General features: G+C 37.6%; 2 protein-coding genes across 3 annotated transcripts; both read left to right on the forward strand.

Moving 5' to 3' along the window:
• The first annotated feature begins 9,247 nt into the window (after window positions 1–9,247).
• A2M (alpha-2-macroglobulin) lies at window positions 9,248–84,841 on the forward strand. Of its 2 annotated transcripts, none has more exons than XM_057702599.1 (36): window positions 9,248–9,361; window positions 43,588–43,771; window positions 45,306–45,465; window positions 45,612–45,664; window positions 48,047–48,067; window positions 48,332–48,500; window positions 48,948–49,032; window positions 50,380–50,500; window positions 51,429–51,543; window positions 51,688–51,797; window positions 54,067–54,228; window positions 56,414–56,641; window positions 56,888–56,951; window positions 58,171–58,313; window positions 59,315–59,464; window positions 61,800–61,967; window positions 62,457–62,565; window positions 64,465–64,585; window positions 68,255–68,483; window positions 69,639–69,765; window positions 70,135–70,256; window positions 70,679–70,730; window positions 72,673–72,756; window positions 73,436–73,612; window positions 73,937–74,024; window positions 74,975–75,131; window positions 75,940–76,014; window positions 76,457–76,637; window positions 78,634–78,857; window positions 80,264–80,482; window positions 80,642–80,769; window positions 81,663–81,753; window positions 82,838–82,906; window positions 83,782–83,884; window positions 84,325–84,366; window positions 84,707–84,841. In XM_057702599.1, exons 1-36 carry the CDS (start codon window positions 9,279–9,281, stop codon window positions 84,721–84,723), a joined length of 4,431 nt encoding a protein of 1,476 aa, XP_057558582.1. In that variant the 5' UTR covers window positions 9,248–9,278; the 3' UTR covers window positions 84,724–84,841. The 2 variants fall into 2 exon arrangements, with proteins under 2 accessions (XP_057558582.1, XP_057558581.1); XM_057702598.1 differs by lacking the exon at window positions 9,248–9,361 and adding an exon at window positions 41,313–41,437.
• Window positions 84,842–95,404: 10,563 nt separating this feature from the next.
• Window positions 95,405–140,150, forward strand: LOC130833539 (alpha-2-macroglobulin-like). The gene is made up of 36 exons (XM_057703272.1): window positions 95,405–95,552; window positions 96,778–96,961; window positions 97,869–98,028; window positions 98,117–98,169; window positions 105,782–105,802; window positions 106,119–106,287; window positions 106,650–106,734; window positions 108,188–108,306; window positions 108,867–108,980; window positions 109,160–109,269; window positions 110,175–110,336; window positions 111,846–112,073; window positions 112,287–112,350; window positions 113,155–113,297; window positions 114,333–114,482; window positions 118,645–118,815; window positions 119,294–119,375; window positions 122,732–122,849; window positions 123,545–123,773; window positions 124,722–124,848; window positions 125,111–125,232; window positions 125,746–125,797; window positions 127,810–127,893; window positions 128,355–128,531; window positions 128,744–128,831; window positions 129,690–129,846; window positions 130,187–130,261; window positions 130,894–131,074; window positions 131,873–132,096; window positions 134,409–134,627; window positions 134,788–134,915; window positions 135,930–136,020; window positions 136,994–137,062; window positions 138,210–138,312; window positions 139,614–139,661; window positions 140,011–140,150. The coding sequence occupies exons 1-36, from the start codon at window positions 95,467–95,469 to the stop codon at window positions 140,031–140,033; spliced, it is 4,416 nt and encodes a 1,471-aa protein (XP_057559255.1). The 5' UTR covers window positions 95,405–95,466; the 3' UTR covers window positions 140,034–140,150.
• Window positions 140,151–144,179: the final 4,029 nt, after the last annotated feature.

The raw sequence follows: 144,179 nt of genomic DNA on the forward strand, positions 1-144,179 counted from the left end.
ACTTCTTTAAAAAACAGTTGAGGAGCTTCCTAGGTGGCACAGTGGTTGAGAATCCACCTGCCAATGCAGGAGGACATGAGTTCGATCCCTGCTCCAGGAAGATCCCACATACCACAGAGTAACTAAGCCCATGAGCCACAACTATTGAGCCCATGTGCTGCAAATACTGAAGCCCACGCGCCTAGAGCCCGTGCTCCACAACAAGAGAAGCCACGGCAATGAGGAGCCCATGCACCACAACGAAGAGTAGCCCCCAATCACAGCAACTAAAAAAAAAGCCCACGCACAGCAAAAAGACCCAACACAGCCAATAAAATAAATCAATAAGTAAATAAATTTATTAAAAATACAGTTGAAAGAATAATACAGTGTATAACATGGAGACAAATTAAAAGATAAGGGCAAAAATAAAAACACAAGATAAGGAAAGACTAGAACAATATTTCTCATTTGTTGATAGAAACCACTGAAAGATTTTTAAAAAGAGGATTATTTCACAGTTGCATTGTAGATAGTCCATCTTACAGGCAATGGTAGGGAAAAAGAAAGCAAGTTTTTTCTGATCTTTCTGATTTCCAATACCGTCCACTTGTGCACAGCTGGGCTGTTTTCATGCTTCTGATGCTTTAGCACACATATCTCTCTTCCACACTTAGACAATTCCACTCTTTAAAAACTTATTTGTTTTCCCCTCATCTATAGATTCAACTTCTTTGAAAGCCAAACCTGTATCTTAATCATGTCTGTAGCCAGTTCACCCAACACAGTGCTGGGAATGTAGTAGAGAGTGAAACAAGAGTGTGGTTGAATGGGTCAGTGCTGCCTGAGCATATTCTCACAGGCAGGTACATAGAGGAGAAATGGAATAATGCAAAGCTTTTAGCCTATGTAGAGAAAGTGAGCTAGAAAGATCATTTTCCCTCAAACCTGACTTGAGTTGCTCAATGCTTCACAAACACTTTATAAAAAGGATTTTCATGCTTTCCAAAGTCAACAAACTGAGAAGGAAATTTGGTTATTTATTAGGACTTGAAGCAAAACATTTAAAAGTAACTTTTATATATTTATTGAGCTCTAACAGGAAAATCATTGCCTCTAGCTTTCAAAACTAGCTGTCAGTAATCATCAAAAGGAGAAACACAAATTATCTCCTTTGCAGGTTGAATTGTCAAACGATATGTCAAAGTTCTAATCCCTAGTGTCAGTGAGTGTGACCTAATTTGGAAATATGGTCTTTGCAGATGTAATTAAAATGTGAGTTAAACTGAGGCCACACTGGCGTGGGATATGACTACTGTCCTATATATAAGAAGACACAATACATGGAGACAGACACACAGAGGGAAGACACTGTCAGACACAGGGAAAATGCCACGTGGTGACGGAGGTGGCGAAAGGAACACCAAGGATGCCTGGCAAAGAAGCTAAGAGAAAGGCATGGAATGGATTCTCCCTTAGAGCATTTGAAAGAAGGATGGCCTGACAATACCTTGATTTTGGACTTCTAGCCTTCAGAACTGTGAGAGAATAAATTTCTGTCGTTTTAAGTCACCAAGTCTGTAGTACTTTGTTACAGCAGTGCTAGGAAACTACTATAATATTCAATTAAAATAATATGTTTTCATTCACCAGCCCAGTTTACTTAGTTCATTCTTATTTGTCTTTTAAATCAGAACAAATAAATGAGCAGATCCCAAATGACTGGGTGGAGGAAGAAGAAAGGAAGACATTTTCTTTTTGTTTTATATACTTTAAAAGAGTTTGACTTAACAGTGAAAATGTCTTCTTCCATAATTTCAAACAAACAAATAATAAAATCTGAGATATAGGTTCGGTTTCTCACCTCTAGTCCTCTGCCATTTCTTATCGCTTATCTCAAAAAAGATGAATTCCTTCTTGTTGTTAAAGTTCTCCAGGAAGAATTTTGTTTATTTGTCCTGTGGTCATAAAGAAAATAAAATGACTCATGACATAAATAAATAAATCTATGAGTCATTAATATTGCTAGACTTCAATGCATATGCGGGTGAAAAGACCAACAGATTTTAATCTGTTCTAGTACACCCTTTCAAAGAATATTTAATTAGTATTTAATAAAAAGTAAAAGTATTGCTGAAAATCTTTCTTTTTTTAATTAAAGTATAATTGATTTACAATATTATGTTAGTTTCAGGTGTACAACATAATGATTTAACACTTAAGTATATTGTAAAATGATCACCACAAGTCCAGTAACCATCTGTTACTATACAAAATTGTTACAGTATTATTAACTATGTTCCTTATGCTGTGTTACATCCCCATGACATTTATTTTATAACAAATTTTGTACCTCTTAATCTCCTTCACCTGTTTCACCCAACCCCTCACCCACCCTGCCTCTGGCAACCACCAGTTTGCTCTCTGTATTTACACGTCTGTTTCTAATTTTGTTTGTTCATTTGCTTTGTTTTTTAGATTCCTCATGTAAGTGAGATCATACAGTATTTGTCTTTGTCAGACTTATTTCATTTAGCATAATACCATCTAAGTGCACCCATGTTGTCAAAATGGCAAGATTTCATCCTTTTTTATAGCCAAGTGATATTCCAGTGTGTGTGTGTGTGTACACCACATCTTGTTTATCCATTTGTCGATCGATGGACATTTAGATTGCTTCCATAATTTGGCTACTGTAAATAATGCTGAAATGACAATTAAGGTGAATATATCTTTTCAAATTAGTGTTCTTGTTTACTTTGGATAAATACCCTGAAGTGGAATTGTTGAATTGTGCGATAGTTCTATTTTTAATTTTTTTTGAGGACTCTCCATACTGTCCTCCATAGTGGCTGTACCAACACCCATCAACAGTGTACTATGGTTGCATTTTCTTCACATTCTTGCCAACACTTATTATTTGTTGTCTTTTTTGAGGATAACCATTTGGACAGGTTAAGATGACGACTTGTGGTTTTGATTTGCATTTGCATTTCTCTGATGATTAGTGAGGTTGAGCATCTGTTCATGTGTCTAAGTATTTGCATGTATTCTTTGGATAAATGTCTCTTCAAGGCCTCTGCCCATTTTTAACCAGATTTTTTTTTTTGATACTGAATTGTAATTTTAAAAACATAAATTGTTATTTAAATAGCAATAGTGTGAGAAATATCTTCATGTTTTTCACTTAATATTCCCAGGTACACTGTTTAAAGTTTGAGTCAGAATTAATGAGATCGTATTAAAATAAAAAGAATACTCCAGGCACTAAAGGCAAAATTTCTGCAAGAATTCAAGTTATTGTTGAACAAAGTTTTGCCTGAGAAAAATCTCTTCCAAGATGTTATGTGTACTTAATCTAACAAAACAAAACTTGTCATGTCCAGTAAGTGATCTTTGATTACTCAAAGACTGTTAATATATAAACCATACAAAAGACTTTCATTATCAGTACAATTGGATAACATTTGGCCCCAAAATTCCCTCTCCACAGACACTGAGCAGCTGGATATAAAATTAAATTGTTTCTTGATATCAGGTATAAAAAAAGAAAAGATTAAAAATAAAAGGGAATGCCTTGTCAAACTGTGTAAAATAACAGCACTTTTCCTATAAAATATTTTATAATTCAAAGATTGATATTCAAAGGGATTCAAAGATGATATTATTAACTGTGGTAGCTTCTTATTTTCACAAATTATCTATCAAAAGTATAACTTTCAAAAAGAAAATATATACTCATATATATTTAAGGAAAATTTATAATCTCAGGCAAATGTAAAATGAACATCAAACATTTCATATAAACTATTAATTAATGAAGTAACCAGTAAGATGTTATAATGAGTTCATCAGAGCACTCAAAAAGCTAGGCTACTTAACAGACAATTTACAAAAAAATGTTAGAATAAGAATGATGGGTTAGGTATAAAACTGAGTAATGTAGAACAAGCCATAAAATCTTTGGGATTATCTGTTCTACTGGACAGAAATTATTCGCTTGTGTACCTGAAAAAATTCACAAGGAACTTCACTAAGTCTGGAACCTTTAGTCTGTATTAAACTATGAGATGAACTACGTATATTCTGCTAGGTATTCCTTAGGGGGCCCTTGATCCTAAGTTGTGTTGAAGGAATGTGCTACTCCTCATTTTTACCTTATTTCTGATCATCAGATAATTTTTCTGACAGTCTCCCCTCTTCAAATATTATTCTTGACTTTTAAACAAAGGAGGTGGTAGTCTCATCAGGTTTGTACCAATTTTTTTAAAGGTTATGCAGGAAGGTTAATTGGCCATGTAGGCCTCCGTGAGTTCATCTGCAAATCTTGAGCCTTCAGTATTAGGCAATTACTAAGGCCACACAATTAACTTTTGTTCAGAAACTTTCACATGGAATCTTGGTTTAAACTTTTAAGAACCTCTAGAACTTGTTATAACACCTATAATCACTACAAAGTTGGATGAACTTCTCTCATCTTGAAGTCTCCCAAATTCCCAAGATCCTTGGCCTACCAGGAAACAATTTTCTTTATATTTGTGAGGCTGGGATCCTATACGTCAGGTACCATGTCAATTTCATGAAAGGACTCCACGTCTCATGAAGTAAGTATTGACTCCACCCATATTTCTCAATAGTGAGCCTGTCATGTCTGATTAAATAAGAATTATTTTCAAATATTATTGCTCTGGTAGGCCTTGATTACACAATCTGTCCAATTATCTCCAGGTTTATAAAAAAGGACAGATTCTTATTAAACTAATTCCAATAACTATGTTGCCATGAACATTATGGAGCTACTTTTACTTTTCAGTAAAAGTATTTGTTTCTGAATCCTATGGGAGTTAGTGCAAATCAGATATCATTTTTAAACATTTTGTCTCCATATACAGAAATAAAATCTACTAAATTGGGGATTAGGTATAGTGTAAAAAGAGGAAGAACATTCCCCTATATTTGTTAAAAACAGAACATTTAATATGACCTATCATATTCCAAATAAATATCCACATTTTATATTCCCTGTTTGGTTCATTTGATACAAGCAATTCTTATCCTGTTTGATCTTAGGCAAAGCATTCTTTTTTCATGAAGTATATTTGTTTTTAAAGTAAAAAGTCATGGAAAGTCTATCTTGTTCCTCTAGTACAGTCTGAAAGTTGTCTAAAGAATAACAGCTCAGAAATCTGAATCCAAAAGGCTATTTTTTGAGGTATCAAAGTTCAGAGGATCTAGTAGAATCCTTTGCAGAAGGCTTCAGCAAGCAACAAGAAGCAGACACCTGCTTGATAATATGTTTTCTTGTTATTAGTTAATACCTTTTCTTTCCAAATAAAGTCCCTTTAACATTTCTTGTAAAGCTGGTTTAGTGGCGATGAACTCCTTCAGCTTTTGCTTCTACAAAAAACTCTTTCTCTCTTCTTCAATTCAAATGACAGCCTTGCTGGGTAGAGGTTCTTGGTTGGAAGGTTTTTCCTTCACAACTTTGAATCTACTGTGCCACTCCCTTCTGGCCTCCAGTGTTTCTGCTGAAAACTCAGCTGATCATCTTACGGGGGTTCCCTTATGTAAGAAGATTTTTTTTTTTCTCTTGCTGTTTTTAAGACCCTTTCTTTAACTTTTGATATTTTAATTATAATGTGCCTTGGTATAGATCTCTTTAATTCCTCTTATAAGGAACTTTCTGTGCTTCCTGAACCTGGATGTCTGTTTCCTCCAAGTTAGGGACGTTTTCAGCTGTTATTTCTCAAATAAATTTTCTGCCTCTTTCTCTCTCTCTTCTCCTTCTGGGACTCCTGCAATGTGAATATTATTCTGCTTGATATTGTCCTATAGGCCTCTTAACCTATCTCCACTCTTTCTAAATTCTGTTTTCTTTTTGCTGCTCTATTTGGGTGAGTTCTGAGGCTCTGAATTTCAGGTCACTGATCCTATCTTCTGCTTCAGTTAGTCTTCCGTTGAACCCCTCAAACCTATTTTCAGTCCAGTTATTATATTCTTCAGCTCTGTGACTTCTGTTTGGCATTTTTTTATATTATCCATCTCTTTGTTGAAGCTCTCACTGTGTTCATCCATTCTTTCCCAAATTCAGTGAGCATTATTTGACTATTACTTTGAACTCTTTTTTTCAGATAGATTACTTATCTGCATTTTATTTAGGTCTTTTTCTGAAGTTTTGTTTTGTTCTTTCATTTGAAGCATCTTCCTCTGTTTCCTCATTTTGCATGACTCTCTGTGTTTCAGTCTGCATATTAAGTGAAACAATTAACTCCCCCAGTCTTGAAGGAGTGGTCTTGTGCAGGAGATGAAGCTTATTTATCCTTGCCCTAGCTTTTGGTTCTCTCTCAAACCTGTGTGTTATCTAAGTAGCCTGATTTATTCTTGATAGGTCCCAGTTGCTGAGAGTGTCAGTGTTCCAAAAAGAGTGATCTCAGTCAGCACCTGGTTTCAGGCTGATGGAAAGCCAGATCCTCAGGCAGCAGCTTTAAAGTATGTAAACATATATAGTCCTGTGGGTCTGCAAGTATTGACCCTGCTGACCTCCAGACCAGGAGATCTGGGGATATTTCCCTAGGCAAGAGTTGCAAGAATTAAGATTTCATATGAGTGTATAAGCTCATTTCTGGGAGGCACCAGCAAGCCATGACAAGGCCAGGGGAAGGGGGCCATGCTGGTGTCTTCCTGCCTATGTTCCCCACGAGTGCATCTGCAGCCTCTAGATGAGTAGCAATCCTGAGGCCTATCCCTCAGGTTGAAGCTCCAGGATGAGTAAGTGTCTTTTTCACAGGCAGAACCTGGGTGTGTTTCTTTCTGCTGTCTGTGCAGTGCCCTGGGTGTGGAAGCCTGTCTAGAACTGTCTTTCCAATTGTTACAGACCTGTGGGGCCCAGGAAGTTTAGCCCCTCTGGCCACCAGCACCAGGTGATCAAGAGGTGTCCTGTGCAAACTGTGCTTACCACCGCCCCCAGCCTTAGCAAGGCTGCAAGAGAATGTTGAGGGTGGGGCGCAGCTGCAGCTTTAGTGATGCAGGGGAAGAGTGCTGGGTGCAGGGCTTGCCTGCAGCTTGAGGGAGGCTGGGTGGGTGGGTGGGTGGCGGTGGGGGGGACACCTGCAGTTTTAGCCATGCACAATCACTTCTTTTGAATTACTTTCTCCCAGGGCCTCCTATTCAATCCTCTGTTAAGAAGTGCCCCTAGGGACTTCCCTGGTGGTGCAGTAGTTAAGAATCTGCCTGCCGAGAAGCTTCCTCTCGTCTCCTGGGAGGCAGAGGCCGCAGGGTCAGAGTTTAGTCACCCTCATCCCCAGACTTTATTCTCCTTCCAGGGAAGAAAATGACCAAATCCTTATCCAGGAAAAAGCACCCACCACCTCCCTTTGGACAACCTTGATCTCTGCCTTAGGGAGTGTCTCAAATGTTCTGTCTTCTCAAGGTTGCTCCCAAGGAAGTCTGTCAGTCCTTCTGACCTCAGTCCACTTGCACCCCACCCTCTGCCCTGACTCTGGCCACCTGTGCCAGCAGATCTCCTGGAGCTCCTCCCCCCACCCATGTTCCTGCCTGCGCCGGGCCTGTGTGCACAGCCTCTCTGCCGAGTGCTCCGCGTTGCTCTTGACCTGCCAGCAGTGGACATGGCACTCCCTTGGAGAGGGCCTTGCAGGTTTACACTGGAATAAGCCCACCTTTGCCCCTGCCCTGCTGGCTCCCAAGAGATTTTACCCAAAAGGGAGAATTTTCATTACTGGGAGGGCATTGGAGGGCTCCTTCCAAGAATCATGGGATGACAGAAGCATATTTAGGAAGAGCTTTTCCTCTGATCCCTGCTGTCTGTTGAAGGACACAGAATGATAAATATTTATTGTCTTAGATCATGCGTTTCTGATACCTCCCGCTCAAGGGGACCAAAAAGGACCCCAATGTAAATCCCACATAAAGGGAGTTAAGGGTACGTGTCTCCTCTCATTGGACACCTGGCACCGAGCCCTGTTGGTAGCCAGGCACTTGGTGTTGGGCCCTGCTTGTCCAGCTGCCTCTGCCACTTCCCAAGGGCTGCTGGGGGTCGAGCTGGGCAGGGAGGCACTGCCTGAGACCCGCAGGTCACCCCATTGTTGCTGTTGAGCCCATTCAGTCTTCAACCATCAGTCTCTCCATTTCCCCAAGGCCTTGGTTTTAAGAAGCACAGCAGGCCTTTTGTACCAGGCTTTTTGGTTTGTTTGTTTGGGGTATGTTAAAATATTAATTCTGAGATTTGTTTTTTAGTTGTATCCACCCTATTTCAGGTTATTTTCATTGATTGTCAGATGTGTATGGTTCTTTTTAACCCTTTCTGCTTTTGGGGTTTTTTTAGAGAAAACTTTGAAGATAAACTCTTTCTTGATATATACATATATATATATATATTTTCTTTAGCAACTTATCACTGGAATCAAAGGGAAAAAGTGATCCCTTTTTGCATTGGTTGTATTTGTATGTCACAAATAAAAGACACTTTGTTCAAAAAAAAAAAAAGAAAGAATCCGCCTGCCAATTCAGGGGACACAGGTTCTAGCCCTGGTCCAGGAAGATCCCAGATGCCAGAGCAACTAAGCCCATGCACCACAACTGCTGAGCCTGTGCTCTAGAGCCCGTGAGCCATAACTATTGAGCCCACGTGCCGCAACTACTGAAGTCTGTGTGCCTAGAGCCCATGCTCCACAGCAAGAAAAGCCACCTCAATGAGAAGCCTGTGCACCACAACAAAGAGTAGCCCCCACTCACCACAACTAGAGAAAACCCACGTGCAGCAATGAAGGAAGAGCCAACACAGCTAAAAGTAAATAAATAAATATTTTTTTAAAAAAGTCCCCCTAAAGTTACACCTCACTCAATCCCAGACATGAATCTGTATTGAATGAGTTAACTGGCATAGTGACATGTCCCATGACCTTCAAAGGTAGCTTTCTTTGACACCTGTTTATAAGAATTTTGAAGGATTTCAAGAAAGGTGGGTTGAAAGTTCCTCATAAGGAGCTTTGCTGTCAAAGTTAAATAAAGTTCATTCTCACTAGAACATAAATTTTATCCTCTGGAAATGACTCAGAGCCTGTCAGACAGAGTTTAGCCTTGAGAGTAATGAAGCAATCACTGAGAGCATCAACACTTTCAGGGAATCTGTGACCAACTTATGAACTCTGTTTGGAGGCACTGGGGTGGAGCTTGTTTGCCAACAGCAGCCACATAAAGCCTGGTAATTTTGAAAGGTCTCAGACACCAGGCTGAGGGCCGGGAGCTGAGCACAATACGATAACTGCAATTTGTCCCTAGCTATGGGGAAAGGCAGACGTCTTCACTCGTGTCTCACACTATTTCTAGTCCTGTTTTCTACCAACGTCTCAGACTCTGCAGAACCGTAAGTCTCACCCACAGTCCCTTCCTCAAGAGTCTGTTTTTTCGTTTCAGTCTCTCCCTTATATCTTTGCTTTGCCTTTCCTGTTAAATGCTACCCTTCCATTCCTTAAGATATCTTAAAATTATAATAGAGTAACACATTTTGTCTTTCCTCTCTCCTACATTCTTGAAGTAATGTTTTTCATTGTGTCAGTAATAGTCATTAAGAAGCATGATTTGATTAGACACTGAAACCTCAGGCTCCACCCTCACAGAATCATCCTTTCAGATGGAAGGTATTGACTACAAAAATATTTAAAATGTACAATCGGAAGTAATTTAACTCATGTTGTAGATTTATGTGTACAGAAAGCAATGAACACATTAAATTATATCATGAGCATATAATTTGCAAAATTCATACTGTGCAAAACTGACAAACAATTCAATTTATCCTACAAATAAATTGTCTCAGAAAGAGAAGCAGAGAGAGCGTGTAGAGTTAGAGATTTAAAAGGCATATCAGTCAATCAACCTATCACAATGTATAGACCTAGTTCTGATCCTGATTCCAAAGACATTTTTTTTTTAAATATCATGACAGCGGGGTGGTGGGATGAATTGGGAGACTGGGGTTGACATATGTACATTAATATGTATGAAATAGATAACTAATAAAAAAATTAATTTAAAAAAGAGGCAAGAACCATCATGACATTTTAATAAGCAGTTAAGAATTTGTACTGGCTGAATATTTAAATATTTATGATATTAAAATATTTTGCTAAATGTTTATGAATAATAATGTGTTTTTGTATAAAAAAAATCCTTTTCCTCTGGAAATACATACTGAAATATTTACGAGTTTGCTTCAAAATGATAATGGGAAAGGTGAAGTGGTGAAGAGGAGAATGTAAATGGGAAAGTGGATGGGATATAGGAAAGGCAAGAGTGTTCTAGATTGTTGGTTATTAGAACTGAGTACTATGAGCTTAGTAGTTTATTATATTAGGATAATATTGTGGATATATTTGGATTCATTTTATTATTTTGTCTAATTTTATGTATATTTGAAATTCTCCATCATAAAAGCTTTAAAATTAGAAGCAAATAACAATGAAAGTTACAAACATTTAGAATTGAACAAAAATTAAAACATTACATATCAAAATACCTAGTTTATTTGTTTAACTACCCGGTACACATAGAAGTACATTTTCTAAATCTAAACTAGCTGTATGTATTGAAAAATCAAGAAAGATTGTTAAATGGATGAAATGAATTAGAAAAAAAGCTAGAAAAATGAAAAAAAGGAAAATAGAAAGACTGTTGACAGAGAAATTGTGAAGAACAGAAATTAATAAAATGCAAATCAACAAAATGATAGAATCAAGAAAGCAAAAAAGTCAGTATTCTAAAGATTAATAAAATAGATAATCAGTAAATTTGAACACCTCAATGAAAAATATAACGCTCTAGAAGAATAAAAATTATACAAATTATCAAAATTGAGGTTAGATTGTTTTGAAAAATTGAATAAACCATTGAACATAAATGAAAGTGAATTAAGAGTAAAAAGTATTCCTTCACTTACAAATGACAGTAGCGTAACAGTATTTTACAGAAGAATTTCACCAAGATTTCAAGGAAATGATAATCCCTATCCTAAAAACACTATTTAGAGAGCAGAAAAAGAATCACAAGAATCACACACAAAAAAGAAAATTAAATATCAATCTCACTTATGAACATAAAAGTAAAATGCAAAATAAAATATTGCCAATTTGTTTCCGTTGTGTATTTAGTTAATTTTACATTAGCTGTTATTAACAGTAAACCCTAAAACTCAGTGACAAACCACAGTAATCCCAGCAGATGGAGGCTTTGTCATTTTCAGTGTGTCACTTCCAAACACTCAATCAGCAAGCAGTGAGACTGAAGGCGCCCACAGGAAGTTTTAATATGGCAAACCTGGATATAATGTACATCATATTTACTTATACTCAGTTATATGATGAGACAGTCTATTCAGGAGGAAAAGGAAAGAAACTTGGTCAGAACTAGCCAGTCTCTGCTACAAGAGTCAAGTGTATTATGGTTATGTGTGTTTACGTAGCTATGTTTTCCAGTTATCTACCTAGAATATAATGAATTAAAATAGCAATTTATTATCTTTCTCTCACGGTTCTATGGTTTGACTGGGTTCACCTACAGGGCAGTGTTTGCTTTGGTTCTCTCTTGTAGCTGAAGTCAGATGTTGGCTAGGGCTATGGTCCTCTGAAGATTCAACTGGACTGGGTATCCAAGATGGTTCCTTGGACAGCATGCATTTCATACTGGCCATCACCTGGTGGCTCATCTAGAAATGCTGAACAGAGTGTCAACATATGTCCTCTCCAGATGGCTCAGGATTCTCACAGTGTGGCAGCAGGATTCCAAGAGACTGTGCCCCAAGTATGAGCATTCTAGGGAACCAAGGCAGAAACTGAACAGCCTCTTAGGACCTAGCTTTGGAAGTCACATAGTACCACTTTCATCATTTACCCTTTTTCAAAAACGAGTCATAGGACAAGCTCAGATTCAAGGGAAGGGAACCATAAGGCTGCAAATACTAGAAGGTGTGGTTTATTGAGGAACAATCTTTAGACACTAGCTTTCATAATCTTCCATAAGGCCCCTACTGATTTGCATCTCTCTTACATGTAAAAAACACTCACCCATGTTGCCTTCCAACATTTGATGTCTCGTCATATTATGACATCAGCCTCAGGCTTGAAATCTGGGATCTCGTCATCTAAATTAGGTCCAAGGACAGATGAGACACCTTGGGGTCATCTGCCTTAATTTCAGGTCCTCAAGCATAGTTCATCTCAATCTGAAGATCTGTGAGCTAAAGGGAAAAGTTATCTGCTGCCATTCTGCTGGCGATAATCATAGCACAACTCTTACAGATACTTCTGTTTTAAAAGGTAGAGAACAGGAGGCACACATCAGTTATTGGTCCATAGCCACTCTGAAATCTACCCAGGCACATGTCACCAGTTCTCTGATTAGTATTCAGTCTTGCATCCTCAAAATGGCTCTCTGTGGCTTCAGAATTCACTCCACACTCTAATTCATCCTTTACTTTCCATGAGAAAGGGCATATGTTTTCAGCTGAGATATATTCTCAGTCTTCTTCCTGTCTATAGAATTTTGAAGGCTCTGAAGTCTCTTTTAATTTTGAACTGTCTCTGTCCTTTGACGTCCCATCTGGCAGTGCTTCTGTTAGTATAATTCTCTTTTAAAATGTCATGTGTTTTATATCAATTTTAATGAGATTTATTCCATGAGACAAAAGCAACACCCACAAATCTCTCCAACAGGTACATCTCTACCTTCGGTCACCTATGAGGCTTCTGTAAACAAGGTTATTAGAATTCCTGTTCTCTAGCAAATATAGTCCGAAAGGAATACCCTTAAATTTTTTAGAAGTCATTTTTTTCTACTTAAAAGTTGCTAGGCATACCCTTATTGAGTTCTGCATCTTAACACTGGATGCTACAGTCAAAACTTTGACTTCATTTTTATTGCAAGGGTACGTTTACTGTCCTGGATTTGATTTTTCTCATGATGCCCAGGAATAAACATGAAAGAAATGTTTAAAACATGTATAAGAAAAACTTTAAAATAGTAATGAAGAACACACAAAAAAACTTGAACAAATGTTAAAACACTATATTTTTAGATTGGTTAAGTCAGCATCATAAAAATATCAAATGTCAATTCTCCCTATATTTATTTATAAATCTTATGTAATCTCAATTCAAATAACACTAGGATCAGAGATGCTGGTTCTAAAATTCATATTTAAAAAAACACAAAAGATATGTGAATATATATATGTCCCTGGTTCTTGGCACAGCACTCCTAAAACCCTTGGAATTTCCTAAGTGATAAGAGTACTTGGAGCATCCTTTGTTCGAATACTCAGTCTTTGACCCTAGCTCTTGACACAGAGCTCCTAAATCCACTGGAATTTTTTAGGTGTAAGGAGGTCTTTTCTTCTAATGAGGCAATTTTTGGTGGGCTCCTGGATAGCTTCAGGATGGGGGCTGGTGAGCAAGCCATGATTAGAATCTATTCCTGCCAAACATAACAACTTCAATCTCTACACCTCAATGTTCTGGGCTGCTGCACCCCCTGCTGTTTCATGCTTAGGTGTGTATGATACCTCATTCATTTCAGTTAATTTACAAGAAACTTATCCATTGGCCTGATGAGGTTGTCTCTCATTTTCAGCCCTACTGTGCGTTTCTATCTCTGTTTTCAGCATCCTTTAAACTGGCCATTAGAAAAAGGAAAGGAAAGGAGAGAAATGGACGTTTGTTTGATTCAGAAGCCCAATTTTAATTCAGTTGCTGTCCTTTTGGTCAGAGAATTCTCAACCTACACAACATATTTGTAAAGGAATTTTGTCCATTCATTTTTTATTTTTATGTGTGTTTTCTTTTCTTCTTTTTTTGGGGGGGGGGTAGGAAAATCAAATACTGATGTGATTTTATATTTGCATGGTATTTTAAACATCTCAGAGACTTTTCTATGCATCTCATTTTATCTAAACTGTTCCAGAGAAAAAGCCGGAAGCAATGTAAGAAACCATTCTCCTTGGCCTTATTGTAGACCATAATCACAAGGCACAGCATTTCACAATAGAAAACTTGGAAGAAATCTTTGAAGATGATCCAAAAGATCTGATTTAGAATGTGAGAATTTTGTAGGAAACAAGGGATTTCTCAATCACAAGTATTACATAGGCTGACAGGAGGGAGGGTAGGAGGGGATGTCAGCCAGAAATCTAAGAAGTCTCTCCCTAATCCAGACCACTTTTTAAAATTTCATCTTCATATTTTCCGAAGAGAGAAGAAGAAACTGGGTACTAGTCCCCTCCCTCAAATGATGTATGTAGTACCACTTATTACTAGACATTGTGATTGAATATTGCTGACGCATTTTTTCATAGAGAATGGTAGAAATCGGAAACAAAGACAAACACATTTTCCCAGCCTCTCACTGCTCCCAGAAAAAAAACAGTTAAGTTTCAATGCTAGTGCTCTTTATTGAATCCTGGGATTAAAATTCCAGATTCCCTGAACCATATTTTTTGCTTGCAGAAGCAGAAAGAATATATATATGTGTAAGGCAGTAACAGCATTATCAAACAAGGACAAAAGAAGAAATTGGGAGAAGGGTCATTTTATTCACTACTGTATAAGAAAATCATACAGAACAACAGAAGTCTCTATGTGTTTTTAACCAAAAATATGAGGTTATGGAGATATATATATATGAAAATGGGAATTTCCCAGATAATAAGACCCGCCTTCTCTTCCCTCTCCCTTTATCTTTTTTTTCCTCCCCCCACCCCCAGTCCTGCCAAAAAAAAAAGTTGTACAAACAAACCTTAACTGAAAGTATACAAGCCCACTTTTCTTTTCCAAAAATAAACAAAATATCTCTCAGTTTTCCCAGCATTTTTCCCTTCCTAATGTGGAAGAATAATTTACTAAATATTAACCAGTGTTTTGGTTTCACTGCTGAAAAGGATTTGGAAAAAATGTGATCTGTGCTCATTCTTATCCTCTGGTATTTTTCCCTCTCATTTCAAAAGTATAGCCAGATCCTTGTGTCCTTTTGCCTTAAGAATTTTCAAGGTTAGAAGCAGAGTTTGCTTAAAGATAACTTTGTGAAAGCCCTGGCTACTTGGGCAAATTATTCTACGTGATCCTGGGGAAGAGGAAAAAGAAGTCTTTTGCAGGGAGGTTAAAGGAGAAGCCCCACTGGCAGGAAGAATTCAAAACCAAGAGGTGGGTGGAGGTTTACGGGACCCAAGATTGTGGGCACCTGGGGCCCCTCCATCATTGCACCCAGGGTAAAAGACAGGACCTCTGAGTTAAGTGGCTGTGTGAGACAGACTCTGGGCCACAGAGCTCCCAGTCTCAGGAAACATTCCTTTTTCCAAATAGAGCATAGAAGCAGCCAAGCAACCAGGCTTCAAAGTGGCTGACATGTTGAACAATGGCATGGTCATATGAGGAGGAACCAGTTTCAAATAAAGACTAAAGCAATTTCCCAAATATTTTGCTTTACAGACCCCAGTGTGGGGAAAGCCTAGTTAAAACTAAGATTAATTCTCACCAGGAATTTTAGAAGAATGGAAGCAAAATCAGATTTAATTCAATCTAAGAAACTAAAGCAACGTTATTGTTCTCATTTTTTAATTGAAGTTTAGTTGACGTACAATGCTATGTTAGTTCCAGATGCACAACAGAGTGATCTATCTATACATTACAAACTGATCACCAAGATACATATACTTACCATCTGTCTCCATAAAAAATTCTTACAATATTATCGACTATATTCCCCATGTTGTACATCTCATCCCCATGACTCATTTATTTTCTAACTAGAAGCTTATATCTCTTAATCTCCTACACTTATTTCACTAATCCCCACACACCTGTTTATTCTCTGTATCTATGAGTTGGTTTCAGTTTTGTAATGTTTATTCCTTTTTTTTTCTCCAATTCCACATGTAACTGAAATAATATGGTATTTGTCTTTCTCTGCCTCACTTATTTCACTTAGCATACTATTCTCCAGGTCCATCCATGTTGCCACAAATGGTAATATTTCATTCTTTTTTTATGGCTGAGTAATATTCCATTGTATTTATATAACACATTTTCTTTATCCATTCATCTGTCAATGGACACTTGGGTTGTTGCCGTATCTTGGTTATTGTAAATAATGCTGCAATAAACAGGGGTGCATATATCTTTTCAAATTAGTATTTTTGTTTTATTTGGATAAATACTCAGGAATGGAATTGCTGGTCATATGGTAGCTTTATTTTTAATTTTTTGAGGCATCTCCATAGTATTTTCCATAGTAACTTCACCAATTTAGATTCGCATCAACAATGTACAAAGTTTCCCTCTTCTCCACATCCTCACCAAGATTTGTTACTTTCTGATAATTGCCATTTTGACAAATGTGAGTTGATATCTCACTGTGACTTTGATTTGCATTTCCCTGATGATTCGTGATGTTGAGCACATTTTCATACACCTGTTGTCCATTTGTCCATCTTTATTGAAGAAATGTCTATTTGAAAAAATGGTCATTTGGGGGAAAAAATTGCCCATTTTTAAATCAGGTGATTTATTTTTTGCTATTGAGTTCTATGACTTCCTTATATATTTTGGACATAAACCCTTTATCAGATACCTGATTTGCAAATATTTTCTCCCATTCCATACATTACCTTTTCATTTTGCTGATGGTTTCCTCTGCTGTGCAGCAGCTTTTTAGTTTGATGTAGTCCCATGTGTCTATTTTTGCTTTTGTTGCCTGTGTCTTTAATGTCATATCTAAAAATCATTGTCAAGGCCAATGTCAAGAAGCTTTCTCATTGTCTTTTCTTCTATGAGTTTTACAGTTTCAGGTGTTATGCTAAAGTCTGTAATCCATTTTGTGTTTTTTTTTTTTTTGTATGGTGTAAGATTTGCATGTGGATATCCAGTTTTCCCAAGACAATTTATTGAAGAGACTATCCTTTCCCCATTGTGTATTCTTGCCCCCCTTGTCAAAGATCAATATACTGTAAACGTGTGGATTTATCTCTGGGCTTTCTATTCTGTTCCATTGGTCAATATGTCTGTTTTTATGCCAGTACCATATTGTTTTGATAACTATAGCTTTGTAATATAGTTTGAAATCAAGACAAATGATGACTCCTGATCTGTTCTTCTTGCTTAAGATTGCTTCAGCAATTCAGTATCTCTTATGGTTCCATATGAATCTAGGATCTTAAGTGGTCAATTCTAATATCTTGTTGATCACCTATTCCTAGAATTCCTACTGTAGAAATATATTGTAAGAAGATTGATAAATGAAAAGACTTTTATAAATTTTGTATATGACATTAGTAGTCTTTGCATCTTTCAGAGAGCATAAGAGTTGCCAAAGGAGAAAAAATAATATATTTATTTTCTAAATATCAGCAATGAACAAGTAAAATACACTTCTCAAAATTTGTAGGACACAGAAAACACAGTGTTTAGAGGGAGATTCATAGCATTGAATGCATATATGAGAAAAGAAAAAACACCTAACATCAGTAATCTACGCTTTTATCTTAGGAAACTAGAAAAAGAAGAGCAGATTAAATCCAAAGCAAACATAAGAAAAGAAATATTTAAAAATTAGAGCAGAAATCAATGAAATTGAAAAGAGGAAATCAATAGAGAGAATCAATGAAACCAAAAGCTGATTCTTTGAAAAAAATCAACAAATTAATAAGCCTCTAGCAGGCCAACTAAGAAACAAAGAAAGGTGATACAAATTGCTGATATCAGAAATGAAAAAAAAAAAAAAAAGAAATGAAAGGACATCACTAGAGATCTCACAGACATTAAAAGGATAACCAAGGAATACTATGAACAATGCTATGCCCACAAGTTTAATAACCTAGATGAAAGGAACTAATTCCCTGAAAGACACTACTGCCAAAATTCCCACAAGAATAAATAGACAATTCAAACTGACCTCTATCTATTGAAGAAATGGAATCAATAATTAGTAACCTTGCAAAACAGAAGCCACCAGGCCCAGATAGGTTCACTGGTGAATTTTATCAAACATTTAAGGAAAGAGCTTTACCAGTTCTCTACAATCTCTCTTCCACAAGATGGAAGAAGAGGAAATACTTTCTCATTTTATAAGGCCAGCATTATCATAATATAAAACTATACCAAGACAATATAAGAAAATAAAACTACAGACCAATATCTATCATGAGCATAGGTGCAAAATCTTCAAAAAAAAATTAGTAAATCAATGTCAACAATGTATAAAAGAATTATACACAATGGCCAAGTGTGATTTATCCCAGGTATGCAAGGCTGGTTCAATATTTGAAAATCAATTAATGTAGCCCATCATATCAACAGGCTAAAGAAGAAATGATATGGTATCCGTAGATGCAAAAAAAGCATTTGACAAAACCCAACACCCATTCATGCTAAAAAAAAACTCTCAGCAAAATAGAAATAGAGAAGAACTTCCTCAACATGAAAAAAACATTTACTAAAAACTTACAACTAATATCACACTTAACGGTGAGAAACTAGAACCTTCCCACTAAGAACAGGAACAAAGGAAGTCCCTCTCATCACTTCTTTCCAACATCTTACTAGAAGTCCTAACTAATGCAATAAGACAATTAAAGGAAGTAACAGTTACACAGACTGAGAAAGAAATAAAACTCTGTTCAAAGATGGCATGATTGTTTATGTGACTATGACTAATGTTACAGTTCTTTTGTTGATTCCTTCAGATAGCTGCATAAAGTGGTAATAATAAGGCTGCAGGATACAAGGTTAATATAAAAAGTCAGTTGTTCTCCTATATACCAGCAATAAACAAGTAAAAGTTGAAATTAAAAATATAGTACCACTTACATTAGCACCCCTCAAAAATGAAATACTTAGATATAAATCTAACAAAATATATACAAAACCTATAAGAAGAAAACAGAAAATTCTGATGAAAGAAATCAAAGAAGAATCAAATTAATGGAGAGATATTGCATGATCATGTATAAGAAGACTCAATATTGTCAAGATGATAGTTCTTTCCAGTTTGATCTATTCACTCAATGCAATCCCAATTAAAATCCCAGCAAGTTATTTTGTGGATATCAGTATTCTAAAGTTTATGTGGAAAGGCAAAAAACCCAACACAACACCTAAAGAAAAGAACAAAGTTGAAGGACTGACACTATCCAACTTTGAGATTTACTGTAAAGCTACAGTAATCGAAAGAGGATGGTATTGGTGAAAGAAGAAACAAACAGATCAGTGGAACAAAATAGAGAGCCCATAAAATGACCCACATAAGTACTGTCAACTGACCTTTGAGAAAGAAATAAAGGCAATACAATGGAACAAAGATAGGCTTTTCAACAAATAATGTTAGAACATGCAAAAAAAGGAAAGAAAAGAAAAGAAAAATAAGGAATCTGGACAGAGACCTTACACTCTTCAAAAAATTAACTCAAAAATGTATCATAAACCTAAATGCAAAATACAAGACTATAAAACTCTAGAAGACAACATAGGAGAAAATCTAGGTGACATTGGTTATGGTAATGACTTTTTTAGATACAAAACCAAAGGCACTATCCATGAAAGAACTAATTGATAAGCTGAACTTCATTACAATTAAAAATCTTCTCCGTGAAAGACTATCAAGAAAATGAGAAGACAAGCCGCAAAGTGGCTTTTCTATTTATTTTAACTAGATACTAATTAAGCAATCCCTGAAGGAATTAAACTTCCTCACAGAATAAATAGCATTTTACCAAGGTAACCCTGTTTATCTGTCTAGGCTTGTCTGTTTGTTTATTTTTCCTTAATTTTGTTTATTTTATAAACAGCACATGCTACAAAGTAAATTTGAAAAATGTAGCAAGCCACAAAGGAAGTAAAAATCAGCTACCTCTTCCCTTCATTTTCTGAATAATTCAGCCCAACACCACTAGATGGGGCTAAGTAAGATAGATGTCACACCAAGTTGAAGAGAATTAAGATAGCCGATGGTGGAGTGTACAACTCTGACAGAGTGAGAAGAAGGTTTACAAAGGAGGGTACCCTGGCTCAAGCTATCAAAGCCAGAGCAAAATGAGGAGGGTGTCCTTATGGAGGGATAGCCTATGTGTGGGACATCAGAAGCCAAACAGGGGCTTCCTAAGTGGCACAGTGGTTAAGAATCCACCTACCACTGCAGGGGACACGGGTTCGATCCCTGCTCCAGGAAGATCCCACATGCTACGGAGCAACTAAGCCCGTGTGCCACAACTATCGAGCCCATGTGCTGCAGCTATTGAAACCCATGAGCCTAGAGCCCGTGCTGGGCAACAAGAGAAGCTAGGGCAATGAGGAGCCTGCGCACCACAATGAAGAGTAGCCCCCACCACAACTAAAGAAAGCCCACGCACAGCAAAAAAGACCCAACACAGCCAATAAAATAAACAAGTTTATATAAAAAAAAAAGCCAAATGGAGTACGTATGAATTTATGTATATGTGTTTGAACATACATAAACTCCCTAGTTCTATTTGCTGAGAAAGCCTGGGAGTAGTGACACCCTAAAAATAATGGGCATACCTACAGCCCATTTCTTGATTGCTAATGTCATTTGCTTAAAAAAAATAGGTCCTTAAAGAAATATTGATTTCAGGTATAGAGAAGGAAAATTATAACATGAGCCTGAAATATCTTGAGTCAGAAGATAAGTAATGGCTCAAGAATGATAAGGACATGTCAAAAGGACCCAGAAGCCAGCTTAAATGATTTTTACTGGCCAAATCTGACACTATTTGAGCATCAAAGTAAATAAATAACAGATTATAACCCATTAAATAAAGTAGGAAAATATGACTCTATACTGGCATAAACAAATAAATGCATTGAAATTTTGATTAGAAACAGGACATTTACACGGTCTGAGAGTACCTCCCCATAAAATATTTATTAGTTACGAAGGAAAAAAATAACCTTATAGACAAGAAGTCTGGCACATATCACCTTAAGTGATTGGATTTACTTATTTTTTTCCTTTTTTTTAAGCTCTTTATTGGAATATAATTGCTTTACACTGTTACCAGTTTTTGCTGTACACCAAAGTGAATCAGCTGTATTTATACATATATCCCCATATCCCCTCCCTCCCACGACTCCCTCCCACCCTCCCTATCCCAGCCCTCTAAGTCATCACCCATCGTTGAGTGGATCTCCCTGTGTTATGCAGCAGCTTCCCACTAGCTATCTGTTTTATATTTGGTAGTGTATATATGTCAATGCTACTCTCTCACTTCATCCCAGCTTCCCCTTTGCCCCCCACCCTGTGTCCTCAAGTCCGTTCTCCACATCTGCATCTTTTATCTTGCCCTGTCACTAGGTTCAAGTGATTGGATTTAATTTTGTCCGAAATGGAAGAAATTAAAACATGTGCCACCTAACTGGTTACGAAGGTGAAGAGCACATCATCACCCTGGGATATCCCTGCTGGAGATGCATGCGCCTTCTGGGCATCTCTACCTGCGTGTCTTGTAAACACACCACACTCTTGCCCTCTCCTCACTTTTCTCAGTTCCTATGGGAACTGCATTGGCAATGCCATTATCATCAGTTAATCAGCTACATTTGCTCTCCCTACCTCCATTCTAAATCCTAATCTGAAGCACCATTATCTCCCACACTGCAAGAACAATCCTCCTGGTGTGACATCAGCATGATGGTGGCGTGAGAGGCTCTTTTTATCTCTCCCCTTCAACCTACAACCAGTAAAACATCCACACTTCAACAAAGGTGCCTCTGTTCAACACACCAGGACATCAGAAAATTTCAAACATCTGTGCATCTACAGGTGGGAGGACCCAGACACATAAAGGAAGCAGAGCCCGGGGAACGGTGGAAACAGTGCCTGCAGTCCTGGACCATCAGCCTTAGTGGCTGAGCCCACAGCCCCAGACAATCTTGTAGCATCAGGGGAAGAAGGCACATGACACTGGCCTCCTGGCTGCAGAGGTACCTGCAGCCACAAGGAATTAGACAACAATGGCAGCAGGGCCTGTGACCCTGTTCCTCCAGCCACAGAGGTGCCTGCAACTCCATCCCCCCTCCCACCCCCCAACAGTGGCAGCAGCCATGACCCAACAACCCCAGTCATGGCAGAGACACCCATGACCCTGGATCCCCACCTCTCCTCCCCTCACAGCATCAGAGCTTGCAACCCAGGAGGCCCTGGATGTGGCAGAGACACCTGCCATCCTGGTGCTCCAGGTGGTGATGCCAGTGGCACTGGAGCAGCAAGGCACCCATGATCCTGGAGGCAAGAGCAGTGAAAACGAGGGCACCAGGAAGCACCTCGGACAAAGGCAGCGGAGGGTGGAAAATGCAGATTCTCACATAGAAGCGGAGGCAGTAGCTCAAGTAAAAAAACCAAAAGACTTGTGCTACAGCGCCACCCACTGGAAAACAAGAGGAAGTCCTTGAATTATTAACTTAGTGAATCCTTCTTATCAAGTAAAAAAAAAAAAAAAAAAGCTTTACCTAAAGAAGAAAGGTGTTTGCTACCTCAGATGTGCTGGCAGAGGAACAACTCATCAAGCACCATGAAGAGTCATGGTGACATGAGAGCAGAAAAGGAAAATGACAATGTTCCAGAAACCAAACTTAAAGTCATGGGATATTGCAATCTAACTGATGAAGAATCTCAAGGAGCTACAAGAAAACTCAGAAAGGCAGTTCCATGAGCCCAGGAATAACATTAATGAACAGAAGAGATACTTTACGAAAGAGATTGAAACTCTAAAAAGGAACCAGATAGAAACTAGAGCTGAAGAACTCAATACATAAGATGAAGAATGTGTTAGAAAGCACTGAAAATAGAGCAGACCATACGGAAGAGAGCATTAGTGAGCTCAAAGATAGAAATCTAGAAATGACACAGGTGGAAGAGGAGAGAGAAGTAAGATCTTTAAAAAATGAAGAAATTCTAGGAGAACGATCCAACTCCATCTCTTTTACATTTTTCAAGTATAAAATTATCTTGTATTCAAATAATGATAATTTTACCTTTTCCTTTATACTTATCACCTATTTGTTTTGTTTTATTTTATTATATTTTATTTTTTTAGTACTGGATGAAACCTGTAGAACAAACTTAAAGAGTAGTGGAGATAGACTTTTTGTCTTATTTCTTACTGTAAATACTTTAATGTTTTCTTACTAAGCATGGTACTGACTTTCAGTGGATATTTAACTTTGTCAAAAGCCTTCCTACATCTACGGAAATAAAATGAACTTGGTCGTGGCATAAAATCAGTAATTCTTTAATGTGCTGCTGGATTATGTTTACTAACTTTTCATTTAAGACATTTAATTGATATTCATAAGTGAAATTAGTCTCTTTGTGTTATCTTTGCCAGGTTTGGAAATCAATGCTATCCTCAGTTCATACAAAGAATTTTGAGTTCCTTGTTTTTCTGTCCTCAAACGATTCTGATATTATTGGATGTGTCATTGGTACTTTGCTGTAAGAACTTGCTCCAGCAGTGCCACACTGACTGTCCTGTTTGTTCAAGTAGCATCCAGACCCCAACTGTTAGTGCTTTCTTTATGTCAACATTTTACACTCACACGAGGTCATGAAGAAAGAACCTCATTGCATTTTCGGGAGCAGTTATTCACCTTGAACTCAGTGTGTGCGCAATGAATGTTATGGATAGATAGACAGAAATAGGAAAGGAATAAAGTGCTGATAGCATAGGATGATGGAGTTGCCATTGTCTAACACGATGTCGGCAAGGAATCTAAAGAAATCATGATGTCTTTATAAAAAGTAGAGAAATGTGAGTTACATAGCTGGTAGCAAATTCATAGCTTAATTCACAATCAAATGACTATCCCTAGAATGTTAATAAATACATTTTAACTTGGAAAATGTTCTCTAATAGAACACATCAATTCCTCAATACTTAGCTTTTTCAGCTCTACATGTTCTATCAGTGACTAAACACACAAAAGGAATACTTATCAGTTTTGCAAATAACGGTGCTGGGAAAGACATCTCTGTGGACACTGGAATCACATTTGGAAAACTGAAAACAAAGACCAACATTTGTCAACACAGTATCCTTTTATATATTAATTTTAGGCATTTTTTCCCTCAACAATTATTTATAGAGCACCTAATATGAACAACTGGGCACTGTTATAGGCATTAATATGTATATACACTATATAAATTGTATATATATATAATACACATAGTATCATACAGTTACATATAATATATTTTATGTCATATAGTCATTTATATTTACATATAGTGTTATGTGGTCACATATATATGTGTGATGAAATATGCTAAGAAGAATAAAAAACAGAGTAAGGAAATAGAGGACAATGTGCATAGGACTGCTATTCTGGTAGAGTGGTCAGGAAAGGCCTTTGTGAGGAGGCATTGGAAAAGAGAAATGAAGAAGTAAAGGAGAAAATCTTATGTGTATTCCAAGTGCCCCAGGAAGAGAAAATAAGGAGTGCAAATGTCCTGAGGCAAAAGCAGAGTTTGTGCGTTCTAGAAACAGGAAAGGGACCAGTGTGACTTCAGCAGAGTGAATAAGATGGGGTCAAGCCATAAAAATGAGATCAGGCCATGGGAGGGAATAGCCAAATCCTGTAGGGTCTTGTAGGCTTTGGTAAAAGTTTTGGACTTTATTTTCAGGATCATGGAGAGATGTTAGAGGAGTTTCCCAGGGCATGATGTAATTATATTTTTATTTTAAAGGATTTATCTTGGCCTTTGTGAGAGAGTGGATTGTAAGAGAGAAGTGGTAGAATCATGCAGACAAGTTAGGAGATCTTGGACTAGTAGAGGTAAAGGATGATCATGGTTTAGACTAGAAAGGCAGTAGATGAAATAAAGAAAAGTGACCAGACTAAAGATATAGTCCTACTTGCTGCTAAACTTTAGGTTGGAAGCAGTAGAAAGGAAGAAACCAAGGATGAATCCACATATTTTTGGCCTGAGCAATTGGTTTAATGGAGATCCACTTACTGAGAGGAAAACTACTGAGAAGAGAAGAAGAACCAGATGTTTAATTCTGAACTTGTTGAATTTGAGGTGCCTATAGACTTCCGTGAAGTCAGAGTAAGCAGTTATTTAATACAATTCTGAATCAGAAGGGAGAGATACTTTGCAATGAGAAATTGCTTGAGAATGAGGATTTAAATATTGTCTAAATATAGCATTTGAAGCCCTAGGACAAGGAGAGATCCCTTTGGAGAGAATATGACTTGAGAAGAGAAGAAGTGAGAAGACTGAACTTTGAGACATGGCAATGTTTAAGTGTCAGGAAAACAAATAGTAAAGGATTCTGAACATCACTGACAGAATCAAAGATGTGCAGGGTGTTGAAATTCAAGTGAAGAAATTGCTTCAGGAAGTATTTCAAGAGAAGAGTGAGCAACTATGTCAGTTTCTTCTGAAAGACAGAATAAAATGAGAACTGAGAATTGACCACTGAAACTGGCAATATGGAGATCACAGGTGACTGACAGTGGAGATAAAGCCTGATGGGACTGGGTTCATGAAATAATGGGCAAAGAAGAAGTAGAAGTAGTAAGTTTGGACAAATATTAAGAGGAGGTTCGTGGAAAAGGGAAAAAAAATGGGGTAGTAGATAGAGGGATATGTATAGCCAAGAATTTTGTTTTTTCACAGATGGAATATATATCTATATGCTGTTAACAATAATGAGGTTGAAAGGAGAGATTTTTATGGTGTAGTAAAGAGGGGTAAATCAATTTAGTAATGAAATTTTTGATTATGCAAAAAAGAATGAGTTCCAGTAAAAAAAAAAAAACGGTTTGGATTTAGATGCATACACAGTTCATCCTGCAACACAAGAAAAGACAGAGTAATAGGTACAGATGCAGATGAGCTGATAGTTTCAGTATTGGGGGAAGATGATCAAAGTTTTAATTTTGATCGCTTCTGTTATCTCAGTGAAATAAGAAGCCATGTCATCAGTTGAGAGAAAAGAAGAAAGGCATTGTTTACAAAAACAATGAACTGGGAGAGTGAGGGGATAAAATACTTGAGCAATATAGTAGCACTGCACAGAGGCTGTGTTTGTACCAAAGTCTATAGTTGTGAATTTAAAGTGAGATCTGTCAGCATGCTCACATGTTTTCATCAGCCACATGCTTTATATATATATATATATATATATATATATATATATATATCTTTATTGGAGTATAATTGCTTTACAGTGTTGTGTTAGTTTCTGCTGTACAACAAAGTGAATCAGCTATATGTATACATATATCCCCATATCTCCTCCCTCTTGAGCCTCCCTCCCACACTCCCTATCCCACCCCTCTAGGTCATCACAAAGGACAGAGCTTATCTCCTTGTGCTATGTAGCAGCTTCCCACTAGCTATCTATTTTACATTTAGTAGTGTATATATGTCAATGCTACTCTTTCACTATGTCCCAGCCTTCCCATCCCCTCACATTCTTAATTTTTATGCAGGGGAATGTAAACTCCCCAATGGTAGAAACATATGGTTTTTGTTAACCACAGAACAGTGTCTGGTACAAAGTATGAATTAAAATATATGTGGTCCAACTAAATAATACCCATCTACCCCACTTGACTGCTTTGCTTCACAATATCCCAGTACTTAATAAAGAGCCTGGTTCATAGTAGGCTTAAATATTGACTGAATGGATGAATAACCCAATTAATCAATCTCTTTTTTTCCCTTCACTTCTGAACTTTATACCCAAATCCCTACTAAATAGCTTCACTGAATTTCACAAGAGAGCCTCAAATCCAACATATCTAAGACTCTACCTGAGAGTTTCTCTACATCTGTTACTAGCAAGATAATCCACTAGAGCCCTAGTGAGAAACCTATAGTCATTCTCTATTTACCATCTCTAAAATGGAAAAGTAGTATATTAGATGTGTCCTTTATATCAATAGTGTATCAGACAAGATAAAATGCAGTACTGTAACTTTTCTCTGCAATATGCTCATCAGTATTAAACTAGTAATTAAGTCATGTCCAGTACACTTCAAATCCATATTTTTCTCACTCTCCCTATTGTTGCAATCTTACTTTAAGTCCTTCTTTTCTCTATCTATTTAGAATGCATTTTGCATCTGTCTGTGCATTAGCTAGGAATCCCTCTGGCAATAAATAACAGAAAAGCAATAAGCAATTGCTAAACAAATAGGGAAGAAGTCCACAGGTTGACATTCCAAGGTTGACACAATTACCCAATAATACTGGCAGAGACCAAGGCCCTTTCTATCTTTTGGACTTGCTTAGCGTGCAGACCTTGATCCTCCTGCTTGTTGCTTTGTTGACTCAGGATGGCCATTGAAACTGCAAGCATTACAACCATTTTCCATGCAGGAAGAATGAATTAAAACATTCATTGGTGTGCCCACTGAAACTTTCTCTTTTTATTAAAAAAGCAAAAGTTTTCCATAAGCCCCACCCAGAATTTTTCCGTTTATATGTCACTGGCCAGACTAGATCAAATAGCTACCCTTACCTAGTTTGAAGATGGCTAGGGAGAAAGATGCTGTGTGAGTAGGTTAAGCCAGTGAGCATCATCTGCCATAGTTTGGCAAATATCATTTTAATTTTTGAGACTTAGCTCAAAAGTTATATCTTATCTGTTTACTTATTTGTTCATTGGGTTTATTATTTATTTACTATTTATATAGCACCCAGTACATACCAAGTACTGTTATTAGCACTGGGGCTACAGCAATGAGCGGAATCCCTTCCCTTGTGGAGCTTCCATCCCAGCCTTGACCTTTTGACACAATATTTCTACTTCTAGTAATTTACCATACAGACTACTCTGCAAAGACAAGCATGCTCATTGATGCAATAACTACAAAACAAAAACCTGATTGATTATCTATATGGTATTGATTTATTATAATATATATATAAAGTAATTATTCAAAAGAATATATCTCTCTTAATAGAGATATTTATGCTGACATGAGAAGTATCTGCAATATATATTTTAATGGAAAAGTTGCAGAACAAAATGTATGATATAATAAAATCACACTTCTGAAAGAAAATCCATCCTAAAATTCATGGGGAATCTTGAGGGACCCTGAATAGCCAAACAATTTTGAAAAAAAATAAAGCTGGAGGGTTTTCACTTCTTGTTTTCAAAACATTACAAAGCTACATTAATCAAAACAGCATGGTACTGGCATAAAGACAAATAGATCAATGGAAGAGAATAGAGAAATGATCTTCAACAACAGTGCCAAGACCACTCAATGGTGAAAGGATAGTCTCTTCAACAAATGGTACTGGGAAAAGTGTATATCTATCTGCAAAAGAATAAAGTTGGACCCTTATCTTACATCACATACAAAAATTAACTCAAAATGGATTAAAGAAATAAATGTTAAGACCTAAACCTATAAAACTCCCAGAAGAAAACATGGGGGGAAATCTTCATGACATTGGATGTGGTAATGATTTCTTGACTATGATACTAAAAGCAAAAAGAGATAATTGGGACTACATCAAACTTAAAAACTTTTGTACATCAAAGAACACAATCGACAGAGTGAAAAGGCAACCTATGGAATGAGAGAAAATATTTGCAAATCATATATCTCATAAGGGGTTAAGATCCATAGTATATAAAGAGCTTCTGTAAATCAACAACAATAAAATAAAATAAATATTTTTTTAAAAAATGAGCAAAAGACATAAATAGGGGCTTTTCCAAAGATGATATACAAATAGCCAACAAGCATATGAAAAGATGTTCAGCATCACTAATTATCAAATAAATGCAAGTTAAAACCCCAATGAGATGTTATTGTTATTGGGGTTATATCCATTAGGATAGTTACTATCAAAGAAAAAAAAAAGAAAACCCAGGATATGGAAAAATCAGAACTCTGTGCACTATTAGTGGGATTGTAAAACAGTGCAACCACTATGAAAAATACTATGAGAACTCAAAAAATTAAAGCTAGAACTATCATATGATCCAGCAACCTCACTTCTGGCTATACATCCAGAAAAACTGAAAGTGAGGTCTCAAAGGGATATTTGTACACCCATGTTCATAGCAGCACTATTCACAATAGCCAAAAGGTGGAGGCAATGTAAATGTCCACTCATGGATGAGTGAATAAACAAAATGTGGTATAAACACACAATGGGATATTATTCGGTCTTAAAAAGGGGAATTCCTTTTTAAGGAATTCCTGTAAAGGAATTCCTGTCACTTGTTACAACCTGGATGAATCTTGAGGACATTATGCTAAATGAAATAATCCAGCCACAAAAAGACAAATACTGTATGAGTTCACTTATACATAGTATCTAAAGTAATCAAAGCCAAAGAAACAGAAAGTGGAATGGTGGTTATCAGGACCTGGGTTAAAGGGGAAAAGGGGAGTGGCTGTTTAATGAGTATAGACCTCTGAATTTCAAGATTAAAAGTTCTGGAAATCTGTTTCACAACAATGTGAATATATTTAATACTAATGAAGTGTACATTTTTAAAAGGTTAAGATGGTAAAAAAAGGAAAAGAAAACTACATCTGCATCTTCACATCTATTATTGTATACAATAATACTTATAGATGAAATATTTGGATTAGAAGATCATGTGTTGTTTTCTATTTTCTTCATACCTATATATTTTACAAGTGCATTATTTTTATAATCAGAGAAATATTTGAAAAACTTGCAAAAATGAAAAGTTACTTTCTTCTCTCCAATTGTCTTCTTAGTGACTATTTATTTGTGCTTACATTGTCATCAACAGAATTTATAATGTTTGCTGAATGAATTAATAAATTTATCATCAACTAGTGATGAATAATGCCTTCAACAACAATCTACAAGGGTGAGTCAAAAATTATCTGCACTATGGCTATAGAATGTACGGAATTTTTACTATAACTGGAGTGTGGATGATTTTTGACTCACCCTCGTATATTTAGAATCGATTTAAGAATTAAATTTAATATGGCTCTTCATTTAATAAATATTTATTGTTATTAAATGTCTATGATGAGTCAGGCTGTATAGGTTTTAAGTAACTAAATATTGGGGGTGTTTTGCTATCGTCTTCTGATGAAATAAGAGAGGAAAAAAAAAGGAAAGAGAAAGAAAAAAAAGGTTATGACTACTTGATAACATTAAATAGCAAGCCACTTAATGAAATCCTGTAATAAGCCAAGGTAGTATAGCCCAGCTATGCAGTTTTCCAGTGGTTTGGTTTCACAAAAGTTAGAGCCTAAATACACAGTGAAGTGAATAAGTTCAACATCTTTAAGAAGTGTAACTGAAAAGATGAACTATGTTCTGACTCCAGACACTCCACCCCAGCTTCTGCCAAAGAAAACTGGTGAACGAATAACTGTCTTTTGATTTAGAAATTAGTTACATTCTTACCAACTGGGAGATTTTTTGTGGCAAATTATGCATTCTTCCATAAAAATTAAGAAGTCTATGATAGGACCTGGTTCATACAAAGATGCGCCAGAGGAGAAACAGTAGACAAACCTCAAATTTTCCCCTCAAAAGGTCCTACGTCACGTGAAGCACTGCTTCATAGAGTAGATTTTGTTCTCAACATAAAATCTTAACACTTGTTACTCCTCTGAAATAAAGTTTCAACTGAATATCATATTTGCATTACATTTAAATGAATTACACTAAAAACTTTAACTCATCTTCACTTAAGATATTCACCAGATGAAATAACATACTTCATTTCAGAAAACGAAACCAGTGAAATATTAAATGCTTGTGGCCATTAATAATTTCTAAAACCCTCACACACTTTTGCTCTTAACAGTCAAGTTTACATGCTTACTCAGAATCATTGTGGTATATTGTCAAATCTGTTATGCAGTTGCATTACTACAATTACAAATTTTAGTAATAAATTACACAAACTGATAAAATATAAATGCGAAAAAAGCTCAGTTTTTATGCAAAAATTGGGTTGAAGTTGTTGGAAAGACTCAAAGAAAATTAATATTTTAAAATATTATTTATTAGACCTAGAGGAAATAATTACAAATTTTAAAGAAAAGTGTAAAGAATTTAGGAAGATTCTTAATTCCAATTAATTCACAAACAAGAGAGAACCTGAAACTAGAAGTGCAGTCAATGTATTGAGATGTGCTTTATGCACGATAATGCAGCAGATTTAACCAGGTCACTTAAGCTCCATTTATAAAATTATATTATAAAATATTTATACTAATAACAAGAAATCATCAACTTATTTCATCCAATAAAAATAAACATTTTTTAAGTTTCTAATAAAGAATAAAATATGTGAGTGATATTAGCATGATGGCAGAACAGGAAGTCCCCAGCCCTCATCCTCCCACAGAAATACCACATCTGGCAAGCATGTACAAATAAAAATATCTTTTGGGAAGCTTTGGAATCCAGATAGAAAGCTGTAGCACCCCAGTGGAGCCCAGGACTGAGGGAAACTGCTTTGAGAAGGCAGGCTCATACCCTGGGAATGGACCCACTGTCTATGGACCTGGTTATAGATCTGAAAGTAGCCCTATCTCCCTGTGGATTCAGTTCCATGGTCCTGCTACCAGACCCATGTGTCCACAGACCCAGAAGCAACCATGCCAATCTGCGACTCCAGTAGTAGGCCTACTTACCATGGGCTTGACTGAAACTGGTAGCATCCCTATGATCCAGATCCAAGCCCACTCAACCACAGCCCTGAAGTTAGTCTTGTCCAACCAGGGAGGAGCAACAGTTGTCTGTGCCCATGGTAACAGGTCTAGTGACCCTGGATACAAAGCATCCCTGGAACCTGCCTCCAGCCCACTTAATCATGACCTCAGTGATAGTCCCATTAGTCCAAGAACCTGATAGGAGGTCTTCACCTGCCAAAACCAGTTTGTAAAGACTAGAAGAAATGACTGTTCATTCAAATGCAGAGACACTAATTCAAGTCTTCAAGGATCACAAAGAATAGATAAACATGACACTACTAAAGGAAACAAATAAAGCTCAAGTAAGCAGTCCTAAAACAACAAAAAGGAGATTCATGAATTGCTTGACAAAGATTTTGAAATAATCATCTTAAAGAAACTCAACTGGCTACAAAAGAACAATGATAGACAACTAAATGAAATTAGGAAAACAAAACATGAACAAAATAAGAAATTCAACAAAGAAATAAAAACTATTTAAAAAGAACCAAACAGAAATCGTGACACTGAAGAATACAATGACTGAACTGAAAATTCAAGAGACCTTCAAAGGTAAAATCAATCAAGCAAAAGAAAGAATCAGCAAACTCAAAGACAACACATGTGAAATTACCTAGCTAGGGGAACAAAAAGAGAAAAAGGACAGAAAAGAGTAAAGAAAGTCTATGTGAGTTATAGCACCTCCTGAAGTAAAACAATATACACATGATGAGATTCTCAGGATAAGAGAAAGATAAAGGGGCATTTAAGAAATAATAACATCTGTATATCTTCTTTGGAGAAATGTCTGTTTAGGTCTTCTGCCCATTTGTGGATTGGGTTATTTGCTTTTTTGGTATTAAGCTGCATGAGCTGCTTGCATATTTTGGAGATTAATCCTTTGTCTGTTGTTTCATAGGCAACTATTTTTTCCCATTCTGAGGGTTGCCTTCTAGTCTTGTTTATGGTTTCTTTTGCTGTGCAAAAGCTTTTAAGTTTCATGAGGTCCCATTTGTTTATTCTTGATTTTATTTCCCTGATTCTAGGAGGTGGGTCAAAAAGGATGTTGCTTTGATGGATGTCATAGAGTGTTCTGCCTATGTTTTCCTCTAGGAGTTTTATAGTGTCTGGCCTTACACGTAGGTCTTTAATGCATTTGGAGTTTATTTTTGTGTATGGTGTTAGGAAGTGTTCTAATTTCATTCTTTTACATGTTGCTGTCCAATTTTCCCAGCACCACTTATTGAAGAGGCTGTCTTTTTTCCATTGCATATTCGTGCCTCCTTTGTCAAAGATAAGGTGCCCATACGTGTTTGGGCTTACTTCTGAGTTCTCTATTCTATTCCATTGATCTTCCTTTCTATTTTTGTGCCAGTACCATGCTGTCTTGATCACTATGGCCTTGTAGTATAGTTTGAAGTCAGGAAGCCTGATTCCACCAACTCCATTTTTCCTTCTCAAGATGGCTTTGGCTATTCGGGGTCTTTTGCGTTTCCATACAAATCGTAAGATTTCTTGCTCTAGTTCTGTGAAAAATGCCACTGGTTATTTGATTGGGATTGCATTGAATCTGTAAATTGCTTTGGGTAGTACAGTCATTTTCACTATGTTGATTCTTCCAATCCAGGAACATGGGATGTCCCTCCATCTCTTTGTGTCATCTTTGATTTCTTTCATCAATGTCTTAAAGTTTTCTGCATACAGATCTTTTGCCTCCTTAGGCAGGTTTATTCCTAGGTATTTTATTCTTTTTGTTGCAATGGTGAATGGGAGCGTTTCCTTAATTTCTCTTTCTGCTCTTCCATTGTTAGTGTATAGGAATGCAAGAGATTTCTGTGCATTAATTTTGTATCCTGCTACTTTACTAAACTCATCAATGAGTGCTAGCAGTTTTCTGGTAGAGTCTTTAGGGTTTTCTATATATAATATCATGTCATCTGCAAAGAGTGACAATTTTACTTCTTCTCCTAAAAAACTACAAATAGAACTACCATATGATCCAGTAATCCCACTCCTGGGCATATACCCAAAGAAAACCATAATCCCAAAAGAAACATGTACCATAATGTTTGTTGCAGCACTATTTACAATAGCCAGGACATGGAAGCAACCTAAATGCCCATCAACAAATGAATGGATAAAGAAGATGTGGCATATATATACAATGGAATATTACTCAGCTATAAAAAGGGATGAGATGGAGCTGTATGTCATGAGGTGGATAGAACTAGAGTCTGTCATACAGAGTGAAGTAAGTCAGAAAGAGAAAGACAAATATTGTATGCTAACCCACATATACGGAATCTAAAAATGGTATTGATGAACTCAGTGACAAGACAAGAACAAGGATGCAGATGCAGAGAATGGACTGGAGAACTCGAGGTTTGGGGGGGCAGGGTGTGAAGGGGAAGCTGAGACGAAGCGAGAGAGTAGCACAGACATATATATACTACCAACTGTAAAATAGATAGCCAGTGGGAAGTTGTATAACAAAGGGAGTTCAACTCGAGGATGGAAGATGCCTTAGAGGACTGGGATGGGGGGGTGGGGGGGAGTCAAGGGCGGGTGGGGGGGAGTCGAGGGAGGGAGGGAATATGGGGATATGTGTATAAAAACAGATGATTGAACTTGGTGTACCCCCAAAAAAATAATAAATAAATAAATAAAATTAAATATAAAAAAAGAAAAAAAAAGAAATAATAACAGAAAATGTCCCCAATCTAGGGAGGGAAAAGAATATCCAGATTCATGAAGCCCCCAAATTCTCAGTAGGTTGAATCCAAAGAGGTCTACATTGCAATTAAATCAACAAAAGTCAAAGGCAAAGAGTGAATCTTGAAAGCAGCAAGGAAAAAGTACCATGTCACATACATGGGGTACCCATAAGACTATCATCATATTTCTCAACAGAAACCTTGGAGACCAGGAGAGAGGAGGGTGACATATTCAAAGTACTGAAGGAAAAAAAAATGCCAAGAATGCTTTAAGTAGCAAAACTGTCATTTAAGAACAAAGGAGAAATAAAGACTTTCCCAGACTGGAAAAAGAAAAAAAGAAAAAAAAAAAAAACCTAAGGGAGTTTATCATCACTAGACCCCCCCCCTTGTAAGAAGTACTAAAGGCAGTTCTACAAGTTGAAACACAAAGGTGCTCAACAGCAACATAAAAGCATATGAAAGTATAAATTTCATCACTAAAGGTAAATATAAAGACAAAGAGAGAATACTGTAATGGTGGCCCATAAATAACTTTTAATGCTAGTATATGCATTAAGAGTAAGTACTGGAATAATTATAACCACAGATTTCTTAATAGAAACACAATATAGAAAGAAGTAAAAATCTGATGTCAATTACATAATGTGTGAGTGGGATTAAAGTGTAAAGTATTTGATTGCAGTTAAGTTGCTATTAGCTTAAAACAGACTTCTATAACTATAAAATGTTTAACGCAAGCCCCATGGTAACAATAAAAACAAAAACAATATGGTAGGTATATAAAAAAGATAAAGAGAGGGACTTCCCTGGTGGTGCAGTGTTTAAGAATCTGCCTGCCAATGCAGGGGACATGGGGGTCAAGCCCTGATGCAGGAAGATCCCACATGCCATGGAACAACTAAGCCCATGTGCCACAACTACTGAGCCTGTGTGCCACAACTACTGCAGCCCACACACCTAGAGCCTGTGCTCCACAACAAGAGAAGCCAGGGCAATGAGGAGCCCGAGCACCACAATGAAGAGTAGCCCCAGCTCACCGCAACTAAAGCGCACAGCAAAAAAGACCCAACACAGCCAATAAAATTAAATAAATAAATATAAGCTTTAGATGTGTATACTCTGACATAGCAAATTTACAGCAGAGGTTCATCATACAAAAATATTTCTAGGGCTTCCTAGGTGGTGCAGTGGTTAAGAATCCACCTGCCAATGCAGAGGACATGGGTTCGATCCCTGCTCCAGGAAGATCCCACATGCTGCAGAGCAACTAAGCCCGTGTGCAAAAAAATAAATAAATAAATAAATAAAATTTAAAATAAAATTACTGAATTGTTAAAAAAAGAAAAAAAAAATTTCCACATGCCCCAAAGTATGTATATGTAAGGACAGACATTGAATTCTATTGTTTTTAGTAAATTGTTTTAATTAGGGCACTAATTCCTCTGCGTCACAATGTAGAGTCTAGTAAAATAGATTAGATTTGTGAACATCAGTACTTTTTAGAAGCCTAACGGAACAAGTGAATTTTAATTTAAAAGATAACACACTAGGGGCTTCCCTGGTGGTCCAGTGGTTAAGACTCCAAACTTCCATTGCAGAGGGAACGAGTTTGATCCCTGGTCAGGGAACTAAGATCCCGCATGATGCACAGCATGGCCAAAATAGATAAATAAAAGTTGAGAGCCATCAGATCCATTTAAAAAAATAATAAATTTAAATAAATTTAAAAAACAAAACAAAAACCATTTAAAAGATAACACTAAAATTTTGATAATTTTGAGAAACTATGGCAAGTACATTGTTTAGAAACAATTTGAGGATTTGTAATGTTTTTTATCTTTGTATATTCAAATTTTTTTTTCATTAAAAATTAGAAAGAGGCATTAATGAGATAGCACAGATGAGGAACACTCTGATCTTTGGGGTTGTCCTAACTCCAAATTTGCCCAAGATTTTTATGGAAAGGTAAAGCAAGTATACTGTCTGATAGAGTGCATATGGTGTGCCAGAGCTTTCTGATTTTTGAAAGTGGTTAATATGTAACCAGCTGAAATGTCCTTCATTATCGTTAGTTAGGAACTACATGTAGCCTACAGTTAACAATTGGTGCCATCAGAGAAGCTACAGTCAAGTCCCCTGCGAGCACTACAGCAATACAGGGGAAACTTTCTCTTTTCTATTTATTTTTGTTAAGGCACAATACCTCCCAATCATTCTTTTCCTTAATTCCCACATGATTCTCCTTTGTTCTATTTAAATGGCTTTTTTCCTGCTCCCTTGCTTTCTTTTCCATACAGTGCCTTTCTTCTTTCTCTTACCTTCTTTTTTCTCTTACCCCTTTACCTCAGCTTTCTAACAGTCATTATTTGCTAACTGCTTCCAAACTGCAGAGAACTTGTCTAAGTTGTGTGCTATCGTTTCTGTCAAGGACTTGTTATGCAGGTAACCTAACTTTCTTTATTTGGATGCTGTGCTATATCAAAGCCCACAGCAGACAGATGAAATAGACCTCTTTCTCAGTCATTAAGATTCAAAATATAAATATTAATTTTGACTGGTACGGTAAGGTTTTCAGTTTTTAAAACTGCTCCATATAGCATCTTATGTAAAAGTACCCTTTGGAGTTGACAGGACAGATATTATTAACCCCATACTTATTGGTGAGGAAGCTGAGGCTCAGAGCAGCTAAATGAGTTGTCCAGCACTCTATAGAGTCAGAACTAGGACTCAGGGACCCTGACAACTGATCCAGTTATTTTTTTCCCCTCAAGCTCATTTTCTGTCTCCTCAAGAAAAGGAAGCTCTGTGTTGGTGAAAGGAGCATCTTAGATAAAACATTCCTCTTTATGTGTGATTATACTAAAGTGGTGTCGCTTCTCCTGAGGATCATTCCTCCGTCCACTTACTCAATACATCCACCTCGCACATCCTCAAAACCCTCTCTTGGGACTGTCACTTCTCACTCACAATGTTCAACATCTCCCTTTTTTTTGATCCTCAGCATTTATAGAAGGAGCAACATTTCATTTAAACTTGTTCAAGTCTCTCTCCTCTTAGAGAAACTTCTCTCTCAGCCCAACATCGCTGTGGAGTACTGCCCTATCATTCTCTTCCGCTTCACACAAACTTGGAAACCAGCTCCGATTCCTCAGATTCCTCTCATTCCCACCCCACCCCCACCCCCCTGAGCTGCAGTCAGACTCTGCCCCACACAGACCCTTATTTGATTTCACAGTGGCATTTGACATGAATAGCCAGGCATTCAGCAATAATCTCTACAGATCCTCCTCGAAATTTTTGATAAGGCACAAAATGAATGCTATCAATTACTTCTTTAAGTAATTAATCTTGCAAATAAGTGTTTAGTGATTTCTAGCTTCTTAAAAACAATTTAATTTCTGTTATATTTTCAATCAATGTATTATAAAATCATGCAAACTTCCAAAATGATTTTTTTCAATGTTGTGTGCTATTAACATTGATATCTTGGCATAAAACTTCAATCACTTTGACTAGTAAAAACCTTCTCCTGACTATTTTCTTAAAATGTCCCTTCTCTGGGACTCAGAGATCCCACACTCTCCTGTGTTTCTCTCTCTGTCTGGCCATTCTGGTTCTATTTGGGTGCCCATTGCCTAGACACTAGTGTTTCTTGGAGCTCTGTCCTGGACTCTTTTCTATTTTCATCCCGTATTATCTATTTCCATGGCATCAGCTCTCCCTATAAGCTGATAAATCTCTAATCTGTATAAATAGGCCAGATCTCAGTAAACTGGTGGTGTTCAGATTGCTTTAACAGACAATAAGAAATTTTTTATATTTTCATTAGACAGTTTGCGATGTAACACTGAAATGACATTTTCACAATGTAACCTTTACATTGTGACTCAGGACACTCATAGTTAAAGACAGAGATGACAGAGATAGTAATAAAGAAAGAGAAACGATCTTAGTTAGGATACAAGTTTTGCTGCTCGAACAAAAACATCTCAAAATGCAAAGGCTTTTAAATAAGAGAAAGTGTTTTTTCTCTTACATGAAAGTCCAAGCTAAAATGACCTTTGGATGATTCAAGGACTCAGTCTATGTCTTGCTTATTGTTCTGCCTCCCTTGGCACATGGCTTCCATCTCATTACCTACAATGAAAGATCTGACTATTGTCATCACATCCACATTCCAGCCAGAGATAAGGAAGAAACGGAAAGCACAGAATCTAGCCCTTCCTTTTTCAATCGTAAACTGAAAGTTGCATACATCATTTGCACTCATACTCCAGTCACCAGAATTTAGCTATATACCATACCCAGCCTCAAAGGAGAAGCCTAGGAAACAAAAGTATTCAGTGAGGCAGTTTGTGCCCAGCAAAACTCAGGTGTTCTAGTATTAAAGACAGAATTGGAGAAGAGGTAATAGGACACAACCAACAGTTGCTGCTGCATATATGTGAAACAAATATTTCCAAAATCAATAGTTTCACTTATTCTGTTTGGTACACTGTGTTTCCTATTGTATTATATTCTATTACATTTTTTTAAATCTTGGTCATGACTCACTGATCATGACATTATAACTCACAATAGATGGTGACCCATCACTTGAAAAACATTGCTTTAAGCCTGCTATATCTAATATGGTAACCAGTAGCCACATGCGCTACTGAACATTGGAAAGGTGGCTATTCTAATAAATTGATATGTGTTATAAGTGTAGAATCCACACCAGAGTTCAGAGATTTCATACGAAAAAAGAATTTAGGACTTCCCTGGTGGCACAGTGAAGAATCCGCCTGCCAATGCAAGGGACACGGGTTTGAGCCCCTGGTCCGGGAGGATCCCACATACTGCCTTTGAACCTAAAAATAAAATAAAATAAAACAAAATAAAATAAAATAAAAAATATCTCCTTAACAATTTAAAGTATCTCATTAACAATTTTTATATTGATAAAATGTTGAAGTGATATGTTGGCAATATTGAGGTAAGTAAATGATATTATTAAAATTAATTTTATCTGTCTCCTTTTGTTTTTCAATGTGGCTACTGGAAAATGTAAAATTACTTAGGAGGCTCACTTTATATTTCTATTAGACCACACTGCTCTAAGCTCTAGATGCAAGTGTTAAACTCCCTAAGTTAAACTCCAGTATATTGTTACTGGACTATACCACAAGCACTTTCTAAAACTAGACTCTTTATCGTCCCAATCTTAAGCACTTCGTTCTCCTTATGTTCCCACCCTGTTTTCTGTGTTTCACTCAGTCGGTTAAAGACAACACAAGTCACTCAGTGACCAGCCAGGAAAATTGAAAAGCACATTCTCCTTTATCCATCACATTCATGTATTCACTATATACTATAATTTTACCTCTAATATATGAAATAAATCTGTCAACCTCTTCCCAATCTCATTATGAATACCCTAGCTCAGAATACCATCTTTTCTCACCCATATTATTGTGCCAACTCCTACCCTGCCTCCTGGATGGCCTCCTTCCAGTCAGTCTTCCAAATTTCAGTAAGTGTGATCTTCCCAAGAAACAAATCTGGGGAAATCACTTCACTGATTACTCCCCAAATACCCTAGTAGTGATAACAAGTTCCTTTTTCATTTGAAGCAAGATTGCTTTACCACTTTTCTAAGTGTACAGGCACTTTCTCCATACCAAACACTTTTTATTTTACCTAACGTGTCATGATGGTTTTCGCCCCCTGTGCCTTTGTTTATGTCATTCCTTACGTGCTTAGAATGCACTTTGCATCTCCTTCTTTCCTCTGGCTAACCACCACCCACACTCCAGAGCTTAATTTACATTTTGCTTTCCCTTAGATTTCCTTTCCAAGGCCCAGCTTTGCATTGTGTGCCCCTGTCCTGTGCTCCAGAGCATCCTGAAATTCTCCAACGATAAATCTGGCTACTGTATTTTTATTTCTTTTTTGTCTGCTTTCACTCCCACAAGAATGTGCAATCTGTTTCTACATATTTGACCATTCCATCTCCATGATTTTATGTGATACCTAGACCAACAAGGCTCAATAAACACTTACAAAACAATCAAATAGTTGAATAAATGAATGGATGGATGGGTGGATGGATAGATGGATGGATAAAATAGTTAATAAGATTAAAAATTGGAGGGGAATTACATATTTAGAGGGCAATAACAAAATGTGTTCGCATAATAGATGACAAAGGCAATTTGGATCTTTGTTAAGCACAGTAAGTTAAAACTTGTTTTAGAGGTCCTGCTACTTCTTCTTTCATCTTCTTACTTCCTTAATACAGGAAAATATTTCTATTATCGTTCTTCCAGAATCTAGCTCTTTATCTGCAATCCAGTAATATCCCCAAAGTCAAAAAGCTATTCATTTAATCTAATGTAATTTCCATAGAGGACTACTAAATTCTGAAACTGCTTCAACATTTGAGGCAGACATATCTGATGGAGGGCTTGCCAGCAGACTGACTCGTAGTGACACATCTATTTTGAGCCTATCCAGTGTTGCTTAAATTATAGCTTCCCCTGCCAGCTATTCATGCAAGAGATGTGAGGAAAGCCATAAAAGGCACTATGGGGAAGGGGAAGGAGGGAGTAAGAGAGAGAAGGGGTTGAAAAGCTGATTAGCTGCTTTACAGTAAAACCCAGGGAAAGTGAGCACTAATGGGAATGTGGATTTTTATCCCTCCAGGAATCCTATTTAGCTCGTCAGGAATTAACCTTGACTGTAATTAAGTCCCTGAGAGCAGTGACCCTTTCAGAGAATGTTCAGAGACCTCTGCTTTGTTTAGACACCTGTGTGGGTGGAACTTTCTGTTTACAAAGACAACGGCATAAAGCCTAGTTGCTCTGAGGAATGTTTGGGACCAGACCAATTGCAGGGAGAAAGGCACAATACAGTCTGGTCTCCTCCGCTCCCTTCTCCCTGCAGCATGGGGAAGAACAAACTCCTCCATCCAAGTCTTATTCTCCATCTTCTGGTCTTCCTGCCTATAGTTGCCTCAGTCTCTGGAAAACCGTGAGTTTTACATAAAGCATAAACTTGAAGAGTCCTTTCCTTTATTTCAGATTCTCCTTATCATTCATTTGTCTTCCCTAAGGAACTGTCACCTTCTTATCTTTAAGGTTGCTTCCAATGATGAGATTTTATATATCTGGTTTGTTCAGTCTTCTTATTCCTAACCATTTTTCTCCAACTCTAAATTCTCTGGGGACATACAAAGACTTTCTAAAGGACACTAGAATTTGATATTTTTTAAGGAATCCGTTTTCTGATCATCACATTCATATTGATCTGCTTGAGACCTTTATCCTTTCTTATCTCCCCTTTCTTAATTTCCCATCTTCCACTTTAAAAGAGAAAGACAAACCTCCCTCAATCAGATGTTACGGTGGAACATTGTCCTGCAGCATTAAAATCTCTAGGGTGCAAAATAAAGGAGCAATTTGAAAAACTGATGTTGATGTTAAGAAAGCAAAGGACTCTAATGACAGGAGAGAAAATTCTTTTTCAGATCATGTGGTGAAGAATTCTTTGTTTCAACAAAATTAAAGGAGGATCTAAGGGCAATACCAGCTGATAGATGATTAAAAGTAATTCTTGATAATAGGGTACTGAGTGATTTGGGGCATGTAATGCAGAAGAATTTACAAGAGCTGGTAAAAATAATATAATTTATTTACTTTTATGTGAACAATTTTTCACAGCACTACATCTTAATTCTTGCAATAAGGAATATCCATCCATGGATATGTAAGAATAGCTCATCATTTTCATTAAAGATGTGCTTCAAAAGCATTTTGATTTTATACATAATATATATGAATCATAATGTGTAATATATATTTGTTTTGTTTTGTTCAGTTGTATACTAGTAAGATTTTTGAAAACAATTCAATCTGGAAGAAAATGTTGAACATTTATAGTTTTATGGTCACATGAAATTTAAAAGAAGAGTTAAAGTTAAATTTATACACCCACATATAATATTACATATATATGTGGGTATATATACATATACTTGTGTGTGTATATATATATATATTTGTAAATAAAGAAGCAAGAATGACCCATAAAATATTTTGAAGCATAGAAATGTTAGGACAAACTTCTGTGTAGTAAATGGCATGAAAATTCAAGTTCAAGGAAAGAAAGAGAGAAAGATGCTAAATTTCTGATCATTACAAAAAGAACATTTTGGTGTATTTTTTAAATAAATCATATTGGATATTTTATCACTATGATGTTTAAGATTTCATGGGAGACTTACAAAAGAGAAATGTAAGTTTTAATTTAAATATCATCAAAAATAATATATTTTGCTATTGTTTAAACTTGTGATTAAAAAAATAGATGTTTACTTGAATATATGTAAGGAGTGCATAGTGTCTAAAAATTATGTTAAGAATTCTGTGAGCAAAAGTATTTGAAAACTCGTGTCAATAAAATTATATGTGGCAGTTTGGGAAAGTTTCTGTTCCACTCATGAGTTACCAGGACCTCAAATTCAATCTCTAGAAGACCATTCTTGGGTAGACCATTTTTGTCTAGCCATGAGTTGAAAGGCAAATATTTAACATGCAAACAGCCAGGGTTAGGTAACATACTAAGATTTCATTAGTTGCCTAACACACTGAGACTTTAAACTAATGACGCTCTTTAAGCCTCAGATTCCATATCTGTCAAGTGGAAAGCAAGTACTTGCCATGCCATTTTTACAAACTTGTTGAATATATATAATGAAAAGATGAAAAGTTCTGTAAATGAATTGGTTTTTGTAGCGTCCCACATGAGAACTTGCTTGCTATTTACAGCAACCCTAATGTAAAATAGATTTACAGCATAAATAAATATAATTAGCACATTTTTATTTGAATTCAGATGCTCACATATTGATATTTAGGTTCTTTAAAGTGAGGTACACCTGCAAATGCTAATCTCTTTAAGGCTCACTTCAAGTACAATGTTCACTGCCAAGGTGCTGACGATGAAAGGGGAATAATTCTTGTGCATGCCATCCAACAGCAGAGACCAATCTCATGCTTATCAAATGTCTTCTCTTGGCCTGCAACTAATGAGAGTAACAAGAATTACGGTGGAAAAGAGTGCTGCTGTTAATGATGCCTTGCCCCCTACACACGCCTCTGACTGGACTCCCCCATCCCCAGGTACTACATGGTGTTGGTCCCCTCCCTGCTCCAAACTGGGACCCCTGAGAAGGCCTGCCTCCTTCTGAGCCACCTGAACGAGACAGTGACAGTAAGTGCCTCCTTGGAGTCCTCCAAAGAGAACAGGAGCCTCTTTACTGATGTGGTGGCAGAAAAGGACTTATTCCACTGTGTCTCCTTCACTGTGAGTATGGCTGTTTGACTTACTTAATATACTTGTTTCTGTTGGTCAGGAACACAGGCATCTAGAATTCAGTCAAGGTAAGCCTTTGAGAGGCTGGTATGGACTGCAGGAAGGAATAGAAATGTAGTGACTAAGTGTAGAAATTAAGAAGCAATGCGTGGAAAGCAATTATACTCCAATAAAGATAAAAAAAAAATTTTAAGTTTAAAAAAAGAAGCAATGAATGAATTTCCAAACATGGTAGACCAATAATTATAGAGATATTAAAATCAACTTAATGGTTAGAGAAAATTCCTATTAGCCAGAAAAAAAAAAAAAAGCAGTATGCACTAGACAAAAGGGAAAATATGAGTTCTCAAAATCAGAATGGAAAAAATACTAATAGAGAAAACTAGGCCAGTGTTTAGCATAAGCCCAGGTAGTGTGCTGATGGGAACACATCATCCCATACTCTAAAAGTGAACTTGTAGAAATCACCATGAGTGAATATCCAACATCTCTTCAGAGTTGCCCATGTATAGAATCCTTAGAGCGTACAGCCAATAAAACATTGCAGTTTCCTTTCTCATAGTTTTAAGAGATGCTTGTACCATGCTCTTTTACCACATAACATCAGTTTGGTAAAGTTCAGTGTATAAGCGAATCAAAATTGTATTAGTGTGGGATGAATTGAGAGATTGTGATTGTCATATATACATTACTAATAAGAAAAAAATATCAAATTGTACACTTTAAATATATGCAGTTTATTGTATGTCAATTATATCTCAATAAAAGTTCTTTAAAAAAAAAACTGTATTAGCTGATTTGCAGCAACATGGATGGACCTGGAGATTATCATACTAAGTGAAGTAAGTCAGACAGAGAAAGACAAATAATATGATATTGCTTATATGCAGAATGTAAAAAAGAAATGATACAAATAAACTTATTTACAAAATAGAAACAGATTCATAGACTTAGAGACAAACTTATGGTTACCAAGTGGGAAGGGTTGGGGGAAGGACAGATTGGGAGTTTGGGGTCGAAATGTACACACTGCTATATTTAAAATAGATAACCAACAAGGACCTACTGTATAACACAGGGAACTCTGCTCAATATCCTGTAATAACCTAAATGGGAAAAGAATTTGAAAAAGAATAGATACATGTATTTTATAACTGAATCACTTTGCTGTACGCCTGAAATTAACACATTGTTAATCACCTATACTCCAATATAAAACAAAAATCAAAAAATAAAGCAAAAAAAAATTTTTTTAAACTGTATTGACTGATCTATAAGGAGATGTGAGTCTCACTTATGACCTCTCTCACTGATGTATTTTCCTCCATCTTATGTTCTGCCTTCCCATTTGTAAATGACGGAAGTCATTCTGTCTGTGAATTCCTGTCCATGCCAGCTTTCCCTGATGAGAATGGGAGAGTGAAATTAAGTAAAAGGGGCAAGATCCCCAGGGAGAAGTGGGGCAGGGACTGGAGGAGGAAACTTGGGAGATGAATGAGTTCTCAGGATCTCTCCTATACTTCAGGTCCCAAGATCTCCAACCAATGAGGATGTAATGTTCCTCACTATCCAAGTGAAAGGACCAACCCACGAATTCAAGAAGCGGACCACGGTGCTGGTTAAAGACAAAGAGAGTCTGGTCTTTGTTCAGACAGACAAACCCATCTACAAACCAGAGCAGACAGGTACAAGGGCAACTTCAAAAAAGAAGGATCTTCCTCCCCTGCATATTCACCAATCAAAGGAATCCTGGTTCCTTAATAGTCTGTTTTACTAGCCTATAGGCCTGGCTTAAAGTTTCTGGGACTCATGGAAAATATTTCTGTTTCAGTGCAATTTCGTGTTGTCTTGTTGGATGAAAAGTTTCACCCCCTCAATGAGTTGGTAAGTCTCCTAATATCTACCTAGAATTATTATTATCTATATAAACAGGCTGAGAGTCTGTGTTTTATGTTGGCGGGAGGACCAGGGAGAGGAAGAATCTGCTACTGATAACAGGATGTTGCATTGCCATAGTGCCACATCCTCATTTAAAACAGTACTGTGGGTCAAGAGAGTAGCGGATTCTTTCTTGGTACTGTTATTTAGTTGACTGTCTTACAATTAAACTTACTCTTTAGAAAATTCTCAATTAGGCAAATGAAAAGATACACTAAATAATAAATAAATCATCAAAAAACTTAGGTTTAAATAACTTCTCAAAGATTCAAAATTTTTCTAAACATACCTACTGAAACCTCTCTTATAAAGGAGAGTGTGATCAACGTTTGTTCCTCAAGATTAACACTCTTAATTTTAACAAGAAACCAAAGTCTTAATTTTTCTTTCCCAGATCTAGTCCTCAACCACATTTTCTTATATCAGAAAGAGGCAATTTTCAATGAAACGTCTCGAACTCTCTTTACTATAGCCCCTCCCCCCAACTTCCTCTTCCCCTCTTAAAAGTGTTCTCCTTCTCTTGCCATGGGGGTTGCAATTTCCTGCTGATCCTGATTAAACCCATCTTTGCTGGGGTGGTCGGGAGCAGGAGGGTGGGAGAGGAAGAAGCAATTTTTCTTCTTCTAGCTCCTAAGATGAAAGATTAAGGCATAATCGTTCATCGCTTTCTCTCATTCCCACATCTGTTTCATGTTAGCTTAAAATATATCCAGGCCATGTTTTACCACCTGAATTGCTACAACCTTGTCCTGACCAGTATCACCTCTAAACATGACTATTGCAATAGACTTGAAATTGGTCTCCTGATTTCTACTTACACTCCTCTATCTAAAATCAAACACCTCGGGGCTTCCCTGATGGCACAGTGGTTAAGAATCCACCTGCCAGTGCAAGAGATTCGATCCCTTGGGACTTCCTAGGTGGCGCAGTGGGTAAGAATCCTCCTGCCAATGCAGGGGACACAGGTTCGATCCCTGCCCCGGGAAGATACCACATGCCGAGAAGCAACTAAGCCCGTGCGCCGCAACTATTGAGCCTGTGGTCTAGAGCCCATGAGCCACAACTATTGAGCCCATGTGCTGCAATTACTGAAGCCCACGCACCTAGAGCCCGTGCTCTGCAATGAGAGGCCACCGCAATGAGAAGCCCGCACACCACAATGAAGAGTAGCCCCCGCTCTCAGCAACTAGAGAAAGCCTGTGTGCAGCAACGAAGACCCAATGTAGCCAATAAATAAATAAAATAAATTTATAAAAAAAAAGAGAGAGAGAGATTCGATCCCTGGTCTGGGAAGATCCCACATGCCTCAGAGCAGCTAGGCCTCTGTGCCACAACTGCCAAGTCTGTGCTCTAGAGCCCGTGAGCCACAACTATTGAGCCCATGTGCCACAACTACTGAACCTCACGCGCCTATAGCCCTACTCTGCAGCAAGAGAAGCCAAAGCAGTGAGAAGCCCGTGTACCACAACGAAGAGTAGCCCCCATTCACAGCAACTAGAGAAAGCCCATGCACAGCAATGAAGACCCAATGCAGCCAATAAATAAATAAATATTTAAAATCAAACACCTCATCCATCACTTTACCAGCTTAACTTTGCTTTATTTTTATTTCTTGACACTTACCACTCTCTCAAATCTATGTATCTATCTATCTCAAATACAGATATCAAATATATGTATCTCAAATATATATGTCAAACATATATATCTCAAATATATATGATATATATCAAAAATATATATCTCATATATGTCTGTGTTTCTCATGTATCCATCCCTATTAGAATGTAAGCTCCGTGAAAGCAGATCTGTTGTTCTTTTGTGCATTGCCGTATTCATAGCACCTAGAATGATACACAGTACGTGGTAGGCACTTAATAAATATTAGTTTTAAAAATGAATAAGTATTGATAGTAGAGGAGTTATTCCCATTCCTCCTTATTCTTAGAACTACCTAAGAATTCTGTGACCCACCTTAATATTTGGATCTGGACATGATTACTTACAGTTCCACTACTGTTTATTTCTCAATCTATAAAATAGCATAGCAAAGGAATGTTCTTCACCGGGATGCTATAAACATTTAAGTAATAGTAGTAAATACCATTCCTAATGAATGGCACATGTGCATTTGTTGCTGACAGCCCAGTAAGTACTTAACATTACTTATTAATTGCTTATAACAGATTAATTAAAAGTTCCATAAAACAATCTGGAATTTTTCTCTGTTTTAGTACAGATAAAGTTATTCTACATAAAGCTGTCTTGCTTATAAATCAGAACTGTATTTGAGAACAATTCTAAACTCCTCTCTCTCTTGTCTTTCAGATTCCACTAGTATATATTGAGGTAAGCAACATGAAACGTTCCATAACTAGACACAAATAATAAACTTAGGGAAAATGTTCTCATTTGAGAGATTCTTACAATATTTCAGAAAACTGTCATTAAGGGAGAAGCCTTCAAACTCATGTAACACTAGATGGTTCCAACTCCTCCCCCCTCCCCACCCCTCCCCACCCCTTTGTGGATAACACAGGAGTCTCCATAGATTTCCTTTGTTGTCTCTAATGCTCTCGGTTCTTTTGTAAATTACAATTACTGTGTCCACAGGACCCCAAAGGAAATCGCATCATGCAATGGCTGAACCTCGAGGTAGAGAGTGGCCTCAAGCAGTTGACCTTTCCCCTCTCATCAGAGCCCTTTCAGGGTTCCTATAAGGTGGTGGTAAAGAAGGAATCAGGTGAACTGGCAGAGCACCCCTTCACCGTGGAGGAATTTGGTATGGACTATGAAAAATCATGGAAAATTTTTTCATATTCAAACTTCTTGGGCCTAGAATTTGAGCTTCTTTGAAATTACTTTCTATTTCCCATGGGTGAGATTAGACTTGGAGTGGAACCAATTAAATTTAAATCCGATCAGAGCCATCAATGATTCATGAAAAGGGCGTCATATAGCCTTTTTTGTAGTGATTTTTAATCTTCCAAAAAAAAATGTAAAACATTCTTATTCTAGTGGAGGCTTTCATAATTCATTAAGGTTACGGTGGCCCCTCATAGTCCTTCGGCCAGAGTCTCCATTTGAAAGAAAGGTGGATATATTGGAGAAGAGGGCTAACTTTTCAGGGCTCTGATATATTATTAGGGAATTGTTAGGAGAACCTGGAAATACCATTTACCCAAAAGTTGAAAACCAGTCACCAACTTCCTTCATCTCCAATCAACAGTGCTCCCTAAGTTTGAAGTGCAAGTAAGAGTGCCAAAGACAATCACCATCTTGGAAGAAGAGATGAATGTGTCAGTGTGTGGCCTGTGAGTTTATATTTTTAAAAAATCTTTGTGGGAGGGGAATTATTTAAAGGAGGCTCACCCTTTGGCATATTTTGACTAGCTTGTCTAGAAGTACTGCAGCACAAATACTTTAAATACATGGGAGCATCCCCATCTCTAGAACGTTCCTCTCCTATTGTTTTCCTGTTTTCCTTCTTATTTTCTTTCATGTCCTTACTAACATTATTATAACTATCATGTGGCAGGCAACTGTTCCTAGAGCGAAACTATGCTAGCAGGATTGATTCTGAAAGTAATAAAGCTACTCGGGCACATGCACATAGCCACATATGCACACAAATGAGATAGTGTTGAAGGGTAGTGACTTTCCCTTTACCAGGTTGTAAAGGAAACTCAGTCATCAACAGATCATTTACCTGACCTTGGATACACAGTGGAAAAACAGCTCAGATTCAGAATTTGCAGAGATAGGCATACTGCAGAAATCTCATCTAATTTATCCATCTACCTAAGGCATGTCACATATTTCTCTGCACTGCCACTTTCACAAATGACATGATCTCTCAGTCAGTCTTTTCCAGCCTTGAAAATTCATGTTTCTAGGATCTTACGCTCCCATCTCCAGTAGCCCAGCTGTAGCAGTAACAGAAAGAACAGGCAGAGTGAAGAAATCAGTCCTGCCTAGAGACCACACAGAAAATAACCCACTGTTCAGCTGGGCCCCTGCCCCAGCACTGTCTCAGAGTAAGGCCACCAAGCTCCTGATCCCACAGAGCTGGCAAACCAATACTCTTGCAAGTATAGATATAGAGGTACTTTAAATAGGGAAGGAAACAAATACCCTCAAAACCACAACAATTATCAATGATGTATGTATGGCACAACCCCATTTTTGTAAAAAGTAAACAAGTAAAAGTCTACATGAATAGAGATGGCTATACACAGGAAGGGGCTGATGGAAGCAGAGATGCCATCATATTAATAGTTTATATCCCTAGGTAAAATTGAGAGCGTATGTTTCCTGTCTTTGTTTTGTTTTGTTGGTATTGTTTTTTCTCCTAAGATCTGGTGCAGCTTTGGCAATAAGAAAAATATTTTTTGAAAGATGAAACTGAAAATTAGAGATTAAGGGGGGGGAAAGACATGGTAAAAGAAGACTGTAGTAAATTTCAGCATGTTGCCTGGAAATTTCTAAAAGAGAAGGCTCATTACTTAGTTTACTTGCCCTCAACACTGCGTGAGCCCTGCAGAAATTAGAAGGAAGTCCAGAATGTAAAAATAGACGATAGCTAAAGGGGAAATATAAACAGGTGGAACATGGGGGTGTTCACTGTCTGATTTGATTCATTTGGCAATGTTCTATGACAGATACACATATGGGAAGTCTGTCCCAGGAAGTGTGACTATAAACATGTGCAGAAAGTACAATAACCCTTCTAACTGCTTTGGTGAAGAATCACAAGCTGTCTGCGAGAAGTTCAGTGGGCAGGTATGTGGGAAACTGCTCCTAGGGACCAACAGCCCAGGCACTGTTGATAAGCAATGAGTTACAACATGGTGGTAACTCAGGAGGAGACCAATCTGTAAGAGAATTCTGTGCTAGCTATAGTAGTTTTTTAAAAATCAGTGACTTAGCACAATAGGAATTATTTCTTGTAACTGTTCATTGTGGGTATTCTTGGTGCACCAAGCATCCATAATAATGGAAGTTGAACCATCTCCAGTAGCTGGTACCTAAAGCTTCCTTGAGTATCCATCCAATTATGTAAAGCAGGGGTCCCCAACCCCCAGGATCTAATGCCTGATGAGCTGAGGTAGAGCTCATGTAAATGTAATGCACTTCAACTATCCTAAAACCATCCTCTCCCTGCCCTTGGTCCTTGGAAAAACTGTCTTCCATGAAAATGGTCCCTGGTGCCAAAAAGTTGGGAAACCCTGAAAAAGAAGGAGAAAAAAAATACACATCTTAACCACCTTGGCTGGTAAAGGTGTCAGCTTTTCTCTCTTTCTATGAGCAAGAGCTTGTCACATAGCCCCACCTAGATGCCAGGAAGGTAGGAAACACAGTCCTCAGATGGGCAGCCACTTCCCAGCCGCAGCTGTAAACTATGGAAGGAAAGCCAGACTTCGGTGAAGAGTTGGTTGCCTGCTACAGTAAGATTACCCCCAAGTTTTTAAGGCAATTCTACCTCCTTCACTCTAGGAAATATCAGATACTAAGGAATATACCTGTCAGTTATAAGCCAGATACTGTTGTGAGATGTAATTATAATTAATCCCTAGAGAATATTTATTGTGTTCTCATCATACAAAATTCCTAGGTTATGTTGCCTCAAAAACAAAAAAATCCCACCAGACTAACTGACCACTGATTTGTCCAGTTTTATGTTTTTGTGTTTTATTTCCTCCCCTCCTAGCTAAACAGCCAGGGCTGCTTCTCTCAGCAAGTAAAGACCAAGATCTTCCAGATGAAGAGACAAGAGTTTGAAATGAAAATTGAAGTGGAGGCCAAGATCCAAGAAGAAGGAACAGGTGTGTAAACCTTACGGGTATGGGAGAAAGAACAATGGACATTGATTAGTTCCTTTGCCAAGCTGTGAATTGAAAGGGAGGAGGTAGTATAAGTTCAGGGAGAGCATCCTTCCAAAGGAGAACTTATTTTTTCTTCTTTTTCAGAGGTGGAATTAACTGGAAAAGGGACCACTGAAATAACAAGAACCATAACCAAACTCTCATTTGTGAAAGTGGACTCAGAAGTTAGACGAGGGATTCCCTTCTTTGGGCAGGTGAGGTATTCTTCAATTCATAAATCAAATTGTACTCTCACCTACCACACACAATATATTCTGCTAAAACTATACCTGGTTAATATTATTTGTTGATTAATATAATCGAAGTTATAAAACTGCATAAAATAAATTTGTTCCTCTGTAAATTTGTATGTCAAATCTATAAAATGATTCTAAAGCACTATCAAAATTGCAAGGTTTTGGGAACAGCATTGCGTGATGTCACTCAATCTCTTTCCCATGATTTACCAGGTAATCTGAGATTTTTATATTTTTTCACAAGCATCTCGAAATTCCTCTGGCCAGTTACATAAGCCTTCTAACATTACCTTTGTATGGAAATGGGTGGGTAGGTGGCTTTAATTTTTACTTTGAAATATAAAATATTCTACTGTACCTGGTGTTTCTTTCATGGATATTATATTTACATTACTTTTTCTTTAATAGCAAGTATATTTTTAAAAAGCACACAGAGGGGTAAAATACTGCTGTTTAAGGTATACCCAGATTTTAAAGATGTAAATTTTTTTCTCTCAAATCTATAAAAAGAAATCTTCTACTGTTATTTTTGTATCATAAGCAGATATGCTAATGGAGCTTTTGGAATCCGGAAGTCTAATTACTGTGCACCCTATTTTTAACGGAAATGTTATAAGATGTCAGCTATGAAGAGTATAAAAGACAGAGGGACCAAGCTCCACAAAAGAGTGGTGGAATAAATTATAGAATGTTTTGATTATGTTATGACAGCAAACATATTCAGAAACTTTGGTCACTTCTTAAAATGAAAGTTCACTTCTTTAAATTTCTCAGGAGTATATAGTACTTTTTTGAGATTTTATTCCTGCTAAATAACTATCCTATTATCATGAGACTCTCTCACCAAAAGAGAAAGAAACAGAATTTTGTGCCTATCTGGTCTTTGCACATGCACCTGACATTTCATTACCAAACTTAGATTTTGTTAATCAATTACAAATACTAATCCAAGTCTGCTGGTTGTGATTCCTTCTACCAAAAGTAGCTTATACTGAGAAAAAAAAATCACCATCTTTAAAATCTGAACTGAACTACTCACCTTCTGAGTTCGATATTAGCAGTAATTTGACTTTAGGCCCTTATTTAATATTCTATGCTTCTTTTCCACCATAATGCAAAAAAGACACATGCACTCCAATGTTCATTGCAGCACTATGTACAATAGCCAAGACATGGAAGCAACCTAAATGTCCATCAACAGATGAATGGATAAAAAGATGTGGTACATATATACAATGGAATATTACTCAGCTGTAAAAATGAATGAAACTGGGACATTTGCAGAGACATGGATGGACCTAGAGACTATCACACAGAGTGAAGTGAGTCAGAAAGAGAAAAACAAATATCATATATTGACACATATATGCAGAATATAGAAAAATGGTACAAATCAACCAGTTTGCAAGGCAGAAATAGAGACACAGATGTAGAGAACAAACATATGGACACCAAGCGGGGAAAACAGGGAGGGTTGGGAGGGAATGAATTGGGAGATTAGGATTGCTATATATATGGTACTAGTAAGAAAAAAAATACCAAATTGTACACTTTAAATATATGCAGTTTATTGCATGTCAATTGTATCTCAATAATAGTTCTTTCAAAAAAAATTCTATGCTTCTTTTCAATTTTACATTTTTCAAGTGTGGAAGTACATCATAAAATCTACCTGCCTTCCAAAAGTTTGCAAATCTAGGTTAAGAAACAGGTATCGTGTATAAAACTAGAGGAGCACACAGGACAATATATTAGCAATTGCTAATATTAAACCTCAGAACACTAATCCATAGAAAGTGAGTGGTCTTCCATAAAATCAGTGTTTGAGGATCAGTTAAATTTGGCTAATGGACTAAAAATTTTCCTTATGGTTCTTGTGGTCTGTGACTCTCCAAAAGTTATATATATATAGCGTTTCCAAAATATCTGCAGAATACATGTTTCTGGTATCTCCATCACTCTCTACCTCTTTACACTATTTTTCGTCTTAGGACTGATTACCACTAAATAAGTACATATTACTTACACATTTATTTAGCAGCTATCTCTTTTGCTGGACTGTATGCTCTATGATGGAAGGAACTTTGTTTTGTTCACTGCTATAGCTTCAATGCCTGGAACCATGTGCAAGATATTGGACACACTCAATAAATATTTGTGATAAAATGAATGTTTGGTGCCTACTGGATATTAGCCACACACCTGATCTGCAGTTTTTAATCTTCAGGTGCGCCTAGTGGATGGGAAAGGTGTCCCTATGCCAGATAAGCTCATCTTCATCACAGCAGAAGCAGCCCACTATGACTCTAACGCCACCACTGATGAGCACGGCCTGGTGCAGTTCTCCCTCAACACCACCAACATCACAGGCACCTCCCTCACTGTCAGGGTAAGTTTGGAAGGAAGTTACCAATGATGTGAAGTAGTCTTGAAAAAAGGGTTGCAACTGAAAAGTGAGGGCAGAGAGGAAAAAAATGACAAATTAGAAACCCAATTAAGGTCAATGTTGAAAAAGTTTATTAAAAAGGAGGCAGGACAGTGTCGTAGTTAAAGTGGGGATTCTACTTGTGCACTCTCATTGCGAACACAAAATGGTGCAACTGCTACAGAAAACAGTATGGCAGTTCCCCAGAGAGTTAAAAACAGAACTACCCTATGATCCAGTATTCTCACTTCTGAATATACATTCAAAAGAATTGAAAGCAGAATCTCAAAGGGATACTTGCACAGCCCTGTTCATAGCAGCACTATTCACAATAGCCAAGAGGTGGAGGCAACCCAAATATTCATCAACAGACAAATAAATAAACAGAATGTGGTATATATGTATGGTGGAATAGTATTCAGCCTTAAAAAGGAAGGAAATCCGGTCACAGGCTACAATGTGGATGAATCTTAAGGACATTTTCCTAAGTGAAATGCCACTCACAACAAATACTGTATGATTCCACTTGTAGGAAGTATCTAAAGTACTCAATGTCATAGAAGTAGAAAGTAAAATGGTGATTGCCAGGGGGTGGGGAGAAGGAGAAATGAGGAGTTGTTATTTAATGGAGAGAACGTTTTAGTTTTGCAAGATCAAAAAATTCTGGAGACGGGCTGCATGTTACTTAACAGTATCAAACTGTACATTTAAAAATGGTTAAGATGGTAATTTATGTTGTGTTTTTTATGTTGTGTTTTAACTCTTTTAAGTGTAGGTTCCAGAATTAGATAAATTAGATTAAAATCCTAGCTCAATTCTATATTAAGAGCAAATAACTAAAACCTCTATACTTCATTTCCTTGTCTGTAACATGGATGCAATAGCAGTACCTAACTCTTGGGATTGCTGCGAGGATTAAATGAGATAATACATGTTAAAACACTTAGCCCCCTTTAACTGTTAAATATAATTACTATGAAAGCCTATTTTAACACCACTGACTCCATCAATTATTGTTCTTACTTTACTTTTGTCCCGCTATTCTTATTTTATCCAGATTTTTGTCTGCACTCATGTGACTTGCTTTGTATGGCAAATAGTCCTCTATCCATCAATGAAGATGTAAATACACTTTTCCAGATACATGAATACACAGTAGATATTATATAACAATAGTGATGAAAAACCCTGCCTTGTGATTTTTCATATAAATATTAAAAGGGGTAAATAACATATTTTATTGATTCAGCTTTAAATAGATGGCATAAAAACCCATACCTCGAATAATTCAAAATTTGAAGTTTACTCATTTGTTTAATCAAGAAGTGTCTTGAGTGCTTTCTGTGTGCTAGGCAATGTGCTAGTACTGAAAGTGAAAATATTATTTGTAAATGTTTCCTCTTTTTGGATGTCCATTTATATATTATCTCTGGAACATATATTGAGAGATGAACAAAATGTTTTGCTGACACAAGGATTCACTCGCACCACTTGGGAGGTGAGGATGATGGTAGGGAAAGCCAGGAAAGACCAAAGGACTAACTTTTACATAATGAAAAGATGAAATACAATCCTCATAGGGCCTATCAAGCTTAAGAATCCAGAATTGCAAGAAGCATTAAAAACAATCAGCCTAAGACAGCCCAGGCAAGGCAGACTTCAACTACTAACTCAACTCTTGAACCAAAGCTATTCACAGAAAGTGTTCTCAGACCCCTATATTTGCAATGTTACATTTATTCATGATACCCTTTGAAACCCATCATAAATGAGGCATCTTCTCTCTGAAATGCAATTCTTCAGTTTCTGAGGATTAGTTATTCTCCTCAATGAGGTTTCATAGTCCGGTGTCTCTGTTTGAATAGGTAAAATGGCCAAAGAAATGTAGGGCAAGCTAATCACAGCAAAGGATACCTCCTTTTATACTCTTCAGAAATGTAAATACCAACCCAAGGAGCCTCTGCCGTGTGAAGGCCTGCAATAGAGATAAACAATATACAGGACCCTCCTCTCTCACTTTTTAGTAGGGAGCAAAAGATTTCTAGGTACTAGTTAAGGTAGGGTACTAAACTAATGCAATTCTGTTGAGCACATTGATTCTCTATAACACATAATCTATAAGATAATATTGTTTTTTCCAATTCATTAGGTCAAACACAAGGAACGCAGTCCCTGTTATGGCTACCAGTGGCTGTCAGAAGAACATGAAGAAGCTTATCACACTGCTAATCTTGTATTCTCCCGAAGCGAGAGTTTTGTGTACCTTGAGCCCTTGCCTCATGAACTGCCCTGCGGCCAAGCTCAGACAGTCCAAGCACATTATATACTGAAGGGACAGGTCCTGCAAGAGCTGAAAGAGCTCGTGTTCTATTACCTGGTGAGAAGGAAGGCCATTACCTTGACTCATCTGTAGATAAAAGCACTATGTGGGCAAGGATTTATGAAGCTCTTTAGACATCACTACTTCGACCTCTTATCCGTGCTCCTTTTGAAAGTTTGAATTTCCTCGGGGCTAATTATTGCTAGCAGGGGCTCAATAAAACAAGCATATCCCATGGAGGGCAAGACTTGGGGTAAGATCTCTGTCAGGAAAATTAAACCCTTTCCATTTTGTTTTTTGCAGATAATGGCAAAGGGAGGCATTGTCCGATCTGGGACTCATATACTGCCCCTAGTGCAGGGAGACAGTGAGTATTTACATAATTCTCCATTTCTGCCCTACTCTGTCACATGCAGCCTTATGCTGCAGAAATGCCAGGAATAATTTCAGGTAAAGAGAGAGAATTTTCATCTAATCCCAATAAAGAAGTTGAAAGGGGAAAGCAATAATGTTTCTTTCTTTTTTTTTTATCAAATATTTATTTTCTTTTCCTTTGGGTTATTCTGTTCAGATTATTTAAAATGTTGAGTTGTTTCATAATTTGTTGCTTATTCCAAATTTTCAAACCATAGTCATAGACCTTCTTTTCAAAATGACATTTCAAAATACGAGGGTGAGTCAAAAATTATCTGTATTCTAGCTGTAGAATTTATAGAAGTTTTAATATAACCAGAGTGCGGATAATTTTTGACTAACCCTTGTAGTTTTGGACAGTGGAGAGAAGGTAAAACTCTGGAGTGTCTTCTACATATTAGGTCTTGTGCTGAGTCATTTATATCTGTACATTATATTTCCCTTTTGAAGATAGTTATGATTTATGAAGAGGTAAATTGGGTATTTCCAGCACTTAATTGGACTCTCCCCAAGAACAATATAATCCTCTGAAGGTTTCACCTATCCTAAGGGAGTTTAAAAGTTCCCTTACTAGAAAAGTATCAGTGAACTATTCTTTTGTTGCTTCTTTGTAGCAACACAGAAGCACTACAATAGACTCAGAGAAGTTTGATTGCAACTTCTAATGAATCTATGTAGGCATCAAAAAATAACTTCCAAAGGAGCTCAGCACTCCTTTTAAGAAGAAAGAATAGAATATTTGGTTCATAGAAAGTTAAAGAGGATATAAGGGTAAATACAATGTATTAATCTTACTATTACATCTCACAGCTTGAAGCTCTGTTTCCCTTCTCTCCTGTGAAGTCTAGATCAAATGGAAGCCAAGTGCATGTCTCCACATCCTTAGGTAGCATCAGAACTTTATACAGATGAACTCAAGCTTAAAATTGGGAAGAAATCATTATGTGATTTGAGAGAAGAGAGGGTTTTGATATGTTTTGTTTTGTTTTTAAAGCCAGGATTCTTACAGATAGTCATCAATTTATTACATCTACTATTTCTTATATGTGTTACATCTACTAGAGTCATCAACCAGACCAGGCTCCTAAAATGACTTTATTCAGCAGAAAAGTGTTATTTCAGCCTTGAGCTGTCTAACCCATGCTCACTTTTTTATTCTCTCTGTGCTCCAGTGAAAGGCCACTTTCCCCTATCAGTCCCTGTGGAATCAGACATCTCTCCCGTTGCTAGGCTGCTCATCTATGCCATTTTACCTGATGGGGAAGTGGTTGGGGATTCTGCAAAATATGAGGTTGAAAACTGTCTGCCCAACAAGGTGGGTGTTTCCTATCATAAAATTTTCAGCGTTTAAAACTAGAACTTACTATCACTATCAATTATTTCCTACAAGAGAGCATTGGGGCCAAAATGGTTAAATGAATTCCCCAGAGACTTTCAGCAAGTTGGTGGCACATCACACTAAGAAGCCATGTCAAGAGAAAAACAAATATCATATATATTAAGGCATATATGTGGAATCTAGACAAATGGTACAGATGAACCTATTTGTAGGTCAGGAGTAGACGCAGAAGTAGAGAATGGACGTGTGGACAAGGGGGGGGGAGAGGGGTAGGATGAACTGGGAGATTGGGATTGACATTTGTACCCTACCATGTATAAAACAGATAGCTAGTGCAAACCCGCTGTATAGCACAGGGAGCTCAACTTGGTGTCCTCTGATGACCTAGATGAGTGGATGGGAGGGTGGGAGGGAGGTCCAAGAGGAAGGGAATATATGTATACCTATAACTGCTTCACTTTGTTGTACAGCAGAAACTAACACAACATTGTAAAGCAACTATACCCCAATTAAAAAAAAAAAAAAAAAGAAGCTATGTCACTTGACTTCTAGTGCAAAATTCTTATGCATTGTCTCTTACCATATGATACAGTTCAGAGTAAATTTTCCCTTCTTTTATGATGAAATGTTGGGAAATACGTAACTAAGTTCATAAGACTACAAAAGGGCCAAAAGAAAAATACAAGAGTATCTACAACCATTTGCATTCCACCCACAGTTAATGAACACCTCGCTATGTATCAAAAATGGCATCTCAAATTTAATAACTTATAAAAATAGATATTATAATAGCTCAACTGATGAGAATCAGAGTGACAAATAAGGGAACCAAAGGCCTTAAGACTCACATGGTGTCAAACATCAAAGAGGTCAAACAAAGTGATTATGCATTGAATTTGAGGAACACCAGGAAATGCTAGTGAATGCGTGGGTAAACTAGGAAATTTGTTTTTCTGACCTTGTCCCCTATTCCACAGGTGGGTTTGAATTTCAGCCCATCACAAAGTCTCCCGGCCTCCCACATCCACCTGAAGGTCACTGCTTCCCCTCAGTCCCTCTGCGGCCTCCGCGCCGTGGACCAAAGTGTGCTGCTCTTGAGTCCTGAGGCTGAGCTCTCTGCAGCCACGGTGAGTTCCATCAGCCCAGGGGTCAGGAAGGGCCACATGGCAGACTCAGAGCAAGGAGAAACCCTGAGTCGGATAGGATCTATTAAAGTTATATTTATCCAGGAGTTAATAGTTTTGAGCTCTTTCATGTGCACTTTTTTTTTTGGTGAGGAAGATATTACATATGAATACATATATATAAATCATGCACCATCCAAAATTCCTGAGTTCCTAGAGCTTTATGAAACCAATAATAGAAGTTTTCAAACTAGCTTTAATATTTCAAAAAGTCTAACAGAAGTGGTACATATACTTGCACTAAGACTGCACAGGCTAAATGAAATATCAAATGTTTGTTTTTATAAGAATTGTATCAGTTGAAACCCTGCATGTCCCAAGATGAATGCAGTTTCTGAAGGAAGATCTGTATTGTCTCTGATGAATAAAAATTAGGAAAAATTAATTATGATGTGATAAATGATATGAATAAATGAAACCTTTTAAAATATTGGGTTAATAGTAAAAATAGCAAAAGGGTATGCTTGGTGTAGCAACAGGAAACTACTTAATGTGTACTAATAGCAGTTTGCCCATTTCTTCAAATTTTCAATGAGTCCAATTGGAATAACCTCTAACTGAAGTTTTCTTTTTTTTTTTGCTATCAAAATTTTATAAAGGGAAACGTTTTTACTTCCCTATAAGATATACTTCTAAGAAAAGATCTCTTACTTTTTGATCCTTCCAATGGTATTTAATTAAAAATATTAGGATACTTCTAAAGGAAACATTAAGTGCATAGTGGAAGCAAGGGAATATGTGGGAAAATAACATTAATGTTTTATATTTGTATAATATAATTTTATAGTTCTCAAAGTTTTTTTAATTATAACAATCTTAGTGGATAGATAAGGCAGAAAATTCTACTAGTTTTTTAATAAAAAAAGCAGAAGCTTTCAGGTATTTAGGAGTAGACCTGGGTTAGAACAAGAGTTCCTCTCAATCTTTGATAATGTTTCACTAATGAAACACTTGCACCTATAAGCCATTCATTCAACGCATATTTATTGAGTGCCTACTGTGTTCTGGATGTTCCTACTGTGTGCCTAAATTCTGGGGATCTCATAGTGAACTACTAGAAAGACAAAAATCTATGCACTCAAGGAACTTACATTTTCATAGGTGAGACAGACAATAATTATGTGATATGCTTTGGAGAAAAATAAAGCAGAGAGAGGAGACAGAGAATGCTAAGTGGGAACTGCCATTAAGAAAGTGTTTCATTTCATTGTGCTACTCACTTTGCTAATCTATTCTTGTCAATTTTAAACTCATAAATATAAAACAGTGCACCTACAGGATTTTTATGGTTGTCTTACTCTTTCCCTTCAAGTGAATTTTAAAGTATCATTTTCGAACAAATACCATAATGCTAATACATATATATGGAATCTAAAAATATGGTACTGATGAACTCAGTGGCAGAGGAAAAATAAAGGTGCAGATGCAGAGAACAGACTTGAGGACATGGGGAGGTGGAGAAGGAGAAGCTGCGATGAAGTGAGAGAATAGCATTGACATATATACACCACTGAATGTAAAACAGATAGCTAGTGGAAAGCAACTGCATAACACAGGGAGATCAACTTGATGATTGGCAATGACTTACAGGGGTGGGATAGGGAGGGTGGAAGGGAGGCTCAAGAGGGAGGGGATATGGGGATATATGTATAAATACAGCTAATTCACTTTGCTGTGCAGCTGAAACTGGCACAGCAGTATAAAGCAATTATACTCCAATAAAGATCAAAAGAAAAAAGAAAAAAAATAAAGTATCATTTTCAGCATTCTACAGTTAAAGTTTTATGTATTTTATAAAGATATGGAGCATTTTGTTCCCATGAATAATATCTAAGAAAATACTGTCCTGACCTATACAGAGGATACATGTTTATCCATGTGCTTGCTTAGTACATGTGTTCATTTACTTTGTTATACACTGAGTCAGTTGCTAACCGCCAGATCGAGACGAAACTATTACTTAATTCTATCATCCCGGAGCCTTGCACAATGACTCAAATATAGCAAACCTCAATTTCTCTTAATTAAGTTTTATTTCATTCCAGCATAGTCTAAGGTTTGCCTCCGAATTGTGTAACAAAGGATTATGATCCCTGAGTACTTATATAGGAATGTTTTAATTTTTTTTCCCTAAAATTGTTAAACATCTTCAAAATCATCTTCTCTGTAAATTATCTGAGCCACTCAAAGTCTGATAGTGATTATTCTTTTTTCTCCCTGCACTTAAGAAAAAGAAACCACAAATAAGTTTGTCCTTTTGTCCTTTGCATTTGTACAGGTTTATAACCTGCTACCAGTAAAGGACCTCAACGGTTTCCCTGCGAGATTAAATCAACAGAAGGAAGACAATGAAGACTGCATCAGCCACAGTAATGTCTACATCAATGGGATCATGTATTCCCCAGTATCAAATACAAATGAAAAAGATATGTATAGCTTCCTAAAGGTAAGTCTGTTATATTGTTGATGGTCAGTTCTTAAGGTTCACAAAATATTATATATGGAAAAAATACTTATTTTAATGCTTCCATATCATAGTCAAGGATAATGGGAATTAGAGAGGTCAAGTGACTTCTGCAAGTTCACTAATAGTAGCAGATCGGCTAATAACAACAGAGCCAGGACTGGAACTTCTTGGGCTGTTAAGCAAGTTTTTTGTTTGTTTGTTTACTGAAATTCATTACCATGTGAAATATCACATATGTAAAATAATTACTGTTGATAAAGGTTTAAAAACAGAATGAAATTATCTGTTTACAGAGTGTGGATAATTTTTGACTCACTCTCGTATGTCAATTTCCTTTCTACTCATGTGAACATTAAAGGTTTAATATTAAGCTACTTGCATTGTTTGTTAAATTCAATGAAAAGAAGTATGTGTATATACATATTTTATAATATTTATGTACTGATTAGGTGATGCTTTCTTTTACAGGATATGGGCTTAAAGGTATTCACCAACTCAAAGATTCATAAACCCAAAATATGTCCACAGCCTCAACAATATAATACACATTCATCTAGAACACTATTATCTTCTCCAGGTAAAAAATTAATAAAAATTAATTGCCTAATATATTGAACCAAATAAAATAATTATTTTAAAAAGATAAAATGTGATGAAATTAACCGAAAAGGACTTGTGATTCAAGACATAGAGAACAGACTTGTTGCCAAGGGGGAGGGAAGAGTCTGGAAGGAATGGACTGGGAGTTTGGGGCAGGTAGATGCGAACTATTACATTTAGAATGGATAAACAACAAGATCCTACTGTATAGCACAGGGAACTATATCCAATCTCCTGGGATAAACCCTAATGGAAAAGAATATATATATGTGTATAACTGAACCACTTTGCCGTACAGCAGAAATTAACACAACATTGTAAATCAACTATACTTCAATTTAAAAAAAAAAAGAACTTGTGATTCAGATATATCAAGGTAGCAATACAAACCAAAAAATTCTGTTTAGGTCCAGCTCCCACATACGCAAAGCTGGAAAGAACACAAGGCAGGTTGTAGAAAGCAATATAACAGGTACAGATATGAAGAATAAGAGAAAGGATTGATTCTAATTGAGGAATCAAGAAGTCATTCACAACGAATCTGCTTCTAGTAAATGGAGACGTATGAGGGTTAAAAAGGAAGAGAAATCTTCCAGGCATAAGATCAATGGAATCAGAAATAGAACTGTTCACAAACTGGGACTATCTTCTCACCAGTCAAGTAACTTCCCCAAAACATCAGCCAATATCCATGTTGAAATCACATACATTTGCCAATGATATGGGCTACTTCTTTGATGAATCATATAGTAATCAATCATTTTTTATGACCTGATATTGTCAAATCATGGTTGAATGTAGGTTGAGTACAAACAAAAGAGTTTGTCGCGGAACTTCCTAGGTGGCGCAGTGGTTAAGAATCTGCCTGCCAATGCAGGGGACATGGTTTCAATCCCTGCTCTAGGAAGATACCACATGCCACGGAGCAACTAAGCCCGTGTGCCACTACTACTGAGCCCGTGTGCCGCAACTGCTGAAGCCTGGGCTCCTATAGCCGGTGCTCCGCAGCAAGAGCAGCCACTGCAATAGGGAGCCTGTGCACCACAATGAAGAGTAGACCCCGCTGCCGCAACTAGAGAAGGCCTGTGTGCAGCAGTGAAGACCCAACACAGCCAATAAATAAATTAACTGATTTTTAAAAAATCTAAGTTTAAAAAAAAAGTTAATCAAAAATCAAGGAAAACATTGAATGAGAATCACATGCCTATACGGAAATTAAATAAAGATCATTGTATATTTTTATTAGTATTTATAAATTATATTCTTTAATCCTTTATCAGTAAGATTTGTAGTAAATTTATGTATGAACAGGTATATAGATGCACAAAATTTTTCCCAGTGAGCCAGTTGTTGAATATGCACCAGCACACCATAAACAAAAGGTAAATAGGGTGAGACATCCTAACTCTTATCTTCTGACACTTTCGGGAATAAAGAGCCTTTTAAATTATTGATCCTCTCACTCTTACAGTTTCTCAAAGCCACTGTCATAATCTCTGGGTACGATTCTTCTTTTTTCCCACAGAGAAGCAGACCAAATCCCGACCTCAAGTCATAGCACTCACCTCTTAATACAATGTACTAAGGCAGCCTCCTTTCTGCCTCTAGGTCTCCTTTCACAGGCAATCCAAGACTCTTTCTGCCTGTAGGTCTCACTGTTCCCTGATTGGGATTCTCTTCCCTCAGCTCACTCCTAGCTGACTGTAATCCTTCAGAATTCACCTAAAAATATCACCTCCTCCAGGAAGCTTTCCCTTAATATACAAGTGTCCTCTCCTGGTTCCTATCTATTTCATCACCCTATTTCTTTTGCAGCACTTATTACAATCTCTCATAAGCTTTATTTTTATATGAACTGTTTCTGTCTCCTCCACAGGCATAGCCGAAATGGGTAGAGGTCATGAACTTTTGCATATAATACATATTCCAGAGCCTCCCACAGAGACTGTGCGAAAGTACTTCCCTGAGACATGGATCTGGGACTTGGTGGTTGTAAAGTAAGTACCTTCTTTTATATGTATGATGCAACAATATAGATTCCTCACAATTTTCAATTTTTAGCTAGTTTTTCAATATCCAAGTGTATCTTTTAGACACATTGCTGTGTTCAGGAGAGGTTTAGTATAATATTTCCATTACGAAGTATCACTAATCTAATTGCATCAGAAATTTGGCACAAATTTCATTCTAAGGTTTCCAGCAAATGGGCCTAAGGACTAAATATAACCAAGCACTGCCCAGATTAATACCCGTAAGAGGTCCTCCATTACTCAGCAGTCTTCAGTTAAGCACACAGTCAGTCAAGCCAACTACACACAGTAGTAGTAGAATTTAAAATTATAAACCTTCCCTGAGTGGAACAATACTTTAAAGAAAAAAATTTAATAACAATCTAAAACTACATATTTAATTTATAACTATATTGTCTATAACAGATTATACTACAACTGTACGTCTGTGGAGATCCTGATATAGACTGGAATTGAAAACAGACTTGGAAAAAAGGGACTTTTATACATTCCCATTTCAAGCCTTGTCTATACTCTCCATTATTGGTATTTCTACTAAGTGCATTCAAGTCATGACAACAGCATCATTTATACAGCGTTCTCTTCCTAGAAGGGATTTACAGGCATACCTCAGAGATATTACGGGCTTAGTTCCAGACACCCCAATAAAGTGAATATCACAATAAAGTGCATCACATGAACTTTTTGGTTTCCCAGTGCATATAAAAGTGTTTACACTATACTGTAGTCTATTAAGTGTATGATAGCATTATGTCTTTAAAAATGTATATGTTTTAATCAAAAATACTTTATTGCTATAAAATGCTAACCATCACCTGAGCCTTCAGCAAGTCATAATTGTGTTGCTGGTAGAGGGTCTTGCCTTGATGTTGATGTCTGCTCACTGGTCAGGATGGTGGCTGCTGAAGGTTGGGTTGGGCCTGTTTCTTAAAACAAGACAGCAGTGAAGTTTGCCACCTCAGCTGACTCTTCCTTTCATGAAAAATTTCTCTGTAGCATGCAATGGTAGAACTTCTTTCACAATTGGAGTCAGTCCTCTCAAATTCTGCCACTGCTTTGGCAACTAAGTTTTTGTAATATTCTAAACCTTTGTTATCATTTCAACAATCTTTACAGCATCTTGCACAGAAGTAGCTTCCATTTCAGGAACCACTTTCTCTGCTCATCCGTAAGAGGCAACTCCTCATACATGCAAGTTTCAACAGGAGATTGCAGCAATTCAATCACGTCTTCAGGCTCTGCTTCTAATTCTGGTTCTCTTGCTATTTGCATCACATCTGCAATGACTTCCTCCACTGAAGTCTTAATGCCCCAAAATCATCCATGAGGGCTGGAATCCATTTCTTTCAAACTCCTGTTAATGTTAATATTCTGACCTCTTCCTATGAATCATGAATGTTCCTAATGGCATCTAGATGGTGAATCATTTCCAGAATGTTTTCAATTGACTTTGCCCAGATCCGTCAGAGGAATCACTATACATGGCAGCTATAGCCTTACAAAAGGCACAAGGGTGAGTCAAAAATGATCTGCATTAAGACAGTGCGGCCAACGGAAGTTTTAATATAACCAGAGTGCGGATCATTTCTGACTCACCCTCGTATTTCTTAAAGAAGACTTGAAAGTCAAAATTACTTCTAGATCCGTGGGCTTCACAATGGCTGTTGTGCTAGCAGGCATGAAGACAACATTAACCTCATTATGCATCTCCATCAGAGCTCTTGGGAGACCAGGTGCATTGTCAATGAGCAGCAGCATTTTGAAAGGAATCTTTTTTTTTCTAAGCAGTAGGTCTGAACAGTGGGCTGAAAATATTCAATAAACCATGCTGTACACAGATGTGCTGTCACACAGGCTTTGTTGTTCCATTTACAGAGCACGGGCAGAGTAGATTTAGCATAATTCTGAAAGGCCCCAAGATTTTCGGAATGAAAAATAGCACTGGCTTCGACTTCAAGTTGCCAGCTGCCTTAGCCCCTAACTAGAGAGTCTGCCTGTCCTTTGAAGCTTTGAAGTCAGACATTAACTTCTCTCCAGCTATGAAAGTCCTAGATGCCATCTTCTCCCAATATGAGGCTGTTTCATCTACATTTAAAATCTGTTATTTAGTGTAGTCACCTTCACTAATTATCTTCTGGATAATTTGCTGCAGCTTCTACATCAGCACTTACTACTTCACTTTGAGCTTTTATGTTATAGAGATGGCTGCTTTCCTTAAGCCTCATGAACGACTCTCTGCCAGCTTCAAACTCTGCCAGGTTCCTCACCTCTCTCACCCTGCATAGAATTAAAGAGAGTTATGGCCTTGCTCTGGATTAGGCTTTGGCTTCAGGGAATATTGTGGCTGGTTTGGTCTTCTATCCAGACCACTCAAATTTTCTCCATATCGACAATAAGGCTGCTTTGCTATCTGATCATTCAAGGGTTTACTCAAGTGAAACTATTAATTTCTTTCAAGAACTTTCCTTTGCTTTCATAACTTGGCTGTTTGGTGCAAGAGGCCTAGCCTCCAGCCTATCTCAGCTTTCAACATGCCTTCCCCACAAAGCTTAATCATTTCTAGCTTTTGATTTAAAGTGACAGTTGTGCAATTCTTCTTTTCACTTGAACACTTAGAGGCCATTGTAGGATTATTAATTGGCCTAATTTCAATATTGTTGTGTCTTAGGGACTAGAGGAGCTTGAGAAAAGGAAGAGAGACAGGGAAACAGCTGGTCAGCAGAGCAGTCAGAACACACACAACATCTTATGTGGGTGCAGTTCACGGCACCCGAAAACAATTACAGTGGTAACATCAAAGATTACTGATCACATAAAGAAGATGTGGCACAAATATACAATGGAATATTACTCAGCCATAAAAAGGAATGAAATTGAGTTATTTGTAGTGAGGTGGACTGACCTAGACTCTGTCATACAGAGTGAAGTAAGCCAGAAAGAGAAAAACAAATACTGTATGCTAACTTATATATATGGAATCTAAAAAAATGGTACTGATGAACCCAGTGACAGGGCAAGAATAAAGATGCAGATGTAGAGAACAGACTTGAGGACATGGGATGGAGGGCGAAGGGGAAGCTGGGAGGAAGTGAGAGAGTAGCATTGACATATATACACTACCAAATGTAAAACAGATAGCTAGTGGGAAGCTGCTGCATAACACAGGGAGATCAGTTTGAGGATTGGTGATGATTTAGAAGGGTGGGGTAGGGAGGGTGGGAAGGAGTTGTGGGAGGGAGGGGATATGGGGATATAGGTATGGATGCAACTGATTCACTTTGTTGTACAGCAAAAACTGGCACAACGGTGTAAAGCAATTATACTCCAATAAAGAGCTTTAAAAAAAAAAGAGCACTGATCACAGATCATCACAACAAATATAATAATTATTTAAAAGTTTGAAATATTGAGACAATTATCAAAATGTGACACAGAGACATGAAGCAAGCCAATGGTGTTAGAAAAATGACACCAATAGACTTGCTTGACACAGGGTTGCAACAAACCTTCAATCTGCTTTTTTAAAAAAAAGCAACAACAGTATCTGTAAAGCACAAAAAAGCAAAGCGCAAGAAAACAAGTCATGTCTGTATTTAACTGCTTACTTTTTGTTCATCACATTGCCATCCTCCCCAGCTCCTCAGGTGTGGCTGAAGTAGGAGTAACAGTCCCTGATACCATCACTGAGTGGAAAGCAGAGGCCCTCTGCCTGTCCAGTGACACTGGACTTGGTCTTTCTCCAACTGCCTCTCTCCGAGCCTTCCAGCCGTTCTTTGTGGATCTCACGATGCCCTACTCTGTGATCCGCGGAGAGGCCTTCACACTCAAGGCCACTGTGTTAAACTACCTTCCCAAATGCATCCGGGTAAGGACCTCTCTTTATTACATTGAGCTCAAGGTAACAGTCAAGTAAACTAAAAAGTGCATTCCTGGGAATACTGACAAACTCCTGTATATAAGATGGGCTCACCAGGAGATAATACTGTCAGAGATATTCATATGTTATATCAGCAGTCCCCAACCTTTTTGGCACCAGGAACAGGTTTCATGGAAGACACTTTTCCCACAGACCAGTGGGGTGGGGGCGTGGTGGGGAGGTGGTTCGGGCGGTAATGCCAGTGACGGGGAGCAGCAGATGAAGCTTCGCCCACTCACCTGCTGCCCATCTCCTGCTGTGCCACCCGCTTCCTAACAGGCCCCAGATCAGAACCGGTCCACGGCCTGGGGGCTGGGGACCCCTGTGTTATAAGACTACGGTTGGTGATAGATATCTTCAAACACCAAGTGACAACTTAAAACAACTCTTTTGTTGTATAACAAAGGGAGTCCAACTAGAGGATGGAAGATGCCTTAGAGGACTGGGGCGGGGAGGGTGGGGGGGACTTGAGGGGGGGCGGAGTCAAGGAAGGGAGGGAATACGGGGATATGTGTATAAAAACAGGTGATTGAACTTGGTGTACCCCCCAAAAAATAAGAAATAAATAAATAATTAAAAAAAAAAAACAACTCTTATCATAACCCTTGAAAGTTAGGAAGTTTATGCAGCATGAGTATTTCTGACATGAACAACAAAAGCCAGTATGCCAATTCTCATGTCATATATTCTCCAAGTTTTCAACCTCTACATTCCCATATATTTAACTTTTCATACATGATTAACTGTATTAAACTTAATTTTTAAGTTATTTATATGCATCTTACCCTAACTGTTTATAAATTTGTATACTTTGCTGGGACAGCTGAGGCTATGGTCAAGATCCTAGGCCAAAGGCGTAGCACTTCCACAGGCAGCAAACATACCATCCTGACTTTTCCTCACCTCTGCTCCTACCACGTGAAAGAGCAGATTATCCCCAAATGCTAATGTTTAGATGTCAGATCCACTTATAAGATGCTCACTCTTCATTTATATTATCTTCAGCATTAGGCAACCTGAAATCTACCCAATGTGCTTTATTTCAAGGCATTCTCCCCCTTTCCCTCTGGTCTATTTGTCTCTTTGTCTCATGCATGGTTTTAGGTCAGTGTGCACCTAGAAGCCTCTCCTGCATTCCTAGCGGACCCAGGAGAGAAGGAACAAGAGACCCACTGCATCTGTGGGGATGGCCGGCAAACCGTGTCCTGGGCGATAACACCAAAGTCATTAGGTGAGAGACAGCCTCCTAGAGGCAATTCTCTACTCAAAGACTGTGTATGTCTATGGGATCCTTATATCCAGCCAAAGATACAGCCTCCCCACACCCTCCCCCAGCCCCCGCACCTGCCCCACCAGATAGCAGAATTTTTTTTCTTTGTCTTTCATTCTAGGATGTCTAGAAGGAAATACCCCTTTCCCTCACCTCCAGCTCCACCTTGGATTCTCAGTATCATTAGCTTCTAGTCTATGCTGCTTCCATTCCTGCTCCTATGTTTTGATAGAACAAAAAATAAAGTCGCAAAGCATTAAACATTTATAAATATTGGAGGCATGGAGGAAGAGAGAGATGGTGCTCATCTCTACTGGCCCCTTTTTCCAGGGAATGTGAATTTCACAGTGAGTGCAGAGGCACTGGAGTCTCAAGAGCTGTGTGGGACTGAGGTGGCTGTGGTCCCAGAACATGGCAGGAAAGACACAATCATCAAGCCCCTGTTGGTTGAAGTAAGTACGCCTGCCCATTTGAGGGGTCACAGTGAGTCAAGTAAAGCAATGGTGAATCCACTTGAGGTTCCAACATTTAGGTAAGAAGGGCTAAATAATGGACATATGAAAAGAATATACACACACACACACACACACCTATATATATATATATATATATATATATATATATATATGTATATGGTCATGGGATATTTCACAATATGATTCTCTCTCTCTCTCGATTTAACTTTGTGATTTTCTCCTCCCTTTCTCATCTCTCAACCTGTCTCCTTCAAATTATTTATAGAATTTGTTTCTATAATACATTTGAAAATCAGTTCCGGTTCTTCTGTTCATCAAGAAACCTGTAATTCCCCCTGACATATGTCCTGAGAGTCAGTCTATTCTCACTTCTAACTTTTCTTTCTTTCCACCTAAAGCCTGAAGGACTAGAAAAGGAAGCAACATTCAACTCCCTGCTTTGTCCATCAGGTAAGACTCAGTCATTATAATTAAAATAAAATTGACTAGAATATAATATTTGAAGTTCAAAGAATTTTATATATACCATTCCTATACTTTCTCTATGAGGTAAGTAAGACCTGAAGAACAATGAACCCATTTGGTAAGTGAGGAAACTGATTCTTAGAGAGGCCAAGTAATTTCATCTGGAAAATATCCCTGTCCCAGGAATTCTGAGTCTTTATTTCTTAAGCACCTCTGCAAACATCAAAATGTCCTTCTGACCAGTGTATAATGTGGTTATAGGTTATAGAAAGTGGGTAGATTCAAAATGAATATTGCCAAAGGGCATATTTCCTTGGATATTTAGTAGTACAGCATATGGGTAGCTGAATTCAAGCCCCTTCGACGCTGAGTTTTGCATAGCTAACCGCATTGGATAATGAGACTATGCTGTTTCCTGAAGAGAAGGTCACCATAGCCGTTACCATTTGTCATGTCAATACCTGCTCAGTGCCAATCCTGTACCTAATATCCTCTCAGTCATTGAAGAAGGGACTAAAGAAGCTTACAGTAAAATATGTAGCTTTATCTTTGTGGAGAATTTCCTAGTCTAAACAAAAACATTTATAGAAATTCAGCATATTAAGAATTTATCAACACAATATGGTTTCATCTCAAACCAATGTCTAAACAGCATCGTAGCATGTGATCCTTGCCTTTCTCTGTCTACCTACTAATTTCTGTTTATTATATTTTTGTCATGTCAATACTTAAAATATATAAAATATATTCTAAACACATAATTACCATATTATTTAGCCTTATTTCTACATTTAAGTGAATTTAGAGCTTACTACCAAATCCATATATCATCTGTTTTCTTACAAAAATTTTTTGAAGATAAGAGAATCTTTTGACACACAAATAATATGTACATAATTAATATAACTGTATGTAACACATAATTGTATATTTAACTACATGATTAAATTTAATTACATGACTATCTGTAATTAATATAATTGTTAATACATATGTAATTAATGTATATGACTTAATTAGTTAGGAGACAAGTATACACCTGTGAAACTGTCACCACAATCTATGCCATAAACTTATCCATCACTCCCAAAAGCTTCCTCCCACTCTCTTATTATATTTTTGTAATATAAGATCTATCCTATTAGCAAACAGATATACAATACAGTATTAACTGTAGGCACTATGCTTTACAATAGACCTCTTGAACTTATTCATCTTGCATAACTGAAACTTTGTACCCTCTGACAAAAATTTTATTATTAATCTTATGAGGACAGGATGCGGTATGATGATAAATACTGTATTTCTCTCTTTTTCATCTTCATGTAATTCACCAATATTAAAATGCCAGAAAATGTATGCTTATCAGCAGCAGTTAATTTCCTTTCAATGAGTCAAATACAGTTCATCTTCACCCCTAGCCCCATGTCTAGAGCTTCCATAAAAATACTGTCTTCATATCTGGTAAAATCTGATGGAAGTAAAGACTGAGAATTATGGTAGAATTCAGGAACTTTTTGAAGATTTTTCCTTTGCTTACATATACATAGCGGGTTTTTTTCATACAGCTGTTGAGTAAGGAGGCTGAGGATGGACATGAAATATACCATCTTGTGAAACCATCTTGAGTTAGCCAGAGGATGATTACAACAGAATCACTACATCACAGGCACTTGTCAGTTTGTAGCCTTCTGTCGGAGAGCAACTCCACATACAAGGAGGTTGGGAAAGGAAAAGTTCTAGAAATCTCAGAATCCCATTCATATACGTTGAAGATATTTTTGAAAACTGGAATATTAAAAGAGGGACAACTTTTCAGAAGAAGTTTAGGTACAAGGCATGGCTCTGGCTTCTGGATCCTGGAGCTCTTCAGGAAGATATACAGAAGAAATCACTTTCATCCTGGCTGACTTCTTTCTTTCTCTAGCTGCTGAGGTGTCTGAAAAATTATCTCTGAAGCTGCCACCAGATGTGGTAGAAGAATCTGCCCGAGCCTTCTTCTCAGTTTTGGGTGAGTCCCCAGCCCTAGGGGACTATTGTACTATATTAGACAATGTCTACTATGTTTTTTCCATAAATACTTTCTCAAAATGACAGCTATACTTTTTTTTATACACTCTTTATTGGAATATACTTGCTTTACACTCTTGTACCAGTTTTTGAGGTACACCAAAGTCAATCAGCTGTATTTATACATATATCCCCATATCCCCTCCCTCCCGCAACTCCCTCCCACCCTCCCTATCCTGGCCCTCTAAGTCATCACCCATTACCGAGTTTATCTCCCTATGTTATGCAGCAACTTCCTCCTAGCTATCTATTTTACATTTGGTAGTGTTTATATGTCAGTGCTACTCTCTTACTTCGTCCCAGCTTCCCCTTCGCCCCTTGCCAACCCCATGTCCTCAAGTCTGTTCTCTACATTTACATCTTTATTCTTCGCCTGTCACTGGGTTCATCAGTACCATTTTCTTAGATTCCATATATATGAGTTAACAGCTATACTTTTAACTTCTTTCTTCTCTTCTTTGGACTTGTTTATTGCTTCCAATCATACTTCTGTTCCTGGAAGTCTCACCCTTCCTAAAATCCTCATTTCTTTACCTCAGCTAATTATTCATTTCTTCTTAATGATTCTGATCAGTTATAATCTATAAGCTTTATGACTTCCCATCTCTCCCATTTCCTAGGAGACATATTAGGCTCTGCCATGAGAAATACACAAAATCTCCTCCAAATGCCCTATGGCTGTGGAGAACAGAATATGGTCCTCTTTGCTCCTAACATCTATGTTCTGGATTATCTAAATAAAACACAACAACTGACTGAGGAGATCAAGTCCAAGGCCATTCGCTACCTCAACACTGGTGAGTGACTGAATAAGAGAATGAAAACTTCACAGTGCAATTTTAACAATAGATGGGATTCCCCAATAGGCTTGAGTTACTTTTCAATTCTATGATATGTAAATGTATCATACAGTGATAGTTACAATAATAAGAATGTTATGACAGTTAATTTCATGGTACCTATCCAATGTCCAACCTCCAATAAAATGGTTAGGACTCAGAACCATCTGACATGTTGCAGCAAAATTTAGGAGATATCACTTGATGCCAAGGCATTTTGGTGATTTCTCTGGCCACAGAATGTACCCTCTGTCATGTTGCTGCACTGATCTTCCATTCCAGGTTACCAGAGACAGCTGCTCTACAAGCACTACGACGGCTCTTATAGCACCTTTGGGGATAAACATGGCAACAATCCAGGCAATACCTGGTAAGGGAAAGACAGCTTTTTTTGAGCTCCTATTTTTGTGTCAACTCTTTTACGTATGTTATCAAAATTACATTCCCGGTAACCCCATCAGATATGCATTATTAAGCCTATGGTTGGTTGTACTAGGTGAGTATACCAAGACTAACAAGGTAACAAGCCAAAAAGCTCAGATTCAAATACATGTATGTTAGACTTGTCCCCAGAATTCAAGGTATTCTTTCTGAAATAGCTATTTTTTTCTAAAATGGCCCCCACAACCATGATTTACTTAATGATAGCCAGGGATCATATCACGTAACTTCTAGATAAACCGTGTTAACCTGTTAACTTTTTTAGATCGTATTCATCCTGATTGCTAATAAATTCACTAATAGGAGGAAAGAAATGAGATGGACCCAGTGATGTGAAACATTGTTTTAAAATCCCTAAGGCAAAGCAATGTTAGACGTTACTGCATGTAAGAGCCGTATATGAGAAGATTCTGCCATCTGCAGAAGAAAATCACTAAAGAAAACATTTAAGGTCTTACTCAAATAAAAAGAAAAAAATAAGTAACATTAGGAGTACAGTTGACCCTTGGAACACATGGGGGTTAGGGGCGCCAACCTCAGCAGTAGAAAATTCACATATCACTTTGCAGTTGGCCCTCTGTATCCCCAGTTGTACATCCACAGATACAACCAACTGGGGATCGTGTAGTATTGTAGTACATGTTTAGTAAGAAAAAATCCATGTGTAAGTGGACCCGTGCAGTTCAAACCATGTTGTTCAAGGGTCAGCTGTACTAGGTCTAGCAGATTCATCAAGTAAAGGCAACAGGAGCTCTAAGTGTATAAGAATTCCTGTTAGATGACTCACATCAGTGAAGTTGCTGTGAAGCCTGTTGCTGTGACGTGGTTATAAAACCATTGTATTAACACAAATATGATCATCATTTCCTCCCCCCTCAGGCTCACAGCCTTTGTACTGAAGACTTTTGCCCAGGCTCAGACCTATATCTTCATTGATGAAGCACACATTACCGCAGCTTTCACCTGGCTTGCCCAAAAGCAGAAGGACAATGGCTGTTTCAGGAGTTCTGGGTCACTGCTCAACAATGCCATTAAGGTGCACTCTTCTTGGAGCTAGTTTTGATTTGTCCATTATACTGTCTACAAGGATGAGGAGAGGAAGTGATAATATAAGAATTCATTCAGGAAGGTATCAGAAGAAAATAAAACCTGGATAGCACCAAGAAAGAGGGGATGGAACTTGGGGTGATTGTAATACTTTTCCCCATGGGGATGAATATGGGTAAGCACAAATTCCATGACAGCAAATTACAAGGAGCTGATTAAGAGCATTCTAAGAAATTATTGGGAGCTTTTAAATTACTGATTCAATTTCAGTGCTGGTAATTGGTCTGTTCATATTTTCTATTTCTTCCTGGTTCAGTCTTGGGAGATTATACCTTTCTAAAACTTTGTCCATTTCTTCTAGATTGTCCATTTTACTGGCATATAGTTGCTGGTAGTAGTCTCTTATTATCCTTTGTATTTCTGTGGTGTCGATTATAACTTCTCCTTTTTTTCATTTCTGATGTTATTTATTTGAGTCCTCTCCCGTTTTCTCTTGATGAGTCTGGCTAAAGGTTTATCAATTTTGTTTATCTTTTAAGAAAACCATATTTTAGTTTCATTGATCTTTCCTTTCTTTCTCTTTCTTCTTTCTTTCTTTCTTTTTGTTGTTGTTTCTATTTCATTTATTTCTGCTCTGATTTTTATGATTTCTTTCCTTCTACTAACTTTGGGTTTTGTTTGTTCTTCTTTCTCTAGCTGCTTTAGGCATAAGGTTAGGTTGTTTATTTGAGATTTTTTTTTTGTTTCCTGAGATAAGCAATTACTCAAATCTCTCTCTCTCTCTCTCATATTTACAGGGTGGCGTGGACGATGAAGTGACCCTCTCTGCCTATATCACCATTGCCCTCCTGGAGATTCCTTTCCCTGTCACTGTAGGTACCCTTGCTGAAGCATCATTCTGGAGGCAATGAAACTGCTGACCTGCTGTCTGAAACATCACCCCACTAAAAATCAGTTGTCAGCTTTCCTGCTGTGCAATATCAATGCTTCCCAGATCAATAGAGAATACTGTCAATTCATTAAGAAAGATTTACACTTTCCCAGTGATGCCCCTAGTCTATTTCTCCTCTAGCAACCTCACCACCACCACCACTCACACACAGAATGAATTCTAAAGATATGACCTATATTCCTGCCTTATGAATGTGAGACTAATGGATCAAAAAATACTTTTCTCTCTGTCCATAAGAATGAGGCTAGAGGGACAAATGCTTTCAAACAACTCCTTGCCCTCTGTGCTGTGGTCTGTGTTCACCTGGGAGTACTAGCCTCCCTGTTCACACAGCTTGTTCCCATCTTGTTCTCCCTTCCCAGCACTCTGTTGTCCGCAATGCCTTGTTCTGCCTGGAGTCAGCCTGGAACTCAGCCAAGGAGAGATCTGAAGGCAGCCACGTCTACACCAAGGCACTGTTGGCCTACGCCTTTGCCCTGGCAGGTAACCAGGAAAAGCGGAGAGAAGTACTCAAGTCACTTGATGAGGAAGCCGTGCAGGAAGGTGAGAGTAAACCTGGGATCTTTCTCCCATCCCACATTCTCTGGATCAAGAATTCCACATCAAAAAATCCCCCATGACTAGCTCTCAGGATCCCTTTCCCCTCTCTTCTTTTGTCTATATCATTATAGACTCGAGGATTTCTTACTCAAGTCACACATCCAAAGATAAGTGGTGATATTCTGTAATAGTGAGAAGCTTGGCCTTTGAAAACTAGTTCCTAAAGTGCAGAGCAAGTGCTATACGAGTATTAGCTATTGATTAAGATAACAGTTCATAATATATGCCTCACCCTCACCTAGTGCATCATAGCATCTTAAGCATGAAAAAAGACTGAAGGAAGTAACCCCATGAATAAATTCTAGTGTTTTATGCTCATTTCACAAGACTGATGATGTTGACAGATCTATTTGTTCTTCACACAATACTTCTACATATACAGTGGTCTATACAAGGGGCCGAAGAGATAGAAAATAAAATGCAAATAATAATAAGATATCCAACAAAACATATTCTGTCTTTCTCCCTTGACTGTGACATTAGTGTTTTTTTTAATTAATTTTTATTGGGGTATAGTTGCTTTACAATATTGTGTTAGTTTCTGCTGTACAGCAAAGTGAATCAGCTGTATGTATACATATATCCCTTCATTTTTAGGTTTCCTTCCCATTTAGGTCACCACACAGCAATGAGTTAAGTTCCCTCTGCTATACAGTAGGTTCTCATTAATTACCTGTTTTATACATACTAGTGTATACATGTCAATCCCAATCTCCCAATTCATCCTTCTCTGCTTTCCCCTCCTTGGTACCTATAAGTTTGTTCTGTACATCTGTGTCTCTGCCATTAGTTGTTTGTCCTTAAAATGTACTGGGAAATATTTCAGATATACAAAAAGCCATAAAGAATAATTAGCAAACATCTTTAATACCTCCCTTCCAGCTTAAGAAACAAAATATTACCAATGCTGGACAAATCTCTTGTGTACCGTTCCTACCCACAAAAGTCAACCTTACCCTGAATTTGTCATTACAATCTCCATGGATTTCTTTATCCTTTTACTGCATATGTACCACTAAATAATATTCAGAATGGCTATGTTTTTCATCTTTAGATAAGTAGTATCATCCTTTTCAGTACTTCTGCTTGATCCTTGTCTGTTTGTTTGCCTTTCGTTTTTTAAGTTCAACACTAGGCTGACTGGAGTCCCCTGTACGGGTACATTAATTTTCACTGGTGCATTAATACATTACAATATATTATTATGAAAAGGTCTTAATTTATATGGAGAGTCTCTCCTCATGGACCTTTTTCTTGTTTCTTATTTACTTCTATTGCAAACCATGCTAAAATGAATATTCATGTACCTGTCTCCTTGAGGGGGTGTGTGAGTTTCTCTAACTTATACTTAGCAAGCATAACTGCTGATTAGAGGGCTAAGCACATCTTCCCCTTTGCTGGATCTCACCAAATTATCCTCCAAAGAGCTGTTTACTTCCCACAGCAATGTAAATCAGTTCCCGTTATTTCACATTCTGTCAGCCTTTGGTATTTTGAGGATTACTCAATTTTTTTTTTTTAATCTAAGGAGTGTAAACTCCATTATCTCATGTGATCTGTGATCCTCATAAGAATCCTCCAAGGACAGGTTTTGCAGAAAATTTAACAAACCCTAGATTAGGTCTGGATAACATCAGAAAGAGGAAATTACCACAACCAGTCAGAGAACTTGCTCTGTTACTTCTCTCTTCCACCAACACAACTACAGCAACCAATTTAAAACTTCACTGGCTATATAGGCTTCTGACTCCAGCGACACAACCGCCTTAGCCCAGATGAAACAAGCCAAGTTCAGCTTTCCGTGGAAGGAAAAGCAGCTAGATAAGGTTTAAGAGATTATCATTGGAATGCAACCCTCACTTCAGCACTGGCTCCTATACTTTAACCTGAAATTAAATATGAATAAGTGGTCACTTGCAAATCTTTTTCTCACCTCCAGGTAATTCTGTGCACTGGACACGACCTCAGAAACCCAAGGCACCAGTGGGGCATTTTTACGAACCCCGGGCTCCCTCTGCTGAGGTGGAGATGACAGCCTATGTGCTCCTCACTTACCTCACGGCCCAGCCTGCCCCGACCTCGGAGGACCTAAACAAAGCCACGCACATCGTGAAGTGGATCTCAAAGCAGCAGAACTCCCAGGGGGGTTTCTCCTCCACCCAGGTCTGTGGTCAGCCAGAACCTTTTACTTTGCCTTCAGGTAGCAAAAGGTTTGAACAGGGTACAAACACATACAAGAAGAAAAAAAATGAAGATAAGAATAACTTGAAATAGGGAAGCTGTTATTAGTATTCGAGGATGGTGAGAAATAAGGAAAAATGAGAGTCAAAGAGGGCTGAAAGGAAAATGCCTAGAATTCTGCCCCCCGTCATATATTTTTATCACAGGATCCTATTTCCAATAACAACTCTACATCCCTAAAGCAACAGTGGAGCACCAGGACCCTACACATGATGGCCACAGCAGAATGAATTTAAAAATCCACCATTCTTCTGGAAGTTCTAAGAATCCTTTCTAATTTTTCCCAGAAACACTATTCAAAACCCAATCATCTCCCCTTGCAAATCACTCCACTGCTAGGTCCACTTTGACTGGCTTCTTTTAAAGCTGACTCATGTCACGTATCCTCTACCCACCTCTTAATATATAAACATTTGTTCATTGGGAGCGTAAAGAACTTTCTTCATCCAACCTCCTAAGCCTAACTATGTAATCTTATAGCTGAAAAATTCATTAATATAGACAGAGCAGGGACTGTCACCTCCAGAGAATTCAGAGGTTAGGACATGCACCCTAAAAGAGAAGGAGAATGTGACAAAATGATATTCCATCCTTTCTCCACTGTATTTAAGCTCTTATGTTTCCATTTCAATGTAGGAAACAATAATTTTGTTAAAACAATTATCATCCGTTTCTTAGAAAACTATCATTAAAAAGATGCCAGGTTCAATGTGGATGAGAATTGAGAATATGACCTGCCTGGTGAGGGGGATCTCAGCTTCCGATAAACAAGAGAGAGCCAAAAAAAAAAATTGTCAATAAATCAAGAATATAATTATAATTATTCATTTTTTATTTCCTCTGGAGAAACTGGCGCATGACCCTCATCATGGCTACAAAAGACCCTGGATTTTCTCAGGGCACTGACCTCAGCAGCAGGGCGGAGTTTAGTTTGGGGTCAGAGCCAGACTGAACTTTGGTTGGGTGGTGACAGATATGACCACAGTTGTCAAGAAGGACATCTTAGGCAAACAGCTAATGCTAATAAATAATTCCCATTCATATATATTCTCCACGTTGCATGCGTCACGTATATTTATAGAGAGAAAAGAACTGATTTTCTGAGAAATAAGTTTCTAAAGCATATAGTCCAAGGCAGATATGTGAAGGTTATGGTTCTGTCATCTATCTAAGGATTACAATCAATCTTGAAATGAGAACCCCAATATTTAAGCAGTGAGGGAAACAGGAAATAGGAAATCAAAGCCCATTTTGTGGTAGCTAACATGGGTCTTTGGGTCTTCAAAGGCTATCATGCCTAAGTGGGTTCTCTCACCTGTCTCTTCCAGGACACAGTGGTGGCTCTCCATGCTCTGTCCAAATACGGTGCAGCCACATTCACCAGGACTGGGAAGGCTGCAGAGGTGACCATCCAATCTTCAGGGACATTTTCCACAAAGTTTCAAGTGGACAACAGCAACCTCCTGTTACTACAGCAGGTTTCATTGCCAGAGGTGCCCGGAGAGTATAGCATGACAGCAACAGGAGAAGGATGTGTTTACCTCCAGGTGAGATTCTGGGGGCAGGTAGAGACAAAAGGTCTAAAGTTACCATTGTCACTGAGAAGTCCTACCTCAGCACATGATGGGGCAAATCAGAGAAAGAGCTGAGGAAGTTGGGAGGAATCCTGGGGAAGGGAAAATCACAGATTTTTGTCTGTTTCACAGACATCTTTGAAATACAACATTCTCCCCAAAAAGGAAGAGTTCCCATTTGCCTTGGAGGTGCAGACTCTGCCCCAAACTTGTGATGGACCCAAAGCCCACACCAGCTTCCAAATCTCACTGAAAGTCAGGTAAGACCTCTGACTGCATCATGCAATTCTGGGTATAACAACCAATCTTCTTATTGGAACTCCGCATTAAGCAGAGCAGGTGACAGTGAATGTTTGTTCTGCATTTATTCAAAAAGCAATATGTGTTCTCATGTTGACACAGAATTTCTCAGTGATGGGATGTACATTGTACATCCCCCAACTCCGGGATCTATCAGTGTCTAATCTCATTACTTACCGTTTATTAATTCCCCTCAATAATAAATAAATAACCTCTAATCTGAATTCTTGACTTTATTCTCATGTAATTATTCATCCTGATTTCATTCTATTGTGGTGAAATCGTATATTATTCTTGCTTTATCCAGGACAGAGGTAGAGACTTCTTGAAAAGCGTGACTAGAAGGAAGTCGTGACTCTCTAGTTAGAATTCCTACTGCTAATAATTAATCTCAGATTATATATAAAATAATCAATTTTGGGGAAAATACATACATATGCAGCCATATTCAAATATCTACAAGGCTATTTGTATCTGTCTTCAAGAATATTATAATCTGGTTGGGGATACTATTCAGGGAAAAAGACAAAGTATACGTAACAAATAACTGGGATAGATTAGCGGTCTCATGCCCAGCTACGCATCACTTATAGAGCTTTCTCAAAAGGCAGATCTCAAGAGTTCGTGCCCATGAAATTCTAATTCATCAGGTCTAGAATAGGGCCTGGTCTCTGTGGCTTTAACGGGCTCCCCTGAAGATTCTAATGCACAGCCAGTATTTTGGAGCTACTTGGTAGGAAATTTAGGAAGACTTCTGCTACCTTTCAGGGTTGTTGAGTGCTTACTGTGGACATAGAAAAAGAATATTTAATAACACAGAAAATCCTAATTCCTTTCTTCCCTGGATCTTTAGTTATACCGGGAGCCGTCCGACCTCCAACATGGTGATTGCTGATGTGAAGATGGTATCTGGCTTCATTCCCTTGAAACCGACAGTGAAAACGGTAGGCTTACTATAAGCCAAGGAGACCCTATTTTATTTAATGTTTTGTGTGTCTCTAGAGTAGACAACATTAATATAAAAATACAATACTATTAAATCAGCTTCTATCAAAGACGTCACTTTCTCCAAAAGCAGAAATACAATTTATCATGTTTATATAGGGGTTTGTTTTCTCGTTAAGCTTTGTCTTAATGGGCCTCAAAATTTTGTGATGGGTTTTTGGTCAAGTTTCCATTAAGATATTAATTAAAAATACTAATTTTAAAACTAATAACTTAAAACTGCTACCCACAGAAAAACAAATGATCCAGAAAATATTCTCCTTTTCTTCTAGTTTTATGATACATTGTTATCATTAACCAGTCTTTTGCTACTAACTTCAGTGGTCAGCTCAGACAGTTTTGAGACTGTTCTTCCACCATTGTTCAAACTGGAGTGGCAGGTATTAGGGATCATATTCATTTAGCCTTCTGAACTCTCTGGGCAGACTGGTGACCTTGCTAGCTCCAGCAGCCTTCTGTCCACTGCTTTAGTGACACCCACAGCAACTGTCTGTCTCCTGTCATGAACAGCACTATGCTAGGAGCCACATCTACTAAGAAAAAATTGTCAGCAGGTTCTTGCTTAAATGGAGCTTAGAATCTTCAGAAGGTAAAGCATATGCACATGAAGAAGTGGAAAAAATGTGAAAAAGATTGATTGCCATAAACTAGAACTATTACAGAAGTACAGAGGAAACTGAGACTGCTACCAGTTAGAATAAGCAAAAAATGTAAAAAAGCAAAAACTTCCTTCATGAAGGAATGGAATGTGAATTGAACTTTGAAATATGGGTAATTTCCAAGCTTAGGATATTTAGTTCCCTTTTCTTCAAGTAAATCAACTTTACACATAGGTCCTGTGTCACACTGATATTAAACCCTGCATCCTAATTACCTTTCATTTCTAATTTTGCCACATTATCGTATTTGCTTATAAAAAGCATTTGAAGAAATTTTACCCTCAGGCTTAATTTGGTAATAAACATTCTTCTTTTCTCTGGTTCATCTGTTTATTAACATTTGTGATGTCTTAATTTTCTTCAGCTTGAAACATCTGCCCACGTGAACAGAACAGAAGTCAGCAGCAACCATGTTTTGATTTACCTGGATGAGGTGAGAGCCCTGCCCTTCTAGTTGCAAAAACAATATGGATAATGAGTTACTTGGGAAGTGAATGAAGGCGTTTTGGAGACATCACCTCCATGCTAAAAATCTGAGAATTCTAACATTAGTTCCAGTGAATATTCTCCTCTCCTGCTCTATTTGTATTTCATCTGGGACTATGGGAAGAAATGGCTTGTTATAATATTGGGATATGAATATTTCTAGGACCCCATAAACAAGAAATTCTCCACAAAATGTGCTCATTATGTGCACAAGTTATTTTGAAGATACTGAGTAATATAAGGAAGTAACCATTGGAATTAGTCAATTATCATATCAACATCACATCAATAAGATAAAAGGGGAATATACTATCAATCTCAGCAAAGACTTAGACCATAAAATAACAAGACAGTCCGCCAGTAAGCCAATCTGATTTTGTAGTTGTGTGTTGTTGCATAGTTTATTCATTCCTATATTGACAGATATTATAGTTTACAAATTTTATGAAAATTAAGGCTGCAGTGATCCACATTTATATTCTTTTTGAGTCAACACAAGTATTTCTACAAGATAGAGAAGTGAAACTGTACTGAATCTCTGATACTTAAAAATAAACACAGCTATTCAAACAATAAAAAGCATGCATTAATCACTCCCTATGAACAGAGCCATGCACTCACATTGATGGGAGTATATGAACAGTTTTAGTTAGTTAAGAAACAATTTGGGGAAGTTTTCATCTACTCTGAGAGCTTTTGACACAATTTAAGGATGCTGTTAGTTGACAAAAAGTTTTTCCTCAAAATAGATGAATACTTTAACTTACTCAAAGAGAGAAGAAAGCTCCCTGGAGAGTCATTTTATTTCCTTTTGTCTTATAGGTGACCAATGAGACCCTGAGCTTGTCCTTCATGGTTCTGCAAGACATCCCAGTAAGGGATCTGAAACCAGCCATTGTGAAAGTCTATGATTATTATGAGACAGGTGAGTGAGAGCAACGTTCACACAGAAATTAAATTCCCAATCACAGAAATTTAGATTTGAGAGATGTATTGGGGCAATTCATTACACTAATTGCTCTCACACTTCATTTTTGTCTCCATCACGTCTGATATAAATATATTATTACTAATACAAAGCACCTGTAGGCTATTTAGTTCCCTTTTCTTCAGATAAAATCAACTATAAGATAATATGAAATTTAAATAAGCATAAATCTGAACTGTTACCCTTCAGGAGTTTAGGGTAAAGGAAAGCATAACGTACACTATTTGAAAAGATAAGGCAGAAAGCAGAACATTAAATGAATGATGCTGATGCTTCTGACACAATTCTCCCCATGATAAATATTCTTTCACTGACCTGTATCCCATAGATGTTTGCTTTCCCTCTCACTTCACCTGACTATTTTTGTTTTTATTCAGATGAGTTTGCAGTTGCTGAATACAGTGCTCCTTGCAGCAAAGGTAAGCAATTCACACTTCTTCCAGATGGAGTCAGAACCCCTTTGGCTTGTTCCTCAAATCTCCTTCATAAAATTCTGGCTAAATATTTTTCATAGACATCATACAGCTCACAGTGCAACTTATTATAGAAAAACACATTTATTGGGAAAGGGTACCTGATAGTCAAACATCAGACAGTTCATAGAATTGCATATTAGATAATTTTAAATAATGGATCTCATTTCCCACCATACTAATTGGATTTCCTCAGGCACTATGCTACCCAGATCTAAGGGAAGGAAAACTCACTGCTTCGGAAACCCAAATTCATCTTAATTTTCTACCCTTTCCACTATCACAGATACTGGAAATGTTTAAAGACCACATCAATGGAAACTGCTTTGCTGGAGTCCCTGTTCCACAGACTCAGGTCTCCATGGAAGAAAAGAGTTTTTATATTTCTGAAGACTTGTTGAGTAAACTTTTATCCTGGTCAGTCTCTACCACTGTTTCCTCATTTACTCAATAAACATTTATCACATTTCCATATGATTCCCAATAGACTCCTGAGATAAAAATTCATAGAAATCAAGGGCTACAGGATTTCAAAAAATGAAAAACATTACAGAGATGGTGGTCTGAGTAGGTTTCATTTAGAGTTTGCAGAGAAAAGAAGAAAGTATTGGATTACGTACTAGGAGCACGTAAAGTGAGTTTGGTCATAGGATTACCCTATGAAAAAGCCAAAGAGTAGATTTATGAGAGAATAAAAGGCTACTTTGACAAGGAAAGACTTTCCACATCAAAGGGAAGTAATGAAATAGAAGGTTGGATATGTCCAACATTGGGAGGCAGCTTAATTAACTGGGACTTGATTTAAATTGGAAGTTATGTGACCTCAGAACCAAATCTGCTATTGACCAATACAGGTGATCAGTCAGTTAACCTTGGGTTTCAGATTCAATAAAGGATGACAGTTTCAAAATACTGAAGAGGTGATTCAAGTAGAAGTGAGTTTTCCTAGAAGAAAGAATATATAGGATTCAAAGCCCAAATAGGACTGTTACATTGGAGCATCTTTTTTCTGGAATTTTGAGCCAGAACCAAAGGATGGATATAAAGTCTAGGAGGTATTCAGATGCATTAAGTATTAAAATCATCTATTATATGGATGAAGGGGCAGAAGCTTCCGGAGTTTGAAAAGAAGATCCCTGGAGAGTCCTAGAGTGCTAGTGTTCATTTGATTGAATCTAACAGAAGCCTGGATGCTGTAAACTAAGAATTCTAAAGGACGTTGAAGTTCAAGCACCTTTAGCTCTGTCTCCAGACTAGGCAAAAGTAAGAGATAAAAGTTTTCACCTTTGTGCTGGATTCTACTCTAAGTCTCATAGGCATTAATATAGCAGCCTTACAAAATAGGTATTATTATAACAAATGAGACACAGAGAGGTGTAACTTGCCCTAAGTACTTAGCCAGTAAGTGACTGAACCAGAATTCAATACCAAGAAGTCTGATTTCGAAGTCCACACTCATAACCTCAAACCATGTCACCTCTCTAACCTACTTCAGACAACAAGACCAAGAAAAAAAACGTATTTCAGAGCTTAATAAGCGTTATAATTAGTATCAATTAAGCATCCATCCAGTGCATGAAATATAAAAGAAATCAGAGGTATGACGAAAGGAAATAAACTGTCAGGATTATAATAAATTCTATCTTGTAGTTCTAGTCCTTTTTTCTTTGTTCATATGGAAATCATGACTGCAAATGTACTTGAAGGACATGCTTGTTGCAAATCAATCATTGTATCTCCTTAGACCAAAAAGATTTATTCCAGAAACATTTACTGATTACTTCCTGTGTGTTAGGCATTATATTCCATGCTGTGATACAAAATTGAATAAAATGGGATTCCTTAGAGAAATTACACTGCAGAATAAATGAAAAAGATACATATCTGGCTTTTTATAATGCTATGTGATAGGTACTGCAAATTAGTTATTGCCAAGATGGACCCCAGACACAATGTCCTCTCAAGTTTTGAGGTACAACATCCAAATTCTGATATTCTGGTAATTATCAGGCACTCTCTATGAATTCATTTATAATTTGTTTCATTTTTCTTTTCATTGTATTGTAAGAGGATTTCGGACACTATTTTTGTGACCAGAGAGATCTGGACCCATGCATCCTCTTGAGCCATGAATTTTCACATTGTGTTCTTTACCCTGGGGAAAAGGTCTACTTATAATTGAAAATGGATTTGCCACCAGCCTACTGGTATGGGAATCTTGGAGTTAAAACTCGGTAAAATTTTAAAGAGTGACATATCTTGACTATATCGAATTTTGTGAATTGAGATTTATTCTTTCTGTAAAAGGATGTGGAGTTATGACAGTAAATAAGATAGAGATGTTCAGGAGTCAGTTTATACAGAGTTTTATATTTTACTTGTATTTTATTTTTAAAAAATAATAAGGTGTTACATGCTTACATTTTCTCATATGTGCCTCATCACCAAACTCATCCTTCCCCACCTTGAGACAGTTTTATGGCAGGAATTCAAAGAGAAAGAAATAGAATACTTGATCTACCTTGCAAGAATAAATGGCTTTTATATTTATTTCAACCCCATTGATAAATCAAAAGTTAATTCTGGAAGATTAGACTATAACCATTTACTATATGAAAGAGGTCACAAGAATTCAGAATACATTAGGAAATGTGCAAACAATGGCAAAACATGTGGCTGGAAACAGAATGAGGAAGCACTGTATGCATCAATACAGAAATATCCCCAGGATTATATTGTTAAGAGAATACAGTAGCGCTAAGAACAGGGTACATATTAAGGACTCTTCTATAATAAAAAGGTGGGGGAGGAAATAACATGTCCTTTTATTTTTGCACTTACATAAAGTAAGACTAGAATGATACTCACCAGGGAAAAAAAAGAAAAAGCTACTTTAAAAGTATTTACCTACCTACAGGAACAGGAAGAAGTAAGTGGAAGTTTTCAAGAATGGAAGGAGACCACTTAGCAAATACTATTAAAATTATTTGACTATTGAACCACATGAACATATTTACTATTCTGAAAATTGAACTAAAATCCAGTGAATAAGAAGCTTAAGTCTCAGAAGAAATACTGAATTCAGTACCTGCCCATCTGTACAAGGAGAAAGAATATTTACTCTATAAAATACAATTAAAGATCTCTTCACACAACATTACAAAGCGACTATACTCTAATAAAAATTACTTAAAAAAAATAAAGATATCTTACCTCATAATCTTCATTAGGTCTTAAATTCCAAATACTCTTCATATCTTGTTTTGTGAAAAGTATTTTCCTGTTCTTGCTTCCCCTTTTTCCTCCTCTTCTTTGATTTCTCCTCATCCTTTCCCCAAATGTTTTTCTATTTCTCCTCAGGCTTTGTCTACTTAAGAAGACAAGAAATGAGTTCTTTAAAATTGAAGAGCACGTGTTCGCCCTGACCCATCAAATATCTTACAACAAAACCTAACACCTTCATTCCAGTCAGTTCCAATTAAGTTAATAGTTATCTATGGTAGTAGTGCATTAGTTTCTAGTCATTTGGTTTTCAAAGTTTAGTGTGCATCAGAATCACCTAGAAGACTTGTTAACATGTCAAAGCACTTGAAATAGATATTTGTTCAAAGAAGATATATAAACAGCATATAAATAAAAGAAAGACGCTCAACACTATTGGTCATTAGAGAAATGCAAATCAAAACCCTAATGAGGACTTCCCTGGTGGCGCAGTGGTTGAGAATTCACCTGCCAGTGCTGGGGACATTGGTTTGATACCTGGTCTGGGAAGATCCCACAGGCCGTGGAGCAACTAAGCCCTTGCCACAACTACTGAACCCACATGCTGCAACTACTGAAGCCCATGTGCCTAGAGCCCATACTCTGCAACAAAAGACACCTCACTGAGAAGCCCACACACTGCAGTAAAGAGTAGCCCCCGCTTGTCACAACTCAAGAAAGCCCGCTCGCAGCTAAGAAGACCCAACTCGGCCTGAATGAATGAATAAATAAATAATAAATAAATAAATAAATAAATAAAGTCTAAAAATAAAATAATAAATAAATCTAGGTCTCTAGTAAGAGTCTTTAAAAAAAACCATAATGAGATACCACTTCATATCTACAAAAGTGTCTATAATTGTTCTAAAAATTAACAAGTGTTGTCAAGGATGTAGAGAAATTGTAACCCTTGTACAGCTGATGGAAATGTAAAATGGTGCAGCCACTGTGAAAAAGTTTGGTGGTGTCTCAAAAAGTTAAACGTAAATTTACCATACTACTCAACAATTTCACTTCTAAGGATACACCTCCAAAGAATTGGAAAAGGGAACTCAACCAGACACTTGTGTGCCATTGTTCACAGCAGGATTAGTCACAATAAGGTGGCATTAGTCACAATAATGTCCATCAACAGATGAATGGATGAATAAAATGTGGTCGATACCTACAGTGGAAAATTATTGGGCCATAAAAAAGGATAAAGTTCTGACATCTCTACAACATGGATGAAACTTGAAAACATTATGCTAAGTGGAATAAGTCAGAAACAAAGGAACAAATATTGTATGATTCCACTTACATGAAATATCTAGAATAGAAAAACTCATAGACACAGAAAGTAGATTAGAGGAGCCCAGGGGCTGAGGGCAGGTAGACGATTGGGGAGCTATTGCTTAGTGGGTACAAAGCTTCTCTTAAGAGTGACAGAAAAGTTTTGGAGATAAATAGTGGTGATGGTTATACAACACTGCATATATAATTAAAGCCACTGAATTGTGCATTTAAATAATGGTTGAAATGGCAAATTTTATATTTTATATATTTCACCATAATAAAAACGCAAGAATAAAAAATCCAGTGCGAGGCATATCAGAGTGAAAATTCAGAGAACAAAGAACATATATTAGAATGATCAGACTACTCAAAGCAATAATTGAAGCCAGAAGATAGTAAAATAATATACTCAAAATATTGATAGTGAGGGTGGAGGAAAAAAAATATTGAGAGAAAATAACTTCAAATCTAAAAATCTATACCCATGTAAGTCATCACTCACAAACAAGGGTCAAAAAATTTTTTTAGATAAACGATAGACTGGGAGAAGATGTTTTTAATTCAAATAAACAATAAAGTATTAGTGTCTAACAGGGAACAGACTTGTGGTTGCCAAGAGGTAGGGTGTCTGAGGAGGGATGGAGTGGGAGTTTGGGGTTAGCAGATGCAAACTATTATATAGAGAATGGGTAAACAATAAGATCCTACTGTATAGCACAGGGAACTATATTTAATATCATATGGTAAACCATAATGGAAAAGAATATAAAAAAGAATGTATATATATGTATAATCACTTTCCTGCGCAGCAGAAATTAACACAACATTGTAAATTAACTATACTTCAATTTAAAATAGTATTAGTGTCAGGACTTCCTAGGTGGCGCAGTGGGTAAGAAGCCGCCTGCCAATGCAGCGGATACGGGTTTGATCCCTGCTCCAGGAAGATTCCACATGCCACGGAGCAACTAAGCCCATGAGCCACAACTATTGAGCCCATGTGCCACAACTACTGAAGCCTATGCGCCTAGAGCCTGTGCTCTGCAACAAGACAGGCCACCACAATGAGAAGCCTGTGCACCACAATGAAGAGTAGCCCCCGCTCACCGCAACTAGAGAAAGCCGTGTGCAGCAATGAAGACCCAACACAGACAATAAAATAAATAAATGAATAAAATTATAAAAAAAAAATAGTATTAGTGTCTAGAATATATCTTTTAAAGGCTATAAATCATCATGAATCAGACAAATCAATAGAAAAATGGACAAAGGACATGAAACAACAGTTCACAAGTAAAGGAAATATAAGTGGTTGGTAAACATAGGAGTTACTTAGCCTCGTTAGTAATCAGAAACATGCAAATTAAAGCAACATTATTTATACAGATCACATCAGGAAAAATTTTAAAGTTTGATAATATTAAATTGGCAAGGTTGCAAAGGGGATTATATACCTTGAAGGGCAATTTGTTATATTCTACAATATACATACACTGGTAACAATTTCACTTCTGAGTATCTACCACAAAGAAATATTCCACACGTAAATAAGGAGACTACACAAGAATGCTCATTGCAGCACTGCTACTAGAAAAAAAAAATCTAGAAACCATAGTTTGAATATTAAAATGGCTAAATAAAATGTAATACTGTGCAATATAATACTGCAGAGCAGATAAAATGAATTAACTGGCTTTGAATTAGAACATCGAGAAACTCTTCTTCCATTAGATAAAATTCTTAATCCTTTACACATAAGTGGCAAATTTTACCCAGCTGGTTCAAGGAAGGAGAGAACTGCAATGGAAAATTTATAAAATCCCTTAGGCAAAAAAAAAAAAAATTTCATTTGCAATGTTCAATAAGTCAATCTGCTTAATTTTCCTTACAACTCAGAAAAAAACAGTTTAAAAAATAGTAAAGCTTGGATTTGGATTCCAGTTTTCTTTAATCCCTCTATAATGGCTCTGTGTTTGTGGACTGTCTTAAAAGATGTTCATGTAGCCTTAAAAAAAAAAATTCAGGGTAGCAGAGACATTAGAATTCCCATAGTCAGAAATTTAGCTGGGGAATAAATGAGCCATTATTTTCACTGGACAATGAGCTTGAGTCCTTTTTGGTATAACATCAAAGAAATAAGATTTTAATTTCCAGATGTTGACACTATTACCAATGTATTTTATTTTTCAGGTCATTTTTAGAAATGAATGAAATTACCTAAATTATCAAGTTCAGCTAAAAAAATAAATGAATTATAACTTTATGGATAACAATAGTATAAAAAGTATTTATGTTTTTCACTTTGTGTATTCTGATTAGTTTCTAATTAAAAAGTAGTAAAAAGAGTTAATGTCATAACATAGTTGGGCTCACATTCCAAGAAGAAAAAATTGGTCATATCCAGTAATTGGGCTTTCTCTACTTGATTAATATTTAACCAAAAGAATGTCCCTCAGCAGTTGTGGGACTCAGGCAAAGTACAGCTAAATATACTCTTGTGTAATTTATTTGGATAGAGCTCAAATAGAAGATGGAGACTTGTAGGATGCAAAGGGAAGGCAAGAGAGTTCATTCAGCCATATAATAATTGTTATGGAAAATTAACACTGTACAAAGTTGGGTGGCGGCATCTAACCTCATAATCCTCATTTTGTCTCTGATCTTGACTACTCTCACTTTCTGTTTCATGTCAATCCATCATGCATTCATTCAACAATTATTTATTGAGCAATCACCCTCTGGCCCACCTGGAAGTAAAACAGACAAAAACCCTCACCTTCAGAGAGTTTATATTCTAGAGGGAGGAGAAAGATAAAAAGCAACATAAACAAGAAAGCTACATTGCATATAAGAAATGTTTCCCACTGTGGAAAACAAAGCAGGGGAGGAGGGTTGGAGTATGGGTGGGAAGTGGTTACAGCTCTAAACAGGAACTCTGGAAAGACCTCACCCAGAGGCTGACTTTAAGTGGAAACTTGTAAAAGATGAAAAAATACTGTGCATTTTCCTGTCTCTGGCTCGCCCTCTTTCTTGTTCTCGATCTCCCTTCCTTCTTTCTTTCCACCTTTTCTCTCTCTTCCTCTTAACTAGAGAAACTACATGATGAAATAAGTATTGAAAAGCTGTAGAATCTGTACCAAAGGCACAGCAGAATTTTTACAAAGATAATCTAGTAGCTGTATTGTCTAAAGATTGGTTAATTCATTCCCTACATTCATATCAATAGCAGACTTGTAATTATTCCCCTTATCACATCTTGGGAACAGTAATTAGTAGTAGTAGTAGTGGTGGTGGTGGTGGTGGTGGTGGTAGAAAGGGAGGCACTCTAACACTTAACACTGCTCACCTTGTGTCCTGCACTGTGATAAACACATTTACATGGCTTTCTTCCTGCACCCTCACAGTAACCCTATGAGGGGATACTATTAGTATCCACATTTTAACGTTGAGAAAGGGAGGCTTAGAGATAAGTAAGCCAGAGAAGCCAGGATTTGGACCCCGGCAGTCTAACTCCAGACATTCTCAATCATCATGCTTGCTAAGGCTTCTTCTCATGAAATACAACCTCAAGTGTGCAGCAGGGAAAATCTTGTTATCCTAGTGTAAGTGCTCAGAAAGCTGTAGCTCAGGTTAGAATCAAAGGCGACTTCATCAGAAGCACACAACAGAGGCAGAGCAGCGAGGTGGTGAAGAAGAGCTGGGACCCTGCATCCAGAAACCTGAGTTCAGATCTTCTCTCTGCACTGAGTAGCTGCGAAGTCTCTAGTAGGTGACTTAACCTCTGGGTACTCCATCTGTAAAAGGGGCACAATAATAGTACCCACTTGGTGGTGTTGTTGGAAGGGTTAAATTAGGTAACACAAGCCTAGTAAACCCTAAGAGCTCAATAAATATTAGCTCTCCAGTGCAAAACCAGAACTAGAACTATATTTGGACTTGCAATTTAGTGTGGCACTCAGAGCAGTGTGTTTTCTAGCACTGAGAAGAAGGATCTGACTTGATAGAGCAATATCTGAGGCAAGGAAATTTCCTGTTTTAGGAAAGCTTTTGGTATTTTACCAAAGTAAAAATAATAGTAATAAATAAAACACCAAAAGAATTAAAAATTAATAGAACTATACACCACAGGATTGATTTTCTATATGTAAATTATACTTCACTAAATCTCACTCAAAAAGAAAATATAACAAATTTTACAATTGCCCAATTTTTTAATGATCTTTATATATTTTTATACCTCAAATTGTCATGCCTCGTTTTTCCTTTAACTTTCATGATACCACATTGTCCTGATTTTTCTCTTACTGTTCTGACTGCTTCCTCTGGGTCTCCTTAAATGCAACTGCTTCTCAGAACCCCTTGTTTTACATACTTTATGTGGGTGCTTTCATCTATTCCCGTTGCTGAAATCTCCGAAATATGACGAAAATTCCAAAACGTGTATCTCCAGCCATGAAGTCTTTCCTCTGACTTAACTGCTCATATCCAACTTAGTAGTAATTGACACCCACAGACACATTATGTGTAAGCCACACTCATAATCACACACTCACACACACACACAATCTCCTTGCTGTGCCTCCTATCAGCAAAAAGCTTAATAATTCACTCAACTAACTAAAGCAAAGAACTGGGACTCACCCTTAACTTCTCTGCTCCCTTTACATCCTACACATCCAGTCAGTCACCAATGCAGCATTGATTTATTTTTTCTTCTAAATATCTCACGAATCCTTCACCTTCACTCTGTTCTCACCACCTCCTCTAAGTTCAGGACACCATCACAACATATCTAGATAAGATAACTGCGCTAGCCTTCCTTCGAATCATCATAGGAGTGGTCCTTCTAAATGCAAACTTGATTACACCATTTTTTTGCTTAAATTTCCTCAGGGCCCCTCACTCCTCCTGGGATATAATCTAAACTCCATCCCACAAACCTCTTTATGTTCAAGTTCTGACTTAACTCAGCATCCTTATTTTTATGAAGTACTTCCCATTCTCAGACTAGGCCAAGCTTTGTCTTATCTTTAAGCCTTTTCATGAGCTTTGTCCTAAGCCAAGACCTGCAGCCCATTCATCTCCTTCTTCATCTGGAGAACCTTAAGTCATTCATTATAGCCCAGCTTTTTTCTAACATCCTATAAGAAACCTTCCCTGAGTTTTGAAGCCGGGGTTACAAACCCACCTTACTGGTTTTTAGGACGCTGTACATGTCCTCTGTTTGTATTCACTGCATTGCATTGTTCTTGCCTGTTCAAGGCTCGGTACCCAAAACTCCCACCACTATCCTATAAGACTTAAAACAATGTCCCTATTGTTCATTGGAGTGTTCTCTAAGTACAGTGCAGTGTATTGATCTTAGTAACACCCAATAAATATTTGTTGAATGAATGGATGAAAAAATGTAATTATTATAATAGCTGAAGCTGGAGACAAAGGACAAGTTTGGGAGTTGGTAAGACCTTTCTTACCAATGAGAGATTGGAGCTTTTAGAGGCAAAACAATGATCTACAGAAAGTTTTATTTACTCTTCCATCCTCTTGACTCCTACCCCAGACACCCCCACCACCACTGTCTTTCTTTTCACCAGCTATCACTTGATAAATACCTCAGGATTATAGTTGATATTAGCTTATGTTATTTCTTCTCCCCCAGGAATATTTTCATGGATTCTCTGCAAACATGGAGAGCCCACATCATCTAAAAGGAAAACACTAAGGCACTTCCCAGCCAGTACAGTAATGTGGTGCAGAGGGAATTAAGGTGTGTCCCAAACATTGATCCCCTCAGTCCTCGAAGCAGTCACCTTTATTGCAAGCAATCTCTCTGACTTACCAGTATGCTGTGCACATATTATTTTCCATATGCACTGTGATGTGAAAAGGTTTGGACAGCACTATTCTAATGAAGAAGACTCAGGCAGTGCTGTGTGGCTGGTAACAGTTTGTGAGTCTGTCCAGTGTTCACAAACCAGGAAAGCTGAAAACCTCTTATCAGGACTTTATAAGCCAGTGGTTCTCAACCAGGAGAGAGGAGACATTTCTGGTTGTTACAACTGAGAAAATGCCACTGGCATCAGTGGGTAAAGGAAGGGATGTTGTGAAGCCTCCTACAATCACAGGACAGCCCCCAACAATAAAATCTGCTTGCTCCAAAATGGCAACGGTGCTGAGGTCGAGAGCCTCTGTTCTCAGGCAAAGGAAGTGGGATCTAACTATAATGTGGGTTTCCACTCTCGCAATTCTTTACACCAGCACCTACTCTGACACCACTTCTGAGCCTATTGGGCTTTATCCTTGATTGATATGAGGCCGCCACTGAGAGCAATGACCCCTTTCAGGGAATTCTTGCCAAATTCCCTGTTTGGAAGCCTTGGGGTGGGGCTTGCTGTGTACACAGAGCACTCTCAATAAATACATTCCTGCAGATTGGGAGTTTCTGAGACCAGGCAGGGTGCAAGGAGAAGACGTCATATTCTCTGATCTCCTGTGCTTCCTCCCGACAGCATGGGGGAAGCCCGGCCTGCTCCACCACGTCTTGTTCTAATCATTGTTGCCCTCCTGCCTGCAGCTGTCTCAGTCCACGGAAAACCGTGAGTACCACCCAGGGCCCTATTTCATATCGTCCTTTCTCTTTTCAATCTTTCTCTCTCTTATATTTTTCCATTGCCATTTTCCCCTAAAATCTCAACCCCTTTCAACTTTAGTATTACATAATTCTATGTAATTTTTTTTCACTCTAAAGTAATCTTTAGATGTGATTCAATTTAGGAAAACTGCCTTCCTATTAGCCTGTCACTGAGACCTAAAATTCCAATAATATTAAAGAGCCATTCCTTTTTGTTGAAGCCATTTCTGTTGCTGTTGTTGAAGCCATTTAAACACAACAGTTTAAAAAACAAATATTTAAATTGTGGACACGTGATTGGATTAAACATTAACACTGGAGCTGTAACTTGGGGTGGGTGAGACTGGGTAAATCAGACCATTTTGAGGCTATCTCAGTATCTTTAAAATGGTGCTATCTGCTGTGCAGGGCTATTGTAAACATCAAAATACCTTGAAAATTACCAAGTATGCTACCAATAGAACTTATTAATAGTGATAAAAAATAAACACTTTATCAGGAGTCATATTGTCACAGTGCTTTTTTCCTTTTCATGATAATAAGAACAGAGATATTTAACTTTAATAGGCGTAAAAAAAAATAAATAAAGATAATTTGGTGATATTTAGAATACTTTAGAGATATCAGTCATGGGGTAGTTTGGGGGGCAATCCCCTCCCCCCCCCCCAGATACTAGGAAGGGAGAGGTGAGCAATCACTGATGACAAACTGCCTATTCCAGAGTCATGACTTGGGTCAACTGTGCAACTCTGAATTCCACACTTCATGTTACAAATCTAGAGATAAGGGGAAACTGAAAATTAAAAGGGGGCATTGGGTTACTTTTTAAGAATTAAATATGGCAACTGGGAATAATCCTAATGCAATATTTTTATGTAGCGAATAATTATTCCTCCCACCTTCTCCTTTAAAAAAGTAAGTTCAGGGATCCGAGTGTTGGGTTGTAGTGAGGTAGGTGCATAAAATCAACACATCTTTAGAACTCACCTTGAGTGGGATATCACTGCCTTGGCTGAAATATTACCATTGCCAACGAAGAGAGGGAATGATTTTCTTGCCATTCAGCCATATCATGTTATCAACCTGCCTTCTCTGGATGTAGAACTAAGAATGCTAATAATTGCTGTGAAGAAATCATAATCATGGATAATGATTCTGTCTTCCACTGACCTGAACGCCTTGTTTTCTAGGCAGTATATGGTGCTGGTTCCCTTCTCACTCCACACTGAGACCCCCGAGAAAAGCTGTCTTCTTCTGAGACACCTGAATGAGACAGTGACCGTAAGCGCTTCCTTAGAGTCGAACAAGGAGAAGAGCAGCCTCTTCAATGACCTCATCGTTGACAAGGACTTATTCCACTGTGTCTCCTTCACTGTGAGTACTAGCTGCCTCTCCTTGTTTTCTTTTCATTCTTTTCTTTTCTTTCTTTTCTTCCTTTCTTTCTCTTTCTTTTTTCTTCCTTTCTTCCTTTCTTTCTTTCTTTTTCTTTCTTTCTTTCTTTCTTTCTTTCTTTCTTTCTTTCTTTCTTTCTTTCTTTCTCTCTCTCTCTCTCTCTCTCTTTCCTTCCTTCCTTCCTTCCTTCCTTCCTTCCTTCCTTCCTTCCTTCCTTCCTTCATGTAATTCTAGTGGTCAGAGACTGGTTTTCAGTTTCAGGGAATTAATTTAGAAGGACATGAATGACTTCAAAGAGAAATGTAGAAAGAACGTTTACCCTAGCAAAGAAACAAAATATAGATTTCCCACCTCAAAATGGGGGCGAGGCAATACTTATACACATGCTAATTTTCTACTTAATTTCCACAAAAATTCTACTAGCAAGAGAAAGCATAAGTTAGACAGTTTGGGGTGTTTCTAATAGTAAGGTGCAAACTTTGAACTAATACCGGAACTAACAAGGTCCCCCACTTTCTTCAACATATAATCGATAACATGAGGAAATTTCCAGTTTCTTCTTGGAGCAACCCATCCTCAAGACATAACTCCTACCATCATTAGAATATTAATTTTTCCCTTTCCCCTAGATTTCAGAGTTAGATCTACTTTTTAATAAAAATTTGAATATTTACTCCACAAAGTTGACTATGTTTTAATTGCTACTGTTGAGTCCTATGGAAATTTGCGTTTCACTTGTTTCACCTTTTTCTAAATTATTATCTTCCATCTTATGTGTAAGTCATAATTAACGTCCCCTACCTACTTTCATGGGATGCTGAAGAAGAACAGGTAAGAAGCAAATCCCTCCAAAGACTGTGAAGACTCTCATGATCTTTTTTGTTCTCAGCTCCCAAGATCCTTATCTTCTGAGAATGCAGTATCCTTCTCTGTTCAAATAAAAGGACCAACACATGAATTCAGGGAAAACACCACAGTTCTGGTGAAGAACACAGGAAGTTTTGTCTTTGTCCAGACAGACAAACAAATCTACACTCCAGGACAGTCAGGTATGGTGGGGTAACTCCAGAAATGAGGAGGTGTTCTCCTTGGCACGTTACCCAAAAGGCCTAACTAGGAAAAATGTCTTTTTTTCAGTTAACTTTCGAATTGTCTCTGTGGATAAAACTTTTCACCCACTGCATGAGTTGGTAAGTCTTTTATATATGTGTATATCAATGGTTTGAGAGGCAGTAAGCAGCAGGGAGCAGCCAGGGAAAGACTATGAAGGATTTCTGCCTCAACAAACTTGAAATCAACAGCAGAAACCCTTAGGCCAAGCAGAAAACCAGGTTGTCCTAAAAGGTGCTGCAAAAAGAGAGAATGAATTGTTTTCTTCTGTACTTTTTAATCAACAAGCTATCAGTCAGCTACCTTTATTGTTTAGAAGGAACTGTGTTAAGCATAGCAGAGCATACACAGGTAAGATAGACACAGTTTGGTCCTCGAAAGTATTTAATCACATAAATCCTTCAACGCTTTACACCTCCACTGCTGCACAGTACTACTAAGACTTCTATGAAATTCTATTTAACTAAGTGTTCCTCCCTCAAGATGAATATTTTATTCAGGTGTGTCATTGATATGAATCTTACTCCACAGACTCAAGCATGCAATCAGTATCACGTTTCTTTAAATCAAATTAAACTCAAAAGAGAGTCCTTGTGGAAAATCCACTCTTTGATTTTTGGAAAATGCCTCTTCTTGGTTTGTGGTGAAAGATGATCAAAAAGACTCATATGGAGCCCAGAAACTGGGGGAAAGGACCACTAGGTTTCCGTTCATCAAGGTCATGTTTTTACACCCCTCTTTCACCAGACCCTTACCCTACCATTCTCAGTCAACCTCACCTCAAACTTCATCAAGAATAAGTAAAACAGTAAACCCCAACTCTACTAATTGCTCCATATCTTTTGTCTCTACTTCTGTTACCATGAAAGAATCATCCCTGTTCCGATTCAAAACCAACTCCTCTAGCTGTGCTCTGAGCCCATCCTCTTGTTTTCTCAAGAACACCCAGTTGTCCTCTGCTTCTCCTCTATCACTGTATTTCCTCTTTATGGGATAATTCCTAATAAGCTACACACTTTGCTATTATTAGCTTATTTTTTTAAAGTTAAATGTAAAATTTCCCTAGACTCCACACCCCTCTCCAAATACCATTCCATTTCTCTGTTCCCCTTCAAAACCAGTCTCCATGAACAAATTTACACACACTGTCTTCACCCCTTACCTCCAATCGTTGCACGTTTTTGATGCTATATTTAAAGCACCCAAACAGGTATTGAGAATACTTTTGCAAGTATCTATGCCCAAAATTGTGATTCATTTAATGTTAACATTTTCTCATATCAGCATCATTTTCATAGAAATAAGACATTAAAGAAAAGTGTGAAACTCCCCTGTGTTCCCTTCCTTTATCATATTATTCCTCCCTCCCTCATCACAGATGACTATCCTGAATTTGGTATTTATAATTGCTATGCATGTTTTTTACTTTACTAAATGCTACATACATACAGTATATGTATATTTATATCATGTGCGTATACGTATTACATATACAGAGAAACAGAGACAGAAACAGAGACAGAGACTGGCATCTTTAAACTATTATGGTATTGTTTTGCATGTTTTTTTCAAATTTTTATAGGTAGTACTAAAGTATATGTCCTCCTGTAACTTGTGTTTCCAATTATAATATGCTTTTAAATTTATCCACACTGTTATATATTCCTCTAGTGCAGTGCCATTTTAACTACAATATAGCTCTTCATTAAATGAGTAAACCCCATCTATTTATCTATTTTCCTGTTGATGAACATATTGTCTATTTACTTTTGACAAATAAAAATTGTATATATTTAAGGTACACAATGTGAAGTTTTGTTACATGTATATGTATTTGATATGGGTATTTGATTATATGTAGTTGATATACCAAAACTTGTGAAAGGATGGCCTCGATCAAACTAATTAACATATGTATCACCTCCCATAGCTACCTTTGTGTGTGTGTGTGTGTGTGTATACACACATGTTTACATATATATGTAACATTTTTCTTGTCAGTTCATCTGTAGATGGACACAAGTGGTTTCCATATCTTGGCTACTGGGAATAATGTTGCAATGGACTAGGGAGTGCAGCTATCTTTTCAAGATAGTAATTTCATTTCCTTCGAATATATACCTACAACTGGGGTGCTAGATCATATGGTAGTTCTGTTTTTCACTTTTTGAGGCGTCTCCATACTGCTTTCCATAATGGTTGTATCAATTTACCTTCCCACCAACAGTGCACAAGGCATACCTTTTCTTCATACCCTCCCCAACACTCGCTATCTTTCACTTTTTTATAATAGCCATCCTAATAGGTATAACATGATATCTCATGGTTTTGATTTGCATCTCCCTGATGATTAGGGATGTGGAGTGTCTTTTCATATACCTGTTGGACATTTATATGTCTTTTTTTTAGAAAAATGTCTATTCGGATCTTTTTGTCCACTTTTAATTATTCTTTTTCCTATTTTTGTCATTGAGTTATATGAGTTTCTTACACATTTTAGATATTAACCCTTTATAAAACTATATGACTTGCAAATATTTTTCTTCAATTTGGTAGGCTGCTTTTCATTTTGTTCATTGTTTCTTTTATGTACGGAAACTTTTTTTTGATGTAGTCCCACTTGTCTATTTCTGCTTTTGTTGCCTGTGATTTTGGTGTCAATTCCAAAGAATTGTTGCCACAACCAATGTCAAGGAGGTTTTTCCCTAAGCTTTCTTCTAGGAGTGTTACAGTTTCAGGTCTTACATTTAGGTCTTTAAACCATCTTGAATTGATGTTTGTAGATGGTCTAAGATTAAGGTCTAATTTCATTCTTTTGTGTGTGGATAGCTAGTGTCCCCAACACTGTTTATTGACGAGACTACCTTTTCCCCGTTGTATATTTTTGGAGCATTTATCAAAAATTGGTTGACGTGCATGTATGGGCAGAAAGAGAAGTCGGAGGAAAACAGAAGAGTGTGGTGTCCTGGAAGGCAGGTGGAAACACAATTTCATGAAGGAGAAAATAACAAATTGTGTCAAGTACTACTGATGAGTAGAATGAAGACCGAAAAACTGATTATTGGATACAGCAATGTGAAAGTTTGTGGTCACCTTGGTTAGAGCACTTTCAGTAGAAGGGTGAGTTCAAAGCCTAATGGGAGTGTTAACAAAAGAGAAAGAAAAAAATTAAAGAGAATGAGTGACAAGAAACTCTTAGCGTTCTATTGTATAAGAAACAACTTGAGGGAGTAGCAGAGTGGAAAATGGAGTCAAGAGATACTATTACCTTTACAAAATTATTTTATCACTTGAAATACAATCTTTGTACTCCCAGAATAATTAACTACTACATAGTCACAATGTGTTCTAAGGAATTCTGTTAATAATATTTTACATAAGATATTTGCATTGATATTCATATATTAAATTGGTCTGAAGATTTGTCTTAAGGGCTTTCTTTTGATTTCTGATATTATGTTACTTTTTGTTTTCCAGCTATACTATTTTCTATACCATTGCTATTAGCAGTTCCTAAAAAAAATGATATATTTTTCTGATGATATTTTCTTGGATTAGTCCTATTTAGGGTGTAATTATTTGAAAATATTTTTATTTCTCCTAAACTAAATAATAGGTTTGCAATTTCTCTCTCTTCTCTCATAGTATTCTTTATTTGTCCTTTTCCCCCTTTTTTGAGTAAGTTAGCTAATTGCATATTTTTTATCCCACCAAAAGAATCCATTTTTATTTAGAATGATTGATTATTTCTCCAAATTTTCTTTTATTATTCCTTAAAGCACAATTTTATCTTTATTATTTTCTATCACATGTTTGGTTTTGGTTTATTTTGTTTTTTTTACTACTTCTTATGTTGAATACACACTTTATTTCCATCTTTTTTGAATGTATTAATATAAATATTTGGGGCTATGTTTTATCATGTGAACACTACATTTGAAGCATTTAATAATTATTTTTAATTAATTTTCTATTTGATTGATATCCTCCTGGATCTAGTTACTTACAAGAGAGCTTTCAGTGAGTTGTTTTGCTTTTTTGTTTTGTTAGTGTTAGGATTCCAGTTAGAATTAGCCAGCAAGATTTATAGTTAAAAGTGTGGGCGCTCTAAAAAAATTTTAAAAAAATTAAAAAAAATTAAAAAAATTAAAAAATAATTTTAAAAAATTAAAAAAAAAAAGTGTGGGCTCTGGAGTCAGACAGCTTGGGTTTGAATCTTAGCTCTATCATCTTTCATTTGTGCTATCTTGAGCAAGTTTCTTAGCCTCCTAATACCTCAGCTCTCTTATGTATAAAATGGAGATAATACTCATTTGATTGTAGTGAAGATTAAATAAGATAAGGAATGTGACAGTACTCAAAGGTTGTCTTGCACAAAGCAAAAACTTAATTGATGTTGGCTTTTATTATTATTTTTCGTTATTATTACTCTTCTCAAACTTTGGTTCAGAGTTTGATATATATGCAGCTTTCCTGCCTGACATCCAGAAATTCTGGTTAGTAGTTTTGTTCTAGGCCAAGGAATCCACAGGTGATCCTCTGACCACACTCTGGAAAAAAAGGTTGCCTAAGAATTCTGGAAGCCATATGATAGTTGAAGCTGAACCATAAGAACATATAACTGCTATCTCCATTTCCTGGTTTGTAAAAGTATAGAATCCGCATATTGTTTATTAGATGGCTGTAAACAATTAATGCTGGCAAATTCTATTTTAGGAAATAACATAACACACTTGTTATCACTGACATCATGATTTCTCGTACAATACTATTCTTAACATTTACTGGCTTCCTAAAGCAGATTAATTCAATATCCTATAAACTTTAATTTATAACTTTGTTACATTTTATAACCACTGTTTTGTATAAACTTGTTTGATTATAAATTAGCTGGTACATTGAAAAAAAATCACAATTCCAGAAGTACAATCAGAACACAACTTTACTTTGTTCTTCACAGTTCTTTGAAATGTATTCATCCCTGCCTCTAGATGAAAACCCTGGCAATCTCATGATTTTTCTTGTCAGTCACAGAGAATAATTTTTAAAAATCACAGTATCCTTCATTAATTGGAACATCATGTATCAATACAAACTCCAAACTTAGTTTAAAGCTAAATCTTCTCCCTCTTTCTCACAGCTAGACTTTTCTGCAGGTGGGAAGCCAGACAAGAGGATTTCATTGATCCCCCTTCTTCCTTGACTTAAGCAACTACCCTGACCTCTCCCGATCTTGAGCTTCTGACCTTGCTATGATTGAAGAGGAAGAAAGGAGAGCAGAAAATAATTGTCTGACTTGTACCATCCTAAGATAATTTTGCACCCTTTGGGCCAGGTAGATGTTGAAAGCTAACTCTTACTCTCATGACATATTTTTCTGAACTCTTCAGAGACCCTTATCATTAATATACCATCAACAGTTTCTTACACCTTGCAAAAACACTCTAATCCAGTGAATGCTTACTCTCTCCCTAACTTTCAGAAAGTCAGATGTCCACTTCCATCTTATCCTCACCTAAGATATGTTTCTTTCTCTAGATAGCCTAAGTACATAGACTCTAAAATGATCCCTTTACTGGCTCTCTCTTCTGTGTGGTCCTCATCTGGCCAATGGGAAATATTCATGAGCTCTTTATCTATAAAACCTCTGAAAGTGCAAACCAATTTCAAGGCAGTAGCAACTTTCCTTCGTTCTCCAGCCAGAGCAGCTGGCCATCAATTTCCTTTCTTTTTTTTTTTTTTAACTTTTTGTTTTATATTGGAGTATAGTTGATTAACAATGTTGTGATAGTTTCACGTGTACAGCAAAATGATTCAGATATGCATATATATGTATTCATTTTTTTTCAAATTCTTTTCCCATTTAGGTTGTTACATAATATTGAGCAGAGTTCCCTGTCCTATTCAGTAGGTCCTTGTTGGTTATCCATTTTATTTATTTATTTTTATTAGAGTATAATTGCTTTACAATGTTGTGTTAGTTTCTGCTGTACGATGAAGTGAATTGGCTGTATGTATACATACATCCCCTCCCTCTTTATGACCCACCTTCTAGAGTAATGAAAATAAAAACAAAAATAAGCAAATGGGACCTAATTAAACTTAAAAGCTTTTACACAGCAAAGGAAACCATAAACAAGATAAAAAGACAACCCTCAGAAAGGGATAAAATATTTGCAAACGAAGCAATGGATGAAGGATTAATCTCCAAAATATACAAACAGCTCGTGCATCTCAATATCAAAAAAACAAGCCAATCAAAGGATGGGCAGAAGACCTAAAGATACATTTCACCAAAGAAGACATACAAATAGCCAAGAGGCACGTGAAAAGATCTCAACATCACTAATTATTAGAGAAATGCAAATCAAAACTACAATGAGGGGACTTGCTAGGTGGCACAGTAGTTAAGAATCACCTGCCAAGGCAGGGGACACAGGTTCGATCCCCGCCCCAGGAAGATACCACATGCCGAGGAGCAACTAAGCCCCGTGCACCACAACTATTGAGCCCATGTGCCACAACTACTAAAGCCCATGCACCGAGAGCCCATACTCCACAACAAGAGAGGTCACCACAATAAGGAGCCCGCGCACCACAGTGAAGAGTAGCCCCCGCTCACTGCAACTAGAGAAAGCCCGTGTGCAGCAACAAAGACCCAACACAGCCAATAAAGTAAATAAATAAATAAATAAATAAATTTATTTAAAAAAAGACTACAATGAGGTTATCCATTTTAAATATAGCAGTGTGTCCATGTCAATCCCAAACTCCCCAGCTATCCCTCCCCCCCACCCTTTGCCCCTGGTAACCATAAATTCATTCTCTAAGACTGTGAGTCTGTTTCTATGTGGTAAATAAGTTCATTTGTATCATTTTTTTTTAGATTCTGCATGCAAGCAATATCATACTATGTTTCTCTTTCTCTGTCTGATTCACTTCCCTTAGTATGACAATCTCTAGGTCCATCCATGTTGCTGCAAATGGCATTATTTCATTCTTTTTAATGGCAGAATAATATTCCATTGTTTATGTATATACCACATCTTCTTTATCCATTCTTCTGTCAGTGGACATGTAGGTAGCTTTCATGTCTTGGGCCAGCCATTTCTTGCCCTTATATTTCTAAGGCAAGAGTTAGGCACTAGCTCCCTCTGTCCAAATAAGTGCAAGAGGCACATATCAAATGCTCACAGTGATCCATTTGGAGCCACACTCATTAGACCTGAAATGAGAAGAAGGTACCTTGTGTAGGGTAATCATATATCCTAGTTTACCCAGGACAATCTGGTTTGTGACTATTATCTGAAAATAATTATAATCAGTACCTTCTTTCACTCTCAAAAATTTCCTGATTTGAACATAGATGACACAGTTACTCTAATCTTATGGCCATGGACGGGGCTCACAGAACACCAGTGAGATCTTACTCATAAGGCCTCCCTGAACCTCCATTCTGCCATCCCTTTTCACTACTGTTGTGGTTGGGTTTTCCAATAAGTTCTTGGGTTTCTACTTAAATTTTTTATTTCATGATCTGTCTTGCAATTGTCTTTATTTTGTGATATTAATTTCCTTGAATCTTGGCTGAAACTCCCATTGTAATATCCAATTCTCTAACCAGTCTATTTGATCTGCTATATTACAGAGAACTCTGAACTAACATGTTTCTCCTGTCCTTTTGTTTTCTAGTTTCCACTGGTTTACATTGAGGTAAGCAACTTAAAGCATTCCAAATTCAGAGAGAAATCAGTAAATTGAGAAGAAATTGCCATTTGGAGGATTACGACAATATTGCCAAGATACAAGAGATTGAATCTGGATATTGATTTTGGATATTTGCACATTTGAAATCCTTCCATGATCCAGAGAACTAGAACATTGTACCCCACTCTCCTATTTCTCTCTTTCCAAAGAAAAATGCTAGAAATTTCTCAAATGATCTCTCATAATCCAGCAGTCTTCCTAAATGTATTACTGCCCCTAATTTATGTATGTTGATAAGTTATAACCTATTTCATGTATTTAGGACCCTGGAATAAACCGAATCATGCAATGGCAGAATATCAAGTTAGAGAATGGACTTAAACAATTGTCCTTCAGCCTGTCATCAGAGCCCATTAAGGGTTCCTACAAGATAGTGATACTTAAACAATCAGGAGGAAATATAGAGCACTCCTTCACCGTGGAGGAATTTGGTACGATTTTGGAAGACTGGGGAGGGAAAATGGGGGCCATAAGCTTCTGATTACTAGGGTATGAAACCATTTGAATACTTCCAATTCCCATGGGTGAGACTAGGCTTCATCAAAGTTTTGGGGTTTTTCAAAACCAAGTTATTTTCCCCAATTTGGAAATTATTTCTTATTTCAATGGAGGCTTCTATGATTCATTAGGACTAATATGATCTATGACAACTCAATTTTATAGCTCTGTTGGGTGTTATCTTAAGATTTTATAGTTAGAAAGGAAGCCACCATTTCATAGCACTGGTTTGTCACTTAGGCGACCATAGTAGTAATTTACCAGCCTGCCACCTTTCTCTTATCTCCTTCAACAGTGCTTCCCAAATTTGAAGTGCAAGTGAAGGTTCCAAAGGTAGTCACTGCCCTGGATGAAGAAGTGAATATATCAGTCTGTGGAATGTGAGTTAACTTTTGTTCCTTTTTCTATGCATTAAAATGCTCTCAAACACTAAGATTACCTTGGATGACATCTTGTTGAAGCACCATAAAAATCTGTGTAAATACCTGAGGCATCTCTCCTGCCTCCTCCAGAACTTTCTCTTCACAGCATGCTTTTCTTCTCTTCTTTCTTTTCCTCAGTATGACTACTTCTTGACATCCATTGCTGCCCAAACATCCATTGCCTAACTTTGTGATATGAAGAAAAAAAGTAGGTTCACTCTGATAATGACAGTCTCTCCAATGATGAAATGAACTGTCTAGAGCAGCGGTGAGCTCCCTACCTTTGGTGATATAAGAGCACATGATAAGATCCACTTGAACAGACACATAAAGAGACTCAGGCATCACACATGCCATTATGGTGACCCATCAAGGTGTGGTAGAAAGAACCCAGAACTAAGGGCTCACTGTCCTTGCTCCAAATCTAGCATCTGCCATGAAGTCTTAATTGAATTCATATTACTTTCTTGCTCTGAACTTGCATTTCTCTATGAAGAAAAAACGAAACAAAACAAAAAACACAAACAAGAATATCAGACTAAATAATGTGAAGTTGCTATTAAAGTCTGCAGTCATTGGAAATCCGAAACAGAAATAGCAGGGGTAACTTGCAGAGTGAGAAACTATATCTGCTTGAGGATCAAACACGGAAGACACTGCTTCAGCTGGGCACCTTCCCAAACTCTTTCAAAGTAATAGCAATGAGATTCTCGTTTTAGATTTATTGACATCCAATAACCTATATTTCCTTCTTAGAAGAGAAAATTCAGATAATCAAAACAAAATCAACTATTTTATTACATATTCAAAAAAAGTGTAGATAAGAAAGGAAGCTAATTCTCCTAAAGTAGAATAATAATAAATAAATTATATATGATGTGACAATTTTAGTAAATAAATACAACTAAATATGTGTCAAACAGTTTTTGAGGGGCTCCTGGAGGAGTTTGGAAGACTGTCTCTAGATAAGTTTCATTATGAGGATTTTTTTTCTTTTTCCTTGTCACTATTTTCTGATTCTTCTACAAAACACATTAACAATTTTGTTGTGTGATATTATAATAAACATTTTGAGAAAAATCAGTAGCAAAGAAGAACTGGGAAAGGCAAGCATTAAGATAAAAGAGGAAAGATTGAGACGGTTTGTTAGGGAATAGTCTATTGAGCTGTGCTTCAATTAACATGAACCATACACCATGAAGACTTGAAGGCAGCAGAATGTACTGGCCGAGACCTAAGCTGTCTGAGTTCAAATCTCAACTCCATTAACTATTATTGGGTTTGTTGTTATAATGGAACTACTGAGAGTAAATATGCTATGACTGATTGATAGTATGGATTATGGACGGGAAGAAGGTGAGTCTCTGCTCCACAGAAAACTCTTGATCTCTGGGAATTTCTCTTGTGACAGGTATACCTATGGGAAGCCTGTTCCAGGACATGCAACCGTGATTATATGCGGAAAATATTCCTTTTATCTATTTGGCAGAAGTTTAAATGTTCCCTGTAAGGAAATCAGCCACCAGGTGAGTGAAAACCATTCAAAGAGGCTTATTGCCACCGAAGAATAATTGAAAAAATACAAATAAAGGAATAAAACTGTCTGGAAGGAGAAGCAAGCCCAGATATCAAAAGATGAAAGTCCCATGTTCCACTACGATGGAAGGGAGAATTTCAGATATTTGTAAGTCAATCTTCTCAGCAAAATATTAGCCATAAGTGAGAAATAATTGTGGTCCTTTTAAATAATAACTAACAGTTATTGAGTACTTATAACATGCTAGCCAACATTCTAGCATATTACATCTATAAATTTATTTAATTCTCACAACAGCCCTATAAAATAGACATTATTATCACCATTTTACAGATGAGAAACAGACTTGGGGGCACTGTGTAACTTGTTCAAGATCACATCACACTGCAGATAAATGGTAGAGCTGAACTCCAAGTTTGTAACCCATTTACTTTTTTACCTCTCGGTAGTTGGTTCTCTCCAGAGAAGGCCTCACATATTGGTGTGGATTGACCACTTGTTTGACAAGCATGCCATTCAATTTTTGTCTTTATTTTTCTTTCTTAGCAGCTAGACAGCCATGGATGCATCACACAACAAGTAAACATCAGTGTATTCCAAATAAAGGAAGAAATATTTCAAACTATAAAACTTCAAGTGAACGCCAAGATTATAGAAGAAGGCACAGGTGTGTGAGTAACGTAAGAATACAGAACACAAAACTGTGAACACTGATGCCTTTTCATCATCAAGAAGGAGGGAGGAGGAAGTAGAAAAATAATTTGAAAGCAAGTGGTTCTTCTCCAACAGGTTTTGTTTTGTTCTGTTTTGTTTTGTTTTGTTTTGTTTGTTTAACCTCTTTCTCAGAGCTGGAATTAAATGGAAGTGAGACAATTGAAGTCACAAGAACTATAACACAACTCACATTTGTGAAAGTGGATTCATACTTTAGACGGGGGATTCCATTCTTTGGGCAGGTAAAGTACTTACATTTCATAGATAGTTAAATCATATTGTGACACCCAAACTACATAGATCTTTCTGCTCAAGATCATACCTGGTTAAAATGATCAATTGTTTCATAAGACCAAAATTACAAAACCATGTATAACCAGATCTTTTTACTTATAAACAATGCTTATAAAACTATAAACCCCAAAGCATGATTATGTTTCCCTTGAAAAACAACAAAGGCTAAATGTTCAAAATAAATCCACACCGCCTCTAACCTTCACTTCTTGGTATGTAGCATTTAATATCTCTAATCACTAACATAAATATCAGGTTTTTAAAAAGTTTTTGTTATAAGCACATCTCAGTGCATCTGCCATTCCTAGTTCAAATGATAAATGCTTTGGTGAGTGAGTGGTTTTCTTTTGAAAAACAAGGACGTATGATACAACTTTATGGCTTTAAGGTTATGACTCTTACTTTCTGTGTAATAAATAAATATATGTTAAATATAAGAAATGCAAATACTAAGGAAATGTTACCATTTGATGTTTGATTAATGAATTTGTCAAAGTCCAATAGAAATCTTCTCTGGTGGTTTTTTTGGGAAGACTTATCATTAAAAAAGAGAGAAAATGGCTGTCTAAGTTACCTTTTGATCCTAGAATTCTATAATTTTGAGTTTTTGTACATATTAAATCCCTCCCAGTATAAATGGCATATATCACTCTAATCTTAATGGAGAAACCACAGAATTTCAATGATGTGCACTTGGGAGAAACATGAGGCCCCAAGCTGGAAAAGCAGAGTTGGGGTAACTTGGGGGAATGTTTAGTCTTTAGACAATGTCATACAAGGGTTTTGCTGATGTGTTTCTAATGGGTGGTATTGTTAGATGGAATCTGCAGCTTTAGTCTTTGTTCAATTATAGGTGCGCCTAACGGATGGGAAAGGCGTCCCTATTCCGAATGAGCTCATCTTCATTCAAGCATACGAAGCCAACTATGACTGTAACGCCACCACTGATGAGCACGGCCTGGTGCAGTTCTCCATCAACACCACCAATATCACACATCCCTCTCTCAGTGTCAGGGTAAGTTTGGAAATGAGGACCTAAAACGAAGGAGTAGTCTTGGTAACAGAGTTGCCACCCGACAGTGCTTAGCTCAGGGAAGAGAAAGTCATTTTCCAAATTGCCTTACTTTAGGGTGAAATATGAGACATTCATGGTAAGTAATAAAAGTACTAGGCAAAGAGCTAGAGAAATAACTGCCCATACCATAAAGATACTCTTCCAAATATTATATCCTTAATTAAATAATCTTCTTTTATTTTGCTTCTGCTCTGTATCTCTCAAATTGATACCTTCAAACAAATTCAAAAGAAAAGGTAAAAGAATACATACACATTTTTACTAATTTAATCAGGGATACATATGTATTCTCAAATTCATTACCGCAAAATATGATGTTCATTTTCTCAGCCAACAAAGGTTCATTGAATACTTCTATGTACTTGGCACTGTACTAGTCCCTGGTAAGAAAAATAATTATGGAGCTTGTATCATTGATGGTAGAAAGCTTCACAAAGTATTACTGCAGGGTTTCCCTGGTGGCACAGTGGTTAAAAATCCACCTGCCAATGCAGGGGACACAGGTTCGATCCCTGGGCCGGGAAGACCCCACAATCTGTGGAGCAACTAAGCCCGTGTGCCATAAGTACTGAGCCTGCACTCTAGGGCCCAAGAGCCACAACTGTTGAGCCCACATGCCGCAACTACTGAAGCCCATGTGCCTAGAGCCCATGCTCCACAACAAGAGAAGCCACCACAATGAGAAGCCCGCGCACTGCAATGAAGAGTAGCCCCCACTCGCTACAACTAGAGAAAGCCTGTGCACAGCAACAGAGACCCAACATAGCCAAAAATAAAAAAATAAAATAAAAAAGTATTACTGTAAAGCCTGTGAGTGTTATAATCAAGACATCCAGTGTTATAATCAAGATATCAAGTGTTATAATCAAGATATGAACAAAGTAGAGTGCAGGTGAGAAGAAAATCTTTGAGGGTATTAGTAAAAGAGGAATATGAGTCCTGAAGTGTAAAGGAGCAACTACTGCATGCAAGCATAGACATGACTGGCACTCAAACAACTCCTGCAAGGCTCAAGGATATAGAGCATGCAGAGCCCTCACAAGACCAGTCCACAATATCACAGCGGTGGTAAACTTTACCTAAGCATAGGTTCTGTCATTTATTCATACAGCTTTAATAAGACCAACTGGATAAAGATACCTACTTGATGAAGTTCCACTTATCAGTTTATCACAATTATTTTCCTCAATGAGATTCCTACTTCCTCTGGTTCTGATCTGTCCATGCAAAAAGATACACTTCACTTTTCTCTATTCCTCCCAAATCTTCTGAAAATTAGGGATACTGCCAATCAGTTCATTTCATGAAGCATAGGGGGCTATTTTCCCCATATTTATTAAACACAAAATTTCTAACTATTCAACCAGGTGAGAGAGTAAACTTATGTGGCTTAGAAAAGAAATTCTTTGCAACAGGCTGTCTATGACACACTTCTTTTTGTTTCTCCAGGTCTACCACAAGGACCAGAGGCCCTATTTTGGCTACTATTACATGGCAAAAGAGTATAAAGAAGCCTATCACACTGCTAATCATGTATTTTCCTTAAGTAAGAGTTATGTCTACCTGGAGCCTGTGGCTGGTGTCTTGCCCTGCGGGCAAATTCAGACAATTCAGGCACATTATATTCTGAATGGACAGGTCTTGGGGGAGCTGAAGGAGCTCATCTTCTACTACCTGGTGAGTACTGACTCTGAGTTGAGGAATAGAAAGACACTATCTATGAAGCTAAAAATTATGAAATCCTTTGATTTCTTAACCATGCCTCCCTTGACATCTTGATATCCACTGGGCTGGATATCACCACCTGGATCTCAATGAGGAGTGTATTAATGGGGGACAAGCCTCATGATAAGTGTGGTGCTAAACTGAGAAGATACTTTTTATTTTAAGATTATGGCCAAAGGAAGCATCAGCCGAACTGGAACCCATATTCTCCCCATGGAGCCAGGACAATGTGAGTGTTCCCAACTTACCAATACATCTCTGACTATGCTCCCTACACAGAAACCAATGGATCCCTCACAACTGAGCAAAATAGGGGTGCTATGATGCTTCTTGTGTACTACCATGAAACATTCTCAGCAGCCATAGCTCAAGATTCTACTGCCTAGGGACTTCCCTGGTGATCCAGTGGTTAAAACCCTGCTCTCCCAATGCAGGGCGCCTGAGTTCCCTTGGTCAGGGAACTAGATCCTGCATGCTGCAACTAAGAAGACCCTGTGTGGCCAAATAAATAAATAAATATCTAAGGAAAAAAAAAAGATTCTACTGCCTAATGTACGTTATAAAATCAGCTCAAAGATGGAAAATTCTCAAACTGAACATCACCAACACCATTAAATGCCTACCTCTGGGGCTGGACTATACGAAAATACAAAATATAATATATGCATATACCTCAAATGAATAATCCATGCAACAATACTAGGATTAACATCACAAAGGCAAAGTATGTTATTTGTTTCTTTTTCCAATAAGATCTAGAGGCCCACCTTGAATTTTGACCACTGTATGATTAACCGGAAGGGATGAATAACATGGATAAACTTTTCAACAGTAAAGATTCTTAGTGGAAGATATCCTGCACTATTCTTTCATATGTTAACCATTACCACTCAGGCCATCAATCATGGATAGATGTAGGAGTGTCTTCAATGTGAAGAAGCAGTTCCTAAAATCCCTATGTGTCCAGACATTTGGGTTTTCCTGTCAGTATCCTGGCCCATCACTGTTTCCTCTCATTCTCTCTATGCTCCAGCGAAAGGCCATTTTTCCCTGTCAGTCCCTGTGGAGTCAGACATCGCTCCCGTCGCTAGGCTGCTCGTCTATGCCATTTTACCTGATGGGGAAGTGGTTGGGGATTCTGCAAAATATGAGGTTGAAAACTGTCTGCCCAACAAGGTAGGTGATTTATTTCCTAAGATTAAAAAAAAGAAAAAGAAAAAAAAAAGACATGAGGATAGGACGGACATAGATTATTTTACAGATGAAGAAACCGAGGTCAAAATAACTTAGTACCCAACGAAAAATCATGTAATAATTTAAAAACAAGACCAAAACTAGGATCCACGTGTCCCAGTTCTTGGTTCAGTGCACATTTTTTTAAGTCCTGTTCTCTTTATTTATTACTACCTTTTTGTGTGATAAGAACACAACATAAGATCTATCCTCTTAGCAAAATTTTAAGTATATAATACAGTATTTGTTAACTATAGGCTATATGCTGTACAGCAGATGTCTAGGATTTATTCATTTTGTATAACTAAAACTTTGAACCCTTTGATTAATACCTCTTGTTTCCCCCTCTTCCCAGACCCTGGCAACCACTATTCTACTTTCTGCTGCTTCTGTCAGCGCACTTTCAATCACATTGAGCTGCCCTTAAAACACAACCCAATCCAGAGTCATTGACTTCACTCCCTGAAATGAAACGGGAAGCATATATAAGTAAAGAGATGGATAGATAAGATTAGATTAGATGACTAGATTAGATTATGGTTAGAATGACTGACATTGCACCTGAGCAACACATCAAATATATAATTAGTCTTTAAAAGTAAGTAATTAACTTGGGATTGCCATATATACATTACTAATAAGAAAAAAATACCAAATTGTACACTCTAAATATATGCAGTTTATTGTCTGTTAACTGTATCTCAATAAAAGTTCTTAAAAAAAAAAAAGTAATTAACAAGAATATATATTATCCAAGCGCTCATTTGTTGCTTCAGAATACAACTGGTCTGTACATTAGCTGTTCAATAAACCTCGGTGAGGGAAAGACAAGCTGAGAGCCTCAGGACTAACTCTCCGACGATCATAATTTAGCAAAACCGTGATGTGCATTGAACATGTCCATGACTCCAAAGATGCGAGGGGCCATGGGACTATAATACCAGGTAGCTTGCTGACCTGATTTCTCCTTTCTCACAGGTGAGTTTGAACTTCAACCCAGCACAAAGTCTCCCGGCCTCCCACGCCCACCTGCGAGTCACCGCTTCTCCTCATTCCCTATGCGCCCTCCGCGCCGTGGACCAAGGTGTGCTGCTCTTGAGACCGGAGGCCGAGCTCTCCGCAGCCAAGGTGAGTTCCGTCAGCCCCAGCGGACTCAGAGCAAGGAGAAACCCTTGTTCAGAAAAGGAAACAATAATTTGAAATACTTTACATTTCCCATAGTTCTTTTAACATATGATGCCTTAGTCAATGCTCATGGGATCCCTGAGACATATCTTCATTTTCAGATCTAAAAGTATAGTTCAGTAAAACTTGGCCATTTATCCAAGATGAAACAGAAGGTAGGAAAAGCCAGTAAGTTGCAGAGCTTGGATCTAAGGATAGTCTGTCTATATACTTACAATCTATTGTAGCACTGCTATTTTTGTCATGAGTCAAATGTATATTTTAATTATTTTTGCCCTTAAGATACTCAACATAGAGCCTATCAGAGTAATGTTGGTCTTTGGCTACCAAAGTAAACTTTTTATAAAAACGGATTCTTACAAATTTCAAGAATTCCTAAAATAGGAAAAAGATGAAATTAAAAAATAAAATAAAAATAAAGGAGCTTCTGAGATTCTTTTCAAAATTCTCAAAGCACAACTGAAGTAATAAACTAACTCCAGTAGTTTTATTCTGCTAATTAAAATGTAAAAATCTGGAGAATTTTCTGGTGGTCCAGTGGTCAGGACTCAGCTCTTTCACTGCCCTGGCCCGGATTCAATCCCTAGTGGAAGAACTAAGATCCACAAGCCGTGAGGCCTGGTCAAAACCAACCAAACAAACAAAAATGTAAAAATCTCTTGGTTTTTATATTTGGTTTTTATATTGGATTAAGACAAGCATTTATGAAGAATAGTTATGTGATAGCTCTAATAAAAGAAAAAATTTTAAGAATTATGTCAGCAGCATAATTTAAAACAGAGCTTGTACATAAATTTTTAACTTTATCACATTTTATTTAATTTTTTATTCATTAAAATTTATTTATTTATAGAATTATTTAGCCAGGATAAAGCTAGGAAATTATCATTGTTTAAATTAAACCAGTGCTTAACTTAAACTAGTATTTAAACAATGAGAATTTGTTTCATATGTAGCAAATTCTTTGAAAAACATATTACTAAAGTTTTGTCATTTATATTTTCACTTCCCCAAAACATTCTTATAATGAAAGATCTCTTGAGTAATTATTTTTTTAAAGGGGATTTCCCTTCTTAATATTTATTTATTTATTTTTTGGCTGCTTTGGGTCTTAGTTGCAGAACGCGGGCTCTTTGTTTTGGTGAGCAGTGAGCTGGCTTCTCTCTAGTTGTGGTGCGTGGGCTTAATTGCCCTGTGGCAGGTGAGATCTTAGTTTCCTGAACAGAGATGGAACCAGCGTCCCCTGCATTGTGAGACAGATTCTTAACCACTGGACCACCAGGGAAGTCCCTTGAGCAATTATTTTTATCTGAGAAATAGATGCACTCACTTTAAAAGTGCAAAGTGTTAGAAGAGTTACAACTAAAAAACAGGAACAGTTTTCTATCTCCCCACCACTCATCCTCATTCCATTCTTTGAAGGCATATACTATGGACTATTTTGTTTATTTCTTCTGATATTTACTTCCATATTTCCTCGTAAATATACAGCCATTATTCATTCTTTATCTTTTTTTAACATTTTCTATTGATTCCTACTATAGTAATGTAGCATTTTAACTCTCTTATTATTTATTCCTTCTCCTCACCTCATCTTGCCAATATAGTTACATGATAATTTAGATTAAATCCTTTGTTAATTTTATTGTGACTATATATATATGCCGGGATCAACTCGGCGACTCGAGGTGAGTGACGGGTGCCGCAAGCTTGAAGAAGACACAGACACAGACTGAAGAGAAAGATGGGACCGGGGGACTCAAGACCTCTAGGATCAAGAGCCTTGCTGATTGATCCCACGTTGCTTTTATTGAGTTCTCGGCATAGCCTAAGGGTCTAACACTCCCAGGTTAATCCCATAAACAATCAAAGGCCTCACAGGACTGGGGGCAATGATCTTTGTTTGCCTCCTGGGTCCTGATTTGAGCTGGGCGTGGAGAGCAAAGCAGCCCTGGGGGCAGGAGACCTCTCTCAAAAGGATTAAGGGTCTGTGCCCCACCCGTGTTGGCCCCTCTGCGACTGTGCCTGTCTTAGGTTGTTCCTCCCTTGAGGAATCTTACCCGTCTCTGGCTAACCAGTCATCCTCCAGGGCCAAACACGGTGATATAAGGAAGGCTCTATGCACCACCCCTGTTGGCCCCTCTGCGGCTGTGCCTGTCTTAGGTTGTTCCTCCTCTGAGGAATCTTACCCGTCTTTGGCTAACCAGCCATCCCTCAGGACCAAAGAGGGTGATATTAGTCTCCACGCCCCGCACCCTCAGCTCCTCCACTGCTCAAGCAGGACATTCTGAATCCCATCGCTCGGCCCACATACTTCAACATTTTCAATGTTTCAAAAAGGTTCCAGAATGTCTTCCCACATATATACATACATAGTTCATCACTAAACCAAATTGTGTATTATAATTATATTTCACCTCTTGTTTGTTTTTATTTTTCCTGGAATTTAATCATTGCCTTATTTTCTTATTTGCTTAGGGTTTTTTTTTTCTCCCATTCTCTGTCTGTCTTTACAACTCTAAAGATTCTGTAAACAGTGTTCAATTCAATTCTGTTACCGCCACTTTTTTTTCTCTGGAGCACTCCATCCCCTTGCTCACTTCTGGACTGATCGTTTTCTAGGCTGGTTGCTCAAAGCTCTCCTGGTTTGGTCCACTGTGTCCTGCATTCCATGACTTGTTCCTTAGTTTCTTCTTCAGTAACTTTCTGAGAAAAAAGGCATGGGAGGTAAACTATTTCAAATATTTTGTTTATTGAGATTTTCATTTTTATTTTAATTTAGTCTGATTTCTTACACCTCTTAAGAATAAAATACTTTGAATCGTAAATCTCTATTTTCTATCAAAAAGAGAAATTTGTTGGGCTTCCTAGGTGGCACAGTGGTTAAGAATCCGCCTGCCAATGCAGGGGACACGGGTTCGATCCCTGCCCCAGGAAGATCCCACATGCCGTGGAGCAACTAAGCCCGTGAGCCACAACTATTAAGCCCCTGTGCTGCAACTGCTGAAGCCCACGCGCCTAGAGCCCATGCTCTGCAACAAGAGAGACCGCAGCAATGAGAAGCCCGCGCACCACAAGGAAGAGTAGCCCCCACTCGCCCAACTAGAGAAAGCCTGTGTGCAGCAATGAAGATCCAACACAGCCAATAAAATAAATAAACAAATTAATTAATTAATTAATTTTAAAAAGAGAATAATGAAAAATAGAACACCAAATAGCCTGTTTCTATGTGACTCGGTACTACTAGTGGCTTGAGGCAGAATGCCAAACTAGAGCATAAATATAGACTGTTAAAGTGCCGTAGCTCAAACAACTTAAGTGGACATAAAGTGTTTGAGAGAATGCTCTATACTATGAAAAGCTTTATCAAGACCACCGAAATATAAAGTTAGACTCTTTTCTGAGCAATAATTTGGTAGAGAAAAAGAAAATCTCACATTTGAACATATAAGGGAAAACTGAGACTTTTGGATCAACGTTAGATAAAAAGTTATAGACTTCACATCCCACAAGTATTGTCTTGGATTACACTACTCTGTCTTAAATGGGTATGTGTTGATTTATATAACAATTTAGAACAGGAAGTTCATTTTTTATATGTAAAGGTAAAAGTAGGTGGATATAAACTCTTTTAATAGTGGTAAGATTGCTTCTGCCTATTTAGATTACAGACCCAACTGAATTGATGTGCTCCTTGAGGGTAAGACCTACAAAACTACTTTTATTCTTTCACATAGTAAAGTTTTATTATTGACTGATTGTTATTATATCATAAGCATATTATATTAAATTTTATTTAGTATATATTTTATATTAAATTATATTCTCTCTCTCAAATATAAGGTCTAGAATTTGTCTTTGAGCTCTCTCTTAATGTTCCTGTTAGTCTTGGGTACTTGGAATATTTTTATTCTTTTCTTGAATATGGTAAACAGCTTTAGAATAAAACACTGTTCAAAAGAAAATATCTACAAAATCTATTTTATAGCTCATGGACACTCGAGAAATGATTGGTAGTGATCACATTGGTTCCTTTCTTTTCAATGGGTATCACCCAGGAAAGAACAAGAAAGAGTTTTTCTCCTTTTTTTCCCCATTTTTATAGGTATATAATCTGCTATCTGTGAAAAATGTCATGGACATTATGCAGAGTCTCACTCAGCAGGCAGAAGACCAAAAACACTGTATTGAACGTAATTTTAATGCCCCTATTGATGAATTCATGGGCTCTTCAGTATCACACAGCAAAGAAGAAGATGTTTACACCTTCATGAGGGTAAAACCCATATATCCATTAATATTCTGCCTTGTGAATTATTTAGGACTAATAGAACACTATATGAATATAGAATATTAGAAAGTACCCAGTCTGGGTCATTGTTTTTCTCCAGAGGAAACAGAGACATAAAAGAGGTTAAGGGACTTGGTTAAGTAACATAGCTAGTTGTAACAGAGCCAAGGCCAGGGGCACACTGCTAATTATGAATCCCGTGTTCCTTTTAACACGTTCTGCAGCTTTACAACTTTAACTCTACAATACTCAGCTTTGCTATGCCAAAGAATATGAGGAACGAACTTTGAAAAGATGGAAAATTTTATTATTCCCCTGCTCCACTGAGTATTTTGCAACTCTTCTTGGTTATGTAAAATTATAGTATCTTTCATTAATGAGGCAGTATGGTTTTTATACAAAGTGGGCTTTTTATATGATTTTTAAATATTTGTATTTGATTTGGTGATTATTTTCTTTCCAGAACATGGACTTAAAGGTGTTCACCAACTTGAAGCTCAAACATCCCAAATTATGTCCTGACCCTATATGGTTCCATTATCCAGGTAAAAACAAACAAACAAACAAACAACAGCCAAGGCTGGAGCCACTTCTTTTGATTGCATTGGACACTACATTGCCACCCAATAAGAAAAGGAAATAGACAATAAGATAGAATGTAATTATTACTATAGCAGGTGGACAAAGTATACATGAGAAGAGAATAACTGTGGAGTCAGCATTTTTTCATACAGGAGATATGTCGTATGGACTGAAGAGAATTTTGGCAAGCGTTTGAGAGAGAGAACAGAAGGAAAAAAGACTCTTTCAAAAAAAAAAGACTCTTTCAAGCAAAGGGAAGAGTGTCAAAGGAAGAGAAATAATTTTTAAGTCAAATTACATTACAAATTAAGTACAGTCACTCTATTTGCTAATCCCATCCTAAAATTTTTTAAACTTCATTATTACTCCCAGGCTGTTTACTTTCAGAATCCATGGTCAAACATTTTCCCCACTGATTCTACCCACTCTTTTCAACATTCTCCAAAATATCTTTCAAATAGATTATTTTCATAGGCATAGTAAAAAAAAATTTTTTTTTAATTTTAAAAAAATGAGAAGGCGGGGGATACCAATTAAGAGACAAAATCCTGATCTGTGGCATCAGGGAAGTCAATTCTCTTTTTCAAGCTTGAATTTTCTTAGTAAAATGAGGGAATCGAAATAAATATTTTCCAAATTTCCTTCTTATCTTATACAATAATACAATGTGAAATAGTCATATGAGATATTATATGATGTAATTACAATATAACCCCAAGATAGTGATTACTTAAAGAACTATTTCCAATAGTCTTTGATCTCTAAGCAACATTAAAGGGCTAGTCTAACAAACAAACTCATAGCACAGCCAGCCTGTTTTCAAAACAGCACTTCTTTTTTCCAAAATATAATCTTATAAACTGCATTTCAAACAGAAGATGACACAGATTTTGAACGTGTTTCTCAAATGATTGGATCACGAGGACAGATATATAATTAGGTTTACAGATAAAAAATAAAGGAAAAGAAAATAATGATGGGAGTCCAAGTCTGGAAGAGACTATATTTAATACAGGAAATTTTCTAGGATATGCAAGTTTACCAGAATTAGTTTGATTTATATATTTATTACTACTTAATGAAAGCTAAAAACATCTAGATATGAATACACATGAAGGATGAAGCTCTAAAACATGTGTGATGGGTAGATAAAGAGTATTGGGAACAGTGATCTGTGAGCTGGATCTACAACAATTTCTTGGGTATATACAATGATGCAATATGACATAATCTGAAATCCCAGTGAAATTTCTTAGAAAAATGTAGGTTGAACACTTTTATGAGAAATACTTATACATTCAGACATGAAACTGTGTAGAATAGATAGTTTTTCTCTTGAAGATCAACTAAAAAGGCAATAGTGTAGGTACCAAACCCAACAAAGGGGCAGGAAAAGCTGAGCTAGCAGTGACAGAAATAATAAGATACAGATATAGCTTCAGCATGAAAGCCAACGTGTCAGAATTGAGCACCTGTTGTCTGTGAATAGTGGAAGATAAAAGAAAGAGACTATTTATGAAGGGAAGATGAAAAACTTGACTATTTGAATGATAAATAGAAATCATTTGATGTTGTTCTACAGACAACAAGGCACTGAACTTTAATTGGATATATTATGGGTCACATGTAGCTGGTGAAGAAAGAAGCCTCAAAAAATCACATTGGGGGGAGTTCCCTGGTGGTCCAGTGGTTAGGACTCTGTGCTTCCACTGCAGGGGGCACGGGTTCCATCCCTGGTTGAGGGACTAAGATCCCACATGCCACAGCACGGCCAAAAACAAACAAAAAAATCACATTGGGAGAAATACATATGAAGCTATCATCAGTGGAGTTAGCCAATCTTTATGCCTTTTACATAAGACTAGACACTGTCACAGGAATGGGCAGGAAAGCCTCAGTGACGTTGTTTCTGGAAGATAATAAGGGAAAAAAAGGATGATGGTCACTTTACAGAGGAAGATTAATTCGTTATAAAATGATAGACCAGGGCTTATAATATACTGTTAATAGGGGTGGTCTGGAGAAGCTGAAGAAATTGAAAATAAATATGCTAAATACAGCATCCATGCAGGATGCATTAAGACTTTCCTAGGCCCCAGGTATTCTTGCCTTTAGGGGAACCTACTTTCACTTAAAAAAAATATTAAAAATTATTTTACAACTATGTTGGTATAATGACAAATATAATAGGTGAATTGTATTCATTTTTTTTCATCTTGAAGTGAAATTAAAACACTTTCATCCTGATCCCAGAAAGTATCAGGAGCCCTAGGGACTGTACCTACTCTGCCTGTTGGATAAATTGGCCATGCAGACCTGCAGATAGCAAGTGGAGGACTGAGAGAGACACTGGAAAATACTGAGGAATAAAAGTTAAATAGAAAGTCAGAGGCCATGTTAAGAGATCAGTGGCCATTGTGGAGAAAAACCCAGAAAAATGAAACTGTGTAAATGCAGAAATTTCCAAATCAGAGAAGGATGGAGAAACAACCTCTGTGCAGAGTCTCCTCATTATATCAGTTTTTCGAAAGTTATTTCTGAAAATAAATCCATTTAAGAAGGGAATGCTTTTTTTAAAAGCCATAACTCTGAATCTGTATATGTTTATATTCTAGGATAAGGCAGACCAAAGAACCTCTGTTACTAGTTCTAGGATTTTTATTTCCTGCCAGTTCAACTCCAAGCGAATGCTGTGATTCTTGTGTCCTGATTTTCCTTTGCACCACCAAAGAAATATACTTGATAGGGAATTTTCCCTTTAGTCCCTTTCTGGTTCAGAAGTTTGTACTTTTCCCTTTCTTGCCTTTTTTTTACAAATTAAAAAGAGATAAGTCAAAACATTGGGTCTCTTCTATGGATCTATAGAAAGAAAAACATTGCAAGAATCTCTCTACTAATAATAATGATGGCATTGTTCAGCTTTCGCCATCTGTTGTTGAAATGACTCTTCTTACAGCCACAAATATCTTGCCTGAAGGGCAGTATAATGGTTCTTACTTCCCTCTAAGGTGAAAGTTCTCTTCTTTTTTTGGAAGCCCTCCCCTACCACACTCACCCCCAAAATATACACCATTTTTCCTTTCAGTTCCACCTACACTAGGTTATGCTTTCCCCAGGATTTTGTCATTTCTACTCTTGACAAAAATTCTACCCATCCAGAAAATGAGTGGCTTAACATGGTTTCCACTGCAATTGTCTTAACGTTTTAATTTTAGCAGGAAAATTAGATATTTAGCCACATTATTCATATATGTTACATTGTATGGAAATACCTTTCTTAAAGCAGCATTATTCTTTTCTTCCACTGTAATATTCAAAGTGGCCTATCCTCATATGGAAAGAACTGTGATGACTGGAAGTATCCTCTCAGAGCCGTTTGCTGAGACTGTGAGAAACTATTTCCCTGAAACCTGGATCTGGGACTTGGTAGTAATAAAGTGAGTAACTTCCATTTTTACCATTTGCTTTGGATGTGAAAACATGACTTCATTATTTCCAACTATCTTTCTAGTTAATTTCTGTCATTTCAAGACAGGACTAGATTGATTTATAAAACTCTGGTCTCATTATATCAACTCATCAATTGTAGATATATATGTAACTCCTGGCACTTCTAGAAAATGAACATGGTTACTAATTATAATCAAGTTGTCTAATGTTCAATACCAGTCAAAGACACCGTACAGAACAGCAAGCCTGAAGCAGTCCTATGTGGAGTAAATGACTTTTAGAATTATAATTTATAAAGTTTCAGATGGTATTTTAGAGAGGGAAGCTCAATGACAATTTCAAGTCTATAGTCAGATTTCTAATGGCTGTGCAGACTTTGTGGGAGAAATGACCATGTTGGGAGAAAGGATCATTGAAATGCCTTTTATTTTTCCATCCTGGGTCTTGATTATACTGCTAATTTCTATAATCCTTTTGAGAGGACTCAAAAGTATGACATTGGGTCCCACTCATCAGTTACCAGCTTAGAAATAACCAGTTCTCTTGCCTGCTTTTGTTCTTCACATTGCCATCCTCCACAACAACAGTATCTTTAAAGCACAAAAAAGCAAAGCACGAGAAAACAAGTCATGTCTGTATTTAACTGCTTACTTTTTGTTCATCACATTGCCATCCTCCCCAGCTCCTCAGGTGTGGCTGAAGTAGGAGTAACGGTCCCTGATACCATCACTGAGTGGAAGGCAGGAGCCCTCTGCCTGTCCAATGACACTGGACTTGGCCTCTCTCCAACTGCCTCTCTCCGAGCTTTTCAACCCTTCTTCTTGGAGGTCACAATACCCTACTCTGTGATCCGCGGAGAAGCCTTCACACTCAAGGCCACTGTGTTAAACTACCTTCCCAAATGCATTCGGGTAAGGACCTTCCCAAATTAAGCATGAACTAAAAATTGTATTTGGCCCATAACATCTCTTTCAGATCACTGAAGTAGCCCCTGACTCCAATTACATATATTACTCTGCCACTAATAATCAGGTCCTAAGTTAGAAGGGACGTAAGCAGCATTTTTTCCCAAAAATATGTAAAACACTGGCTGTGAAACTATAGCTTACAAACTCCAAATCTCAATCTTCCTTCATTTCTCAAGTTTACAAAACCTAGGCTGAGCACCTAAAAATGACATGCGTCAGTACTGTTCAATCCCATTATTTGGATTTTCTAAGTCATGGTCTAATTTCCCATGATTCTTACTTTGTACCTTTCCTCTAACACTCATCGCATTTAACCATATGTAATATAATTCTTCTTTCTGGCATCTTATATGTCCTGCAACCAAAAACATCTTGAGGACAGGAGTCACTTATATCCTAGAAGTGTTTATATGCATAAAGCTTACCATAAATGTTTTTAATTGAATGAATGGATACGTGTGTGGGTAAAAAAAAATAGGAAGGAAGGAAGAAAATGAAGGAAGGAGCTCCAAATGGACTATCACTAAAAAGTCAGCTGGGAGAATTCCCATGAGTCTAAGCCAGTAGATAAATTCGCTCAGGACAACATGCCATTGTTGACTTTTCCTGTTCCTCCATTGCTGGTACCCAAAAAATTAATAAACATAAATATATATTTATATTAAACGTATTTACAAATACGTGTTCTATATGAAGCTTATACAACTTTTATATGTAAATAGTCTCAGCTTATGTCACTTTCAACCTCATACTTTCCAAAAGTGCCCCTCTTAGTCTCTTTTCAACACCCAGATTCACTCCGGGCTCTTTCAGTTGCCTACCCCATACGTCAACTTGTTACACGTCTAAATGCATATCTCTGCTGGCGCTTTGTCCCATGTGGGGCTACAGGTCACTGTGCAGCTGGAAGCCTCTCCTGACTTCGTGGCTGTCCCAGTGGAGAAAGACCAAGATTCCTCCTGCCTCTGTGCAAATGGGAGGCAAACTGTGTCCTGGCTGGTTACTCCCAAATCACTAGGTGAGTGTAAGTTCTCTTAAGGGATCCTCTACACAAAGACAGTGAATATATGAAGGTTCCCTAAACTAGGTTCTTCTCTTTGGGCCCCACAAGCAGGAGACTCCAGTGGATGCTGTTTCTGTCCTTGTACTTGCCAGCTCCTTAAACTAGGGCCAAGCTTTTGAATTGCTCACAACTTGGGACACCTTGTGGATATTGGGGATTTCAAGTGCACCAAGTTCCTGGGACATCTTTGTTCAGTTCAATATACCCTTCGTTTCAGGGAATGTGAATTTCTCTGTGAGTGCAGAGACACTGCAGTCCTCAGAGCTCTGTGGTACTGAGGTGGCTACAGTTCCTGAAATTGGAAGGAAAGATACAGTTGTCAAACTTCTTTTAGTTGAGGTGAGTAAGCTTGACTTGTTTGATAGCTATACTGAGTCCAGAAAATGGTAGCAATATTGGCTGCTTGTAATCCTTAGGTGAAAAAATTATTAAGAATAATACATCAACTCAGTATATTTCACAGCAAATGACAAATCCATGCATTAAAATAAAGTCAGTGTTTTGTTTTGTTTTTCCACTTGCCTCTTGGCTATTTTCACATTTGTTGAAAATTGGGCTAATGTATTTTGTGCCTGTTTCTTTTCCTTATTCTGCCTCTCTCCTCTCTTTTCCCATCACTTCTTTCTCCTTTTTTTCTTCATTATCTGTCTTTATTCATGTCTCTATCACCTGGGCTTCTCCAAATTTCTCATGCTTTAGTCCTTTACTAATGTAATGGAAATGAGAAACTACCTAACTCAAGTTCATCGCTTCACAAGTAAGGAGGCTACAGATATCCTCTCAAAACTCACACTATTTTTTTTTTAAACTTGAATGCTTAATCCCTTCTTATCTCTTTTTTTTCCATCCAAGCCTGAAGGAATCAAGAAGGAATATACCTTCAACTCCTTACATTGCATATCAGGTAAGAGTCATTCAAAACAGCAATAAGAAAATAGCATTTTAAGTTAAAACAAAATTTTTTTTCACATAAATCATCTCTTGACTTTTGTAATATTCCAGTGAGAAAGCCAGGACACAAAGTACATTATGCCCATGAAATAAACAAGAAAACTGAGTGTCATAGAATCAAGTTTCTTAACTGTATTAACATAGCTATTAATAGTACAATTGGACTCAACCTAATATGGCTTTGTTCCTCATTTGTAGCTCTTCTCTTTAGAGGACAGGAACTCATCATCCAGCACATTCAAGGGCTTAGAAAGGAGCCTCAGAAATAGCTTAGAAGAGGAATCACATGTATCCAAGCCAATAGGAATAATATGTAGACTATTTGGTGAAGGAACACATATTTTTAATCTTAGATCTTATGTAAAACTGAAGCTTTTTATGGCCAAAGACATTTCATACACAAGCTGTATCAAGTCATGAAAATACAGTTGTCATAGTATTTTCTTTAATTTTTGTGATATTACTTTTTCTTTTATCACTGTACACATAACCGTGAACTTAACAAGGGCAGAGATTTTGTCTACTCTTGTTCATGACCGTATTCCCTGTGTGCAGAACACTGACTAACACAAAGTGTAAACGGACACTTGTTAAAAAAATTACTCCGCCATAAAAAGGAATGAAATTGGGTCATTTGTAGAGACCTAGATGCATCTAGAAACTGTCATACAGAGTGAAGTAAGTCAGAAAGAGAAAAACAAATATCGTAAATTAATGCATATATGTGGAATCTGAAAAAATTGGTATAGACGATCTTATTTACAAAGCATGAATAGAGACACAGACGTAGAGAAAAAACGTATGGGTACCAAAGTGGAAAGTGGGAGTGGTGGGATGATTTGGGAGTTTGGGATTGACATATATACACTATTGACACTATATATAAAATAGATAACTGTTGAGAACCTACTGTGTGGTACAGGGAACTCTACTCAATGCTCTGTGGTGACCTAAATGAGAAGGAAATCCAAAAAAAAGTGGATATATGTATACGTATAGCCGATTCACTTTACTGTACAGCATAACCTAACACAATATTGTAAAGCAGCTATACTCCATTTTAAAAAAGTAAAAATAATAAAAATAATAAAAAATAATAATTTTGATTAAAAGTTTTTAATTCTAAAAAAAGAATTAAACTAGATTGAACTAAAATCTGTTATAATAAGAAACTTTACAGAGCAGAGGTGAGATAAAGTAAATGATTTCACCACAAACAACAAACCAGCATCATATTTACACGTAGAAATTTGAGAAAATTGTTTCTACAATTATTGAAAGTTATAAAAAGTTTTTGTGTAAAAGATGGAAGGTATTGAAGGGAGTCACTGGCGATTAATGAGATTTATATTTCTCCGAAATCCCTCAGAGTAGGATAGTAAAGGATATATTCTTACCATCTGGTCAATTTTGGTTTCCTAAGGCTTCGTCATTACAAACTAATCTACCTACCACCCCTGCCACACACACCCATTTCAAGGACTTCAATGAAAGTAATATCCTGAGTGGCTCGTGAAATCTACTGAGATCATAGCAACAGAGAGAATTACCCTAGAGCAGCAAAGAGCCATATTTAGTTTATCCATTTAGTTATTCTTACATGTTGGGTGTGTATTTCTACATTAGCTAAAACTTGAGGCCAAACAATGCATTATCTTCATATGGCTATAAAACATTTTAAGAAGGCTTCAATAGAAGTAAATAATCATTTGTCAGAGAAAATTCAGAGCCTTCTTTTAGACAGCTGCTGGGCAGTCCAATGTGATGGATAATAAAAATGGATAAGACAAAGCTTGGCAAGCCACCCAGTACCAGGAAATGTAAATTTGGAATATTAAAATCAGGGACATTTCCTGAGGAAGTAACAAGTCCAAGTTTAAGATGCAGTTCCAAAACCCTAGAACTTTTCAAAAAAGTAAACATCATACATGATCCTCTTTGTATCTGATTTGTTTGTGTATCTAGATGTTGGAGTATCTGAAAAATTGTCCCTGAAGCTCCCACCAAAGGTAGTGAAAGAATCAGCCAGAGCCTCTTTCTCTGTTTTGGGTGAGTCACTCAGCCCCTGGAGAACTTGGAAAAACAACCACTGCCATTCCCCCCACTTTTTGTCAAATATAGATTTTTTTTTTTAATTTTGGCTGCATCAGGTCTTAGCTGTGGAACGCAGGATTTTCATTGCAGTGCGCAGGCTCCAGGGTGCATGGGCTCTGCAGTTTGCGGCACGCAGGCTCTCTAGTTGAGGCGCACGGGTTCAGCAGCCCCGCGGTATGTGGGATCTTAGTTCCCTAACCAGGGATCGAACCCACGTCCCCTGCATTGCAGGATGGATTCTTTACCGCTGGACCACCAGGGAAGTCCCTCAAGTATAGCTTTTAACTGCACTTCAGTTTTTCAACTTCTTTCTCATATGTCTATGTTTCTCCTCAGTTTCTACTTGGTTTCCAGCATATCTGATCCTCCATTCAGGTTAAAATTCCTTGTTCTGACATCTTATCTTTCATTTCCAGGTGACATACTAGGTTCTGCCATAAAAAACACACAAAACCTCCTCCAGATGCCCTATGGCTGTGGAGAACAGAACATGGTCCTGTTTGCTCCTAATATCTATGTACTGAAATATCTGAATGAAACCCAACAACTGACTCAGGAGGTCAACGCCAAGGCCATTGGCTATCTCAATGCTGGTGAGTACAGAACAGAAACTCCATTTTATTATTGTCGGTGTTCTCTCCACAAATAGGGTGACACCCACTGGGCATGAAGAGCAGTGCCTTGGTGGGCCCTTTGTGCCTGACAGGCCAGGGCATGTCAGGGGCATGAGCTTGCCCACTTGGGAATCCTCTCTCTCTGGTGTGCCACTGCTACTTCATGGGCCATCTGAAATCTTCTGTTCCAGGTTATCAGAGGCAGCTGAACTACAAACACAGAGACGGCTCCTATAGTGCCTTTGGGGACCAACATGGCACAAAGGAAGGCAACACTTGGTAAGAAAAAGTCCTATAGCACAGACTTTGTACAAGCATATTCACTCTTATTCCTCGTGGAAACTCTACAACTTAGATATTATGAACCTCATTTTATAAAGGTAGAAATTTATACCTAGTGTTGTTAAGTAAATGTCTCTTGGTAGCACAAATAATAAGTGGCAGAGTTGAGAGTCATCTCAAAGTTTATCTACCTTAACTCCCAAATGCATTTTTGATTCAACACGTAGGATATTCTTTCTCATGTCTAATACCATCATAATTAAAAAAAAAAAAATCTGGCCACCTTAGGTTACTTTCCAGTATCCAGAGATGCTAGAAACTGAGACTAGAAAAGCTTCTGCCATTCTTCACACAACTCTGTATCAAAAAGCACTGTTCTTCTGAGACAAAACACACAGGCAATTAATGAAAAGAGAAGTAATTAATGAAAAGGAAGTTGGTGGAAGGAGAGGGAAGGAAGGTTCAGAGGGAAAGTACTTCATTTTTTGAGGATGCAAACCTCACCAAGAGGTTAGTCCATATAGCAGGGGTTGCAGAAGAGAAGCTTTGTCTCATCTACAACAGAAAATCAGAGAGAGAGAGAAAACCTAGCATGAACTCGCAAATGTCTAAGTCAACCGCCTGAATAAGGAAGATGAAGCCTGAATCCCTGAAGCAATGAGAAAGTGAACAAGGAAGTAACAACCACTTGAAAGCACTTTGTCCTGCAGGAACAAAGACAGATTCCCCAGCTCTAAGCACTCAGAACCCCTCATACTGACTCACGAGTGTGGAGGGGTCCCCGAGAAGCCTGTGCATTGAGGGTGCTGCATGAAAACAAATGGCCTCATCAGCCCACTCTTCCTCCTCCATCAGGCTCACAGCCTTTGTTCTCAAGTCCTTCGCCCAGGCTCAAGCCTTCATCTTCATTGAAGCAGCCCACATAACCCAAGCCCTTACCTGGCTCTCCGAGAAGCAGAAGAGTGATGGCTGTTTCAGGAGCTCTGGGTCACTGCTCAACAATGCCCTTAAGGTGATTGCTTTTGTAAGCTAGTCTGAACCTCCTGATCTCACTATTCCATGGTAACCTATCCAAGGGTGAAGGCACATAAGAAGAAGACACATAGAAATTCCTAAAGGAAAGGATTAGGTCATATGGGAGAGGGCTAGGGTGGGAGAATAAACCTACATACCACTGAGACAAAAGAAATGGAATCTCAGTTGAGAATAGCCCTTTGTACGGGGGGGAGAGATGTATATGAGAACTTCCCAGGAACCATGCAAGAGAAAGGACTGACCATGAGGAAGGGAGACATTTTCAAAAAGTTTTCTGAAGTGGAAATGATCTCTCTTTCTCTCCCTGGTACTTACAGGGTGGCGTGGACGATGAAGTGACCCTCTCTGCCTATATCACCATTGCCCTCCTGGAGATTCCTCTCCCTGTCACTGTAGGTACCACATCACTTCCTCAGCTTCCCAGATCACCATGAAACCATCGCCCTGTGGTTGAAATAATACTCCTCTCAAAGCCCAGTGGCAGCTTTCCTTCTGCGCAATGCTGATGCGTCTGCCAAAATGATAGAGACTCCGATTGATTCAAGAAAGATTCACTTGTTCAGTAAAGACCTGGACTATGTGCCAAAGCTAATCCTAAAATACATGACCTCTAGCCCTGCCCTTATCCGTTTATTTTAATTAGAAAGTAATTTTTTAAAGAGCGATTCCTATTATGTTGTGGTTTTTTTACACTCCCCCCCCCCCAAAAAAAAAGACTGAGGGCCTTCCCTGGTGGTCCAGTGTTTAGGACTCTGTGCTTTTCACTGCCAGGGCCCGGGTTTGATTGATTCCTGGTCAGGAAACTAGAAGCCCACAAGCTGCACGGTGTGGCCAAAAAAAAAAAAAAAAAAAAAAAAGTGATTTCTAAAAAGGTGATCAGGAGATGGATAGATAGAGCCATTTGATCTACTTTTTTTTAATTTGAAAACCACTGGTCCCACGTATCTACTCTCTTGATGTTATTCCAGGATGTGTCAGGACTCCTTTCCACATAAATCAGGAAACTATTGCTCTCCCTTCACAGCACCCTGTTGTCCACAAGGCCCTGGTCTGCCTCGAGTCAGCCTGGAAAAGAACACAGGCCGAGGCCCAAGGCAGCCATGTCTACACAAAAGCACTGTTGGCCTATGCTTTTGCCCTGGCCGGGGACCAAGCCAAAAGGAGAGAGATACTGAAATCACTTGATGAGGAAGCAATAAAAGATGGTGAGAGCACATGTCAAGCTGTTCTTCCCACCCATTTCCACTGCATAGTAAAGGGGAAGAATATTGAATTCCTGAAAATAACCTCCTTTTTTGGTCTATTCCACTACAAATGCTGACATTTTATGCAGCATAACTCATTAAGAGATTAATGCCAAACCTTCCCTGGAATTTTTTGTTATAGAGAGAACAAGACAGATCAAAGTAACATCACAGGGTGAATTGGGGGGTGAGGGTGGGGTTCCAGTCTCCCTTTATTTAAAGACAATATGCTTGGTACTTGACATTTATACTTTTCTTTATGGTACATGAATGTGTATCAGGGTTAGTAAAAGCTACTAAGCATCATAGCAAAGACAATAGCACCCATAATAACAGCTTCCATGCTACTGTTTCTAATATGACTCTCTGAAATAAGTTGGAAGGTTTTATATTTCATTTCAAAAAAACCTAAACAATGACCAAATCATTTTAGATTTGGGGGGGAATCATTTTAGAGGGAAGGAACCAACTAGTGAGGAAATCGTGTCTGACTTTTTTCACCACCAGCTCTACCAGAACAACACATGAGAAAGTAGTTCAGTTCATATCTTATAAACTTCTGCCCTCAATATTTCCCTCGACCACACTAGACCATAGCAAGTTCGTATTTTTACTCAGAAATAAGAAATCTAGGGATACTATTATTGAAGTAAAAAACTTACTTTAGCTTTGGTTATATTTATTTATTTCTAAATATAAACATACTGTCATATATTAAACAACAGCAGCTTTCATTCTTTCTCTATTCTTATCCTTAAGACAATGCAGTGCACTGGGAGCGACCTCAGAAACCCAAGGCACCAGTGGAGCATTTTTACGAGCCCCGGGCTCCCTCTGCTGAGGTGGAGATGACAGCCTATGTGCTCCTCACTTACCTCACGGCCCAGCCTGCCCTGACCTTGGAGGACCTAAACAAAGCCACGCACATTGTGAAGTGGATCTCAAAGCAGCAGAACTCCCAGGGGGGCTTCTCCTCCACCCAGGTCTGTGGTTCCCCTTTAGGTTAGGGTGCAGCTGGGAGGCTTGAACAAGACACAAAGCGTAGTAACAAAAGGAAGGAAAAGGGAGGAGTGGACATGCAGTGAGGGAAAGGATATTTGTTATTATTTTGAGTCTGTAGGAAATAAGGAAAACAGTCTAAAACATTTCCCAAAATAAATTGTCCTAATCCCTGTGCTAGAGAACTAGCGTTCTCTTTATACCTCACTTTGTACCACACCACCTTTTGCTCAGAAACCACAACCTTAAGTAATGGACAATGGTAAAAATTCTGGAATGTCTAGAATCCTAGAGGCAGTCCCTTAAACTGGACCAGAAAGGTGAATTGCCTAAAATATGATGTACTAGCGAAAGGGGCTCCCCCACATCTTTCTGTCCCCACTGCACCGGCTAGCATCACCTTTCCCTCCTCTCTTGACAGATTTTCCTAATTTTATTTACAAATAATCCTAAGGGGAAAACCGTTTTCCTCTACCCTCAACACATCTGACAGTAACTACTGGAGTTAGCACAGACCTCACAGGTTCAGTCCCACAAGACTGCCCCTCACTTCCAGTGCCAGTTGCCAGTCCAGCCTCCTGTACTTCTGACCAACAAGCTATGATTTAGGGGTTCCCACAACCCCCTCCTTGAGGTTGATAATTTGCTAGAATGGCTCCCAGAACTCAGGAAAGCACTTTACTTACTAATACTGGTCTATTATAAAGGACAGAACCCAGGAACAGCCAAATGGAGGAGATGTCCAGGGCAAGGTTTGTGGGGAGGGATGCAGAGCTTCCATGCCCTCTCCGGGCACACCACCCTCCCAGCTCCTCCCTGCGTTCACTGATCTGGAAGCTCTCTGAACCTCTCTGTTTAGGGTTTTTGTGGAGGTCCCATTACACAGGCATGACTGATTAAATGATTAAATCATTAACCCTCTGGTGACAAACTCAATCCCCAGCCCCTCTCCACTTCCCAGAGGTAGAGGGTGGGTAGTAGGAGGGGGGTTGAGCCTGAAAGTTCCAACCCTCTAATCGCATGGCTAGTTCCTCTGGCAACCGTCCCCCATCCTCCTAGAGTCACCTCATTAGCATACAAAAAGACACTCATCACTCCAGAGACTTGAAGGGTCCTAGAAGTTCTTGTATCAAGAACCAGGGGTGGAGACCAAATATGTAGTTATTATGCCACAGATCTTTGGGTTTTCTTTTTTTTTTTTTTTAACTTCATTTATTTATTTATTATTTTTTGGGGGGTACACCAAGTTCAATCATCTATTTTTATACACATATCCCCATATTCCCTCCCTCTCTTGACTCCCCCCCACCCTCCCTCGAGTCCCCCCCAGGGTTTTCTTAAAAGTATCACAAACTCGTGCTTCCCTTCTCCATTCTCTACATTGGGTTCAATCAAGACTATAAACCATTAACTTTAATCATCCAGCCACATCCAGCCCTATCAAATATTGTTTCTATTAAAAAAATGTCTAACATAATACCTTGTAATTTCCACTCTCACTACTCTAAGTATACATTGCAAAACTTATCTTCAGAGAAGTTCAGTGAAATGGTAGACTCTTCTAAAGGAGAAATAAAATACAGGGAAACAAAATCTCAGTGACCTGTGCTACCTGCTTTGTAACTCACTTCATTCTCTCTCTCTTCCTAAAATGGATAATCTTCATTATGATATTAAAACACCCTCTACATGTTTGTTTTTCTTTCAGTCCCATTGCCCAAAAGACAGTGTCGAGGCTTATTTTTAATAAGAAGTAAGAAAGAGTGCTAAAAGAGAGATCTTCTGGGGCATGAAGTGCATTTTAATAGAATGGTATCAATAGAGAAGTAAACCATGGGAAGGACTGGAATTAAAAAGGTTTTCCTTTTATTTGATCAGAGTGCAGATCAGAGACTAACTGTTGACTGCCCTGCTGTCTCTCAAAGACACAACAAAAGGAAAAGTTTGGTGATGAGAGAGAGCAAAACTATAGATTTGTGGGAAGAGATGGTGGGTGTCAGAGGCAGAGAAAGAGGAAAAGCAAATACCAGGCAGTGAGCCTCATTCATATATAAATTTCCCACTTGCTGTAGGAGAACTTACTTGCTCTCGTGCAAGCTGAATACGGAAATTATGTAAAATTTGGATCCTGAGATATAGCAAAGATTGAAATCAGTCTCGGAATTAAAATTCCAGAGTTCAAATAATGAGGGAGAAAATTCAAAGGCACCTTTGTAATAATAAAAATGGACTTTGGAAAGAATCCAAGGCCCCCAATGTTGACCCTATCCTGGACTTTCCCATGTATCTCTTCCAGGACACAGTGGTGGCTCTCCATGCTTTGTCCAGATACGGAGCAGCCACCTTTGCCAGGACTGGGAAGGCTGCACAGGTGATCATCCAGTCTTCAGGGACATTTTCCACAAAATTCCAAGTGGACAACACCAACCGCCTGTTACTACAGCAGGTCTCGTTACCAGACGTTCCTGGGGAGTACAGCGTAATTGTGTCAGGAGAAGGATGTGTATATATCCAGGTAAGCCTCTTGGGAAAAGTTGGCGAGATTCAACTGTAAACCCTCCTTCTGAGAATGGAAACCATTGATTCCTACTTAGGCAGCAAAAGCACAGATCAAATTGTGACAGACTGAAGGATCCTGTGGACTGGAGACTATTTTTATTCATAATATTTTACAGACAGCTTTGAAATACAATGTTTTCTTGGAGAAGAAGGAATCTGCATTCCATCTACATGTAGTGACAATACCCCAAACTTGTGACAGACCCAAAGCCCACACAAGCTTCCAGATCTCACTGGAAGTCAGGTAAGAGTTCCTGTCTCTGTTATCTAGTTCTGAAAATATTAGCTACCTAGGACTCTAGAGTACATAGATTCAAGAATACCTGAAGTTATCCTCTTCACTAAGTTTTTGCCTTGTCAATGAAAAAAAAAACAAAAAGAATGTCTTCACCAACATGAAAAATGAAGAATTTATAGCATTATGAGCTCAATTTGTCTGCCTCCAGGGTTATTTTATTACCCACCACTATTGTTGAAGAATAAATAACTCCTTTCAATAATACTTTAACATGGGATCTTTCTTCCTTATTTCTAAAGGAAAGACTTTCTAGTCTTTTACAATTTTGATTTCCAGAGAGAAGGAATTCACAATTCAATAACACTCTTCCAAGCTTTACTTGGAAAAGAATAATTGACTCTGATTATAATGACAAATCTGATGGGTCTCAGATGAAAAGAGAAAATGATATTCACAATTTGATTTATCATCAATAGAGAAATAAGTTAAATGTATTTCATAAAAGCAAGATATGTTAATTAAGCAAAAAAAAAAAACACACTCTAGTAGCTACAGTGAATTTAAATACACACTAGGTCTTTTACCTAAAGGAATCTTATAGTCTAGTTGTGAAGATACTTTTAAATGCAAAAAAAATGATAATCACTAATCTAAAATGTATAAGTTACAAAGACATAGCACATACCAGAGATTCTAAAATCTGGTTATTGTCCTTCGTAGAATTTGTTTAAAAATGCCTTTTGCCAGGTCCCACCCTCAGAGATTTAATTCAGTGTTTCTGGAGCTGTGCTCAGGTATCTACTTTTTTAATGAACTCTGCAGCTGATCCTGTTATACAGTCAGTTTTTAGAACCACTCACATTGACTATAAAGGTTATATACTTATGAGTATGGAAAGATCACTGAGGATAAGGTAGTCATTAGGAAAATTACTTAAAGATGCCAGGGCTTATGTTGGACCTTAAAGGAGGGCAAGATTCAAACAGTGGGGCCTATTTCTTCCCTTTCTTGTTTCTGCAGCTACACAGGGAGCCGTCCTGTCTCCAACATGGTGATTGTTGATGTAAAGATGATATCTGGTTTCATTCCCCTGAAACCAACAGTGAAAATGGTAAGTAGATGCTAGGTATTTGAATTTTCTGTATCCCCAGCTTAGGATGATACCAACAGCATTCTCATAATGTCAACCTGTGTCAAAGCAACATTGGCCCTAATTAAAGAAATTGAATTTATTTGGTACCAAGTATATATTTAGCATTGTGCTAGGTACCAATACAAAAAATATAAGAAAGATGTCTGAATTAATTGAGCCTACATTCTAGTTAAGAATATTTAGAAATGGGTAACTGAAACCATCAAATAACATTTCAGGGCAAGATGTAACTAAGTTCCAAAATTATTGGTATAGTCTTTAAATACTGTGGGAATTCAGAAAAAAATTGAGATCAGTATTAGTTAGAATAGATAAAGTACCTTCAGCTCCACACCCATGAGTAAGTTTTCCACGCAGAGAGCAGGACAGCCTAGCAGCTGAGAACATGAGGTCTGGGGCCAGACTTCCTGGGCACAAATCCTGGTTTGGCTATTTAATGTGTGACTTTGGGTAAGTCGCTTCACTTTGCTGTGCCTCAGTCTCCTCTTCTGTAAAATGGAAATAACGAGTGTCTGTCTCATAGAGTTGTGGGGAGGACTGAATGAGATAAAGATACAATAAATGCTCAGAGCTGTGTTTGGATAAATGTAAATTAATATTATTAGTTGTAACTTTAGAGGAAAAAAAAGATACCCTCATAAATAATCTCAGATGAATAGCTATCCAACTTGAGGCTACTTCTCCCTTACCTTCAAGCTGAAACCAAAGATACCTATTACTGAGTCATATGAATATTCAATCTTACATCTGATGTATTGATATTCACAATTTTCTACATATGTTACCATTCTACTGGATAAGTATCTTCAAACTCCATTTCAAGGAAAGCTTCTCCTTTGTACAGACTTCAGTCCCACAGTCCTCTTGCCTCTTAGTACCCCAAGGACTTCATTTATTCAGTAACACTGGTGATTTCTCTCATTTCCCTCAGCTTGAACTGTCGCGCCACGTGAGGAAGACAGAAGTGAGCAACAACAATGTTTTGATTTACCTGGAACAGGTAAGGGCCCTGCAGCCTTGCTAGACACATTCAGGTGGATGGCCCTTCTAGATGGGTCCTTCACCTGGGAGGTACACGATATGAGAAGAGTGATCACAAGGAAAGCCTTTTTGAAAAGCATATCCTTTCTGTTCCATTACATAATATTTTAAATTCTATTTTCTCATTGCAGGCTTCCCTGGAATTTGCAGTGTCAAAAGCATGGGGGTTGGGGGGAGGCCAGAGGATTTATGGATTTGTTTGTACTAAAATGGGAATATGAGTATTGCTGTTTACTTCAGGTAGACACTCTTTTCCACAAACAGTCCTGATCATCTAGAAGCCTAGTTGAAAGTGGCTGGTTAAGGGTAGGAAGTGTTCCCAGGAGTTGGCCGATGACTATGTCAACCTCGCCTTAACATAAATATGTACGAAAGATTAGATGTAGATAGATAGATAGGTAGATAGACAAATAGGTAAATAGATAGGTAGGTGGGTAGATAAATACATAGATACATACACACATAGATATAGACAGATGATATGTGATCAGTCTAGATGTATTAATCATAGTCAGTTTTATCATAATGTAATTGATTTCACTAGCAACACAAGAAACCACGCTGATTTTGTACATGTATGTTTATACTTTGAAAATTTTCTGTTTTCTAAATATTTGGAAACACTAATATGGATACAGTCAGTATACCAATAAAAAGGATTTCTCGGGACTTCCCTGGCAGTCCAGTGGTTAGGACTCTAAGCTTCGACCGCAGGGGTCATGGGGTCGATTGCTGGTCAGGGAACTAAGATCCTGCATGCCTCATGGCATGGCCAAAAAAACAAAAATTAATTTAAAAAAATTTTCTCTCTCACAGTGAGCAGAACCATGTATTGGACATTATGGAGAAATATGAATTGTTTTAATTGTATAAAAGCCTGGTAAATTTTCATTACTCTGAGGAGCTCTCCTGTAGCTCCTGGTTCCTACTCTGAAATCTCTATGGCCATCCTCCTATGTGAGCAGTTAGGGAGCACAGCTGGTTTGAGATTGAACTCTGTCAGCCAATAGAGAACTCTTCCTCAAAGGATGAAGACTGAATGGTGCCAAAGGAAAAGAGGTGAGGCCTCCCTGATTCTGGATTATTCTCCCTTTTTTTTTTTTCAGGTAACTGATCAGATACTGAGCTTTTCCTTCTCTGTTCTACAAGACATCCCTGTGAGAGACCTGCAGCCTGCTATTGTGACAGTCTATGATTACTATGAGACCGGTGGGTAACAGGGGACTAAGAACCCTAAGTAACCTCGATCCATAATAAAGGAATTAGAGTGTGACAGACATTTGTAAGTCCTATTTCCAACATATTCTGTTACCTTATTCCTGTTACCTTGGCCTAGAAAACTACTATAAAAACTACCCACAACATAAGTCTGCCAATCATGCAAAAATTTCCAAGGGACTAAGTGTTTTACAAAGAAATGTTTATAGATAAAGAAATATATAAACATCCTTTAAAAAATACTATAAAGGGCTTCCTAGGTGGCACAGTGGTTGAGAATCCGCCTGCCAATGCAGGGGACATGGGTTCGATCTCTGCTCCAGGAAGATCCCACATGCCGTGGAGCAGCTAAGCCCATGCGACACAACTATTGAGTCTGCACTCTAGACTCCGTGAGCCAGAACCATTGAGCCCGTGTGTCACAGCTACTGAAGCCCACGTGCCTAGAGCCCGTGCTCCGCAACAAGAGAAGCCACGGCAATGAGGAGCCAGCGCACCGCAATGAAGAGTAGCCCCCACTCACTGCAACTAAAAAGAAAGCCCACACACAGCAAAAAAGACCAGACACGGCCAATAAAATTAATTAATTAATTAATTAATTAATTCTAAAAAATACTATAAAATGCAAAGTAATAGATAAAAGCCTGGAGAATTATACAGATAATTATGGGAGGAAATTAGAGATAGGAAGAGAACAATCCCTTGAATAATCAATGAAGACCAAACAAAAAAAATAATAAAATTGGGGGACTTCCCTGGCGATTCAGTGGTTAAGACTCTGCACTTCCACTGCAGGGGGCATGGATTCAATCCCTGGTCAGGGAACTAAGATCTTGCATGCCTTGCAGTGCTGCCAAAAAAATAAAAATAAAGAAAATAAAATTCGAGTTGGAAGATAAAGGGTGGGTATTATTCTGATTAGCAGAGAGGAACATGCTGAAGGTTGCAGACTAGGAGAAAACCAGTAAGAAAATACCATGAAGGGAGAAAGAAGCAAATATCAAAGCAGACCCCAAAGGACACACACCTACAGTTATCCCTCCTGTACTGAGCTTGAACTGCAGTGTGGGCAGCCCTTCATTTCTCTCCCAGAGAAGCGGATTGTGTCAATGGTATCAAGAGTGGAAATCCCAAGACTATTTTTGTGTCTTTCCCCAGGGAGCTGACATTTCTGCAATGATGCAGTTCCTGATTCAGTAAAGTGTGCAGTCCTGATGTGTCAGAACCTCTCCATGAAACCCTGTTCCACTGACGCTCCCATTCTCAAGCTTTTCCCCCTTCGTGTCTTTCAGATGAAGCAGCTTTTGCTGAGTACAGTGCCCCCTGTACTGAACGGCCAGGTAAGCAGTCTGTGTTCCATGTGTCAAGCCTTTATGTTGCTCTTAAAGCCAGTCCTCCTAAATACAAAATCATCTACATCTTTTTTTCGTTGCTCTCAGATTCCTCATACCCCATAATAACACAGAAATATACACCTCGGGGGAAGAGCACTAACTCTCTGAAAGACTTCGTTCTAATTCCTTTATCAGAAGAGTCTGTATTGATTATAGGGTGGATATTTTATGTGTCCCAATCTCAGTCACAGCCAGTTTGGTTTCCTTTAGCAAGCCCTGTCATTCATATCCAATCAGAATGATATTCAACCCTGTCAAGCCCTAAACCATCTTGTTTACTTTCTTCTCTCCACAGACACAGAGCAAGGAAATGTTTGAGGCCCATGTCTACAGACAGGGGTTTGCTGGAATCCTCAGAACCAGGACTTTTTAAAAGGATTGTTTTCTGTCTGCAATACAGATCAAAAAAAGCATGGTAAATAAATATATATTTCTAGAGAGTATCTATCACTGATTCCTTCTTCATTAATGTAAATTTACTCCAAGGCCACTTAGTGCCTTGCATTATACCCTGTATTTCTAATGAACAAATAATGACACTCTAGTTGAGGTGATAAAGTAGCATAAAACTTAGAATAATTCAAAACAGCCTCAATCCTAAAGAACTTCAGAATATTCTGAATAACGTAACAGCAATCTGAGAAATCTTTACCTCCAAAAAAGTTTTTTGGTGGTTAGATTAGTGACAAGAGAAGTATAAAGTATATCTGGGTGGAGACACTTTTTACAAAGTCATAAAGTGTGCTTTTTACAAAGGCATAGAGTGTACTTTATGCCAGGTAAAATGACTGGCCTGACTAGATAGGATTTCCATGTCATAGGATGCTAAAAATTAGTTAATAAGTTATGTTAAGGTGGGAGACAGAAAAATATTATGGTAATTTCACTGAATCAGGAATTAATTGGTCTGACTTCTAGTCCAAAATCTGCCACTGACCATTTGTCTGACTTTGAATCAACCAGCTAACTTCTAGATATCAATTTCTTGTATAAAAGAGAGTCTGATGACAAATGAAAAAGCGATAAATAAGTATGGGAGCAAGGTTTCTGAACAGATAAGAAGGTGTAGGAGCATAAAAAGAGGTATAAAGGTTAACAATTTTTTAAGCCAATACTGAGTGTCTACCACCTGCTAGGCACCGTTGGAAGCATTTTGCTTGTCATGGAATTCCAGTCTCACAATCACTCTATGAGGTACATACTCTGATTAATGCAGTTTTAAATATGAGCAAACAGAGCTTTAGAGAAGTTAGAAAGTTCAGAAAGAAGTTTGGAAAGTTTCCCAAACTCCAAGTGTGAAGAAGACAAGATTTGAAGCTGGGCTTTATAGTGATGAGTCCATGAGCTCAACCACTTCCCTCTATCACTTAGTGTGGATGGAGAAGTTTATTTCTTTTTTTGAGATTTCAGATGACGGTAGGAGGCTGAATGCAAAAAGAGCGATGTGCAAAGGAAGAGAAATGTATATGGGAGCAGGAAAAGTGAGAAAAATGAGGCAGAGGAAGCAGGAGAATCAGAAGTTAGGGTTTCTGGGAGACCCTCAGATGAGTTCACATATGAGACCTGCTGGCATCGCCATGTCTCGATTGTCCCTTTCTTTGTGTGAAGCATGTGGGATTGGTAGACTGTAACCAGTGCGGCCCAAGATTTGAATATGCCTTTCCCAAAAGTCAAACTACACTGAGGGAGGAGAAGAGCTAACACCTACAAATCTTTCTTAGAGCCTCTTTATTTAAAGATTATGTTGACTTATTACATTTCTTTCTAGGGTATACAAAGGAAAGAGCACTTAACCCCTATACAGTGTTGGTGGGAATGAAAATTGGTACAGCCACTGTGGAAAATAGTATGGAGTTTTCTCAAAAAACTAAAAATAAAGCTACACAGCCATTCCACTCCTGGGTATATCTCCAAAAGAAACAAAAACACTAATTCAAAAAGATACATGTGCATCAATGTTCATAGCAGCATTATTTACAATTGCCAAAATATGGAAGCAAACTAAGTGTCCATCAACAGATGAATGGATAGAGATGTGGGGTGTGTGTGTGTGTGTGTGTGTGTGTGTGTGTGTGTGTGTAATGGAATACCACTCAGCCATAAAAAGGAATGAAATTTTGCCATTTGTAAAACATGGATGGACTTGGAGGGTATTAAACTAAGTGAAATAAGTCAAACAAAGAAAGACAAATACTGTATGATATCACTTATATGTGGAATCTAAAAAAATACAACAAACTAGTAAATGTAAAAAAAAGAAAAGAAAAGAAAGAAAGAACCAGATACATATGTAGAGAACAAACTAGTGGTTACCAGTGGGGAGAGGGAAGCAGGGAGGGGCAATAGAGGGTGGGGAGGTGGGAGGTACAAACTAGCAGGTGGATGTTAAGATAGGCTCAAGGATGTATTGTACAACCCTGGGGAATATAGCCAATATTTTGTAATAACTATAAATGGAAAGTAACCTTTAAAATTATGTAAAATTTTTTAAAACTGTGTAGAAGAAAAGAGCCCTTCAGTATTCTGAAAGAACTAGTAGACTTATGATGGGATAATATCATGGGATCCAAGATTCCCTCTCTGAGTGATCACAACAAAAGGGTCAGAGAGGGACTTCCCTGGTGATCCAGTGGTTAGGACTCCACGTTTCCACTGCAGGGGTCATGGGTTCAATCCCTGGTCAGGGAACTAAGATCCCACATGCTGCAACACCCGGCCAAAATAAATAAATAAATAAAAATGGGTCAGAGAAGCTCCACCCTCATACTAGATCTGGCCATGCCCACAGGCACTCTTACACAAGGCGCTGTTATCTCTCTGTTACATACCCCAATCACAAGAGGGCTGCTTCAGCTTGGAGCCCAGATTTGTGGGGTTTCCCCCCCAAAAAAGGACATACTGGGAATTCCCAGCTTCATGCAATGAGTTGGAAACATTGCAAGTAAATAACTGAAAACCATTAGCATTGTATTTGGTGGGGAAGAAAGGAATAGGGAAAATCCTATTGACTGATTCTTGATGCTCTAATATTTTTGCCAACTTGTAATGAAAAAAATATAAGACCTAGGACAGAAGGTGGAAGCAGATTTCAATTTTATTCTGTGTTAAGAGAGTTAGTTAGACCAGGTTGAATGTTGAAAAGGCAGTGTTTATGGGAGTAATTAAAAGCGAGGCTTGACAGATCAATTGAGAGTAATTTATCAAGGGTGTTCAAAGAGGTCTGTGTTTTATCCTATACGTAATAGGAAGCCAGTGGACTCTTTTAAAAACAGGATAGTGGCATGATCAGGTTTGATTTAAGATGGTAACAAGCAGCAGAAAGGGGCTAGAGTGGTAGCAGCAGGTGGCAAAGAGATGATGACAATAATCCTCATTTCTCAGGAAAAATGTTCGTGGAAAATGGGGTGTGAATATATTCTACTTCTTAAAACTTAGTCTTTCATTTTTACCACTTAGAGAAAGCCAAAATGCTTCACACCAATATGACAAGTTCTAGACCAGAATGAAAGTCTAAAAGAAATTTTTATATGTGGGCCTACTGTAAATAAGTTCAGCTTCCTATGCAGTTTTCCCCGAGTCCATTAAAAGACATAATTGACATTAGTGGCAAGTTAGGATCACCAATTAATGTGATTAATTATGCATCGTGGTTTGAACTAAGATGAGGAATGGAGGACTACTAAGATAAAGTTAGGCATAAACTAAAAGGATTTTAAAGGACAAATACTGATATATGAGACACACATATAACATATACTGGATTCATGTCTCATATTCAAGCATTATAGTGAGGGACCATCTTGGATGTTCTGCCTTTTTTTTTAATGTGCTTCCCTACACTTGTCTTTGATCTGATACCTTAGCAGAAGCTCTAAGAGCCCTCTTTTCATGTACGGAAATGAAAGATAGCCACAGGGTGGCAGCAGAGGTTTAAAAATATGAGTACTGCTGCTTTATTAATTGTAAAAAACTGTAAAAAAAAAATTAAAGTTAGGCAAAGGGAAAAGAGAAGGAGAGGAATAAAATAATCATGGAAACTTATAGTAAGAAGAAAACAAAATAAGGTAACTAGCACACAAATTGTTCTTACCGGTTTACAGAATTGCATTCTGGCAATAGTGATTTTGGGGCAGGGAAGGGAGTTGGTTGGTTTTCTTAGAATTAGTATATTCTACATGAAATATTACATTTCTTTGTTTTCTATATGTGGAGTGTGACTCTAAACCCCAGCCCCACTAGACTACAGGAAATTTATCTCAAATATTTTGGGGTTCTTCCCACCTGATGATCTAATACAGGGTCAGGGTATTGCATCCCACTCCACAGCAGTCATCTGTCTTTAATTCACGACTGTTTTAGATCCACCACTCTGTGGCTTCCTTGTCATTCATAGGGATAGGAATCTTTGACAAAAAACAAATGGCTGGGCCTGAGATCCAGTCTTCCAGGTGCTTCATGCAGACC

This window comes from Hippopotamus amphibius, chromosome 12 (genome assembly GCF_030028045.1).
Source record: "Hippopotamus amphibius kiboko isolate mHipAmp2 chromosome 12, mHipAmp2.hap2, whole genome shotgun sequence".
In the NCBI taxonomy this organism is placed as follows: domain Eukaryota; kingdom Metazoa; phylum Chordata; class Mammalia; order Artiodactyla; family Hippopotamidae; genus Hippopotamus; species Hippopotamus amphibius.

Coding starts and splice junctions, on each gene's coding strand:
- A2M (XM_057702598.1), top strand. CDS start 41,352: ATGGGGAAGAACAAACTCCTCCATCCAAGTCTTATTCTCCATCTTCTG. Junction 73,613..73,936: donor CATTCGCTACCTCAACACTG/GTGAGTGACTGA, acceptor CTTCCATTCCAG/GTTACCAGAGACAGCTGCTC. Junction 78,858..80,263: donor GGGGTTTCTCCTCCACCCAG/GTCTGTGGTCAG, acceptor TGTCTCTTCCAG/GACACAGTGGTGGCTCTCCA.
- LOC130833539 (XM_057703272.1), top strand. CDS start 95,467: ATGGGGGAAGCCCGGCCTGCTCCACCACGTCTTGTTCTAATCATTGTT. Junction 95,553..96,777: donor GTCTCAGTCCACGGAAAACC/GTGAGTACCACC, acceptor CTTGTTTTCTAG/GCAGTATATGGTGCTGGTTC. Junction 119,376..122,731: donor TATATGGTTCCATTATCCAG/GTAAAAACAAAC, acceptor TAATATTCAAAG/TGGCCTATCCTCATATGGAA.